This window comes from Salmo trutta, chromosome 12 (assembly GCF_901001165.1).
Source record: "Salmo trutta chromosome 12, fSalTru1.1, whole genome shotgun sequence".
Classification (NCBI taxonomy): Eukaryota; Metazoa; Chordata; class Actinopteri; order Salmoniformes; family Salmonidae; genus Salmo; species Salmo trutta.
In genome coordinates, this window is record NC_042968.1 from 17,504,538 (window position 1) to 17,648,716 (window position 144,179).

The 144,179-nt window shown below is 42.6% G+C and overlaps 1 protein-coding gene across 2 annotated transcripts; it reads left to right on the forward strand.

Moving 5' to 3' along the window:
* Positions 1-2,280: 2,280 nt before the first annotated feature.
* Positions 2,281-99,496, forward strand: LOC115203052 (polypeptide N-acetylgalactosaminyltransferase 18). Of its 2 annotated transcripts, none has more exons than XM_029767356.1 (11): positions 2,281-2,859; positions 39,271-39,466; positions 40,214-40,380; positions 63,063-63,246; positions 66,072-66,269; positions 66,650-66,764; positions 76,264-76,449; positions 81,894-82,031; positions 84,141-84,236; positions 94,363-94,527; positions 98,794-99,496. In XM_029767356.1, exons 1-11 carry the CDS (start codon positions 2,622-2,624, stop codon positions 98,938-98,940), a joined length of 1,830 nt encoding a protein of 609 aa, XP_029623216.1. In that variant the 5' UTR covers positions 2,281-2,621; the 3' UTR covers positions 98,941-99,496. The 2 variants fall into 2 exon arrangements, with proteins under 2 accessions (XP_029623216.1, XP_029623217.1); XM_029767357.1 differs by lacking the exon at positions 2,281-2,859 and adding an exon at positions 36,040-36,239.
* Positions 99,497-144,179: the final 44,683 nt, after the last annotated feature.

A 144,179-nucleotide genomic window follows, 5' to 3' on the forward strand; every position in this document is an offset into this window, starting at 1 on the left:
TGGTTCCAAACTTCTTCCATTTAAGGATGATGGAGGCCACTGTGTTCTGGGGAACATTCAATTCGCAGAAATGTTTTGGTCCTTCCCCAGATCTGTGCCTCGACACAATACTGTCTCGGAGCTCTAGCACAATTCCTTCAACTTCATGGCTTGGTTTTTGCTCTGACATGCACTGTCAACTGTGGGACTTTATATAGACAGGTGGGTGCCTTTCAAAGTCATGTCCAAACAGTTGAATTTACCACCGATGTACTCCAATCAAGTTGTAGAAACATCTCAAGGATGACCAATGGAAACAGGAAGCGCCTGAGTTCAATTTCAAGTCTCATAGCAAAGGGTCTGAATACTTACAGTATGTAAATAAGGTATTTCTTTTTTATTTGTAATAAATTAGCAAACTTTTCTAAAAACCTGTTTCGCTTTGTCATTTTGGGTACTGTGTGTAGATTTATTTTTATTGAATCCATTTTATAATAAGGCTGTAACGTAACAAAATGTGGAAAAGGTCAAGGGGTCTGAATATTTTGCGAATGCACTGTCGATAGATGAGTCTCGTAGAAAAAGACAATGCAAAACCATGCATCAATGAATCGCTGTGGTGCTGCATATATTATCTTTGCTTTACTGTAAATCCATTACCTTACAAATAAATGACGACATATTGTTCAAGCGCTGAATCACTCGTTAGAAGGGAGGAAATAATGCCTTACCACCAGTACATTTACATTGCATTCTCAATGTTCCACTGAACTCACGCTGGCATCAGAGATCAATAGCCTTCTCAACCTTACAATATAATATTGCATATCCATCTTCCATGATGCCCCCCATTGAGCGGCTGCTGAGATGTTTCAGTGTTTATTGTCGTTTTTAGGCCTGAAGGGGTGAAATCGTTTTTAGGCCTGCATTTCTCTCGTGCTTTCATGTTCCAGAGGAATACAGGGGGAGAGGGATCAAGGCCCTGTCTGATGCACACAGCAGGAGCAGCTGGGCACACTGGGTTCCCTCCAGAAGGAGCCACTGTGCATGATGGGGTTGGTTCTAAGACCATTGAAGGAAGAACTGGGCCAAATGCTTTCACCATGGTCCCCACTCTAACAGTTGTAGCCTGTTTCAAGTAGGCTTCTCACTCAGGGACACCTAAATGCACACAGCAAAGATAGATTTCTGTGCCATTGTGCAATGAAATATGTTGTTGTGCATGCAGGGAAAATGTGTATTCTAAGCGACTTTGATTATAATAATAATGATGATGAGGATGAAAATGTGTTTCAGCACCATATTGTTTTGTTTGGCCGTCTGTTTGTCTACTCCACTGTGTCCTCACATAGCGTAACTGTGATGATCAATGGAAATGTAGTAATTGGGTTGTCCAGTGTCCGCCCTTTGGAGAGAGAATAGGCTTCATCTAGGAGCAACAAGCAGGACACTGTTATGAGATAAACATGTTCATTTTCTAACATGAACCTCTGCTGTCGAACTGATGAAGTAGTGTGTACAAACACTTATTATACACCTTGTCATTTAGGTACCAGTGTCTCTATCTTGTGGCTTGATAAAGTATTGCAAGTGATCTCTCACGCTCTTCTTCATTGCCACATCCATTGGAAACAAAGTTGAATGTTCAATGTGCAGGAAGAGGCTATTAACAAAATAGGTCAATCATTTATTTGGATACACAAACCATTAGGAGTCAACAATTACCATAAGCAATATGGGGATACTTTTATCACAAGAACAACACATGGCATACCAACATACCAACTGAGTGTTTTCTCCAAGCCAGTCAGTCTGATTGTCTGTAAAGGTGGCAATATTTAATATGCTGTCATCTCTAGCATACGTTTACTAGGCCTACTCTTAGTATGTGACAGGTTGCAGATGACAAGAATGCATGTGACATGAAATAAGTATTTGACAAGAATGTAAATGTCACATTTCACAATGTAAATTGTAGCCTAGGTTTAATCTATTCCTTGATTGGAAAACAGTAAAGTCAAACTTCAGTCATTGTATGACTCTTAGACTGTACAGTAGCCTACCTTTATGTCGAAATAGGAACATCTTGAAACAATTACAGTTAATAATTGCTGCGACATTTGAAATGAGTAATTACTATCTATTAATTATTAGCGCAATTGAAAACGTTCACAATAAAACCATCCCACATTCTAATCTAAATGGATAATTGTGGAAGTGAATGCACAGTAGCCTATTACACAATTTCACTATTGTATCTCATTGGACAGCGGTTCCCCCCGCTTTCTGTCTGTCGGAGAAATCGCGACTGGTGTGGACTTGCAAATGAAGCGAAATAGGGAACGTTCGTCACCAAGACGATCACCTTTAATTTCCAACGACTGAGATTTTTTTTTCATTTTTGACCTACCTATTTGGATTAAATCATAGCCTTCTGCGCGTGAAGGCAGAGTGCGGTTATTGGATCCGGAGGCGCTGGTTGCCCGCATTTGCAGATCGAATTGCATCGTTGTGGAGTTCTAGTAATTTATCCAGGTTGCTCTCAAGTGACGAGCATAGCACATTCTAGGATTTTGGTGGACGACAGTCGCACTTGTCCTCTTGTGTACTGCATTTCGTTGGCTGTATGGAGGGATGTCGGGATGGCTTGCACCAGGAGAACCAAAACTTTGGTGTCTACATGCGTGATCTTGAGTGGCATGACCAACATCGTGTGTCTCCTCTATGTTGGATGGGTCACTAATTATATCGCGAATGTATACATCAAAGTCCCTATGCCTGTCCCAGAGAAAAAGTTAGAAGGCGACAAGAAGGGGGACACCCTACGGATCATAGAAAGACTTGATCGACTTGAGAATGTGGTCAACCAGCACATACAAGGTAAAGTAACCACTACACTGAGCAAAGTATCCTTTACTTACCGTTTGATAGATTCTGAGTTGCATATGTTTAATTGCATTGAATGGATGGTTTGCGATGTATTAATGATATCGACCTATGTGAATGAGCCTATATCTCCAAACTCAGCAAATAAAGACATTGTTGATTTATAACATAAGATGACTCTAACATTTTCCTTTCTGAATAATGTGGCTAACATTTGTCATCTCCTTACTTTGAGTGGTCTGCCTGTCTGGACCATGTGACAGAAAGGGAAAAGGACAATGAGATCATTGCAACAGCCATTTATTCTCTCTGGAGGCAAAATTCCTAGAAGTCTATGTATTATAATTGGAGCAGTGTTGGTGAACTTAATTGCTTCTCCCACAGCATGAAATATACATATAGTAAATGTGTAGCTGCAGTTATACTCAACCTCATAGTTTGCTGTCTCTCAAATGCTGAAGCTTAAAACCTTCTTTTTCAAAACCCGAATCTGTCTCCTTATACATTTTGGCATAATTGTCTATTATTATTTTTTTGCATCTGCTCATCAGGTGTATTATGACTGCCTATTGTGAATCTCTTGAAGTTTGTCTGTCTGTTAGGCCAATAGTCTCATGAAAACTGTAGTGTAGACTGAATGTGAAAACAAGCCCAGCGCACTGTACCTATCAGCTACAATGTCATCTATTTTGAGCTTTAAAACTCAATGTCAAATGTACTGGGACTACATATTGAAGGATGTTATATCAATGTAATACGGCACACACAGTATATACTGTACCCAAACAGAGGTTGGTCTGTCTTCCCCAGACATAGCGTTGGAGATACTGTTGAACTTGCAGCGAGTGAATTTCTACAGACATAATACTATAAAGAACAGTTTAAAAAAAATTCTCACAAGCTCAATTGCTACAGAATGGGGCCATTAATTCAATTAATCTAATGGGAATCTGATATATAAAAAAAAAACATTGAATATCCTTTTGACTTTGGATTCCTCTTGTGTTCTTGGGAATGTCTGGAATTCCCTTCTCAAATTCCTTCAGGCTTTGCCCCTAGCTACAGCATACAGTTACTCCATACTCATACTGTAATTCTCTCCCTCCCTTTCTGTGTCACGATTTGAGCTTCACTCTTGTCAACACAAGAGAATAATGTTAACCAGGCTCTGATTTGAAACTGTGCAGGACAGGTAGAGTATGAGTTACAGGGAGACACCCATCCCTAGGTCACTGGCAGAGGTGGACTTCACTGAGCTGTGAGGCACCATACATAGTCAAGTCTGGCTTGAGTAAACATTCTTTGTGGTGCCAAGACTACATTTCACTGTTTGGCACTGACAGAGAGCAGCCTGTTGAACAGCACTCTGTATGTTTTCTGTGTAAGAGTGTCTGCCTAACTGTCTTATCTCCTCAGGAAATGTTTGGACTATTTGTGTTACTCAAAAGGAGAAATGTCGCATTAGGTCAGATTGTAAAGATCAATTCAATGTGGCACAGAACACGGCTGGAAGAACAGAATGCCCTCTGTCTATAGCACTATACTGTATGGATGGAGGGTGGACTGATAAAACATGCACTGGAACTCAGCTGTGCTTGCATGTTGATTTGGAATGTATCATCACTCAGCCTATTAGAGGTGGACCTCAGATTTGAGAGGTTTGAATACACGGCTTGGGCAGGCATAAAAAAAATTGGATTCGTTTTGTAAAATAGTAAACTAGGAAGACTACTACTCAGAACACATCTAGAGTTCTATTTATCTTGCCAATGTAAGAATGCCAAGAATGAAAACATTTCTAGTTTGCTGTCCCTGTAACTGTCACACGATGTACTGATGCACGAATGCGCACGCACGCGCACACACACACACACTTTTGTTTTACTATCCTTGTAGGGACCAACAAATGTATTCCCATTCAAAATCCTATTTTCCCTAACCCTAAATCTAACCCTAACTCCTAAACCTCTAACCCTAACCTTAATTCTATCCCTAATCCTTATTGTAACCCTAAACCTAGCCGCTAAGCCTAAAATAGCCTTTTTCCTTGTCGGCACCGGCGAAACTTGTCCGAATTTTCTTGTTTTACTATCCTTGTGAGGACTTCTGGTCTCCACAAGGATAGTAAAACAAAACCACACACACACCTCAAGCGCTGCTTGTAATGTAAAGGTAAAGCCCCATGTCCCACAGTGTATCACTGCATGTGGGAAGGGAACATTTTCACCGGTACACAGCAGGCGTGGCATCACCATGTTGGACACAGACAGTCCGTTAAAACGTGTCTGACTGATGTCACCTCCATACTCAATATAATAAGGCTTGAAAACTCCTCATATCAGTATTTGATGATAGAGGGCAGTGGTCTGCATTTGTCTAAAGAGCGCATAAGGCACTGCACACAACCCTTGATATTTATTAAGCACAGTCACTGAATGAGGCTCGGCTGGGTAGCTGACAAGTCCACACACGCCCACCATAAGTGCTGTTACTGCACTCTACGGCTTTCCTCGTGCTCCCAAAAGCCTTCATACTGTAAATGCATGTGTGTGAAAGTACTGCTGTACAAAACGGACAACAACTTACATAGTCCTCTATTAATAAATACGCTGCCATGACACTTGTTTACCCTGAACACATTTAGTATGTGACAACCATATATATATATATATATATATATATATATATATATATATATATATATATATGACGGAGTGTTCTTGTACAGAGACATAGAAATTAGAGGTTGACCGATTTAATTAGGGCAGATTTCAAGTTTTCATAACAATCGGTAAACTGCATTTTTGGATGCCGATAACATTGCATTCCACAAGGAAACTGAGTGGCAGGCTGACCACCTGTTACGCGAGTGCAGCAAGGAGCCAAGGTAAGTTGCTAGCTAGCATTAAACTTATCTTATAAAAAACAATCAACCTTCACATAATCACTAGTTAACTACACATGGTTGATGATATTACTAGGTTAACTAGCTTGTCCTGCGTTGCATATAATCAATGCGGTGCCTGTTAATTTATCATCGAATCACAGCCTACTCCGCCAAACGGGATGATAAAAAAAGCACAATCGTTGCACGAATGTACCTAACCATAAACATCAATGCCTTTTTTTATATCAATACACAGAAGTATATATTTTTAAACCTGCATATTTAGTTAAAAAAATATATGTTAGCAGGTATATGCAACAGTTTGGGCCGCCTGGCTCATTGTGAACTAATTTGCCAGAATTTTACATAATTATGACAAAACATTGAAGGTTGCGCGATGTAACAGCAATATTTAGACTTAGGGTTGCCACCCGTTAGATAAAATACGGAACGGTTCCGTATTTCACTGAAAGAATAAACATTTTGTTTTCGAAATGATAGTTTACGGATTTGACCATATTATTGACCAAAGGTTCGTATTTATGTGTTTATTGTATTATAATTAAGTCTACGATTTGATAGAGCAGTCTGACTGAGCGGTGGTAGATAGCAGCAGGCTTGTAAGCATTCATTCAAACTTTACTGCGTTTGCCAGCAGCTCTTAGCAATACTTGAGTCACAGCGCTGTTTATGACTTCAAGCCTATCAACTCCTGAGATTAGGCTGGCAATACTAAAGTGCCTATTAGAACATCCAATAGTCAAAGGTATATGAAATACAAATAGTCTACGCGTTATAATTTCTATAATAACTACAACCTAAAACCTCTTAACTGGGAATATTGAAGAACTGGGAATAGTGAACCACCAGCTTTCATATGTTCTGAGCAAGGAACTTAAACGTTAGCTTTTTTACATGGCACATAATGCACTTTTACTTTCTTCTCCAACACTTTGTTTTTGCATTATTTAAACCAAATTGAGCATGTTTCATTATTTATTTGAGACTAAATAGATTTTATTTATGTATTATATTAAGTTAAAATAAAAGTGTTCATTGTTCATTCAGTATTGTTGTAATTGTCATTATTACAAATATATATATAAATATAAATCGGCCGATTAATTGGTATTGGCTTTTTTTGGTCCTCCGATAATCGGTATCGGCGTTGAAAAATCATAATCGGTCAACCTCTAGTAGAATTGTGTCTTGTGCTGTATAACACTGGGCATCATTCAGGCATCAATCACTCAGAATGATGATGTGTGAAGTGTCTTTTCTCCTGCAATGTGTTTACCTGGCTTTTTATGAGCATACCAGCGCTTACATTTTGAGCCGTTCAAGAGTGCTCCTCAACACAGGTAACTGCAAATTCACTTGAGAGGTCTTCCTGAGTCATCAAAAAGTGAATATGAATTTAAACATGACAGAACTCAAAGGACTTTTCTTCCGTAAAGTACAGCTGTGCCTCAGAGACTTTACTATAGATCTCCCCTCTGAACATGAGGAAAGCAAAGACAAAGTATGGGTGTATTTAATGGTGATTGTTTTTGTGAGAAGGCAGTGGTCCTCTGGTTTATTTTACCTCGGGGGCTGTATATTACCCCTGGGGATAACTAATGCTATGGTGCTGATTCAGAGGGAGATGATGATGCTATTTGATTGGAAGGCCTCAATCAAATCAACCCGTCAAATCAATTGAAAAGCCCTCTAAATTACAATGAGTGTTTACTCTTGAGAAGAGGAGCGAGAGAGGGGGACGTGTGTGTGTGTGCACTGTGTGTGTGTTATACACTCCTTGCTGGGGGGCAGGTAATAAATGTTGTATAATGGAACAAGACATGTATAGCCGATGGTTTTATCTTTTTGCATGGTTTTGGCTACAGAGCACTTATCTGCCTTGTTGCTTCCACTAAAATATCACCCCCTGTATTCTGCCATGCCAAGTCAGTTTGCCCCCACATCCTTTCAATGAAATATTGAATGACATAATGGCTGCAAGAGGCAACCAAGTGTCATAATAATACATGATGCTTAACTTGCTGAATATAGGTTGAATATGGATTGCAAACAAGTGGTTCTCCTGATCTAACATTAGGGCTGAACAGGCCGTGTTCAGCTGATCTGCTGACTGTTGGGAAGCTACCCAAAATATTAATCAAATCATTGGCGATGCCAGGTTACTTTTGTTTTTGTAAACGTTACTTAATGCATCAAAGACTAACACGGAACCCAAACCGGCTGTGCGCGTGCGCCATCGTACGTTATCGTGCATAAATGTATTTTGTCCCCCTACACCAAACGCAATCACGACACGCAGGTTAAAATATCAAAACAAACTCTGAACCAATAACATTAATTTGGGGACAGGTCGAAAAGCATTAAACATCTATGGCAATTTAGCTAGTTAGCTTGCACTTGCTAGCTAATTTGTCCTATTTAGCTAGCTTGTTGTTGCTAGCTAATTGGTCCTGGGATATAAACATTGAGTTGTTATTTTACCTGAAATGCACAAGGTCCTCTACTCCGACAATTAATCCATACATAAAACGGCCAACCGAATAATTTCTAGTCATCTCTCCTCCTTCCAGGCTTTTTCATCTTTGAACTTATATGGTGATTGGCATCTACATTTTCATAGTATTACCACGACAATCGGCAAAACATTTCGTCTTTCAATCACCCACGTGGGTATAACCAATGAGGAGATGGCACGTGGGTACCTGCTTCTATAAACTAATGAGGAGATGGGAGAGGCAGGACTTGCAGTGCGATCTGCGTCAGTAATAGGAATGACTCTATTTTAGCCCTTGGCATTGCAGACACTCGTTGACACGCGCGCAATAATTGAATAACATGGATTTCTAAATTTATTTTGCAACGCTCACGCACGCGACATGTCCGGTCTGGTCAGCATGTAACATTTCATTGACAGACTGGGAAAACTCTCACACAGACTTTCATTAGATATTTAGTTACAGTTGAAGTCGGAAGTTTACATACACTTAGGTTGTAGTCATTAAATCTCATTTTTCAACCACGTTTAACAAAATTTTGAAAGTCGGTTAGGACATCTACTTTGTGTCATTTTTTTCCAACAATTGTTCACAGACAGATTATTTCACTTATAATTCACTGTATCACAATTCCAGTGGGTCAGAAGTTTACATACACTAAGTTGACTGTCCATTTAAACAGCTTGGGAAATTCCAGAAAATGATGTCATGGCTTTAGAAGCTTCTGATAGGCTAATTGACATACTTTGAGTCAATTGGAGGTGTACCTGTGGATGTATTTCAAGGCCTACCTTCAAACTCAGTGCCTATTTGCTTGACATCATGGGAAAATCAGAAGAAATCAACCAAGACCTCAGAAAGAAATTGTAGACCTCCACAAGTCTGATTCATCCTTTGGAGCAATTTCCAAATGCCTGAAGATACCACGTTCATCTGTACAAACAATAGTACGCAAGTATAAACACCATGGAACCACACAGTCGTCATACCGCTCGGGAAGGAGACGCGTTCTGTCTCCTAGAGAGGAACGTACTTTGGTGCGAAAAGGGCAAATCAATCCCAGAACAACAGCAAAGGACCTTGTGAAGATGCTGGAGGAAACAGGTACAAAAGTATCTATATCCACAGTAAAACGAGTCCTATATTGACATAACCTGAAAGGCCGCTCAGCAAGGAGGAAGCCACTGCTCCAAAACCGCCATAAAAAAGCCAGACTACGGTTTGCAACTGCACATGGGGACAAATATCGTACTTTTTGGAGAAATGTCCTCTGGTCTGAAGAAACAAAATAGAACTGTTTGGCCATAATGACCATCGTTATGTTTGGAGGGGAAAGGGGGAGGCTTGCAAGCCAAAGAACACCATCCCAACCGTGAAGCACAGGGGTGGCAGCATCATGTTGTGGGGGTGCTTTGCTGCACTTCACAAAATACATGGCATCATGAGGCAGGAAAATGATGTGGATATATTGAAGCAACATCTCAAGACATCAGTCAGGAAGTTGAAGCTTGGTCGCAAATGGGTCATCCAAATGGACAATGACCCAAAGCATACTTCTAAAGTTGTGGCAAAATGGCTTAAGGACAACAAAGTCAAGGTATTGGAGTGACCATCACAAAGCCCTGACCTCAAACCTATAGAACATACATTTGTGGACAGAACTGAAAAGGTGTGTGTGAACAAGGAGGCCTACAAACCTGACTCAGTTACACCAGCTCTGTCAGGGGGAATGGGCTACAATTCACCCAACTTATTGTGGGAAACTTGTGGAAGGCTACCTGAAAAGTTTGACCCAAGTTAAAAACAATTTAAAGGCAATGCTACCAAATACTAATTGAGTGTATGTAAACTTCTGACCCACTGGGAATGTGACGAAAGAAATAAAAGCTGAAATCACTCTCTCTACTATGATTCTGACATTTCACATTAAAATAAAGTGGGGATCCTAACTGACCTAAGACAGGGAATTTTTACTAGGATTAAATGTCAGGAATTGTGAAAAACTGAGTTTAAATATATTTTGCTAAGGCGTATGTAAACTTCCGACTTCAACTGTAAGTACCCTGCTTTGCACTGACAGTCTTTATGTACTCTTAAGGGACCAATGAATATCCTCATTTCAGAGCAGAATGCAGAAATGCTGTAACCCTTTTCCCTCAAAGGGAAGTGCAGATACAGTATCTCATTCTTCCATGCTTCCTTTTAACTCTCAGAATGCCACTTAGCAACTCCCACAGTTAATTACCTTTGCAGGTTATGGATTGGTAGAATCTGGGTGTCAGGGTAACATTGGTGCCACGGTAACAGAGTAGAAATGTTGTCATTTCTCTACAGGGTGTCTGTTCTTTACAGAGTACAGCCTCAATGTATGCAGTGGTTTTGGGATTGACAATTTACTGGAATGACAATTAAGATCTACCAATCCAAAGGGAATGTGGTGTCCGTGAAAGTGTGCTGAAGCAGGGGTGGAGTGTGAGAGTGTGGAAAGGGAGTCTCCAGAATGTTGATTTGCTTTACCAGTAATGGAACGATTATTGAGTTACAGAGAAACAAATGCACTGGAGGATGATTGCTAATGAAAACAATTAATTACCTTGAATCCAGAGGGCAAAAGCATCATGAAGAAAATCAAAATAAATTAGAAATTGTAACCTCCCTTGCAAGTATTTCAGTTCAAAGAGTGTCCCCTGACAATTTACTCTAAACAGGAAACTATTTATGGCACTTCTTCAAGGCTACTGTTCCATGTTTATTTGAATTAACTGATAAAATAGTGTCTTCATGTAATTGTTGTTTGTCACTACTGTGATTCTGAGGTAGATTTATGTCTCATTTCTGGAGAAGTGTAAGGAGGAGTTTATTTTTACGCTTTACTCCGTATCTGCTAAAATATCTAGAAAGCAACGTACAGATAATTCAGAACAGCGTTTAGAAGTGTCCCACTGAAACAAAAGCATTTGACAGCCCTCTCTGGCTATTCCATGATTAAGATGGTCCCATGCAGACTCTGCCTCTCCTCTATACCCCACCATCATCCCAAGCAATTTGTCTCAGTCCCTCATATCTGCCCGGTCTATTTGCTAAGTGCACACATGGGCACAAAGACAGCTTGTGTTCCACCATACAGGCTTTTTAGGGAAGGCTCATCTCCATGTGGCGAAACGAGAAAGCTGAGTGAAGGTGACAGCAACTTAGACAAATTGGAGTGCTTTGTTTTTACATGCTAGATTGTCTACCCATATTCGTCTGCCATCCTATTTACTTCATAATTCATGCCTCTGAGTAAGAAAGTAACATTTTGGTTTGGGCAGAAAAAGCCTTTTATTTCTGGAGTTCTACAGTCTTTCTAGTTTTCTAATACTGTATTATTCTTTGATGTATTGATTTATGAGTAGGACTGTTTTCTCATAGAGCAGGAAACATACCAGGATGTACTACACAGGGGAAATGCACAAACTCATTTTCTTATTTAGGAATTCATACAGAAACTCAGTGGTGCAAATCGAGGTCGTGCAGAGCACAGCACAGTCGATGACTGCATTCGAATACAGGTCTGGGGAAATTTACAGATGTAGGTTCTTAATTTGAGCCATTTCGCTGCAGCAGGAAAATAATCCTGCAGCAACAGAAAATGTGAAGTATTATGTGGATTATAATGAATGTACATTTTTGTAGGGGTTGATGCATTTTTCAAATTGAAAATCAAGTCTGAAATTTTCAATTACAAACTTCAGAAGCCTTTTTAAACCTTAAATACATGTTTTACATTTCCTGCATTTCAGGAAGGTTCAACTGCAACACAGTGATCAAATTAAGATCCCATATCTGTAATGAAGATGTCTTATTCTGTAGGTAGTGTGTGCAGGTTAAGACATTTAAGGTAGGGTATCGCTGGAGTCTATTGGCACAGAGGAAAAGAAGCGTTGTTCTTATTGCATGCCTTGTTTCTCTATGCCCCTGCACCTCTCCCTGATGAATCAGCAGACTACAGATGTAGGATCTTAATTTGATCACCCTGTTGCAGCAGAACTTTCAAACGTAATGTATTTGAGGTTTAAAAAGGCTTCTGAAGTTTGACATTTTCACAGACATTTGACTGAATTTACCCTTATGAAAAATGTATCAACCTCTACAAAAATGTATATTAATTATAATCCACATTTCCTGTTGCTGCAGGATATTTTAACCACTGTAGCAAACTGGCTCAAATTAATATCCTACATCTGTATCCTGCTGAAGGTTGGTGTAAACCGTGGATTGATAACCCAGAGACTGAAGGAAGTGAGACAGAGAGAGATGATGACTGGAAGGAAGGAAGAGACTCAGCAGGAGGCTGCATCACCAGTGGCCTGCCCGGGGATTCATCACTGTTAACCCTAATTGGGATGTTAATCAAAATGCATATGTCTCATCATGTCCCCTACTCACTGGCTCCCAGGGCTTATAAAACATTAATAATCCATCACTGATCCAGAAGTGAACCGAATGGACCTAACTGTCATACTGTGGGTCATTGTGTGTTATTCTATGATAGTTATTCATTGCCACATGCGTAGCTGTGAGACTATTGAGGTTGTTGCTATGTCATTGTTGTTGAACCGTCAGTGAGTGAAACTCCCTCCTGCGTCAGTGTTCTTATTATGGAGTGTACTGAGTGGAGAGGCTTTCTAACTTATACTAACTATTGAGTGTATGAAGCAGCTAATTACAGAGGAGCCACTTTTTTGCTCCCATATCTTGAGCAGGGGATTCTAATTAGCGGCAATGGGACCTAATTGCTAGTTAATTAGAGGGAATGAAGAACCTGTGAGGAGCTACGAGTATAGGCCCAATCAGCCACATGCCATTCCCTGAACCTGACAGAAATTAGTGCTCCATTGCAGACTGGCATTTGTGCTGATGTATTGGGAGAGAGTGCTACTAAGGCATCTCATACCCACAGGATGTTGAAAATCAGCCTCAATTATCACCATGTCTCATTTGATCATTTTTACCCTGGAACTTAATTACTTCGTGCCGCTAAATTCTCCTGTTATCTAATTGTTTTTCAGTATTCCTCACAAACCACCTGAAGGCAACACACACACACACCACACAGGTTTATTTTCAGATGTTCATTAAAATCACTACAGCAATTAGCATCTGGCCACTTTTGTCCACTGGGCTGCAACACGTTCTGTTATTCATAATAGTTATCACCAATCCATATAATCACAATCTGCCCTGTGCGCATTAAAGACATGCCCCATTCATTCGTGTTTTCTTATAGTGCACATTAATACTACCAGTTATAGTAATGTGCCTTCCTGTGTAGGCTATCTTTATATGTATTCATTCATCATTATATTGAACATATTGCAAGTACAGTATGGCTGTGGGGGTCATGAAATTTTGTCAGACGGTCATTGTCAAGCAAATAACTGCCGGTCTCACGGGAATTGACTGTTAATTAACATAAACACGTTTAGCATCTCCTGGCTTCCACGCATAGCGTCCAAGCTACTGATGCGACCTTTGGAACATCTACATTTTAAAAAGTCTAATTAATCCATTTAATATAGCCTACACATCACAATAAATCCATGATTTATTTTAGACAGGTCTAAAGAAACATGATATGAAGAAAATGTAGTCTATTTCAGAAGAACAGAAGAACAGTATAGCATACTGAGTTGTCCTTATATTAGGCCCTGATATGGCTATGCCATATGGCTGTGGACTACACTAGTTAATTTAGCAACAAGAGTTGCTTAGATTCCACATAATTTTTTATTATTTTATAGTATGAAGAATACAATTGAACACAGCTGAATAAAATTTAAAATATATTTTCTCCAAACGATTTCCAAGGAAGTGCATGCAATTCTGTGTTGAGCGGTTCACAAAGAAATAGGTCCTCATATGCTTAATATCGAGTTATTTATGCAACTTTAGTTGTGATATAAACTTTGGGCTATATGTTTAGATTTTTTATACATTCTAAAGCTGCATGATGCAACTCTAATGATGATTTAAAAAAATTCTCATGAAAGGCATGAGCTCTGATTTGCTTCTTGTGCAGGCTGCACAAACTTCATCAATCACTCATTCACAATTTGACAAGCACTTGATAATATTCTCAACAGACCAGCTCACTGGTCACTATAGCAGCACCCACCCGTAGCATGCGTTCCAGCAGGTATATCTCACTTGTCACCCCCAAAGCCAATTCCTCCTTTGGCCGCCTTTCCTTCCAGTTCTCTGCTGCCAATGACTGGAACGAACTACAAAAATCTCTGAAACTTTTTTGAAACATTTGCATTGATGTCAGTGTCACGTCCTGACCAATAAAGGGGTCTATTTGTTATTGTAGTTTGGTCAGGACGTAGCAGAGGGTATTTGTTTTCATGGTTTTGTGTATGGGTTTAGATAAAGGGATATTTTGTGTAGAGTGTTTCTGGGGTTTATTGGTGTAAGTGTCGATGTAGAGGGGGTAGTTGATTTAGGTGGTTCGGGGTGTGTGTATTGTAGAAGGGTATTTTATTTATGTGTTCCGGGGTGTTGGGTATGTTCTTGTGTATGTATTTCTAAGGGGCTGTTTTAGTTTTTTTATTTCTGTGTTGGCCTGGTATGACTCTCAATCAGGAACAGCTGTACATCGTTGTTGCTGATTGAGAGTCATACTTAGGGAGCCTGTTTTCACCTGTCACTTTGTGGGAGGTTATTTCCGTGTTTAGCGTTATGCCTTACAGGACTGTTTATCGTCGTTGTGTTTTTGTATACGTGTTTGTTTTTGGTTTCCCTTCTTTGTCCAAATAAAAGAAGATGAGTGTACATATACCCGCTGCGTTTTGGTCTCAATCCTACGACTACCGTGACTAGAGGGACAATAGAGTTCTGAGTACCAGGCAGTTAGCATGTTTGGTAGGCTACTAATGACCATCAGCAGCACCAGAGCTTGGAGAAGCCTAGTTACCATGACTAAATGGTCTTGTGGAATTTGACTGCGGTCATGACTCGTGACCGCCGGTGTGGTGGTAATACGGTCACAGAAACAGCCCATCATTAGCCATACTACTGTAGTTGTATTGATGTGTGGGCATATAGACATGTTGTCACAGGCGTCGAAAGGATTAGACCAAGGCGCAGCGTGTATAGTGCTCATCTTTAGAATTTTAATGAATGCACTTGAAACAACAAAATAACAAACGCGACCAACAGTTCCGTCAGGTACAAAAACTAAACGGAAAATAAACACCCACAAAACCCAAAGGAAAAACAGGCTGCCTAAGTATGGCTTCCAGTCAGAGACAACGAAAGACACCTGCCTCTGATTGGAAACCGTACTCGGCCACACAAGGAAAATGAAACATAGAAACAGAAAACTAGAACAAAATCCCCTAGAAACAAACCAACCCCAAAACACACAAAACAACCCCCCTGCCACGCCCTGACCATTCTACTATGGCAAAATGACCCTTCTCACTGGTCAGGACGTGACGCATGTTGTAGTAAAACTAGTAATGACTAAAGGATATCTTGTTGTATGATTGCAGTCTAGATGTGAAGTTGTCATATACTGAAAGGGAATGTAAGACGGCACCCTTTTGTCTGTTTCAAGGCCAGAAGAGACAGTTGCAGGTGAAGACAAAGAGTCATTCTGGCCTCATTGCGTCAGAAGGAGTTTTGGCTGAAGCCAAAAACATTTGCAAGCAATGATGTTCTTTGAAATGCTGTTACAGTGGTAAAAGCATGCAGGTACAAAGACTAGAAGTGATGATTTGTTTTGAAGCCAGAGGAGCGTGCACAGTTCGGTTGAAGCCCATTGAGTGCACCCGCTGTTGTTTTTTTGTTGTAAACCACAGACGACTCAAAAGATTAACTTTGAACAGATGTTATTATGAGGGGGAAATCATCCATGCCTGCACTATCAAACCTCTCCATTCCTGCCAGTGGGTGGAGGGCAGCGGTTTAGTCATCTCTGTCTCATCGACTGACTCATCTCGTATGGAAGAACAGAGCTGTAGAAGCAGACAGTGGCCTATCAGACACTCAAATTAAGCATAGCTCACGCAAGAGACTGTTGTCTTGAAACAAAACGTTGGATTGGGTTTAATAGTTGTGTTTTAAAGATTTCTTAAGCAGTTTCCCAGGAACGGTTCAGGTATGCTTCAAGGCAAGCCCCTAATCTGCTCTGCTCAGAAAGAAGACCCAATCATGTGTAAACCTTCCCACTGTGTTAACTTTTCCACCTGTGTCGGTGTGTTTCGCCTCTGGCATTACCATGTAGGCGCGTCTTGTAACCTTTGAATCAAGAGAAAATTGCTTCAAAGAATATCAACCACTCTCATTATCCCATCCTCTTTTGATAACTTTATTCACCTTACATCAGAGAGAAACCCTAATTATTTTCACTTTAAGTTGTGACATTACCATGAAAGACAGTAGCCTTAAATTCTCATTTTAAGCGAATGATAATGTATTTACCCTCCAAGTTCAACTCACTCTTCCTCTTCTCTCCAGTTGAAATTGAAAGCCCCGTGTGACATTTGCATTAGCATACGTCAGATGCGAGGACAGATAGCAGCCTGTCCTTTGCTGTTTCAGTAAACTCTTAGACTTGGGGTGTTGGTGTCAGATGCCTCATGTTGAAGAGCACAGACCACAGCCTGGAGGAGGAGAGTCCTTTATACGTCTGTTTTCACAGGGAACCAATACAGAGATTTTTCTGTATTTCTGTAACTGTAGGGCGTGATGCTAGGTGAAGTTATCAGGCCCTTTGAAGCTCAGAGCTTGCACCTGAGTTGCATCAGTGTCGCAGGGGACATTTTCCACATTGACTACAGCAGGTGCATCAGCAGAAACAATGTGGGGGTATTTATCATACACAATATTCAGGAGTATAAAATGTTTTCGGTTTTAAATGTTAAAAAGGTCTCTTCAACTTGTCAACACTGGTTAAGTCCTGTCCACCTCTCTAGAGCTGTCACTATGTCACTGCAGGCCATACCTGAAGGAATGCCCAGAGATATGAGTGGTGTTCTGAAACATGGCATCTCTACTCCTGAAATAGTCTGAGTGATGTATTACTTGTTCCCACAATTGCCTCTGACACACAGGCATCACAGATGTGTGCTCAATTAACATGAGGTTTTTGTACATTTGAGAGGCATTGATCTGTAAACCTCATTACTGATATCTTTAGCATGTGTGGTTTCTATATTCCACTTCCTCATGAAACCTTCACCTTCTGCAAGCGTTGTTTTTGTTTTCAAAACCTCATCTGTGAATGTTTGGATCTCAAAGAGCTGCTATTCTTTCTACTGATTTAGAATCAAGGCCATCAACTTGTATATAGAAGTAGCCCACGCCAGTCAGAGGCTGAAGTGGAGCCAGAATCTTTGGTCATAAAATGAGTTTATGCCAGGAGTGCTCTGCTCTGCTCTGCCAGCCTCTCTCCTCTGCCTCTCTGTTCCGCCTCCTCACTGCACAAGTGCAAGCCATCAAATATTCACTGCTGCCTTTAGAATGCAAATGCAAAGTGTTAAAATAGATCCAATATGTTTTAAGGTGGTGATACTGGAAGGAATGAAGTCATTACACATTCTCCACAAAGATGCTTAAAATGTTGTTTGCATTTGCATCCGACCCCCTCCACTGAATTTTGTACAGAACTCTCATGAACTCAGGTTGAGCATTCCAACAGCGGTAGTGTTGGCTCGCTGCAGTCTGATTCTGTTTGGACCCACAAAAGGCTCCTTGAAATGGTAGTGGTGCATTCATCAAAGAGGATAGTTGATGTGCATCAGTTAGTACTTCTCACACTTCATGACATGACCCCTCAGGTCACGGGTTCAGGTTCAGCCTCATTAGCTACTCCTGCTCTCTATCAGTTAATCAATAAATTCCCTAAACCGCAATTATTCAGATTATTCAAAGGATAGTACAGTACTGCGCTGTAATAAAATAACTATTTGTCTGATACATCTGCCGCAGAGGGACAAGAGTGAGCCATGTAAATAAAAATGCTAAAAACAAATTAGCTCCCTATTTAAAAATGAGATGGAGAACAAGCTACGTTGTGGGTGAAATTACAAGATTATGTTATAATACTGTCTGTGTGAACTGAGAGGAGCTTTTGAGATAGGGGTATCTGGAGCTGACAATTGATTTATGCCATAGAATGAATTGGTGTTTCTGTACTGTGAAGTACCAGGGACAAGATCAGAGCCTTGTCTTAGGGGACAAACTGTACAATAAGAACAGTCTTCATAGCAAATGCTATCTGTCTGGGGGATATTCCTTTGTCATATATCAAGTCTCACCTTGTGACCCATTCCACACAGCTGTTGTTTGTCATGTAGACGAAGGGGTGTATCTTTGCCATATAAAAGATTTTGGTATTCTTTGTGTCAGGGCTCTCAACGAATCATCTAAGGGTGGTTCGTCGACCAGCCATCGTTATTGCAGGTCACTCACGTCATTCACTTGTGTGTGTGTGACCTGCTCTCCTGTCACGTCCTGACCAGTATAGAGTATATTTGGTTATTGTAGTTTGGTCAGGACGTGGCAGAGGGGAGTTGATGTATGTTTATGGGGTTTGTCACTGGTCTATGTCTGTGTTTCTATGTCTAGTTAATTGGGGTTGGACTCTCAATTGAAGGCAGGTGTGTTGAGTTGCCTTTGATTGGGAGTCCTATATAGTAGGGTGTGTTTGTCTTTGTGTTTCGTGGGTAGTTGTTTTTGCACTGCTAGTTATAGCCTGAGAAACTGTCTCCTGACGTGTTGTCTGCATTTATTGTTTTCCGTGATCAACGTGTTTAATAAACATGATGTTGAGCACACAACCTGCTGCGTATTGGTCCACGTTCTCCGACAGTGATTTCGCGATATCGTCAGAAGACGAGGATCGTGACATCTCCTTATTAATAAGTGAATAAAGATTTAGTTAAAGTATAACTCTGACTTGTGTGATAAGTTTGTCTCTCCTCATTTGAAAGTAAAGAAATAACCACTACAGCTATGAAGGAAAAGTTTTGGTGCAGGTACAGCCAACTAGTGCAAAAATAATATTGCGATATATTCAAACTGATACGATACAATATATTGTAAAAAAGAATATCCTGATATTTAACTGTATAAATGTTTTCCCCCATCTCTAGTAATAACTCTACAGCAGGCATGCTGCACAGAGCACAATGCAAATAATGCCAAATTAGTAACAAGATATTCTTTCTTCGGTCACAGCTTTGAATGTCTTCATGCTATGGTTGGAGAATATTGTCCTGGCACCAGCAGCTTGAGAAGAACAGAAAAGAGAATGGTCTTGAATTAAAAGGCTACAGGGGATTGTGTGTTACTTCTGAAAGCTCTAAATGGATGCTTCTAAGCTCCCTTTCATAAAAACCCAATTTAAAGCTTTGGAAAACAGATATTCTGACAAAACATGATAGGAGGGATATAGCCACCAGGCAGGGCTTTGTCAGCCTGGCACAGAGGGCAATGGCAGCCATCAGCGGCCAACAGCTCTGTCTGACCTTAGGTGTTAGCGAAGCTGCACAGCGAAAACCTTCCCTCTCATGTGCTTTAGTGGGGCATCTGCGGAGTGGTGATAAGGAGTGGACTGTTTAATTTTTTCCCTCACTGCAGACAGTTTCAAGTCAATTAAAACTCTCATAGCACTTTCTGGAATTTAAGTTAGGGAAATTGTTTGGTTTAGAATTTATGAATTTGCAACCCTAGTCGTGATAGTGATAGCACATGTTGTAAAATGATAGCTGGGTTTATTGTCATAAACCCCTCAAACAGTAAGGTAAGCATGGATGTGCTTTACTCTGATTACAGAATTATTGAACATCTAAGCATTTCTTCCTCTCACTGTGCTATATATGCCAGGAGACTCTGCCATTTTCTTTGAATTAGAGCTACAGTTTAAACTTAATCTTATCACATCTGAGTATCGGTGTTACTGCCAATTCCACATCCCCTAGTCAATTTCAATTCATCAAGTTCACCTCACATGGGAGTTTTACTCCGTTTAATGATTTTGAAGGTAACACTTCTTTTAATAGTATAAGAATGATGGCTCTAGTGTTTTCTATGCCTGGAGACAGAAACAGCATAGACGTGCGTGATGTAGAATGCTTTTTTTCTCCAAAATGCAGAGACTTCAAGGGACTATATACTGTCAAAAGTCTCATCAATGAATTAGACTGTAAACCGTAGGCGATTCACCTTAAAGTCAACAATTGAAATGCGTTTTCCTCCTTGGTTATCTATTGTTCTATTGTGACGTAGGTTGTGGATTAATATTTTTAATTTGACCTTTTCTTTAATTAGGCAAGTCAGTTAAGAACAAATTCTTATTTACAATGACGGCCTACCGGGAAACAGTATGTTAACTTCCTTGTTCAGGGGCAGAACAACATATTTTTACCTTGTCAGCTCGGGGATTCGATCCAGCAACCTTTACAGTTACTGGCCCAACGCTTTAACCACTAGGCTACCTGCCACCCAATATAAGCTTGTTGTTTTCATAACTGTTCACAAACTCTTCAGCACTCCCATAATCTAATGCCCCATTCACGTGCTAGTCGCAACTAGGAAACTCGTACATTTCCGACTTGCTAACAGGTTGTAGTTATACATGTGCCGTGTTCAACCAGTTAGCAAGTTGGACATTTCGTAGTTTCCTACTTCCGACTAGCACATGAACGCGGCATTAACTTGTGGTCCATGCAGCTGCCGTTCCCTGTTGTGATTCACTCTAAAGAATGAGAATGTGTTGTTTGTTGTGTCTGAGAAAGACTGCTAAGTAGAGGCCAAACCCACCAGTTTTGAGAGAAATAAAAGCGCTCTGCTGTAGCAAGGTTGGTGAATGGTAATTATCAAAAATGAGAAAGCTTTTACCTTGCCATAAATATTTAGAGAGGAAAAACATCTATGAAAAAAATATGACATCTGAATGCAGATCTTTGTAGCCTCATTGAGTTGCCTTCCACCCCAGGCAAACAAAGCGTAATGGTGTTTGTCTGGTACATATAATGCAGAGTCAGCCAAGCACTTCTCCCTCTGAGAGGAGCCTAAAGCTCCCTGCTGGATGTCTGTCTCTGCAGCACGCAGACTGAGCACGCTCAGCAGCACTGAGCCCCCCAGTCAGTCAGGCCCTGTTTAAAGGCCAGTCTCATCCAGTCACCCCCGGCCTTCTCCCTCTTCCTTCCTGCTTCAGCCACTTTCTTCCTGCTCCAGCCTCCCCCAGTCCTCTTCATTCTTCCCCAGCCTCTTTCAGCCTCACCCAGTCTCCTCCAGTCCTGCTCCCTCTGGTTAGAGATCTAAAAGCTTCTGGAGAGGAGGGGATCTGAGCCTCATTGAGAAGGGAATGGGGGTAATAGAAGTACTCATGGGTCCACTGGTCCTGTCACGGGGTTTCCACAGTCACCAGAACGCTCCTTAAAGAGGCTCTGTGGTAGAGGGGAGGGAGCAGGTTCATTTGGAGATGGGTAACCATTTCAATCCTGCTCTCCTTGTACCCATATTACTCCCCCAGAGAGATTGGGAGGATGTGGAGACAGGACTCAAGAGAAAGCTGTTTATTTTCAGACTGCAGTCTAACTGGAGTGGAATGTAAGTGATGAATAAAGGCAAGGGGAGGACAATAGATAACAACAGATGACTGACTTTCCCTTCACTTCCATTCCGCTGTTGTTTGTCATTTTTCATCATGCATCTATTCTGTCAATGCGTGGGAGGAAAAGGCTGTGACTGTATTCGAGCTGGAGAATAGAAAGATGGTGGACATATTTCTTGCTGTTTGCATGTGGGATGGTACGGTACAGAAAATACATCTTATAATAGGGAGGCTCACCATCTATTTTGTATTATTCCCAGGCCCCCATCTTGATGTCTTGAATTTGGTTGGCAGCCTGTTTCTATCATGCACCCTTATGGGAGACTTATTGGGTTCTGGGGCTTGTTTTCCACCTTCAATGGCTGGTGACACATTCAGCCAGCTGGTTCAGTTAAGAAGGCTCTGCCATACAACAACAACACTACTAACTCAGGCTATCATTCCACCCATCCCATCTCTCCCTGATGCAGCACCCCTGTTCACACCGGCAGCAGAACAGAGGAGGCTGGTTCAGTAGAGCTGGGTTAGCAGAAGATAATGCCAGACAAGTAAATCACATGCTTACTGTACTTCCATCAACTCTGTGCTTTGGTGAAGAAGGGCGGTGTACGTGTGACTCTAGCCTCTACCACGGAGTGTCATCTATTCCATTCAGAGTTAGGTGCAGCCTAGGAACTTATGTTCCCAGCCAAAAGCCAAGCACCAGGCGAGCAGCAGCTCATCTGATTGAAGTACTTGCAAAAGACTCAAGCTGCACTGACCTGCGCCCATCAACATTCCCTCAGTAAAAATCTGAGCGCTCCCAACTTGAATAATTCATTGAAAACCAACACCAGCTGGAATAACTGTGATGTTATGATGAGAGATTCCAGTGATTGGGCCTGCAATCGAAATCCATGTGGACATAGTGTTCTAGCATATAGGCCAGTGAAGTCTGTTTTTAGATGCAGTGAGAAACAACTGAAGTTCAGGTGCACATCACAAGTGGTGGGTGTGACATCTGTAGAATGGCTGTTTAAAGACAACAGTCTGTTACTGAAATATTTAACACAGCAGATAGAAGAAACCTTGAGTCTTCTCAAGTTCCTTTTCACTTTATCTACTGGTGTCTAAATGAGTCTTCTCAAGTTCCTTTTCACTTTATCTACTGGCGTCTTCATGAATTGGAGCATGTTTTGGAGATTTTTGAGTTTTTTCTTTAGAACATATTATGTTGTGTCATTTGCTTGACACAATAATTAAGATGTAGTTATGGTTTAGATATCATGGCAGACATGCAGACCCATTATTTGAACAATGTCACTCACAAAACTCTTCCTCTTAGATTAACTTTGCTTAAGCAGGCTCCTTTGCAAAATCTTTGTATTATCTTATCTCAGTATTATCTCTGATAAAAATATCTAACTTATTAACCTGCAGGGCTTTGATCCAAGTTGATGGAAATTCATGTTCTGTAATGGATCAAGCACCATAATGCTGTACTTAACATAGATTTTGACCAGATAACTCTCTATTATCATCAGATGCCTTGATCTCATTTCATTTGGCTCAGCCAAGTATTTATTTCCTGAATCTTGTGATCCAATCTAAAAGGGAAGGCGAAATGTTATGGGCATGATAATCATTTTCTGTCTCTTTCCAGCTTCAGAGTCTTGTTCCCATATTGGAAAATATTCAAAGTGCTTAGGGAGGCACATCACGCATCTCTCTCTCTCTCTCTCTCTCTCTCTCTCTCTCTCTCTCTTTCCCTCTGAATGTTATGGTGTGACATTCAGATTCATGTTCTAAATTTTGAAAAAGTGTTGAATTACAATACTTAATTTGTGGCAGAGGAGAAACATTTTCAATTTAGGTGGTGAACAATCAAGGCAAGTAATAGCTTACTGGAAATCAATGTAGTCCAACATTAAGGCGCACACACTAGAACTTAATTTGATACAAAGCAAATGTGAGCCATGTTGACTTTTTTTAGGTCTTACGTTGAAGAATATTCAGACAGTGCGTCCCTAGAGCTTATTGTATGTCATTGGTGTAATTGCACTAGCCCTGCCAAACTTGTTAGCTGAGTGATGTGCTGTGAGTCAAACTGTCCGGCAACTGAGGACATTAAATCAGATAGATGATTCCCAACAGGCTAGTATAGATCTGAGCAAATGAGACACAGGATCATTTACATAAGAAATTAGTCTTTTGGGGGATATGCCTGTCCCATAAAGTTAGCAGTGTTTCTTGATACCCCTCTAGGTTTGCAGTTTTGTGAAGTAGCCAAAGGAAATGAGTTTAAAATGTAACCACACTTCCATGCTAATTTGCACTCACTAAAGCATGCTCCGTGCACTCCATCTGTGACCATGTGACATTTAACCTAATGAATGATTCAAGGAGATATAAATAGCACCAGTGCAACAGCTTTTTAACATCGCCCACACACATTATCCCACACTATCCATATTTCATTTTCAACGTACTTCTTTAAATTGTCCTCCTGCATTTAGTAGGTAGTAGTTTGTACCATACTCAACTCCTCATCTCACAGAATACAATGAGCTGCTATATGTGATATTAAACAGATTTTGGGGTTCTAAACTTGAGACCGCTGAATATTTCTTAGTTTCTAGAATGGATCAAAGGGTTTTGTAGCAATTTTTTTAAGACCGGTCAAATGGTGAAGAAATAGTTGCCTGACTATTTCCTGAAGAATGCATCTATCGCTGTATTTCCTGGTCTTTGTCACGGTTGTCGTAAGAACGGGACCAAGGCGCGTAGAGTTTCACATCTTTATTCCAAAGTGAAACTTCAAGCAAAACCAACCAACCAACCAACCAACCAACCAACCAACCAACCAACCAACCAACCATGACTACGTGGTAGCCAAAACAATATCCCACAAACACAGGTGGGAAAAATAGCTACTTAAATATGATCCCCAATTAGAGACAACGATTACCAGCTGCATCTAATTGGGAATCATACAAAACACCAACATAGACAATATAAACTAGAACACAACATAGAAATATTAAATTAGACTACCCCCTAGTCACGCCCTGACCTACTACACAATAGAGAAACAAGGGCTCTCTATGGTCAGGGTGTGACAGTCCTAGAATACTTTAAAAATAAAGGACAGCCACACACTCTAGGAGCTCATATGCAAAAATGTTTTATGTCCAACGTTTCAACCGTTTTGTCCTAGAATAAACATGTATCGATCTGAAATACATTTCCTTGTTTGAAAAACTATCACTCGCTTGTTGATTTCTATACAAACATTGATCAAGGGATTTTACTGTAAAAACCTATGCTTAAGTGGCTGCTCTACCATCAAAAACAGACGAGAAGCAATCATCAATGGTACTTGAGACATGTACTGCAAAGATGCCTATGCTTAGATAAGAAGATGCACAGTATTTTCATATTGATTCCTGACTATGTCTTTGCATGCCTTTGGCAACCACTGTTGTTCAGACACTATAATGTGTTGCTGTGAAATGTTTTGATTCGTTTCCTGCGGTGGTGAGTTTGTTCCTGAGCAGAGGCCATACCCTACACTGAAAATAGAAACCCTTCAGGAGAAATCATGCTCAGAGCGCTGTGCAGATGAGACTCACAAAGCAAACAGAATCTCTTTTAAAATCTCCCTCTTCAGAGAGTGAACGCTAATCCACAGGCACCAAGTGTAGTGGGAGTCAGATCAACATGATATGAGGCAACAGGAGACGCACCTCCACTGACTGGTTTAATAGAGTGGCACATCTAACATCTAGTCTCTCAGAGACTGCTGTCTACCTCATTGAAGAGACTGAAAAATTTACACAAACACTAGAAACAAAACATTGTTTTTGTGCTGTTTTAACAATAGCTTGTGGGGAGCAGAGGCCACCCTACATCCAAACTTTGCCAGTGTGTTTTTCCCCCCTCAGGAATAAACCCAGAGAGTAGGCCTACTCCCCACCACACCCTTCTTCCTCCCCTACTCCCAGAAAAGAACAATGTCAGGAAGACGTGTCAGCCGCTGATGTGTTCTAATGAGAGAGTGCCCCCTTTACAGACCCAGTCAGAGAACTTCATCAATCTCCACTGGGGCCCAGTATGACAGAGTACACAGCCTCCCAACCTGTGAGCACGTTAATTGGCTATTAGCTGTAATATGTGCTTTCAAGCTAGCGGGCGCTGGCACCAACCAAACTACAGTCGTTGAGAGAGAAGTGATACAGTATGTCATGGCACTGAGCTGAGCCGTGTGGAGTTGGAGTGTAAGCTAATTGTGCATTTATTTTCACAGGAGAAGTCTTGTTCTGTGAAGATGTGAGTTGTAAAGGGCTTTGACTGTTGAAAGGGGAACGGGGGGGGGGGGGTGATAGCTGGATTGGAGTTATGTAACCATGTAGCATGAATAGATGACGAGTGGTAGAAGTAGAAGTAGTGGTCATATACACACAGGGAATAACAACATTTCTCCACCTCCTTATCCCACACATTCTAGAGTTTTCCATGTCAAGAGGTGGATTATGCAGTACATTAAAATAGCAGCACCATTGGTTCTTTATTTAAGCGGCAATTTTGCATGTTGAAGGTAATGTTTGTGTTCTGGTCCAAGTTTTGGGGGGTAATAATTCTTGGCAGTGTGCATTAGCCAAAGTATTCCATCTGTCTATCCACACAGAATGCTGATGCTGTTCAATGAGCCAGGTCCCTCTCTTGTGTCAGTAGCACACTAGTGTCTATTCAACACCCCAGCTCACCTGAACACTTGCACAGCCAAACACAAATATTAAAGGAAGAATCCACCCAAAAACACTAATTCTTTTCATTTAGTGTTATATAACGCTATGTGAACAAATGTTTCATTTTGGTATTATAATAAGGTTGTTAGGAACATGGAGAATTGTTGTGGAAATCTGTTGCAGCTTAAGTCAAATACAAAATCCACAAATCAAATCAAATGTTATTTGTCACATGCGTCGAATACAACAGGTGTAGACCTTACTGTGAAATTATTAATTACAAGCCCTTAACCAACAATGCAGTTCTAGAAATAGAGTTAAGAAAATATTTACTATATAAACTAAAGTAAACATTTTTGTAAAAAACACAATAAAATAACAATAACGAGGTTGTATACAGGGGGCACGGGGACCAAGTCAATGTGCGGGGGTACAGGTTAGTCGAGGGAATTTGTCCATGTAGGTAGGGGTAAAGTGACTATGCATAGATAATAAACAGTGGTGTAAAAACAAAGGGGGGGGGGGGTCAGTCAATGTAAATAGGTTGGCCATTTAATTAATTATTCAGCAGTTTTATGGCTTGGGGGTAGAAGCTGTTAACCTCTCTGGGCTAGAGAGGTTAACGGGACTCAACAGCCAGTTGAATCCCGTGGCGCGATATTCAAATACCTTAGAAATGCTATTACTTCAATTTCTCAAACATATGACTATTTTACACCATTTTAAAGACAAGACTCTCCTTAATCTAACCACACTGTCCGATTTCAAAAAGGCTTTACAACGAAAGCAAAACATTAGATTATGTCAGCAGAGTACCCAGCCATAAATAATCAGACACCCATTTTTCAAGCTAGCGTGTAATGTCACATAAACCCAAACCACAGCTAAATGCAGCACTAACCTTTGATGATCTTCATCAGATGACAATCTTAGGACATTATGTTATACAATACATGCATGTCTGTTCAATCAAGTTCATATTTATATAAAAAAACAGCTTTTTACATTAGCAGGTGACTAGCATGTGACTAGCATTCCCACCGAACACTTCCGGTGAATTTACTAAATTACTCACGATAAACGTTCACAAAAAACATAACAATTATGTTAAGAATTATAGATACAGAACTCCTCTATGCACTCGATATGTCCGATTTTAAAATAGCTTTTCGGTGAAAGCACATTTTGCAATATTCTAAGTAGATAGCCCGGCATCACAGGGCTAGCTATTTAGACACCCAGCAAGTTTAGCACTCACCAAAGTCAGATTTACTATAAGAAAAATGTTATTACCTTTGCAGTCTTCGTCAGAATGCCCAAATAATCCATTGTTATATCCAAATAGCGGCGTTTTGTTCATGCGTTCAAGACACTATCCGAAAGGGTAAATAAGGGTTACGAGCACGACGCATTTCGTGACAAAAAAATTCTAAATATTCCATTACCGTACTTCGAAGCATGTCAACCACTGTTTAAAATCAATTTTTATGCCATTTTTCTCGTAAAAAAACGATAATATTCCGACCGGGAAATCATTTTTTATTACAAAGAGAGTGAAAGTAAAAGCATGCTATCCCCTCATGCACGAGCCTCAGTCTGATGGCCCTCTGATAGAGCACTTGCCAAACGCGCTAGTGTGTTTCAGCCTGGGAATGGAATTACGTCATTCAGCTTTTTCCCGGGTTCTGAGAGCCTATGGGAGCCGTAGTAAGTGTCACGTCATGCCAGAGATCCCCTGTTTTTGTTAGAGATGATCAAGGAGGGCAAGAAATGGTCAGACAGGCCACTTCCTGTAAGGAATCTTCTCAGGTTTTGGCCTGCCAAATGAGTTCTGTTATACTCTAAGACACCATTCAAACAGTTTAAGAAACTTTAGGGTGTTGTCTTTCCAAAGCCAATAAATATATGCATTTTCTAGTTACTGGGCAGGAGTAGTAACCAGATTAAATCGGGTACGTTTTTTATCCGGCCGTGCAAATACTGCCCCCTAGCCCCAACAGGTTAAGGAGCCTTCTGGACCTAGACTTGGCGCTCTGGTACTGCTACGGGGTGGTAGTCATTTAGGCAGGTTATCTTCGCTTTCTTGGGCACAGGGACTATGGTGATCTGCATGTAGGTATTACAGACTCGGTCAGGGAGTGGTTGAAAATGTCAGTGAAGACACTTGCCAGTTGGTTCGCGCACACTCTAAGTGCACATCCTGGTAATCCGTCTGTCCCCGCTGCCTTGTGAATGTTGACCTGTTTAAAGCTCTTGCTGACATCGGCTACGGAGAGTGTGATCACACAGTCATCCGGAACAGCTGGTGCTCTCACGCATGCTTCAGTGTTGCTTGCCTCGAAGCGAGCATAAAAGGCATTGAACTCTGGTAGGCTCACGTCACTGGACAGCTCGCGGCTGGATTTCCCTTTGTAGTCCGTGATAGTTTGCAAGCCCTGCCACATCCGACGAGAGTCAGAGCTGGTGTAGTAGGATTCAATCTTAGTTCTATATTGACGCTTTGCCTGTTTGATGGTTCGTCTGAGGGCATAGCGGGATTTCTTATCGGCGTCCGGATAAGTGTCCTACTCCTCTGTGTGTGTGGAGTAAAGCAATGCAATGCTCTTTCTATGGACTGGCTGGCTAGCTAACAAACATAGCTACACACAATAACACCAAAGACATTATCAGCATGTAACGTAGTTAGCTGTAAAATCGCCTAAACAAACTGCACTATCAATTTCGTCTAAAATCATACCATGTTCAACCTGCAGATCGATGTGCCTCACAGAGTGGAGTCAACATTTGCAACAGCAGATATACACTGCTCAAAAAAATTAAGGGAACACTTAAACAACACAATGTAACTCCAAGTCAATCACACTTCTGTGAAATCAAACTGTCCACTTAGTAAGCAACACTGATTGACAATAAATTTCACATGCTGTTGTGCAAATGGAATAGACAACAGGTGGAAATTATAGGCAATTAGCAAGACACCCACAATAAAGGAGTGGTTCTGCAGGTGGTGACCACAGATCCCTTATCAGTTCCTATGCTTCCTGGCTAATGTTTTGGTCACTTTTGAATGCTGGCAGTGCTTTCACTCTAGTGGTAGCATGAGACGGAGTCTACAACCCACACAAGTGGCTCAGGTAGTAAAGCTCATCCAGGATGGCCCATCAATGCGAGCTGTGGCAAGAAGGTTTGCTGTGTCTGTCAGCGTAGTGTCCAGAGCATGGAGGCGCTACCAGGAGACAGGCCAGTACATCAGGAGACGTGGAGGAGGCTGTAGGAGGGCAACAACCCAGCAGCAGGACCGCTACCTCCGCCTTTGTGCAAGGAGGAGCAGGAGGAGCACTGCCAGAGCCCTGCAAAATGACCTCCAGCAGGCCACAAATGTACATGTGTCTGCTCAAACGGTCAGAAACAGACTCCATGAGGGTGGTATGAGGGCCCGACGTCCACAGGTGGGGGTTGTGCTTACAGCCCAACACCGTGCAGGACGTTTGGCATTTGCCAGAGAACACCAAGATTGGCAAATTCGCCACTGGCACCCTGTGCTCTTCACAGATGAAAGCAGGTTCACACTGAGCACATGTGACAGACGTGACAGAGTCTGGAGACGCCGTGGTGAAGGTTCTGCTGCCTGCAACATCCTCCAGCATGACCGGTTTGGCGGTGGGTCAGTCATGGTGTGGGGTGGCATTTCTTTGGGGGGCCGCACAGCCCTCCATGTGCTCGCCAGAGGTAGCCTGACTGCCATTAGGTACCGAGATGAGATCCTCAGACCCCTTGTGAGACCATATGCTGGTGCGGTTGGCCCTGGGTTCCTCCTAATGCAAGACAATGCTAGACCTCATGTGGCTGGAGTGTGTCAGCAGTTCCTGCAAGAGGAAGGCATTGATGCTATGGACTGGCCCGCCCTTTCCCCAGACCTGAATCCAATTGAGCACATCTGGGACATCATGTCTCGCTCCATCCACCAATGCCACGTTGCACCACAGACTGTCCAGGAGTTGGCGGATGCTTTAGTCCAGGTCTGGGAGGAGATCCCTCAGGAGACCATCCGCCACCTCATCAGGAGCATGCCCAGGCATTGTAGGGAGGTCATACAGGCACGTGGAGGCCACACACACTACTGAGCCTCATTTTGACTTGTTTTAAGGACATTACATCAAAGTTGGATCAGCCTGTAGTGTGGTTTTCCACTTTAATTTTGAGTGTGACTCCAAATCCAGACCAAATCCAGATAAATTGGATTTCCATTGATTTCTTTTTGTGAGATGTTGTTGTCAGCACATTCAACTATGTAAAGAAAAAAGTATTTAATAAGATTATTTCATTCATTCAGATCTAGGATGTTTTATTTTAGTGTTCCCTTTATTTTTTTGAGCAGTGTACTTTTGAGAAGATGGGAAACGTTGCCCATGCTACGTCAATGAGCAATGCGGTGCATTCTGAGCGATTCTGGGACAAGGATTGCTCTCCTTCAAGGAGTGAATGGGAGTCTATTGGGCACTAGCTCAAAAACCCAACATTAGCACGAATTTCGTCAACAAGACGTCAACAAGAACATTATAAATATTTTCCAAGATGTGAGATTAACTTGCAATCTGTAGTATCATATAGCTTTGGAATCGTGACATAAGGGGCTTTCGAGGAAAATAGGCACGTTTCTCGATATATACACTGACTTTGAGAAGGGATTGTGTAACTATTAGCTTAGCAACTGCATGGCGCGGCATGACAACGTGAGCGCGATTGGTCGACAGTCTGCTGGGTGGAGTATTATAAGGTCCATCGTTCATTGGATTCCAATCTCCTTTCTAGAATATCTCTGGCAATGGCAACATGCAATGCACCCTGAACAAAAGAGGCTGACAAATAGGAAAAATGTGCTAAGCCCTCCATTAAATTATACATTTCTCGAGGTTGGAATATTGCAAAAATATGATCAATGGCTCGTTCAAGAGAAGACATCGGCCAGTATTGAAATCTGACATGCATGATAGACGTTTCGCGATGTAAAAGTCGTATTCCTATTAACTTCCAGTGTAGTGAGAGTGACTTTGTCACAATGTTGCGTCATACCGGACAGATTTTGGGGTAATAAGGTTACACACAAGGGCAATTTATAAGGGCCTAACGTGTGTACAGAGGGTGTACATTTTTCCCATATTTTTTGTCAACAGGCAAAGATTTACAGTGTTTTTTTCAACACAACTATGCCTCAGTCAGTTACCATGTATGCAGTGCCTCAACTTGGAGGTGTCAAAGACAAACGTTTCCTGGTTGAGATATGTTCTCCCTGTGAGGCCACCAGAAGATGTAATGTATATATTTTCTTCTTCAGAGTACTCTTATCACAGTGATTTCTTCAGAAAGGTTACTGTTAGTGTTTTGTGGGGAAAATGTAATTGAAAATGATGGTATGATATGATAGCTTTAAAAATATAATAATACTTTGTAGTCCGTCATATTATTTAATTGGGTTGGAAAGGGGATGTAAAGGGTTAATGTAGACCTTCAGTGTGTTTTCTTCCCTCTGTCCCTGCTGACCTCCCCTCACTCTGCTGGAGAGCAGCTTTAATCCATCATCATGTATTTCATCTGATAGAGTTTGATATGGTGCCTCATGGTACAGCAGCACAGATGAGCGCTGTTGAGTCTTAATTACCTATTATACCCCAGATGAGAGATTCATCTCACTGAACAACTGAGGAGAACAGTGATCGGCAGGCAAGAGCGGAGCTCTGGTGCAATGTGTCTTATTGTCCTGAAATCCCTGTTTTCCCATAAAACAGCAGAAATCCTCCCTCGTACGGTTTGCCCTGGGTTGGTTCTGTGTGTTCTGTCATGGAGGTTAGCATAGGGAACACATGTTTTGCTGCAGCACACAGACCTACTCACTGTATCTAACTTTCTCTCACTCTGCGGTGGCCCTCCTTTTGTAAACCTCCCCCTTGCCTCTTGTTGCCATAATCCCTTTGCTATATTGTGCTGTTTGCCTTCCTGAACCAGGAATAAAGGCACTTTGTGTGTCCTGTTTCCCTCTTCATGTTGTCTCTCAGCCTTCCTCCTCTGTGGATGTGCCACAGTAAGCACATGGCCCTAACTGACTTGTCCTGATGTGCACACAATGGAGCGCACTGACTGACTCACTTCACCAGGCTGGGCTGCTGCTGATAAGCTCTGGGCCTATGTTGCTGCTCTCTGTGTCTGGACCAGAGCCATCACAGTTTAAAGCAAAACCCCGCTGGGTCCCCCTTCCTGAGCCCTTCAGAACCCACCGCATACACACAGACACACACTCCCACCCACAGAGAAACAAGCCAGGAGCGAGAGACAGGCAGGGTGTTCCTCTTCCTATTATAGGAGTTGCAGTTGTAGGCTACTTAAATGGAACCGCTCAGTATTAGCTGAGGAACGCTCAACTCTGTTCTCTTATATTGAAGCGGAGTTTAGTTTTGACAACTGGTCTCGCGATTTGCTATCAACAACATTGAGCCACCATCAGTCGATACTTGTAAAAATGTAAATTCTGAAAACACTTACCTGTACCTATGTTTGTCCTGTACAACTGCGGTCCTACTGATGTGTGCTTAAATTCATAATTTTAATAAAAACTTTTATTGAATTCAACCACCAAATTTTTCCTCATTTGTGTTGCTCATCTCAGTGTGAATGGGCTTGGTAACTCAATGTTGTTGCTAACAAATCGCATGACCAGCTATCAAAACTCAGCGTTCCTCAGCCAGACATGTATTGACATGCATCCTCCTTTCCTTCTACTCTCCCTCTCCTTCTCCTACTGAAACATCAGTTTATCTGCTTCGTATCATGTTTTTGAGATACATTTCTTCTGCCTTCTACATTTTTTAAGTCTTGTCTTGTTGAACTGCGATTGGGACTTGTGTGTCAGAAGAAAGTGGGATAAAACGACTAGCTATAAGCATTTATAAATATATTAATGCATTCATTTATAATTCATTACACAGACTTGGTTCATAGTGTTACTGAGTTTTCAACACTCTCTTTCGTCTTAGAGGCGATCATCACTGAATTACTGTACCATTTTTGTCAGAGCGCACTGAGCATGCAGCAGTTGAGTGGTTCCTCTGTGTTCAATAGGCATATGAGGCTGCCTACATGTTTTAGGGGTTCCTGAGTTCTTGTCCCAACAAAAGAGCCTTTGGAATGACACTGCCCATACTATTACAAGTTGCCTAGGTTACCCTGTCTGCAAAATATCAACCCCTGACCCAGCCGGCGCTCTAGCCTTTCACTCCTGATGAAAGCGTCTCAGAAGGCCTAATTAATCACCAGCATAAGCAGTCACATGAATGAGCCTGGAGGCATGTTTGCTGGGATTGGCAGACTTTTAGAACTTTATCAGGGTCCGAGCCTAATCATTGTGTTCTTCTCCCATCCAAGAATGGAGGCATTCCTTTGCTCATCAAAGCAACTGAAACTTTCAATGCTGTATGTTTCATTTACTGTAAGGTTCTGCTTGTCTTTTCTTAGTCAACCTTGTGTTATTTTTCTTTGTTCTTCAACGTAGCCCTGTTTCTTTGTGTTGTGGAACGTAGCCCTGTTTCTTTGTGTTGTGGAACGTAGCCTTGTCTTTCATTTTTGTTCATTGATTTCACCTGTGTTCGTTTCTCACCTGGTCTCATCAACTCCCTATTTAGTTCAGTTCTTTCTGTTTGTATGGTTGTGAGGTATTGTTTGTTTTTGACTGCCTACCTGTGTTTGACCATTGCCCACCTACCTGTGTTTGACCATTGCCCGCCTACCTGTGTTTGACCATTGCCTGCCTACCTATGTTTGACCATTGCCTGCCTACCTGTGTTTGACCATTGCCCGCCTACCTGTGTTTGACCATTGCCCGCCTACCTGTGTTTGACCATTGCCCGCCTACCTGTGTTTGACCATTGCCTGCCTGCGACCATGACTCCTGCCTTCTGCGAAGGCTTAATAAACATCTGCCGCATTCTGCGCGTGAACATCCACCTTTTTCTCCCTGAGTATTCGTTACACTTACGCTACCCATCTTCAGGCATTATAGTGCCCTCCACTAATATTGGCACCCTTGGTCAATATGAGCAAAACGGGCTGTAAAAAAAAAAGTTACGTTTTGTTTTGCCCTCTATATGGCCATCCCATTCAACAGTACAATGAATGTCAATGTTTGTATCGATTGTCTTTTTAATCGGAAAATAATAAACGTTTATATTATATATATTTTTTAAAGGCACACCTGTTAATTGAAATGCATTCCAGGTGACTACCTCACGAAGCTGGTTGAGAAAATGCCAAGAGTGTGCAAAGCTGTCAAGGCAAAGGGTGGCTATTTGAAGAATCTCAAATCTCAAATATATTTTGATTTGTATAACACTTTTTTGGTTACTACATGATTCCATATGTGTTATTTCATAGTTTTGATGTCTTCACTATTATTCTACAATGTAGGAAATAGTAAAAATAAAGAAAAACACTTGAATGAGAAGGTGTTCTAAAACTTTTGACCGGTGTATACCCGGTGAAACAGGAAGTCATGGCTTACTACTTAAGTGTTCCTAATCACTCGGGTGAACTTAAAAAACGTAAAATATGAATGGGAATATACTTCAGTTAGATTTTACTCATAAGAATTTCTAGGGGTGCCAATAATTGTGGCACACATGTTTCGGAGAAAAATATTTATTTCACTTTTTTTCAATAATTTTACTTCAATTAAAGGTTTGATTTTTGTGAATATTTTGAATTAAAAACCAAGAGGATAAATAGAATAGATTTTTTTCACAGCCCGTTTTGCTCAAAAGTATTTACCAAGGGTGCCAATATTAGTGAGTTGGCTGACCATATTGTGTTCATTTCTGCTGTTGTTCAAGCGACTCTCGTGATTATTCATAATCATACACCATATTTCAATGTTTTTTCTAATTAGCATGTGACCAAATACAGTACTTAAAGAAGATATTGGCTGTATTGCAAACACGTAAAAAACACACCCTTCCCCTCAGACCTCAAATTAAGTGGACACTTCTAATGACGTGTGAGGATTTGACACTTGCAGGACAAGGGAAGAATGAATTCATTTTAAATGGACCGCCCTTGCCTGGAAATGTGTCACTCGTTCGCCCCACGGTTGTTTTCAGTCATCATGGAACCACCAGTAGTTGTGTGTGCTTTATATGCGCTAGTCAATTATGATTTGCATTTCATATCTTGGCTGGAAGACAACGCATCCGCAGACATCGAACACTATCCGACGATATCAAGTAAATCGAAAATTACAATGTATAAGTGTGATAGCAGGGACAGTTCTATGCGCTAGCTAACTTTTCCAACAGCTAGCCAAACTAAAACATAATTACTTTTCTGATTTGTGTTTTTGCCGTCATGTGCATTAACAGCACAGTTTCTAACTTATTTACTTTTTTTTTTTACTTACACTTGTATGTTGGTCTTAAGTTTTGGTAAACTTTTCTTAGCGGATCTACAATCATCGCGAATTGAATTATGGGGCGTTTCAGGCCCCAGAGTGAACAGAATTGTACACTCGCACAGTTGCCAACTTCCCTTGCTTGGCTAATTGTTTGGACCGACGGCAAAGATGGTCGTGGGGATTCCACCAAGAGCATAAGGCCAGGGTAAGTGGAGGAGGGTGTGTCTTTAATGAGTTTGAAACGCAGCCAATAACAAGGTTGTTTGTTTCGTAGGAAAGTCCAATGCCGCTCTGCATACATACCACTGACTCAAGTAATACGATTAAATGCTCTACTTTGTCACCATAGCAGGCTAGCAAGGGCAGCAGATATGCTGCACTGATGTATAATGCAGCACTGTGTTGCTGATAGAGACCTTTACCAAGCCATACAGATAGACAGACTATTGGCGGTACTGTTTTCTGTCTCTGAAAGTATACCATTCAATCTGAGGTAAACAATAATCAACCATCTGCCTTGTTTATTTTGAGTTTTAGATAATTCATTAAAAGCACATTTCCTTCTGAATTTGTTGGATGTTTAACAGTAGCATTACTTGTTAATGTTTATCTATTCTTGGTTTGGAAAACACATTTTTGATACATGGAAAAGAAATGGAAATTGTTTTTCCCCCCCACTGTTTAGCTTCATTTTCTTTTAATCAGGAGAAGTGGGTTTCTGTGAAAGGGTAATGGTTCATTGTCGTGCTGCCATCAAACAGATTCTCATAGTGATGTTTCAACTCTAGTCTAATTCTCACCCCATTTTTTTTTTTCATATGACCTCATGTTAGAGGAAATATAATTTGGCTTGTCAAAGCAATTGTTTTAGTCTGCTGAGTTGATCTGGAAATAGCTGGAGGCAATCTAGATTCGTTGGCCCCTTGACATTTTGTTTGGTTTCATGTTAATTATCTCAATTTTTTTCTTACAGTATGTTGTTACCCAGGTTTCTGAATAAAACACTGTATAATAGTACATTAGGATATGAATTACCTTATTTTCTCTTCATGTAGTTGTCTGGGGAGTGTGCATCCTATCACATGCCCACATCTGACAGACCATTCAGCCCAGGGACCTCCCTGACCCCACAGTCTCAGTGTCCTGACCGGTGCCTCTGGAGCTGCTCTCCCTTACTGTTCTGTTACAATGGCCGTGCACACTCTGCCTTGTTTTGTCAAATCAAATGTTATTTGTCACATACACATGGTTAGCAGATGTTAATGCGAGTGTAGCGAAATGCTTGTGCTTCTAGTTCCGACCATGCAGTAATATCTAACGGGTAATCTAACAATTTCACAACAACTACCTTATACACACAAGTGTAAAGGAATGAATAAGAATATGTACATAAAAATATATGGATGAGCGATGGCCGAACGGCATAGGCAAGATGCAGTAGATGGTATAGAGTACAGTATATACATATGAGATGAGTTATGTAGGGTATGTAAACATTATATAAAGTGGCATTGTTTGAAGTGTCTAGTGATACATTTATTACATCAATTTTTTTCATTATTAAATGGCTAGAGATGAGTCAGTATGTTGGCAGCAGACACTCAATGTTAGTGATGGCTGTTAACAGTCTGATGGCCTGTAAGACAGATAAGCTGTTTTTCAGTCTCTCGGTCCCCGCTTTCATGCACCTGTACTGACCTCGCCTTCTGGATGATAGCGGGGTGAACAGGCAGTGGCTCGGGTGGTTGTTGTCCTTGACGATCTTTTTGGCCTTCCTGTGACATCGGATGGTGTAGGTGTCCTGGAGGGCAGGTAGTTTGCCCCCGGTGATGCGTTGTGCAGACCTCACTACCCTCTGGAGAGCCTTACGGTTGTGGGCGGAGCAGTTGCCGTACCAGGCGGTGATACAGCCCGACAGGTTGCTCTCGATTGTGCATCTGTAAAAGTTTGTGTTTTTGGTGACAAGCCGAATTTCTTCAGCCTCCTGAGGTTGAAGAGGCACTGCTGCGCCTTCTTCACCACGCTGTCTGTCGGTGGACCATTTCAGTTTGTCCGTGATGTGTACGCCGAAACCAATGACTCAGTGACATCCCCAACTCCCTTGTGTTACAAGGTATTGGCTAAACCCCTTAAACAATGACTGTCCTCCTGGTAAACTTGAGCCCCACTGTGGTCACCATGTGAGATGTGTATTTGAGAAGAAATGGGAAACCTTGTAGGCTTAAGGTCATCACAGCAGCCAAAACAAAATGAGCAGATTGAAAACCTACAGCACGTCAGCTTGATTTTCTGCAGTTTTCTCTAGGATTATTCTGGATCCATTGAAAGCTCCTAGATAGACACACTACACTGAACCATCGTAACATAACCTTTTCCACTGATCCCCTTCAGAGTAATTTATGATGAAGCGACATTCAAGATTTGCACAAATGTATTGAGTCTTTTTTTCCTTGTCTTCACAGCGATCATAAATGTCATCGAGCTGTACAACAATGTCACATTCAAATCACACTGCAGCGTTCTGCTTTACAGAGCTTTCAGATGTATCATTCTGTCCTCCCTGACAGTGTAGAATCCCTCCACACTGGGATTTAAAGGAATGAGTGCATTAAATGACAGCCTTGGGGCATACAGTGTGTGGCTGTGAGAGTCATAGAGGAAGACGCATAATCTATTTAAATTCAATTGGATTCCAGGAGTAAACACTGTAATCACATGTACCAACTGTCTGTCTGTTTGACAGCTTTAATGTTTCACTTTATCAAGCTCACCGGAGCCTTCATTTTTATTGGCTTCGTTAAATGTGTCTTTTGGTTTACAAACCACTAGCCCGTGGCTGCGCTCTCTGAAGGCTCACATCACAATGCTTGACTACCTCTTTCTCAGTGACCATGGAAATCTATTATCTTGAAGAGCTGTATAAATGAATACAGTCTATTTTCTATCACGGTATATGAATGTAATACCATACAATTATTTACTCAACATTCAGAACTGTATATTGATGTGAGTATTGTTACTGCTTTCTAAGGTGCGATAGCTGTGTGGACATAAGCAGTGTAACATCAATTAATTTATTAATGTAAGAGTTCTACTAAGTGTTCTAAGGGCGGTTACATTGACCTTGTTATTGAGGTGTTGCTCTCACCTCTCATGCATCCTCATTAACAGGCAGGGTCTATGTGTGGCTGGCTTATACAAATATTCATTTTTTTCTCTCTCTCGGGCTCCCACAGAAACCCCCCTGAAAGGAGAGGATGTTCTAGGAGACAAATCGTTTTCTGACTCGTCCCTGTTTGCCCACTGGGGTCAGGAGCTGAGCGCTGACAGCCGCAGGGTGGCCCTGAAGATGTTTCAGTACTACGGCTACAACGGCTACCTCAGCGACCGCCTCTCCCTGGACAGAGCCATCCCAGACCTCAGACCTGATGGGTAAGCTGAGCTATCCGAATAAAGCACAGGAAATCACTGACAATATCACCCACTTAAGCTTCTGCTGTCCCCCCAAGTCATACCAGCAGCCCAGGGGCTAACAGGACCTTCATATCCAGACTGTCTGATTTCACTATGGTCTCACTATAACACACTAGTTGTGATCGTTTTGGATACAGACTATACGGAAGAGCACACATTAGAGTCCCCACTTGTTTGACTTTGTAGAGAGCATAAAAAACAAAGCTGCCTAGTGGGATTTCATGTTGAGAATATGCCTCTGCATTTGACTCAAGCCCTGTTTTGACAGGCAACCCAGAAGGAAAGTGTTACTTCAAAACAGTGGGGTGCAATTTTATCTCCCATAATTACCAACTATTGTCTACCTAGTAGAAGCATAAAAGACCCTCACTCCCCCTCTCTGTCTATCTGCGGTTCTCATACAATAATGTTACGTTGTGAAAAGTGTCATATCTTATCCCATTGTTTGCTTCACAGATGCTTTTATCTGGATCACACTGAAATACACGTATTGTATTGTTACTGTCACATCTGCTGTTGGGTTTGGAGGTCTGCCAGGGACATTAACATAACAAGCACCTCAACATTGAGACCACAAATTGCCCGGGCGTCTGAGAAACAGACACATCTGTTTAATGTAGAATGGTATTGCTTTGAATGTGCACTTCTCTAAATCAGGTCCCTTCTTTCCACACTCCGCTCACATCAGGTCTGTTTTCTCCCCAGGTGTAAAAACATCACGTATCCATCTAACCTCCCTCAAGTTAGCATTGTGTTTATCTTTGTGAACGAGGCCTTGTCTGTCATCCTGCGTTCCATCCACTCTGCCATGCACAGGACCCCCTCCCACCTCCTCAAAGAGATCATCCTGGTTGACGACTACAGTGACAACGGTGAGCATCATTAGACTGTATTGAACAGAAATGACCCATGATGAAAGTGTATTGCAACAAAGTGTTTTGTCTGAAGCAGCCGTAGCTTGCCCATATTTTGTTTGATTGCCTTTTCCTTTGAGAACTTGAGTGGCGGTACTTTTCTTTCGCTCTGGGTCTTGGCTCTGTTGGCCTCCAGTTTATCAGTGGGAATCTTCTAGTCTTAGTCTGCAGGAAACAAAGGGGTAATTACTATCTTTTTATAATCTAGCTCTTTAATGTCCTTAATTATGGGCTGTGCTCACTGGATTTAAAGGATAGGTGAAAGAATACTAATTAGCAGGGAGATCTGCCTGATGGTAGATTACTATCCAGAGAGGTAATTAAGTATTTTACATTTTATTATGGCCTCCCAGCTGTGTGAGCCCACTGGTTCTGAGATCTGTCTCAAGCTGTGCCTGGTTTAAAACACCAGCTGATCCTATGGTGTCTCACCACAAGCACACAGTCTTTTTAAACAGTGCTGCTGTATCAGTGAGCGGCCTGTGTCTACTGTTACTAATGGCCACCGTCACACAGTCTGGTGTGGAGGGGAAGGCTGATTAAAGATGAAGCCAGCTGTGAGATGTAGGCAAACATCCTGCTGTTGTAGAGTTTGTGCAGAACTACATCACTAAAAGTCAATAATGCCAGCTATCAGTTGGTGCAGACTGGTGATTGGAGAGAATGCTGATGGGTGGGTCAGTGGGTTGGGTCAGCCAGAAGAACCTCATACTCTCCCTGCTGGGATAAGAACTCATTTAAAGATACCCCTCTTCCCTTTTCTCCCTCATCTCTTCTCTCCTCTCTATCCGGCTGTGCACTCAACCTCCTGCACCCTTCTGCTAATCCCTAGGTACCTGAGGCACACTTTATTGCCTCAGCGAGCTGACAGCCTCCTGGGACAGTCCATTATTATCTGGGTACGGGGGGTAGGCTGAGTGCCCTTATCTGGAGATGCCATCTGTTTCCCCTCTGTAAGGTGAAATTCCAAAGGTTGTTGCCGTCCTCTCTCAGCTCAAGTGGATTACCGTGTCCCATGGAATCTTTGATTTTATCATGTAATTGGGAGTCAGAGAGCAGCCCCTGAGGTCCCTCAGGAAAGCTAGTCGCGCCGTGACATTTTGCTAATGGCATTGCAACCTGTTTGCCAGAGCATCCTGTCAGATTCACTCTGATAGATTTATCCTTATCATTATCGTCATGATTGCTAATCTTATCTCTACTAAACGTTTTCAGCCTGTTGACCCATGGTGCTGCTTAGGCCGTTTCAGGGGTTCACCATCTAGCTGCTGTCCTCCAGCACCAGGAGCATCATAATGTGAATCTCTGTCTGCAGACAGAGTTCTCCTCCACCTCCATCCAGCATTAGCATGCAGGAGACACTGTGACCATTGAGGGGAAGAAGGGCCAATTTACCTGGCTGATTGGATGATGTACCCGGCCTGAGGAAGACATGTCTCCGTGCCACAGGGACTCTGACAGGTGTACAATCATCTGATTGATTGGAGGAAGGCTCAGGATTTCATTGGAAGTAGAATTTGGAATGGCTGCCAATGACCCCTCAATGTTTCAACATTGAACTACACACTACTGTATTTTAGGATAATTGTAAACAGCATAACTTATATGGTTTGGAATGTTGTCGGTCCTTAGTTGAACCTGTCATCTTGTGTATTTCTCTGTATTCAAATCAGCATGAGGTCATCTGACAGTGTTGTATCACAGAGTGAGTTTCTAAATGATTATCCTTACGAACAGGCAATGAGAACCCCTTAGGCACCTTCTAACAGCCTTGTTATCCAGCTACTCTCCATTGCAAGGAGAAAGGCTGTATATCACAGGGCTAGAGAAAGAAGCATGAAGGAGGATCCATCTTTGTCTGTCCACTCTCCCCGTCTCTCTCTGGTCCCTCATCTTCTCTCAGACTCCATACATCAGTCTCTCTAACGTTTGCCTTTTCTCTCTCTCTCTCTCGCACTCTCTCTCTCTCACTTTATTTTCTATTTCCCTCGCTGTCTCTTGGTCTGGGCGGAGTGACGAGGATTTGTTCATGTATTACATTCACAGCCCTGACAGAGTTGCCAACCCGAGCTCATTTTGAGTGATGGATGGCAGCCTCTGTGTCTCTCCAACTCCCAGCTTTTAGCTACAGTACATACAGAAACTTTGACTCAACAACAAGGATTGGGTCCATCCCCCCTGGATTATAAACTCCTCAACTGTGCCCGATTTAGAAAGACACATTTGGAATATAGGAAACGGCTTAACAGTGAGCTCCAAAAGTATTGGGACGGTGACAAATGTGTTGTTGTTTTGGCTCTGTACTCCAGCACTTTGGATTTGAAATAATACAATGACTATGAGGTTAAAGTGCAGACTGTCAGCTTTAATTTGAGGGTATTAGTCTGCACTTTAACCTCATGGTCATTGTATTATTTCAAATCCAAAGTGCTGGAGTACAGAGCCAAAGCAACAACACAATAGTCAGTCCCAATACTTTTGGAGCTCACTATATATCATCACCTATTCATTATGCTTCTTATACAGATGTAAGTTCTTAATATCAGCCAGTTTGCTACAGCAGGAAAATAATCCTGCATTAACAGGAAATGTGAATTATTATGTGTATTATAATTAATGGACATTTTTGTAGGAGTTAATACATTTATCGTGAGGGAAAAATGAAGTCTGAAATTTCAAAGTGGAAATTACAAAATTCAGAAGACTTTTTTTAAACCTCAAACACACTACACATATTAAAGGAAACGTACCCTGCAACAGGGTGATCAAATTAAGATCCTACATCTGTACTGTGCATTTTGTTTTATAGCAACCTATTATGTCCATGATTCTGCAGGTGTCTTCATTAGCTTTTTCCACAAATGTACAAAATGGAATAATCTTTATAAAAGGAACTTTGAATCTATATGAAAGACACTTTGCACTTGATGACTTCACAAATCGAGTGGATGTTGCAGTTTTGTGCAGCTGAGTACTCCCACAGCTGTAACTGTAGAACTGTGCCTATTGCATTCAAACATGAGAATGTTTTAGGAAGCTTCAGTTAGGGTATCAGTCATAAAAGATTGATGTTCTTGGTCATCAGCCGTTCCCAGGGTAATGAACCTGTGACTCCATGTGCTTTATTATGATTAATTAGAAACCATTACACTTCATCATTATTCTTCTCAATTCACACATCTGAATCTCTTAATTATTAATTGTATAAAACAAATGACTAAATGACTTAATGCGGCTGATGAAACGTCATCAGCACGTGCCCATAAGGTGCCAATTGCTTTCCTGAGGAGAATGATCTGAACAGAGAATGTCATTTAGCTACTCCCCATTCCATCATTGAACTGATATGTGCCACTCTGAAAGCATTAACACAACTTGTGAAACATCTAGCAGCTTGTAACCAACGCTCATTTTCTGAAATGGAACAGCACCACCATTCACAGCACGTCCAGGTGGGCTATTGAACTTTACCCAATGATCGATGAGGGACACATCTTGCTCAAGGATAAACAAAACGCTAGGGTGCTCAGCCAAAAAGAACAACTATTTCAAGGGCAAGGTGTTGCGCTTCAAGGCAGCAAACAAGGTTCCCTCAGAACACAATCTACTTGACCTGAACTGGGACTGCATGGTGCTGGAGTGGTTATTATAAACAAATGTAACCATTGTATTATACAATAATCTAATTTAATCATGTAGGATTCATATACTTTTTTTCAAATTCTGCTCCATGTATTATTGTTATATTTGCTGGAAAATGTATGCTGTCCTTGAAATCACAAGTCTCTTAGGTCTAGTAGAGATCTCATGTGCTTTCTTATTCAGTGAGATTCTATGGTACCTGAAGCTCAACTCCCTCAGACAATGTTTAGTATGCTGCTGTTCGCTATGGGAGAAGATTAGAATGGAGACTGCTGCTTGAGGGGAACTACAGCTGCATTATGGAAAACAATGAGGAAGCAAAATGGCCAAGTAAAGCTAACACTCTCCATTCTCTACTTACCTCTGCTTGGGTTGTAATGAAATCAATGCCTCTTTGAGTATAATGACACTCAATGCTTTCCCTCTGAACAGGATGATACAATCTTGAGAGCTGGTAGCTGTGCAGTGTCTACCCAGAATATCTACCCAGAATACCAAAATTGGTTCTGTGAAAGTTCCCAGAATATTTGTTAGGGTGCGGGAAATATTCTCATAACACAAACACTGTCCAGTTGTGCTGATGAGTATACAATGTTTGTATAAAACAATCGCCTGATGTTGCAAGAACGTTCCCAGAACACATTTGTGTTATTACATAACCAGGAAACCTAATGAGAATGTTTGGGGAATGTTCTGTGGTGGTGGTTAGACGTTTTAGTGAATGTTAGAACATTCCAAGGATATTTCATTTAAAACATTTTCTGAAGAAAAACATTCTTTGAATGAATGCTTTTGGGATGTTATCATTCTGTTAGACAAAACACGAACTAGAACTTAATGGGAACCTTAGCTAATGTTCTAGGAAGGTTCCCAGTTTGCTGGGTAGCTACAAATGCATTCTCAAAGGTTCTTCAGTGAATCTCGGCAATCCGCATAGCTGTGTGTTGTAATGAGTGTACTGACTGATAGGGAACCATCCCAAAAAATGTAGGCAGGGGGCCTTCTGTCCCATTCTCTGTGGATCCATTAGTGTTTACAATAAGTCATTACACCCAGGTGGACTGTTTTGGTGTGGTGTTACACATGGTGAAATGTGTGATTATTGGATTATGGCTGCCAGCCATACAGAGCACAGTAGCTGTACTGTTTAGGGGTCCCTCTGTTCCTGGCCTGTAGTCGTACCATCTGGTGAATATTGCGAGAGATGACTGATAGCACATCAGATGCAAACAAGCAGGTGCCTGGTGGGGTTGTGTGAAGTCATTTACCACATCTCTCTGCTTTATAATGATGCAGCAGAACGCTGAGACTTGAACAATAGCACTTTGGAAGAGTCTAACTATCTTCATACTGTAGGCATTTCTCTGGAGGTTTACACAACACAGCTCATAAAATATTCTTTGTAATTGACTGAAACCTTTTGTATTGGCTGGCATTTCATAGGCTGCTATTCCCCAATGTGTGATTACTCTGAATGTAAAGATTTCCTGTCCTGTAGAGTCAATTGTAATGTCTCAGGTTTTTAAGTCAGTGGTACCACAGAGTTCCAGTTAGCACACAGGTGAAACCACTATCTGTCCGCTGACATCAGTTGATATCAGGTGGTTGACCTCATGTTTCCTTCAGTTGGAGACTTGGCTTGACATTGTTGATTAGTATCCCTTTACACCTCGTACCCCTATACGAGTTTAAAATGGCAGATTTGGACACTGATAAGCGCCTAAATTGGAACGCAGTGGCTGTACAGTTACATGCTATATATGACGTCAGAGCTCAGGGTCTTTATAGCTCATTATGGGTTTTGAATGACTACCGTTCTGAACTTGAGCACCGCGCACGACAATACACATTTTTCTTCTAATTGATGAAAGTTGAAGGAGAGGCAGCGTGATGTTTCAGTTTACATAATGTTTATTCACTTTTCAATTCACATTAGCAACTGAATGTCATGTGCCGCAAGAAGGTTCGGCGCTCGGCAACGGACATTTACTGAAAATATTCCTATGAACTATCCCAGTAGGCTAATAGCCACAACCAGTATGCTTTAACTATGCAAGCGACTTTTCATCTTAACCAGATTACACATTTGAAAAAGGAACCAAACCACATTGCACTCTTGAATAAGGCAACAATTCACAAGCATGTGCAGAAAATAAGTTGGCCAGTAGCAGACAATAAGTTGGTCCAGGATCCGAAAGGCTTCTTCAACTCCTCAAGCCGGCAAGGTGGAAAAATCAGCAGTTCTGCCCTTAAGCAAGGCAGTTAATACCCAACAAAAACTGCTCCCGGGGTGCCGATTTGGACGTCGATTTAAGGTTGCCCCCCGCACCTCTCCGATTCATGCATTCAGTTGTGCAACTGACTAGGTATATCCTTTCCCTACACATTACATTTTAGCTTCATGACATAACAACTGTGCTTAACAGCATGTCTTTATCAAGTAACTTTAGCCTATCAAAAATTAAAGCTTACTACCCCCTCTCATACAAATGTAAAAGTACAGTAGGCCTACCTTACAACATTACAACAAGTCAGGCTTCATTTTTATCAATATCATGCAAATAGTTTGGTCTACATGTGGTAAAATGGCTCTAGGGTATCATGTTTCAGGTAAGACCCAGATGCAGACAGTGTCGAAGTAACACAAGTTTATTACTTGAACAGGGGCAGACAAAACGACAGGTCATGGGCAGGCAGAGGTCAGTAATCCAGATAAGGTGCAAAAGGTCCAGAACGGCAGGCAGGGTCAGAACAGCCAGGGGTCAATAATCCAGTGTGGTGTGGCAAGGTAAAGAACGGCAGGCAGACTCAGCAGAATGGTCAAAACCGAGAAAAACTAGAAAACAGAAACTAGAACAGACAGGAGCAAGGGGGAAAAACACTGGTAGGTTTCACGAAACAAAACGAACCGGAAACAGACAGAGAACACCCCCAGGGGTGCCACCTGTCGTCCTACCTGGGCTCATACCTGGTTGACCGGGGTGCCGGCGTTGGAAATCCGTGATGAGGCCTGTGTGCAAGTTGAGAACAAGTTCTCGTTTACAATTGCGACCTGGCCAAGATAAAGCAAGACGTTTGACACATACAACAACACAGAGTTACACATGGAGTAAAACAAACATAGTCAACAATATAGTAGAAAAATAAGTCTATATACAAAGTGAGCAAATGAGGTGAGATAAGGGAGGTAAAAAAAGAAGGGCCAGAAGTATACAGAATGGTGTCGTCTGAATAGAGGTGGATCAGAGTATCACCAGCAGCAAGAGTGACATCATTGATGTATACAGAGAAAAGAGTCAGCCCAAGAATTGAACCCTGTGGCACCCCCATAGAGAATGCCAGAGGCCCCGACAACAGGCCCTCCCATTTGACACACTGAACTCTATCAGAGAAGTAGTTGGTGAACCAGGCGAGGCAATCATTTGAGAAACCAAGGCTGTTGAGTCTGCCGATAAGAATGTGGTGATTGACAGAGTTGAAAGCCTTGGCCAGGTCAATGAATACAGCTGCACAGTATTGTTTCTTATCGATGGCAGTTGAGATATCGTTTAGGACCTTGAGCGTGGCTGAGGTGCACCCATGACCAGCTCTGAAACCAGATTGCATAGCGGAGAAGGTGCGGTGGGATTCGAAATGGTCGGTAATCTGTTTGTTGACTTGGCTTTCGAAGACTTTAGAGAGGCAGGGCAGGATAGACATAGGTCTGTAGCAGTTTTGGTCAAGAGTGTCCCCCCCTTTGAAGAGGGGGATGACCGCAGCTGCTTTCCAATCTTTGGGAATCTCAGACGACATGAGAGGTTGAACAGGCTAGTAATAGGGGTTGCAACAATTTCGGCAGTTAATTTTAGAAAGAATGGGTCCAGATTGTCTAGCGGCTGATTTGTAGGTGTCCAGATTTTGCCGCTCTTTCAGAACATCAGCTGACTGGATTTGGGAGAAGGAGAAATGGGGAAGGCTTGGGCGAGTTGCTGTGGGGGGTGCAGTGCTGTTGACCGGGGTAGGGGTAGCCAGGTGGAAGGCATGGCCAGCCTTAGAAAAATGCTTATTGAAATTCTCAATTATAGTGGATTTATCGGTGGTGACAGAGTGTCCTATCCTCAGTGCAGTGGGCAGCTGGGAGGAGGTGTTCTTATTCTCCATGGACTTTACAGTGTCCCAGAACTTTTTTGAGTTTGTGTTGCAGGAAGCAAATTTCTGCTTGAAAAAGCTAGCCATGGCTTTTCTAACTGCCTGTGTATATTGGTTTCTAACTTCCCTGAAAAGTTGCATGTCACGGGGGTTGTTCGATGCTAATGCAGAACGCCACAGGATGTTTTTGTGTTGGTTAAGGGCAGTCAGGTCTGGAGAGAACCAAGGGCTATATATGTTACTGGTTCTCCATTTCTTGAATGGGGCATGCTTATTTAAGATGGTGAGGAAGGCATTTAAAAAAATAAATAACCAGGCATCCTCTACTGAAGGGATGAGGTCAATATCCTTCCAGGATACCCGGGCCAGGTTGATTAGAAAGGTCTGCTCGCTGAAGTGTTTCAGGGAGCATTTGACAGTGATGAGTGGAGGTCGTTTGACCGCTGACCCATTACGGATGCAGGCTGAGATCATGGTTGAAAACAGCAGAGGTGTTTTTAGAGGGCAAGTTGGTTAGGATGATATCTGTGAGGGTGCCCGTGTTTACGGCTTTGGGGTGGTACCTGGTAGGTTCATTGATGATTTGTGTGAGATTGAGGGCATCAAGCTTAGATTGTAGGATGGCTGGGGTATTAAGCATGTTCCAGTTTAGGTCACCTAGCAGCACGAGCTCTGAAGATAGATGGTGGGCAATCAGTTCACATATGGTGTCTAGAGCACAGCTGGGGGCAGAGGGTGGTCTATACCAGGCGGTAACGGTGAGAGACTTGTTTTTAGAGAGGTGGATTTTTAGAAGTAGAAGCTTGAATTGTTTGGGTACAGACCTGGATAGTAGGACAGAACTCTGCAGGCTATCTCTGCAGTAGATTGCAACACCGCCCCCTTTGCCGTTCTATCTTGTCTGAAGATGTTGTAGTTAGGGATGGAGATTTCAGAGTTTTTGGTGGTCTTCCTAAGCCAGATTCAGACACGGCTAGGACATCCGGGTTAGCAGAGTGTGCTAAAGCAGTGAATAAAACAAACTTAGGGAGGAGACTTCTAATGCTAACATGCATGAAACCAGGGCTATTACGGTTACAGAAGTCATCAAAAGAGAGCGCCTGGGGAATAGGAGTGGAGCTAGGCACTGCAGGGCCTGGATTCACCTCTACATTGCCAGAGGAACAGAGGAGGAGTAGGGTAAGGGTATGGCTTAAAGCTATGAGAATTGGTCGTCTAGGACGTCCGGAACAGAGAGTAAAAGGAGCAGGTTTCTGGGGCGATAAAATAGCTTCAAGGTATAATGTACAGACAAAGGTATGGTAGGATGTGAATACAGTGGAGGTAAACCTAGGCATTGAGTGATGATGAGAGAGATATTGTCTCTAGAAACATCATTGAAACCAGGTGATGTCATCGCATTTGTGAGTGGTGGAACTGAGAGGTTGGATAAGGTATAATGAGCAGGGTTAGAGGCTCTACAGTGAAATAAGCCAATAATCACCAACCAGAACAGCAATGGACAAGGCATATTGACATTAAGGAGAGGCATGCTTAGCCAAGTGATCAAAAGGGTCCAGTGAGTAATGAGGTCGGTTGCGGTCACAGCGATTCAGACAGCTAGCCGGGCCATTGGTAGCAAGTTGGCAGAAGATGGTTTGTTATTAGGCACCTTGTGCGTTTCCGTCGGTAGATTAGTGGGGTTCCGTGTGGTAGAGGGGACCAATCCAATTGGCAAAATAGTTATAGTGGCCCAAGAAAATTGTCCGATAGGTCTATTCAGATAGCAGCCGATAACACAGCTAACGATTAGCTGGCCGCAGATGGGCGTTCAGGTTACATCGCGACGGAGGGGCCAGTTGGATAACTCCCTCGGGCAGATAACGTCGGTAGTCCAGTCTTGAAGGCCCGATGGTGCTCCGCATCGGCAGTAAAACGGGTCCGGATAGGTGATTGTAGCCCAGGAGTGGCTGATGGAACTCTTCAGCTGGCTAGCTCCGGAATAATTTATGTTAGCTCCGGGACCGACGTTAACCAATAGTCACTCGGATAGCAGCTAGCTAGCTGCAAGATCCAGGTGTAAATGTCCAGAGCTTGCAGTAGAAATCCGGGGATATGGAGAGAAAATAGGTCCGGTATGCTCTGGTCTGAGTCGCGTTGTACAAAACTGCCGATGAGCTCGAAAAGCTAAAGGGATAGCTGATGACTGCCAACAGTGGTATATATATATATACGGGACACAACAAGATGAGGACAAAGGACGTCTGACTGCTATGCCATCTTGAATTATAACCCTCCTAGTCAACCAGGTACTAGAACCCCCTGCCACGAGGTCGAAACTTCTGGAGACTCCTCACCGTGTACGGCGGTTGGACGTCGATGAGACTGGGGATAGGGATGGGCCTGGAAACAGGAGACAAAGGGCTGTGAGACATGGGTTTAATTCTAGGAACATGAAAAGTGGGATGGTACGGGGCAACAGAAGACGAACAGCAGAAGGGCTAATGACCTTGGAGATGGGGAAAGGGCCGATAAACTGGGGGGAGAGGTTGTGGGATTCCACCCGGAGGGGCAGATCCCGGGTCGACAGCCATTCCTTTCTGCCCTAGACGATACCGGGGAGCCGTTCCGGTGGTGAACCGCTTGTTGTCGATACCTGGAGGTAGTCTTGAGAAGGGCCGACCGGGCTCTCTTCCAGGTACGAGAGCCTTCCAGGTGGACAAACATCTGGGCTGAAGGTATGTTGACCTCTTCCTCCTGCTCAGGGAAGAGCGGGGGCTGATACCCCAGGGAACACTCAAAGGGCGATAGAACCTGGGGCAGAGCAAGGAAGGGTGTTGCGGGCATATTCGACCCACACAACTTGCTGACTCCAGGTGGTGGGGTTGGCGGAGACCAGGCTGCGCAGAGTCGTCTCCAGGTCTTGGTTGACTCGATCCGACTGGCCGTTGGACTGGGGGTCAGAACCCTGTAGGACAGGTTGGCCGAGGACCCAGTGAGTGTGCAGGACGCCTTCCAGGACGAGAACTGAGGACCCCGGTCAGAGACATTTCCACAGGCAGTCCATGAATTCGGAAGACGTGCTGCACCATGTGCTGGGCCGTCTCTCTGGCAGAGGGTAGCTTGATGAGAGAAATATAGTGGGTGGCTTTGGAAAACCGATCCCCTACGGTCAGGATGTCGGTGTTGCCATCAGACGGGGGAGACCCGTGACAAAGTCCAGGGATATGTGAGACTAGGGACAGTGAGGGACAGGCAGAGGTTGATGGAGACCAGCCGGAGCCTTGTTCTGTGCACAGATCGTGCATGCATTGATGAACGCAGCGATGTCAGGAACGATGGTAGGCCTCCAAAAATGTTGTCGCACAAAGGCCATGGTCCGCCGGGAGCCCGGGTGGCATAATCGAGGAGTGGACCTCGTCAGGAATGAGCATCTGGTTATCTGCACCCCCCCCCCCCCCCCGGCTGGACGGGGTGGAACATCCATTCATTGTGTGGACCAACCACAAGAACCTGGAATATCTTCGCACTGCCAAGCGCCTCAATTCCAAGCAAGCTAGGTGGACGCTGCTGTTCACCCGGTTTAACTTCTTCTCATACTTCTTCTCATACCTGCCGGGATCCAAGAATGTCAAGCCAGACACTCTATAGCCCCACAGCTTCAACCCCGGAACCCGAGTCCATCGTTCCCACCTCATGCCTGGCGGTGGCACTCAGCTGGGGAATAGCGAAATATGTTTGAGGCACAGCTTTCCCAGCCGAACCCCGGGGTTGAGGTGGGAACGATGGACTCGGGTTCCGGGGTTGAAGCTGTGGGGCTATAGAGCGTCTGGCTTGACATTCTTGGATCCCAGCAGGTATGAGAAGAAGTTAAACCGGGTGAACAGCAGCGTCCACCTAGCTTGCTTGGAATTGAGGCGCTTGGCAGTGCGAAGATATTCCAGGTTCTTGTGGTTGGTCCACACAATGAATGGATGTTCCACCCCGTCCAGCCAGTGCCTCCACTCCACCAACGCCATCTTCACCATGAGAAGCTCACAATTTCCCACATCGTAGTTCCTCTCCGTGGCATTGAGGCGGTGGGAGAAGGCGGTGCAGGGATGTAACTTGAGGTCCAGTGCAGAACACTGGGTCAGGACAGCCCCCACTCCGACATCCGAAGCATCGGCCTCCACCACGAACTGGTGGGACGAGTCAGGATGAACCAAGATGGGGGCTGTGGTGAAGCGATGTTTGAGATCCCGGAACGCCCAGTCAGAGGCTGGGGACCACGTGAACGGAACCTTGGGAGATGTGAATGCAGACAGGGGGGATTGTGTTGCTGGAGCCAGGAGAATCCCAATACCACGGGAACTTGAGGAGACTTATTGAGCAGGAATTGGATTGTCTCGCTGTGGTTCCCTGACACGCACGTAGTTTGATGTGGGTGGTATTGTGGGTGACCCGGCCTATAGAGCGCCCGTCCAGTGCTCTAACATCCATGGGAATGGAGAGGGGATGTCCAGCTCGGAAGTCAGGGTAGCGTCCATAAAGCTCTCATCGGCCCCAGAGTTAATGAGTACCCGGAGAGATTTTGACTGGTTCCCCCACAGCAAAATGGCATGAAAAGGGGTGTGAGTAAGGGGAGAGGAAAAGTTCTCTGTATGGCCCACCAGAGTACTCGCTCCTACCGGTGAGCCTTGTCTTTTAGTGGACAGGTGGAGACGAAATTACCAGTAGTCCTGCAATGCATGTAACTCTTAGTGTGAAGCCTGTATAGCCATTCAGCTGGAGACAGCCTAGCTCTGCCTAGTTGCATAGGCTTGGGAAGAGGTGAATTGTCAGTCTTCGGAGACTCTCGGGGGAACTCACGTAGCCTTGGGTTCTCTTGGCAACGGAGCCGTCGGGGACTTCCAGGATACCTCGGAGGCGAGGTGGAATCCTTGGACGGGCGAGTGAAATCGAATCTTCTCTCCTTCGTTCCTGTTGTCGCCCATCGATCCTAATGGTCAAGGCAATGATCGAGTCGAGATCCGTCGCTAGTTCCTGCGCTGCAAGCTCGTCCTTTACTTCCTCTGATACTCCGTGCAGGCGCATGTCGAACAGCGCATCTGGGTTCCAGTCACTCTCAGCCGCCAGTGTGTCAAAAATCCACTGCGTAGTCAGCCACAGTACGTGAATCTTGATGTAGCTGGAGCAGATTACAAGCAGCCTCTCTCCCGGACAATGGAGAATCAATCACCTTCTGAACTTCCTCCACGAACTCCTCCAGACTGAGGCAGACGGCGGACTGTTACTCCCACACCGCTGTGGCCCAGGCCAATGCCCTCCCGGACATCAGTGTTACGATGTACGCTATCCTAATGCGGTCCGAGGGGAATGAAAAGGGCTGCAGCTCAAATGAGGGAACACTGGGAGAGAAAAACCCGGCAGGTTCCGGAATCTCCAGCGTAGCGCTCCGGAGGAGATAAGCGGGGTTCTCAGGACATTGGGGTAGGCTGGGAGATTATGTGTGTGACCCGCTACCCAGTGGTGAATTGCTCCAGCAATATATTGAACACCTGGTCATGGCGTTCTGCCAGGGTATGGAGTCCCTCCATAAGACATTGCAGTAACTCCTCCTGTCTTCCAATGGTGGCTCCTTACAGGGAGACAGCATTGTGGAGCTGGTCTGAGTCTGCTGGGTCAGTCATAGCCAGTTCGTACTATCACGTTACAGGTAAGACCCAGATGCAGACAGTGTCGAAGTAACAAAAGTGTATTACTAGTACAAAGGCAGGCAAACGACAGGTCAAGGGCAGGCAGAGGACAGAAATCAAGATAGGGTGCAAAAGGTCCAGAACGGCAAGCAGCCTCAGGGTCAGAGCATCCAGGGGTCAATAATCCAGTGTGGTTTGGCAAGGTACAGAACGGCAGGGAGGCTCAGGGTCAGTGTAGGCAGAATGGTCAAAACTGGGAAAAACTGGAACAGACAGGGAGCAAGGGGGAAACCGCTAGTAGGTTTCACAAAACAAAATGAACTGACAACAGACAGAGAACACAGGTATACAGTTGAAGTCTGAAGTTTACCTACACTTAGGTTTTTCAACCACTCAACAAATGTCTTGTTAACAAAATATAGTTTTGGCAAGTCGGTTAGGACGTCTACTTTGTGCATGACACAAGTAATTGTTCCAACAATTGTTTACAGACAGATTATTTCACTTATAATTCACTATCACAATTCCAGTGGGTCAGAAGTTTACATACACTAAGTTGACTGTGTCTTTAAACAGCTTGGAAAATTCCAGAAAATGATGTCATGGCTTTAGAAGCTTCTGATAGGCTAATTGACATAATTTGAGTTTATTGGAGGTGTACCTGTGGATTTATTTCAAGGCCTACCTTCAAACTCAGTGCCTCTTTGCTTGATATCATGGGAAAATCAAAAGAAATCAGCCAAGACCTCAGATTTTTATTTTTTTAGACCTCCACAAGTCTGGGTCATCCTTGGGATCAATTTCTAAATGCCTGAAGGTACCACGTTCATCTGTATAAACAATCGTACGCAAGTATAAACACCATGGGACCATGCAGCCTTCATACCACTCAGGAAGGAGACACGTTCTGTCTCCTAGAGATGAACGTACTTTGGTGCTAAAAGTACAAATCAATTCCAGAACAACAGCAAAGGACCCTGTGAAGATGCTGGAGGAAACAGGTACAAAAGTATCTATATCCACAGTAAAACGAGTCCTACAGTGGGGGAAAAAAGTATTTGATCCCCTGCTGATTTTGTATGTTTGCCCAATGACAAAGAAATGATCAGTCTATAATTTTAATGGTAGGTTTATTTGAACAGTGAGAGACAGAATAACAACAAAAATATCCAGAAAAACACATGTCAAAAATGTTATAAATTGATTTGCATTTTAATGAGGGAAATAATTATTTGACCCCTCTGCAAAACATGACTTACTACTTGGTGGCCCACCTGCCTGACATTACATTACATTACATTTACATTTAAGTCATTTAGCAGACGCTCTTATCCAGAGCGACTTACAAATTGGTGCATTCACCTTATGATATCCAGTGGAACAACCACTTTACAATAGTGCATCAAAATCTTTTAGGGGGGGGGGGGGGTGAGAAGGATTACTTTATCCTATCCCAGGTATTCCTTAAAGAGGTGGGGTTTCAGGTGTCTCCGGAAGGTGGTGATTGACTCCACTGTCCTGGCGTCGTGAGGGAGCTTGTTCCACCATTGGGGTGCCAGAGCAGCGAACAGTTTTGACTGGGCTGAGCGTGAACTGTGCTTCCTCAGAGGTAGGGAGGCGAGCAGGCCAGAGGTGGATGAACGCAGTGCCCTTGTTTGGGTGTAGGGCCTGATCAGAGCCTGAAGGTACGGAGGTGCCGTTCCCCTCACAGCTCCGTAGGCAAGCACCATGGTCTTGTAGCGGATGCGAGCTTCAACTGGAAGCCAGTGAAGAGAGCGGAGGAGCGGGGTGACGTGAGAGAACTTGGGAAGGTTGAACACCAGACGGGCTGCGGCGTTCTGGATGAGTTGTAGGGGTTTAATGGCACAGGCAGGGAGCCCAGCCAACAGCGAGTTGCAGTTATCCAGACGGGAGATGACAAGTGCCTGGATTAGGACCTGCGCCGCTTACTGTGTGAGGCAGGGTCGTACTCTGCGAATGTTGTAGAGCATGAACCTACAGGATCGGGTCACCGCCTTGATGTTAGTGGAGAACGACAGGGTGTTGTCCAGGATCACGCCAAGGTTCTTAGCACTCTGGGAGGAGGACACAAGGGAGTTGTCAACCGTGATGGCGAGATCATGGAACGGGCAGTCCTTCCCCGGGAGGAAGAGCAGCTCCGTCTTGCCGAGGTTCAGCTTGAGGTGGTGATCCGTTATCCACACTGATATGTCTGCCAGACATGCAGAGATGCGATTCGCCGCCTGGTTATCAGAAGGGGGAAAGGAGAAGATGAATTGTGTGTCGTCTGCATAGCAATGATAGGAGAGACCATGTGAGGATATGACAGAGCCAAGTGACTTGGTGTATAGCGAGAATAGGAGAGGGCCTAGAACAGAGCCCTGGGGGACACCAGTGGTGAGAGCGCGTGGTGCGGAGACAGATTCTCGCCACGCCACCTGGTAGGAGCGACCTGTCAAGTAGGACGCAATCCAAGCGTGGGCCGCGCCGGAGATGCCCAACTCGGAGAGGGTGGAGAGGAGGATCTGATGGTTCACAGTATCAAAGGCAGCAGATAGGTCTAGAAGGATGAGAGCAGAGGAGAGAGTTAGCTTTAGCAGTGCGGAGAGCCTCCGTGACACAGAGAAGAGCAGTCTCAGTTGAATGCCCAGTCTTGAAACCTGACTGATTAGGATCAAGAAGGTCATTCTGAGAGAGATAGCAGGAGAGCTGGCCAAGGACCGCACGTTCAAGAGTTTTGGAGAGAAAAGAAAGAAGGGATACTGGTCTGTAGTTGTTGACATCGGAGGGATCGAGTGTAGGTTTTTTCAGAAGGGGTGCAACTCTCGCTCTCTTGAAGACGGAAGGGACGTAGCCAGCGGTCAAGGATGAGTTGATGAGCGAGGTGAGGTAGGGGAGAAGTTCTCCGGAAATGGTCTGGAGAAGAGAGGAGGGGATAGGGTCAAGTGGGCAGGTTGTTGGGCGGCCGGCCGTCACAAGACGCGAGATTTCATCTGGAGAGAGAGGGGAGAAAGAGGTCAAAGCACAGGGTAGGGCAGTGTGAGCAGGACCAGCGGTGTCGTTTGACTTAGCAAACGAGGATCGGATATCGTCAACCTTCTTTTCAAAATGGTTGACGAAGTCATCCGCAGAGAGGGAGGAGGGGGGGGAGGATTCAGGAGGGAGAAGGTAGCAAAGAGCTTCCTAGGGTTAGAGGCGGATGCTTGGAATTTAGAGTGGTAGAAAGTGGCTTTAGCAGCAGAGACAGAAGAGGAGAATGTAGAGAGGAGGGAGTGAAAGGATGCCAGGTTCGCAGGGAGGCGAGTTTTCCTCCATTTCCGCTCAGCTGCCCGGAGCCCTGTTCTGTGAGCTCGCAGTGAGTCGTCGAGCCACGGAGCAGGAGGGGAGGACCGAGCCGGCCTGGAGGATAGGGGACAGAGAAAATCAAAGGATGCAGAAAGGGAGGAGAGGAGGGTTGAGGAGGCAGAATCAGGAGATAGGTTGGAGAAGGTTTGAGCAGAGGGAAGAGATGATAGGATGGAAGAGGAGAGAGTAGCGGGAGAGAGAGAGCGAAGGTTGGGACGGCGCAATACCATCCGAGTAGGGGCAGAGTGAGAAGTGTTGGATGAGAGCGAGAGGGAAAAGGATACAAGGTAGTGGTCGGAGACTTGGAGGGGAGTTGCAATGAGATTAGTGGAAGAACAGCATCTAGTAAAGATGAGGTCAAGCGTATTGCCTGCCTTGTGAGTAGGGGGGGAAGGTGAGAGGGTGAGGTCAAAAGATGAGAGGAGTGGAAAGAAGGAGGCAGAGAGGAATGAGTCAAAGGTAGACGTGGGGAGGTTAAAGTCACCCAGAACTGTGAGAGGTGAGCCATCCTCAGGAAAGGAACTTATCAAGGCGTCAAGCTCATTGATGAACTCTCCAAGGGAACCTGGAGGGCGATAAATGATAAGGATGTTAAGCTTGAAAGGGCTGGTAACTGTGACAGCATGGAATTCAAATGAGGAGATAGACAGATGGGTCAGGGGAGAAAGAGAGAATGTCCACTTGGGAGAGATGAGGATTCCAGTGCCACCACCCCGCTGGCTCGATGCTCTAGGGGTATGCGAGAACACGTGGGCAGACGAGGAGAGAGCAGTAGGAGTAGCAGTGTTATCTGTGGTAATCCATGTTTCCGTCAGCGCCAGGAAGTCTAGGGACTGGAGGGTAGCATAGGCTGAGATGAACTCAGCCTTGTTGGCCGCAGACCGGCAGTTCCAGAGGCTGCCGGAGACCTGGAACTCCACGTGGGTCGTGCGCGCTGGGACCACCAGGTTAGAGTGGCAGCGGCCACGCGGTGTGAAGCGTTTGTATGGCCTGTGCAGAGGGGAGAGAACAGGGATAGACAGACACATAGTTGACAAGCTACAGAAGAGGCTACGCTAATGCAAAGGAGATTGGAATGACAAGTGGACTACACGTCTCGAATGTTCAGTAAGTTAAGCTTACGTTGCAAAAATCTTATTGACTAAAATGACGAAAATGATACAGTACTGCTGGCTGGTGGAGTAGGCTAGCTAGCAGTGGCTGCGTTGTTGACTTTGTTAGAACGTGTAGCTGGCTAGGTTACCTCGATAGTTTCAGCACTACACCTTGTCATGATACAAAAGCAACTTTGTAGCTAGCTAACATAACACTAATCAAGACGTTCCTTTGTAATGTATTTAGTTTCTACAGTGCTGCTCGTCGGTAATAGTTGGCTACTTTTGGAAAAATGCCGTCACGGGGGACGGAAATAGCTGGCTAGCTAACCTCGATAATTACTAAACTACACAATTATCAAGCTATGACAAAGACAACTATGTAGCTAGCTAGCTGACACTGCACTAGTCAAATCGTTCCGTTGTAATGTATTAGTATCTACAGCGCTGCTAGTCGGTAACGGTTGGCTAGCTAGCAGTGGGTTTGATGATGACTAAGTCTGGAGTCTGGACAACGGCGTCGCGGCTGGCTAGCTAACCTCGATAATTACTCTAAACTACACAATTATCTTAGATACAAAGACAGCAAAGACAACTATGTAGCTAGCTAACTAACACTAACACTAAACTAATCAAGTGTGTCTGAGCAAGGAGGCCTAGAAACCTGACTCAGTTAGACCAGCTCTGTCAGGAGGAATGGGCCAAAATTCACCCAACTTATTATGGGAAGCTTGTGGAAGGGTACCCAAAACGTTTGACCCAAGTTAAACAATTTAAAGGCAATGCTAGCAAATACTAATTGAGTGTATGTAAACTTCTGACCCACTGGGAATGTGATGAAAGAAATAAAAGCTGAAATAAATCATTCTCTCTACTATTATTCTGACATTTCACGTTCTTAAAATAAAGTGTTGATCCTAAATGACCTGAAACAGGGAGTTTTTACTGGGATTGCATGTCAGGAATTGTGAAAAACTGAGTGTCAATGTATTTGGCTAAGGTGTATGTAAACTTCCGACTTCAACGGTAGTCTCCTGCTATGTGCTGTTCCAGCTCGCACAAGCCAAGGCTACTGTCTTACTCAGGGACCTGTGATGCCGCCTCTGAAATCACCACACAATGTTAAAAATGAAAGAAAAAAATATATCCTTTTTGTATGATCTACTATCGACATTATACATTTATTTTGGTGGTGGGTATGGGCCTCCATAATTTGAAGTGGGTCAGTGCAGGTAAAAACTCAATAAAATTTGTCTCAAATTTTAGGAAAATGTCTATACATTTCAGCTCTTTCAAAATTATTGCTCTTGGAGTGTTAGTCTGAACAAAGCAATTCTGTTCATACTGCCTTGTTTCAAAAGGGGGAAACTGTCAGGCGAGCGTTGTGCGCTACTTCCGAAGGTTGCGGTAGAAAGTTAGCAAGTTCACATTATTAAAAACAGTATAGCCAAGGGTGTTCTCCCAAAACATTTACATTTTACATTTACATTTAAGTAATTTAGCAGACGCTCTTATCCAGAGCAAATTGGTGCATTCACCTTATGATATCCAGTGGAACAACCACTTTACAATAGTGCATCTAAATCTTTTAGGGGGGGGGGGGTTAGAAGGATTACTTTATCCTATCCTTGTTATTCCTTAAAGAGGTGGGGTTTCAGGTGTCTCCGGAAGGTGGTGATTGACTCCGCTGTCCTGGCGTCGTGAGGGAGCTTGTTCCACCATAGGGGTGCCAGAACAGCGAACAGTTTTGACTGAGCTGAGCGGGAACTGTGCTTCCTCAGAGGTAGGGGGGCCAGCAGGCCAGAGGTGGATGAGCGCAGTGCCCTCGTTTGGGTGTAGGGACTGATCAGAGCCTGAAGGTACGGAGGTGCCGTTCCCCTCACGGCTCCGTAGGCAAGCACCATGGTCTTGTAGCGGATGCGAGCTTCAACTGGAAGCCAGTGGAGAGAGCGGAGGAGCGGGGTGACGTGAGAGAACTTGGGAAGGTTGAACACCAGACGGGCTGCAGCGTTCTGGATGAGTTGTAGGGGTTTAATGGCACAGGCAGGGAGCCCAGCCAACAGCGAGTTGCAGTAATCCAGACGGGAGATGACAAGTGCCTGGATTAGGACCTGCGCCGCTTCCTGTGTGAGGCAGGGTCGTACTCTGCGAATGTTGTAGAGCATGAACCTACAGGATCGGGTCACCGCCTTGATGTTAGTGGAGAACGACAGGGTGTTGTCCAGGGTCACGCCAAGGTTCTCTAGAGAATCTGTCGTAGTATGAAAAGGGTCAAAGTTGCCTCCACCACTCCCGCTAATTGAGCAACTTGCAACTTTTTTATTTGAGTGATGGAAATGGTGTGTGTATATGGCGAGGACGCAATGTATTTTGAAAGATGAGATGTTGAGGATTATAATAAATACTGCTTTGATGTCATACAAGCAAGCCACGTGCACTTCACATTTCCATATAAAACTCATGTAATATACAGTGGCTTATGATCAGTTGCAAGATGCTATGGCATTATACCCTGGGGTGTCCTAAATAGAATGAGCCTGTTGTATTGGGAATACATTTTTTCCACAGACCACACATATACTCAGCAAAAAAAGAAACGTCCTCTCACTGTCAACTTCGTTTATTTTCAACAAAATGAACATGTGTAAATATTTGGGGGTCAAAATCAAAAGTAACAGTCAGTATCTGGTGTGGCCACTAGCTGCATTAAGTACTGCGGTGCATCTCCTCCTCATGTGCTGCTCAGTCCGATGATGCTGTGACACACCGCCCCAGACCATGACGGACCCTCCACCTCCAAATCGATCCCTCTCCAGAGTACAGGCCTCGGTGTAACGCTCATTCCTTCAACGATAAACGCAAACCTGACCATCACCCCTGGTGAGACAGAACTCTGACTTGTCAGAGAAGAGCACTTTTTGCCAGTCCTGTCTGGTCAAGCGACAGTGGGTTTGTGCCCATAGGCGACGTTGTTGCCGGTGATGTCTGGTGAGGACCTGCCTTACAACAGGCTTACAAGCCCTCAGTCCAGCCTCTCTCAGCCTATTGCGCAAAGTCTGAGCAATGATGGAGGGATTGTGCGTTCCTGGTGTAACTCGGGCAGTTGTTGTTGCCATCCTGTACTTGTCCCGCAGGTGTGATGTTCGAATGTACCGATCCTGTGCAGGTGTTGTTACACATGGTCTGCCATTGCGAGGACGATCAGCTGCCCTGGCCAAATCTGCAGTCCTCATGCCTCCTTTCAGCATGCCTAAGGCACGTTCACGCAGATGAGCAGGGACCCTGAGCATCTTTCTTTTTATGTTTTTCAGAGTCAGTAGAAAGGCCTCTTTAGTGTCCTAAGTTTTCATAGCTGTGATCTTAATTGCCTACCGTCTGTAAGCTGTTAGTGTCTTAACGACCGTTCATTGAACAAGCATGGGAAACAGTGTTTAAACCCTTTACAATGAAGATCTGTGAAGTTTTTTGGATTTTTACGAATTATCTTTGAAAGACAGGGTTTAGAATGGAGTCATGCACTTATGATTCCATTCTATGCCCACACAAATGACGATCTGCTTCTCTGAATTGCCTTGTGAAAACCTAACACTGTAAGATAATTTTTTTGAATTTAGCTAGTTATGCTGGCAATAGATCAAGCTTTCAAATTACGCCCACCTAACCCAGATTGTGATTTGGATTGTGTAAACAACAGTAGTATTTGTGTGAAGGCAGGGATGCAGGTCTGTGTTCCAAGCAAAACAACTTCAAGTGTGCTTGCTCTAGTTCCTCAACCTCACAGATAGGAGAGCAAAAAAAATGCACCTTATAATTGAGGACTCTTTTTTTGAGTCATAAAAGTGCATTGAAATAACTTAGGAACTGTGCACACTTTGGAGAGGTGTGTGGCCAATTTGAGACACCAGATAGACCTCTTACTCAAACCCTTGTAAATATGTTGAATCTACCACAAATTTCCTGTGAATATTCTTATCATATTATTGAATGTATCCAGAGTATTTTCAGATTTTGTTATTAACAAACGCGGCAGAAAGCACAGTAAATGTAAATAAAATTAACAGTGTAATGTTTGGATTGAGTCTTGTGTCAGTTGAACTGTTAAGTCTAATAATTTTCCCATAATCTCCAATCTGTTCCCTTTTAATTGCTACCATGGTTATGCATACACATTTTAATTTAGCCTTATAGGCCAATACCCATGAGTGTAAGGGGTTAAGAGAAACACAGTCTTTGGTTGACCCCTATAGCAACACTTTACAAGCCTGTGGCACTATGCCACCATCTTTATTTAGGCCTATTCATTTCCATAAACCTACAGTTTGTGACTCAAAAGTATAATATTGAACTGATTATGAGGTGACTTGTTGGTTTGTCAAAAAGCTAAATACTGTATTGAGGCCAAAAGCACCCCAACTGTGCCCAACTCCTGCTTTTACTTTCACGCTTTTGATAGAATTGCGGCCTGATTCTTCAGGATTGCAATATCCCCTCATGTACAGCAAGACCTATGGAGCCCTACAACTGGAGGCAAGTTCTTTGGTCTAGTGATCAAACCAGTGGAGCATGAGTGCTTTTGGCAGCCTCCCCCTACCCTTAAATACCCTGAGGTGGATAAGATGGAGTCTATTGGGTGGGGTGTCGTCTATGTATCATCAGTAGCATCTCTTACTTACCTCATTAAAAGATTATGAGGAAACTCTAGGTTTAACACATTATTGTGTGCATATGCGTGTGTGCATGTGTGTGTGCGTAATCATGTGTGTTTCTCCTTTAGACGAGCTGAAGGAGAAGCTACAGGACTTTGTGTCTGCGACCAACAGCCAGCGGCCCGGCTTCATCAAGGTGGTGCGCCATGATAAGCAGGAGGGTCTGATCCGCTCCAGGGTGAGTGGGTGGAGGGCGGCCACTGCTCCGGTTGTGGCCCTGTTCGACGCCCACGTGGAGTTCAACATAGGCTGGTGAGTCACATGACATACACACAAAGTGCATTAACACACTTCAATACACTGATTTGTGAAGCATATAGGTTCTCAGGTACAGCACTCTATGGCCATGCTCAAAGCCACATTTGATCGAAGACTATTGCCTTCTGAGGTATAGCTAAGAGTTGCCAGTGTGTTGGCATGGCATGTTGTCTATGATGACAGTATGGCAGGAAGTGTGTGAGGCCTTCTGTAGGCCCTTCCCATACTTCCCTGGGGCACAACGATCATTGCTCTGACAGAGTTCTCATACCGTCGAATTGTGGTCTCAACAGCCTGACCCAAATCTGTCAGGGGGGTTTGAACAGCATCCCAAGTATTTCTGTTTTTAATCTGTGCTGATTCGGTATTAAACCTACATAGCACAAATAGCATCCCTCAGGAATGCTTTTACCTAGATGTGCACTTGCTACAGGCTGATTCATTGTTTCAGTCTGAATACTTGGCAGGAGCGCCTACACACATGGTTTGTTCAGAATACAATAGATTCATTTTCCAACTCAGCTTCTACAACCTAATCTGTTTTTATTGTCACACACTACATAGGTGCAGAGAAATGTGTTGTTTTACAGGGCCAGCCATAGTAGTACAGCATCCCTGGAGCAAACTATGGTTAAGTGCCTTGCTCAAGGGCACATCAACAGATTGTTCACTTTCTTGGCTCAGGTATTCAAACTAGCGACCTTTCGTTTACTAGCCCAACGCTCTAACCGCTAGGCTACCTGCCACCCTGTAACTATCGGTATGTGGCTAATCCAAGCCATTACTGAGCATGATTGCGCAATTATTGTATACTGTTTGCATTGTTTTTGTGTATGAATGAATCATTAACACATCTATGCTCTATTCTCACGTTTCTGTTTTCCCAGTGGCTTATATTTTACATATACATTTTAGTCATTTAGCAGACACTCTTATCCTAGAGCGACTTATAATTAGTGCATTCATCTTAAGATAGCTGGGTGAGACAACCACATATCACAGTCGTAGTAATACATGTTCCCTCAAAGTAGTTATCAGCAAAGTCAGTGCTAGTAGGAAAATACACATTTTTATATATATTATTTTTTTTGGACCCTTAGTTACAATGGACCCAACAGAAAGCTAGTTGCATTGTTTTTATACACTGCTCAAAAAAATAAAGGGAACACTTAAACAACACACTGTAACTCCAAGTCAATCACACTTCTGTGAAATCAAACTGTCCACTTAGGAAGCAACACTGATTGACAATACATTTCACATGCTGTTGTGCAAATGGAATAGACAACAGGTGGAAATTATAGGCAATTAGCAAGACACCCCCAATAAAGGAGTGGTTCTGCAGGTGGGGACCGCAGACCACTTCTCAGTTCCTATGCTTCCTGGCTGATGTTTTGGTCACTTTTGAATGCTGGCGGTGCTTTCACTCTAGTGGTAGCATGAGACGGAGTCTACAACCCACACAAGTGTCTCAGGTAGTGCAGCTCATCCAGGATGGCACATCAATGCGAGCTGTGGCAAGAAGGTTTGCTGTGTCTGTCAGCGTAGTGTCCAGAGCATGGAGGCGCTACCAGGAGACAGGCCAGTACATCAGGAGACGTGGAGGAGGCCGTAGGAGGGCAATAACCCAGCAGCAGGACCGCTACCTCCGCCTTTGTGCAAGGATGAGCAGGAGGAGCACTGCCAGAGCCCTGCAAAATGACCTCCAGCAGGCCACAAATGTGCATGTGTCTGCTCAAACGATCAGAAACAGACTCCATGAGGGTGGTATGAGGGCCCGACGTCCACAGGTGGGGGTTGTGCTTACAGCCCAACACCGTGCAGGACATTTGGCATTTCCCAGAGAACACCAAGATTGGCAAATTCGCCACTGGCGCCCTGTGCTCTTCACAGATGAAAGCAGGTTCACACTGAGCACATGTGACAGACGTGACAGAGTCTGGAGACGCCGTGGAGAACGTTCTGCTGCCTGCAACATCCTCCAGCATGACTGGTTTGGCGGTGGGTCAGTCATGGTGTGGGGTGGCATTTCTTTGGGGGGCCGCACAGCCCTCCATGTGCTCGCCAGGGGTAGCCTGACTGCCATTAGGTACCGAGATGAGATCCTCAGACCCCTTGTGAGACCATATGCTGGTGCGGTTGGCCCTGGGTTCCTCCTAATGCAAGACAATGCTAGACCTCATGTGGCTGGAGTGTGTCAGCAGTTCCTGCAAGAGGAAGGCATTGATGCTATGGACTGGCCCGCCCGTTCCCCAGACCTGAATCCAATTGAGCACATCTGGGACATCATGTCTCGCTCCATCCACCAACGCCACGTTGCACCACAGACTGTCCAGGAGTTGGCGGATGCTTTAGTCCAGGTCTGGGAGGAGATCCCTCAGGAGACCATCCGCCACCTCATCAGGAGCATGCCCAGGCGTTGTAGGGAGGTCATACAGGCACGTGGAGGCCACACACACTACTGAGCCTCATTTTGACTTGTTTTAAGGACATTACATCAAAGTTGGATCAGCCTGTAGTGTGGTTTTCCAATTTAATTTAGAGTGACTCCAAATCCAGACCTCCATGGGTTGATAAATTGGATTTCCATTGATTTATTTTTGTGTGATTTTGTTGTCAGCACATTCAACTATGTAAAGAAAAAAGTATTTAATAAGATTATTTCATTCATTCAGATCTAGGATGTGTTATTTTAGTGTTCCCTTTATTTTTTTGAGCAGTGTATATTGCACATGGTCCTCGTTTACATGTGTAGGATAGGTAATTGAGATACCTTCTCACATACTCAAACTTAATTGCGTTCTACTATTTGTTTGAAGGGCTGAGCCTGTTCTCATGAGAATTCAGGAGGACAGAACACGCATAATCTCTCCGTCGTTTGATAACATCAAATACGACACGTTTGAGATTGAAGAGTACCCACTGTCTGCTCAGGGCTTCGACTGGGAGCTGTGGTGCCGCTACCTCAACCCACCCAAGTCCTGGTTTCACCAGGCCAACAACAGTGCTCCAATTAGGTAGGTAGAAATATGGGTACTTATGAATATAGATTCTTTCAGCGCTTTTGTATGCAGGCAGAATGTGATGGTTGCGTTGTTTCATAACACCTGTTAAAACATGCAGTGTGTTTTCTGATTTACAAGGCAAATGCATACATACAGTATACATGCCAATTAAGCATCCAGGTGTATTAGAATATACTGTAAGTCATGTGAACACAATATTATTTTGATATATTTGGGGTAAAACAGTTTGTACAAATTTAAAAATACAGTATTTAAGTATTTTAATGTGTTCATGACTCCCAAGTTCTTATTTTTTAGTTCAGCAAAGTATCCAGTAGTTCGACTAACACATGTAAATACATTTTGTATCTACTCCATGTGTGATGGTGTAGGAGCCCTTCTCTGATTGGCTGCTTCGTGGTGGACAGGCTGTACTTTGAGGAAATTGGCCTGCTTGACGAGGGGATGGAGGTGTACGGGGGCGAGAACGTGGAGCTGGGGGTCAGGGTGAGTAATGACGCCATCTCCAGCAGGCACAGGGCATCGTTCATTTAGGCAGTGGCTCTGATCCTGGAGAATTAACAGCGATAATGACCCACACTGTTTTTGGCAGCCCTACCTTTAGAGTTTGGCTTCCCTCTACTTTTTATGTAAAGTGTCCTCTGGCTCAAAGCGTTGTGCGGTCTGTAATTAGAACACATTAACAATGTGTAGTAAGAGGACTAGGAGTTATACCACCCCAAAGTCATAATTTTTTTTCTACTTCAGTCTTTAAAGGCCCCCTTATTTCCTAGCAAAGAAAAATGTCAGATTTTAAATCAACACCTTTTATACACTTCAAAGAGTGCTTTGGGTTGTGCCAGTTATATTTATCTGTGTTAATCTTACGTCATATTTTCAAACTGTCGAGAATACCTCCAGTCAAGTATATCCCCTGTATGTGTGAGTGACGGGCCATTCCCCTGCCTCAGCTCTGTCTCCGAGGCAGAGTCAGTGGATCTCAGCAGTACAATGAGCAGATGGGCCAGAGGAGGCACGACTTCCCCAGGGAGGTCTAATAATAACCCTGCTACACTCACTGTACATATACCGCCACTAAAACAGCAATCAACTCCAACAATAACACCCAGAGACAGGGGACAAACACAGTCTTCCTCCAGCTGTATTCTGTAGATTACAGCGCAGCCTCAGACAGAGAGAGAGAGAGAGAAGGCTTACCATGTGATGCCAACGTGGGGAAATATCCATCCTCGGTAATGACAGAGATGTAATCAACAGTCACTCTTTAGGAAAGAGGAGGAGATTAGAATTTTCCTTCATAAAATTACATGCTTTTAGGATTTGGGGCTTGATAATGGCCCTGCTGATTGCTTTCTGCTGAAAACATTGGTGATTTTATCACCTACATAATACATCAGTGTCCTGCATACCGCTATGTACAAACAGTTGATTAATCATTTCAGTTAACTCTACCTCTAAAAATAGAGACAAAGGAAATCTGTGCCTCCGGATGTGCTGCTTGAGCCCTGTGGAGCCCCTCTGGACGGAGTCATATAGGAAGTGGTCCCTGGATGGAGGGTTAATGTGGTGTAGCCTGCAGCCCTGTTCTTTGTCCTGGCTGTGGACTGATGGGAGGCGTTGGTCTGACAGAAGGTGATGCAGTGAACTGAGAGCTGCAGGACTGGAGCCCATAGAGGCCCTGGAACTGGTCCCAGATCAGCAACCCCATTGAGCTCCAGCAGGGCTGGCCTGTTGCAGCATATTGGTCCTGCCTGCAGACCACCTACCTGCACAAACTCTGGCTGACACCAGAACATCGCTAAGGGACATTCACAGATACACTCACACACAAGGCCAACACTGCTGCACAGCGCAGGGGACCTTTCTGGTCCAGGCTTGGGCTTAATCTGTAGGGGGATGTCCTGGGTGTATCAGGATGACAGCTGCACCATGTTCACATTCTGTCACTGGAAGAAAATATACAAGGATCATGAAATGTCATGTGAATGGCATTTACAATGAATGTGTTAATTTATTTATTGTATGTGTCAGAGATTAACATAACCGTCCCCTGTGTGCTGCTTTAGCTTGCAGAATGTGTGGCTAGGGAATGGAAATGGACAGTAGTGCTGACTGGCTGTTGTTGGAGCTAGAGGGCACAACATGTTTCTGTCTTTTCTGATGAAAAACCCAGCTGTAGACGACGGCCAAATCTAAATTATATTTCTGAAAAATAATCCCTCAAATCTAATTCGGTAATAAAACACAAAGCAGAAATGTACTTTGTTTTGCTAGAGAGTGAGAATTAGGGTTGAATATTTTCCTGGTATTTTACAAATGTTCCATCCTGAGTATTTCCCGCCAAAACCGGGAGTGTCATTATAAAGTATATAAATAGGCCTATGTCTGGATTTGATTAGAGCTTTAATCGAAAAATTCAAGCCTGAGCTATTAAATCAATTTTATGGGCCCTACATTCGACATTTTAATGAGCCCAAGCCCAAAAAAGACCAAATGATTGTGCCGTTATTCAATACATATTATATAAGCTACTGCACATTACCCACGACAGAAAACATAAAAGCCCATAGATGTAGCTAGCTATATGCTCTCTTAGGTAAATAAATGAAACTAGCTCCAGTAGGCTAAACCTTTTGATTGTGAACTGTATTACTGTAATGTATTGTATTACACTGTAGCCTATTATATTGTAGCCTATTTTACGCACATCGTTCAAACCATGATAAAGGATGGACAGAATATCCAATTCTGGTGCAGCACATGCGGCCTACAAAGTTACAAGTATAGGCTAAAGAATTTGATTTAACATTTTTAAATATAATAGGGCCTATTTTTCAAATGTCTAGGCTGGCATATATATATATATACACACCTTTCATAATATTTCAACTAATGTTATTAGCCTGCCTCCTCTTTCTCTCTATTGTTGCTTCATTCCTTCCTCGCTTTTAAGTTAAATGAAATAAGTTTTGTTGTCCTTACCTTCATCATTCTAATGACACCCATGAATAATATAGGACTATAATTAGATGCAGAAGGCTTTCACTTCTCTTCATGAAGATTGAATGATTATGGGTCTGAATAAATAACTGCTATAGCCTACCGCCATATCGCGTTCACTCTTCTGGCTGCTGTATTCAACATTCAGCAAACAAGAGCTTCCCTCCCTCTTCGAGTAGTCTATTGGTATAAGAAATGCTAATCCAGCAAACTATTAGAGTCTAGATTTTCCTGCATGGGACTCCAACATCTAAGGAGCGTTTTTTAAGGAGAGAGGCCAGCGGAGCACAGCTGCGTGTGTATCGCGCAAGAGACCGACGCTATGAGTTAGAAGCTTATTATGCATAACCCATCATTAATTAGCTAAATATAAGGCTAATACTGCATTTAATTTATTACCTGAAGATGTAGGATATGACATCTTCGGAAAATATTCAGACCCCTTGACTTTTTCCATATTTTGTTAGGTTACAGCCTTATTCTAAAATTGCTTAAATTATTTTTTCAATCAGTTTGTCTGGGTGGCCAGCTCTAGGAAGAGTCTTGGTGGTTCCAAACTTCTTCCATTTAAGAAGGATGGAGGCCACTGTGTTCTTGGGGACCTTCAATGCTGCAGACATTTTTGGTGCCCTTCCCCAGATCTATGCCTCGACGCAATCCTGTCTCGGAGCTCTACAGACAATTCCTTCAACATCATGGCTTGGTTTTTGCTCTGACACGCACTGTCAACTGTGGGACCTTATATAGACAGGTGTGTGCCTTAACAAATCATGTCCAATCAATTGAATTTAGTTGTAGAAACATCTCAAGGATGATCAATGGAAACAGGATGCACCTGAGCTCAATTTCGATTCTCATAGCAAAGGGTCTGAATACTTATATAAATTAGGTCTTTCTGGGGGGGGATTGCAAAAAAATCGAAAAGGGTTCTGAATACTTTCCGAATGCACTGTGTGTATATATACATACATACTACCGTTCAAAAGTTTGGGGTCACTTAGAAATGTCCTTGTTTTTGAAAGAAAAGCATTTTTTTTTGTCCATTTAAAATAACATCAAATTAATCAGAAATACAGTGTAGACATTAATGTTAATGTTGTAAATGACTATTGTAGCTGGAAACGGCAGATTTTTTTATGGAATATCTACATAGGCATACAGAGGCCCATTATCAGCCCCCATCACTCCTGTGTTCCAATGGCACGTTGTGTTAGCTAATCCAAGTTTATCATTTTAAAAGGCTAATTGATCATTAGAAAACCGTTATGCAATTATGTTAGCACAGCTGAAAACTGTTGTGCTGATTAAAGAAGCAATAAAACTGTCCTTCTTTAGACTAGTTGAGTATCTGGAGCATCAGCATTTGTGGGTTCGATTCAGGCTCAAAATGGCCAGAAACAAATAACTTTCTTCTGAAACTCATCAGTCTATTCTTGTTCTGAGAAATGAAGGCTATTCCATGTGAGAAATTGCCAAGAAACTGAAGATCCTGTCCTCCCTTCACAGAACAGCACAAATTGGCTCTAACCAGAATAGAAAGAGGAGTGGGAGGCCCCGGTGCACAATTGAGCGAGAGAACAAGTACATTAGAGTGTCTAGTTTAAGAAACATATGCCTCACAAGTCCTCAACTGGCAGCTTCATTAAATAGTACCAGCAAAACACCAGTCTCAACGTCAACAGTGAAGAGGCGACTCCGGGATGCTGGCCTTTTAGGATGCAAACAATGTTCTTCCCCAAAAACATAGCAAAATGTCAATCTGTTTCAGTAGCTATAGTTAGGTAGCTAACTATATAGCTAGGTGTCATCTAAAATAACCCTAATTTATAAGACCGTTCTTATTTGATTAACGGTTGTCGGACCCATCTATGTGAAGCTAGCCACAATAAGGATTAGCCACAATAGTGGACTTTGCGGTTAGCCTTCAAAATAAAAGTATGACATTGGCAGTGATGCAAATTAATACAAATAGTAGAATTATGCCATAATTTAATAGATAATGCTAAATGAGGTTGGAATGTTATATAAAATCAACAAAAGACAATAATTTGACAATCTGTTGAAATCACACTGGATATATTATACTTTAGAATTGCATTGGGAGCATACTTATTTCACTGTACAGCCTTACCTATGGACTGTGGATCAATGACATGGGGCATCAGTCTACTCAGTGACACCCAGAGAACATTAGCATCGTAGCTCTTATTGCGAGACTCTGAAACAACTGTGAATTGAGCCACATTTATTGTCAACCTATGTGTATTGAACACTATTCCAGAGGAAAAACAATACTGCGTGGATGTTTTGGAGTCAGATAACTCTGAGGAGGACGTTGGGAAAAAATATATTGAGTAGACCGATACCCCATTTCATTGATCCCCAATCCTTAAGTAAAGCTGTACAGTGCAATGTGAATGTCAATACACTCAATAGGCTGACTTGGGAGGGGATTTCACACAGTCACAGTCCCGTGATATCAAATCAAAGTTTATTTGTCACGTGCGCCGAATACAACAGGTGTAGACCTTACAGTGAAATGCTTACTTACAGGCTCTAACCAATAGTGCAAAAAAGGTGTTAGGTGAACAATAAGTAAAGAAATAAAACAACAGTAAAAAGACTGGCTATATACAGTAGCAAGGCTGATTTGACAGACACCGGTTAGTCGGGCTGATTTGAGGTAGTATGTACATGTAGATATGGTTGAAGTGACTATGCATATAGGATGAACAGAGAGTAGCAGTAGCGTAAAAGAAGGGGTGGTGGGTGGTGGGTGGCGGGACACAATGCAGACAGCCCGGTTAGCCAATGTGCGGGAGCACTGGTTGGTCGGCCCAATTGAGGTAGTATGTACATGAATGTATAGCTAAAGTGACTATGCATATATGATAAACAGAGAGTAGCAGCAGCGTAAAAAGAGGGGTTGGGGGGGCACACAATGCAAATAGTCCAGGTAGCCATTTGATTACCTGTTCAGGAGGTTTATGGCTTGTGGGTAAAAACTGTTGAGAAGCCTTTTTGATAAGAGCTACAACGCTAATATTTGCGTAAACTCTTCACAGTTGTATTCTATGGGTGTCACCGAGTAGACTGATATCCCATTTCATTGCTTCACATTCCAACCTTGTTTAACATTACCAAGTGTAAATATGTCATGATTCCACCAATTGTAAACTTCTGCATCACTTTCAAATAGGTACTTTTATTTTGAAGGCAAATTCCGCTATTGTGCCTAATTCTTATTGTGGCTAGCTTCACAACACAGCCCGTTCAGGTCAAGCCTCGCTAGCCAGATGAAACTAGCAGGCTGCTTATAACATTAGCTTTGGGCAACAGGGTTGAGTAGCTGGCTAGCTATTTATTTTCATGAACTGAAGTTCAATTTAAATAGGCGAACAACAAGTGGCTACCTAGCTAATACTTACAAGGATTCCTAAAACATTGCTAAGAATAATGAAAATAACTGCAGTTTCTACTGGTCATTGTTTTCAGGCTGGTTGTATTGGTGCTAGCTAAGTACCAAGCTAAAGCTAGCTAGCTACCCCAGAAGTAGCGGTCGAGCAAATAATGCCTTATTACTAAAGCGGTATTGTAAACACATCGTTTGTGGCCGGTGTGCTTGTTTGCATACTTTTTTTGTACAGCTTTGACAGTGCTACATATAGTCGTGGTGGCGCTTGGCTTGCACGTGCAAATTCAGAACACACAACATTCTATAATAGAACTGTTATTTGACGTTTCAAATTAAAAGCTTATTTAACCGTCAAATAATGTTATTGTCAAATAGTGTTATTTGACCTGTATCTTTTTTGACACGCAAAGACCCAAGCGGCATACCATAGTATGTCGGGAAGCTAATAGCAGTGACACTATGACTGTGTAACTCTGGTAGGGCAACATCTGAACAATAGCGCACTTGGTAACGTGTACCTGTGCTCAACCAGTCGCGAAAGTCAACATCACCACGACAGAGAATGGTTGATTGTCAAGGGCAATGAATTCCATTATCTTGCCGCTAATGGATTTCGCCTTTGAGTTGTCTCGCTGAAATGTTCTTACTCTTTCAAATGACTGCTTGACTTGTTGACTGCTCGATCCACACAGCAGACATTGTGGGCTAGGTTAGGAATGCTGTGTTGCACGTGTAGTGCAAAATTTAACATAGCTTCTTTACGTCATGTACCTACGTTATATCGGTATGCACATCAGCTTTTGACATCGGATTTTCACATCCGCGTTAAACTAGACATCGGGCCGATACTGATGTTGGCATTTTTAGCTAATATCGTCCGATTGCCGATATGTTCACCGATTATATCGCACATCCCTAGAAATTATAGGTCTGTCCCCGCCCTGAGCGTTGGTTCATCATGCTGAGGCCGTAGAGAAACCAGTTTTAGACATTGCATATAATTTAACAGTTCCATTTCACGTCATGCCGTTCATATAAATAATTTATTATAATTTACCAGTAACCATGTTCCTGCCATTCAACCCTATTGAGAATGTTTGGCTTTGCATACATATTCTTTCATAACACCTGCACAGTTTGGAGATGCAGCCATTGTGACTTCTTTTGGATGGAGAAATTGGGATCGTTGAACACTGTGAAGAAGCTTATAGATCAGTTATGCAAATGTTATACGCTCTCTAAGACTGTTTATGAATAACCCTGTTAAATTAAAGGTTTTTGAATGAGTATGGATATGTATGGAACGCATGGACATTTTCATAATAAAACATAACTAGCTTTAGACTAATTTATATCCTAGCCCTATCTTATCCCTATAAACAGTATACAATACAGTCATGTTGTGTATAAACAGGAGACATAGCATGCACCTACAGTTTGCTCTGCAACAGGTATCTCTGGTTGATAAGTACGTGCTGGAACTGCAAATGTAGTTGCAGACTGCATGGAAATTAACACATACTGCATAGAATGACTATTAATGTAGCCTATGTGTCACACAGAAGTAATTTACTGAAAATGTCAGGTAAAACAATTGACTTTTTATTAATGTTAAGGTCCATAGGCATTGTAGGCAGGACATATTCCATAGATTCCAAAGCCAATTGTACGCTGAATGTTGTGAACTGCTCCGTTCAACACCCTATTCACAATGTTGATGCAATAAGCCAATGGCTGGAAAACTGTCATAGCACATTCTCTGTGATGCTTGGTATACACAGCTCCTGTAACATGAAGTACAGTCTTGACATGTGGGAGAGAGAATGAGTGGGTTGTGAAATGGTTTTCCTGAAGAAGGTTCACCGAGGTCATGTGTCTGTAATCTGTCTGTCTGAGGTCATCATCTGTCTGGATCTGGCGTGTCCATACTCTGCCCCATGCCATAAGGGCTGAGAAGATATGAGGATGATGATGAGAGCAGTTTGATGTTCTTGAGGACCTATTCTGCACCTCCAATCAAAGACTGATGAAGATGTCTGTCTGTTCTCTGTCTGTAGTGTATTAACACCAGTTCACTTGGTTCACTCAGGTCAGGGGAAAATATTGACATACATGTACGTTACTTTTTCACAGATGCCTGTTTTGCCCCTTCAGTTTGTTTAGTAGAATCTCTGGATGGGGAAATAGGACTGTGGGTGTTGACATTGCCAGTTGGTTAGTTTGCCATGGATAAATGAGCACAGCAAACAGAGGAGAGGAGGTGACTCTGGAAAGCAAGACTGAACGCCTCTGTGAGAGAATATGACAGAGTGCCTTATCCTTGGAAGTACATCACAGCACAGCAGTCACAGACATCATCAATTACAGGACTTGCGTCATTGAGCTGTATCACTCCTGTAACGCTGTAGTCTGACTGTTGTGGTCTGTAATTGTGTGTTGTTCTGTGTGCTCTTGTTTCTCTTTCTGGGTCTGTCTGTGTGTGTGCATGTATGTATGTGTCCTGCTTCGTATCCCCTGATAGACGACTTAGAGCTTTCTGTGGCTGTCCCTGAGTGCTATAGGTAGACGGAGGAAGGAAAACTCCTCCGCTGGGGCGGATCTACTCTCCATGCCAGTTCTGGTAGTGCTGTGGCAGCAATGTAGGAAACGATAACATCGTGGAATGAGCATTACCTCTCCAGAAACTCTGGAAGAACTCTGGAAGAACATCAGAGCTTTGTAGTGAATTTTTGTGTGTTGGACCTGACGAGGAGATGTGGAATGAATGTCGGTGTGCAGGAATTCTCAGGATGGAATGTTAGCCCGTTGGAGCCCGGTTGGATGTCAGTTAGTGCTGTGCTGTGGGGAGAGTCGAGAGGAGAGAGGCTCCTGACTGGAGGCTATGAGCTCTTCAGGGCCGGAGCAGAGAGATAAAAGCAGGCAGAGCACAGATATACAGAGCCACAGGGGACAAAGAGCAGACAGTTTTATCACAACAGTGATTCACAGCATTACCCTACATCTAAGAAAGAGCAGGCGATATGGCCATACTGTAGGAATGGTGTTACTGACATACTCTGAATTCTCCTTCTCCCTTTTTCTCATTCTCTCACACACTCTCTTTCTCTCTTGCTGTGTGTGTCTATCTCTCTCTCTCGTTCTCCTAGCAGCCATTAATCATGACATTAAGCATAAGGCACTGGGACTCCAAATGTCATCTCACATCAGGAATTAAAACTGTTACCCCACTAAGTCAGACACAGCATGTCAGATGTCAGTGAAGACATGGTGCTCCTTTTTGATGAGGCTTCTGGCACCCTCAACACCTCACAGTACTATCTGGACCAAGGAGAGGTGTTTCCAGGTTTTCTTCCTGGTTGGATCTGACAGGCTTTTTGGATCAAGTAGAGAGGTGGAGCTTATGTAGCCTTGTCAGCCTCAGAGTAAGAGGCTTCAGATCTGAGTCTTTCTCCTGGAGCATCCTCTGGAGCTCTAGATCTGCTCTGGGTCTTTTCCTGCCCGGCAACATGATTTTAGCACAACTGATGATTAACCATGTTTTTCCCTCTGTCTTTTTATGTGTGATACCAGGTGTGGCAGTGTGGGGGCAGTGTGGAAGTCCTGCCCTGTGCCCGTATCGCCCATATAGAGCGTGCCCACAAGCCCTACACTGAGGACCTGACGTCTCACGTGAGACGGAACGCCCTGAGGGTGGCGGAGGTCTGGATGGACGAGTTTAAGAGCCATGTCTACATGGCCTGGAACATCCCCCAGGAGGTGAGAGTCTGTCAGCTGCTAACTGGATGGGGTCTACTGAACCATGTCTAATGGAGGGTGGGCAAGTGGTCAGGGTGGGGAATATTGTCTCGCTAGTGGTAATTTGTAAATAAGGAGTGATGTATAGTGTAGTACGTTAGTGTACAGGTTTAGGATCTTAATTTGATCACCCTGTTGCAGGAGAATTTTCCTACAATGCAGGACATTTTAAACGTGTAGAGTATTTGAGGTTTAAAAAGGCTTCCGAAGTTTGTAAATTCCACTTTGAAATGTCAGACTTAATTTTCCCTTATCAAAAATATACTGCTCAAAAAAATAAAGGGAACACTTAAACAACACATCCTAGATCTGAATGAAAGAAATAAACTTATTAAATACTTTTTTCTTTACATAGTTGAATGTGCTGACAACAAAATCACACAAAAATAATCAATGGAAATCCAATTTATCAACCCATGGAGGTCTGGATTTGGAGTCACACTCAAAATTAAAGTGGAAAACCACACTACAGGCTGATCCAACTTTGATGTAATGTCCTTAAAACAAGTCAAAATGAGGCTCAGTAGTGTGAGTGGCCTCCACGTGCCTGTATTACCTCCCTACAACACCTGGGCATGCTCCTGATGAGGTGGCGGATGGTCTCCTGAGGGGTCTCCTCCCAGACCTGGACTAAAACATCCGCCAACTCCTGGACAGTCTGTGGTGCAACGTGGCGTTGGTGGATGGAGCGAGACATGATGTCCCAGATGTGCTCAATTGGATTCAGGTCTGGGGGAACGGGCGGGCCAGTCCATAGCATCAATGCCTTCCTCTTGCAGGAACTGCTGACACACTCCAGCCACATGAGGTCTAGCATTGTCTTGCATTAGGAGGAACCCAGGGCCAACCGCACCAGCATATGGTCTCACAAGGGGTCTGAGGATCTCATCTCGGTACCTAATGGCAGTCAGGCTACCTCTGGCGAGCACATGGAGGGCTGTGCGGCCCCCCAAAGAAATGCCACCCCACACCATGACTGACCCACCGCCAAACCGGTCATGCTGGAGGATGTTGCAGGCAGCAGAACGTTCTCCACAGCGTCTCCAGACTCTGTCACGTGCTCAGTGTGAACCTGCTTTCATCTGTGAAGAGCACAGGGCGCCAGTGGCGAATTTGCCAATCTTGGTGTTCTCTGGCAAATGCCAAACGTCCTGCACGGTGTTGGGCTGTAAGCACAACCCCCACCTGTGGGCGTCGGGCCCTCATACCACCCTCATGGAGTCTGTTTCTGACCGTTTGAGCAGACACATGCACATTTGTGGCCTGCTGGAGGTCATTTTGCAGGGCTCTGGCAGTGCTCCTCCTGCTCCTCCTTGCACAAAGGCGGAGGTAGCGGTCCTGCTGCTGGGTTGTTGCCCTCCTACGGCCTCCTCCACATCTCCTGATGTACTCCTGGTAGCGCCTCCATGCTCTGGACACTACGCTGACAGACACAGCAAACCTTCTTGCCACAACTCGCATTGATGTGCCATCCTGGATGAGCTGCACTACCTGAGCCACTTGTGTGGGTTGTAGACTCCGTCTCATGCTACCACTAGAGTGAAAGCACCGCCAGCATTCAAAAGTGACCAAAACATTAGCCAGGAAGCATAGGAACTGAGAAGTGGTCTGTGGTCCCCACCTGCAGAACCACTCCTTTATTGGGGGTGTCTTGCTAATTGCCTATAATTTCCACCTGTTGTCTATTCCATTTGCACAACGGCATGTGAAATGTATTGTCAATCAGTGTTGCTTCCTAAGTGGACAGTTTGATTTCACAGAAGTGTGATTGACTTGGAGTTACAGTGTGTTGTTTAAGTGTTCCCTTTATTTTTTTGAGCAGTGTATATCAACCCCTAAACAAATGTCCATTAATTATAAACCACATAAATCGGCAGGTAGCTTAGTGGTTAAAGCTGTTGGAACAGTAACCGAAAGGTTGCTTGATCGAATCCCCGAGTTGACAAGGTAAAAATCTGTTGTTCTGCCCCTGAACAAGGTAGTTAACCCACTGTTCCTAGGCTGTCATTGTAAATAAGAATGTGTTAACTGACTTGCCTAGTTAAATAAAATAATAAATAATTCAAATTAACTGTTGCAGCAGGATTATTTTCCTACTGTAGTAAACTGGCTCAAATTAAGATCCTACACCTGTATTGTGAAGAAAACGGAAGTCGGAAGTTCACATACACTTAGGTTGGCGTCATTAAAACTCGTTTTTCAACCACTCCACAAATTTCTTGTTAACAAACTATAGTTTTGGCAAGTCGGTTAGGACATCTACTCTGACCCACAATTCCAGTGGGTCAGAAGTTTACATACACTAAGTTGGCTGTGCCTTAAACAGCTTGGAAAATTCCAGAAAATGATGTCATGGCTTTAGAAGCTTCTGCTAGGCTAATTGACATCATTTGAGTCAATTGGAGGTGTACCTGTGGATGTATTTCAAGGCCTACCTTCAAACTCAGTGCCTCTTTGCTTGACATCATGGAAAATCTAAAGAAATCAGCCAAGAAAATTGTAGACCTCCACAAGTCTGGTTCATCCTTGGGAGAAATCTCCAAACGCCTGAAGGTACCACGTTCATCTGTACAAACAATAGTACGCAAATATAAACATAAACACCTTGACCACACAGCCATCATACCGCTCAGGAAGGAGACGCGTTCTGTGTCCTAGAGAGGAACGTACTTTGGTGCAAAAAGTGCAACTCAATCCTCGAACAACAGCAAAGGACCTTGTGAAGATGCTGGAGGAAACGGGTACAAAAGTATCTATATCCACAGTAAAACAAGTCCTATATTGACAACCTGAAAGGCTGCTCTGCAAGGAAGAAGCCACTGCTCCAAAACTGCCATAAAAAAGCCAGACTACAGTTTGACTACGGTTTGCAATTGCACATGGGGACAAAGATCATACTTTTTGGAGAAATGTCCTCTCATAATGACCATTGTTATGTTTGGAGGAAAAAGGGGGAGGCTTGCAAGCCGAAGAACATCATCCCAATCATGAAGCACGGGGGTGGCAGTATCATGTTGTGGGGGTGCTTTGCTGCAGGAGGGACTGGTGCACGTCACAAAATAGATGGCATCATGAGAAGGAAAATTATGTGGATATATTGAAGCAACATCTCAAGACATCAGTCAGGAAGTTAAAGCTTGGTCCCAAATGTGTCTTCCAAATGGACAATGACCCTAAGCATAATTCTGAAGTTGTGGCAAAATGGCTTAAGGACAACAAAGTCAAGGTATTGGAGTGGCCATCCCAAAGCTCTGACCTCAATCCTATAGAAAATCTGTGGGCAGAACTGAAAAAGTGTGTGTGAGCAAGGAGGCCTACAAACCTGACTCAGTTACACCAGCTCTGTCAGGAGGCGAATCGCATCTCTGCATGTCTGGCAGACATATCAGTGTGGATGACGGATCACCACCTCAAGCTGAACCCCGGCAAGACGGAGCTGCTTTTCCTCCCGGGGAAGGACTGCCCGTTCCATGATCTCGCCATCACGGTTGACAACTCCATTGTGTCCTCCTCCCAGAGTGCTAAGAACCTTGGCGTGACCCTGGACAACACCCTGTCTTTCTCCACTAACATCAAGGCGGTGACCCGATCCTGTAGGTTCATGCTCTACAACATTCGCAGAGTACGACCCTGCCTCACACAGGAAGCGGCGCAGGTCCTAATCCAGGCACTTGTCATCTCCCGTCTGGATTACTGCAACTCGCTGTTGGCTGGGCTCCCTGCCTGTGCCATTAAACACCTACAACTCATCCAGAACGCCGCAGCCCGTCTGGTGTTCAACCTTCCCAAGTTCTCTCACGTCACCCCGCTCCTCCGCTCTCTCCACTGGCTTCCAGTTGAAGCTCGCATCCGCTACAAGACCATGGTGCTTGCCTACGGAGCCGTGAGGGGAATGGCACCTCTGTACCTTCAGGCTCTGATCAGGCCCTACACCCAAACGAGGGCACTGCGCTCATCCACCTCTGGCCTGCTGGCCCCCCCTACCTCTGAGGAAGCACAGTTCCCGCTCAGCCCAGTCAAAACTGTTCGCTGCTCTGGCACCCCTATGGTGGAACAAGCTCCCTCACGACGCCAGGACAGCGGAGTCAATCACCACCTTCCGGAGACACCTGAAACCCCACCTCTTTAAGGAATACCTGGGATAGGACAAAGTAATCCTTCTACCCCCCCCCCCTAAAAGATTTAGATGCACTATTGTAAAGTGGTTGTTCCACTGGATATCATAAGGTGAATGCACCAATTGTAAGTCGCTCTGGATAAGAGCGTCTGCTAAATGACTTAAATGTAAATGTAGGAGGAATGGGCCAAAATTCACCCAACTTATTGTGGGAAGCTTGTGGAAGGCTACCCGAAACGTTTGACCCAAGTTAAACAATTTAAAAGCAATGCTACAAAATACTAATTGAGTGTATGTAAACTTCTGACCCACTGGGAATATTATGAAAGAAATAAAAGCTGAAATAAATAATTCTCTCTACTATTATTGACATTTCACATTCTTAAAATAAAGTGGTGATCCTAACTGACCTAAGACAGGGCATTTTTAAATGTATTTGGTTAAGGTGTATGTAAACTTCTGACTTCAACTGTATAACATATAGATGTTCTAATACATTTGCAGAGATGCCTGGTGTTTCTTTGAACAAAGAATGAGTTGATTAGATGCTTAATAATTTTCCTGTTTGCACTCAATACTCACAATGATGTAAAAACGCCTTTCAAATAGATGAGCAATTAGATGAGCATCAGCAGGCAAATCACTAAATTGATATCGATACACTGAGTTCTGCAATTCTACCCAACAAGCTTGGAGGGAAATTTGGTCTCAGGATTAGTCTCGTGAATTTATTTTGTCCAAACGTATTAGAAACCTACTTCATTTCAAGTCACAGCTGTTGCTGTTTTGTCTATTAGACTTTCGTCAGTCCATTTATCGTATCTCAGTAGGCTGCAAGTTGCCTCCATTGCAGTTGATGTTGGATCTATCAGGTCTGCTTCAGCTTTTAAGTTTGTCAGCGAGGCAGCAATTAAGATAATTAGGGTATAGTGGGCAGGAGCGGCAGCTTGCTGCAGAAGGAAGTCTGGGCCAGAGCGTGACTGTGGCAGCGTGAGGACTCACAGGAAATGGCAGATGATGTTAAAGTCAGTCACTTAGTCCTGCGGTTCTTTATACAGGGAACATGGAGGGCTCGCAGGAGTTATGTCACATTGAAACGGACTAAAACTATTCCTCAGTGAGTCTTGCCTCTCTGAAATCAGGGAAACTGGGAATCTGATTCCTCTTTCCACCTAAGAGCTTGGCACATATGCCCTTTCCTATGCATGATATCTTTATGCATTTGTATCTTTACAGCAATCACGGCCGAACTGTTTATCTCTGTGTTTGCATGCATGTGTGTGTGCAGGACTCAGGAATAGACATTGGAGATATCTCTGAGAGGAAGGCCCTGAGGAAGAGGCTCCAGTGTAAGACGTTTCGGTGGTACCTGGTCAACATCTACCCAGAGATGAGGATGTACACAGACACCATTGCATATGGAGTGGTAAGCAACATGCCCTCTGCAAAAATGGAAATGCTATGTCAAGTAAAGCCTCCACAGAATAAACCATGCGGTCCATGCCTGAACAAATAATCATCCATTGAGTTACGATTTGGATGACTGCAGTTAGGAATACATTAATTTCACAGAGAGATGCATTTGTGTGGCAGTTTGGCTCTGAAACACGTGGACATGGCTACCATAGCCTCAGTCTTTGTGTGCACTGCCAGTGTTGGCACACTAAAGCTTGGACATGATGTGGGCATGATGTGGAAAAGGTGCAGGAACTCAGACTCTGGGAGAAAACAGAAGCCTCTTTCCATGACATAGACTGACCAGGTGAATCCATGCGAAAGCTATGATCCCTTATTGATATCACTTGTTAAATCCACTTCAATCAGTGCAGATGAACAGAATGAGACGGGTTAAAGAAGGATTTTTAAGCCTTGAGACAATTGAGATGGATTGTGTATGTGTGTCATTCATAGGATGAATGGGCATGACAAAAGATTTAAGTGCCTTTGAACGGGTTATGCTAGTAGGTGCCAGGCGCACTGGTTTGTGTCAAGAACTGCAGCGCTGCTGGGTTATTCACACTCAATAGTTTCCCGTGTGTATCAAGAATGGTCAACCACCCAAAGGACATCCAGCCAACTTGACACAACTGTGTGAAGCATTGGAATCAACATGGGCCAGCATCCCTGTGGAACGCTTTCGACACCTTGTAGAGTCCATGCCCCGACAAATTGAGGCTGTTCTGAGGGCAAGGGGGGGGTGTCTACAACTCAATATTGTTTGATATACATAGTGTATAAAAGGTTGTCTATTGGGTAGTCTATGCACACACGAACAGAGCATTGTGCACTGTCATGTAAGAAAGAGTAAAATGTGTATTCATGAGGGTATACCATTGAGTATGCACAATTGTTGTGCAGTGGTGGGGCTGGTGAGCAGAGCTTGTTTTATGTCACCTCCTCTCACAGAGATCTGCCTGTGTGGCCAAATAGAATTCTCAGCAATGCTAGACAAATGTTTCTGAATTTGTATTCTGGCCATGAGGGCACGCTGGCAGTATTTATATTAGCAATTCATGTTCAACACAAACAGCTTTATTTCTGTGTGGCCACAGTGCATCAGTGCAATATGCCTGAATCTACAGTGACACACCCAAAAAGTGGTCTCATTGGAGTACAGTCTTCATTTTATGGTTGGTTTCCTTCTCTGTATTTCCATGTTATTATGAAAGGTAGAAAGATGGAGAGGAAAATAGGTCAGCCTTATTAAAATTAATTCAAGGAGTAAGTGGGTTCGAAAATAGCATATCCTCATTACACTGCATTTGCTAGGTGCATTTCATGAACGTGTCAATCATTTTTGTCATAGAATTCTTTATCCAGAATGCAGACTGTGTTCAGCACAGCATTTGAGGTCAAAGGTTATGCTACACACCACACTGACAAGCAGCCCCAGGTTTTATTCACTCATACATGAACCTTGCATGTTATAATTTTTTTCATTTCATGGAACCTCAGTGAAATTGTTATACGTTGTCTGTTAGACTTTATTCCATCGTGTTCAGTCGCTGCCTGGCTTTTTAATGATCAGCAGACAGAATGAGACACATCCTGTGCCAGTGGGGAGTAGACAGGCACAGTCTCTGGCTGTGTCCTTGTAATGTCATATCCGTACCTAATCCTGTCCTCACGGACAGCAAGGCAAACACATCTTAATCCTCCCAGCCACCAATCCCAGTCTCCAGAGTACCTCCCCTCTCCTCACACAAACCTGTTGATTAGATCTTTAAAATAAATGCTGCTACAGGTTGAAATAACTGTGCAAACACAAGGCTTTGTGTTTGAATTACAAATCCCATTTATGTTCTTTGTCACGTTGTTCTGCAAAGAACAGAAATTGTTCCCTCCATGTGTTGTTTTGAAGTTATACCGGAAACCTGCTCTCTGGTTTGATTGAATGGGGCGTTGTGATAGCAAGAATATTTGAATCAATTCAAGGTCTCATTGATTCTCTGTCACACAGCTAACCTCTCCCTGAACTATCCGATTGAGTGACATATCAAATTATGACTCCCTTTGTGTGCATCTTCTCCCTCAGCTGAAGAACTTTCTGAAGAGTGACCTGTGTCTGGACCAGGGGCCGGACACCGACAATGTCCCCATCCTGTACCTCTGTCATGGGATGACACCTCAGGTTAGAACCCCCTCGAGCCCTCTTCAGCCCATATCGCTGCTACATCATTTCTGTCTCTGTGTCAAGTCTCCCACGTGTCTATAGCCTGCCTTTTCTTATCCCTCCTTTTGACCCTTTATCATCTTGCATGAGGCTTATCAGTGAAGTTCAGTCCACGACTCTGCAACAGTACGACTGGTCCCTTTTATAGAGCTATTGTTGTATGAAACATGTGTCTGGCCTCTCTTATGGCTTAGTAATGGCAGCAGCTGTCATGATCTACCAGCTGACCAGCAGGACTCCACTTATCATTCACCTCACTGCCAAGGGCCCCCATCCACCATGGGCTTTGTTTCTGAACTTCAGCCTAAGCTGCATTTGAGTTGTATTGACAGAATGCAAAGTGGAATCCATTTGTAGATAGTTTCTACTTCAAAAGTGACAAGTCTGCAGGTAGGAGTAAACTTACAGGAAGCTTCCTCAGAGATTAGACAAAACTTGTCTCTTTCTTCACTTTGTGTTTGTATTTGTTGTCATCAGAGGGAGAGGGAGAGAGAGCGAGATAGAGAGAGAGAGAACTGAATCCAGTAGTGTTTATAAAAGGTATACTTTCCCAGTCTCCAGACAGGCATTAGCAGATAATTTCAGGAAGCCACTACAGTGCTGTTGAGATGGAGAGCATCCCCTGACACTGTTTCTATCTGGGTCAGGCTGGCAGCCTGATACAGCCCTATCTCAGCACAACTGCTGCCTCTGCACTATCAGCCTCACCTTCTCTAACAATTTCCATAATGTTTTGAAAACTGAAATACCTTGGACTATGTACATGTTAAGCCAAAACCAAAATGGAAACTCAAATAACTTTCTACAACGGCTACCTAGTTGTATATTTTTCTGCCATAAATATGCACAGCAGTCATTTCTTATTAGAGCTTTGGTTCTATTGTTTCTGAATAGACTTCTCTCAAGTTTGCAGAAGGTGAGATTTTAGCCCTGGGCTTAGGGAGATTTTAGCCCTGGGTTTAGGGAGATTTTAGCCCTGGGTTTAGGGAGATTTTAGCCCTGGGCTTAGGGATATTTTAGCCCGGGCTTAAGCAAGTGTTTATACTTGCGCATCCTAAAGTGGGCTAGCACCAACCTTAGCCCAGGCCTAGCTGGCCCTGCTCAGTCATTTAGGGTTAGCATCGACTTTTCGGGCTAGCCCCAGAAAACACAGTGCCAAAATAACCAGTGTGAAACAGGGTCAAGAACAACGCCTAGAATGCTCACTGTCCAATCACAAAATCTGCAATGCCACTTAATTGACATATTCTTGTGACGATGCCTCTAATACATTCTGCACATCATTTAGTAAATTCATACTATTTAAACCCTCCATCTGAGGACAAAAAACGAAATACTTGGTTGCTATGCCTAAAAAAAATGGTTGCTATGCAGTCTGGCTAACGTCTTCTCACTTAGCCAACTAAAGCTACAAACTCTACAGCTGGAAGGGCAGCAAATGCTCAATTTTTTTTCCGTTTTTTTTTTTTTATTATTGGTTTTGTATTGACATTTAATTGGATATATTCATGATAATAATATTGTTGCATAATTTGGCCTGGATCAGAAAAGTATTTTATATTTTTTCGTGCACAGCATTCTCTGTAGACCTACAGGGACAAGATCGAATTTCAAAAGTAAAACATTGTTTCCGAGGTTAGACAGGCAGACAGCAAGGTTTATTCAAACCGTCACTGTTGGAAATCAAATGCTTGACTAGGAGCAAGAGGAAATATGTGCTAATAAATGTCTTATTGCTTATAACATTGGTCGCGTGTCATAGATATATTGTTGGGCGCATGTTGTGTTTTTCCGTTAGCCCAGGGCTTTGGAATACAAGTGTGAATCCTTAGCCTGGGGCTCAAGCTTAGCCCAGGGTTAACAAATGCTTGTGTGAACACAGGCTAAGCTAGCCCAGGGCCAGTCTAGCATGTGGCTTAGCTAGCCCTGGGCTAAGAACAATGCCTAGAGAGTTATGTGATCCTTAACCTGACTAGTATTTGTATTTTGTAAGGATCCCTATAGTCCCAGTCGGTATTCACATAATAAGGAATTCCCCTCGACCACATTATTTCTATTGACCACCATTGTAAGAGGCAACCTCATCGATTATTATTTTTTTATACAGAAATAACAAAACATGCTGAAAAGCTGCTGCATTGCTCATTGGGGAGGCAGGGTAGCCTAGTGGTTAGAGCATTGGACTAGTAACCGAAAGGTAGCAAGTTCGAATCCCTGAGCTGACAAGGTACAAATCTGTCATTCTGCCCCTGAACAAGGCAGTTAACCCACTGTTCCTAGGCCGTCATTGAAAATAAGAATTTGTTTTTAACTAGTTAAATAAAGGTTAAAAAAAAATATGCACATGTAGCCAGATCAAAAATCACAACCTACGTTCACAATGCTCCCGCGTAGGGAAATGGAGCCTGCGAGAAGAGCCCTGTGGATTCAGGCTATTTGGGGTGGGAGAGTGGGAAATGTAGGGATGTGGTGTCCAATTAGGCTACATGTAGCTATGTGTGTAAAAAAAGCATTTCATCACAGGGAAGACATTTAATTTGTTAAGTACAGTCTGTTTGTAACTCCACTCACTACTTGTAGCTGTATAGTCTTTTTGTTTGTGTTGTTGGTCTTGGCTAGCTTAATGTTTTGGTCGGTAACTAGCTAGCTAGCTAGCACTAGTGGCTGCTAGCACCGTCATAAAAAGGGGCTTGAGGCAAGCCCTATAATATGTTTTTCTAAGTAGTGAGAACACTAGAGAGCAGGCAGTATTGAAAAGTAATCTTTACACATGTTGTACTTTTCTTAAATGTAGTTTTGTAATTGACTAAAACAGACAACAAAACATTTGTTTGAATAAGGTAAAGTTTTTGCTGTGAGCCAATGGGATTCAAACATGATTAAGGCAATTACATCACAAAAAAAACAGTACATCATACAGCACATTATTACACCACTACTCTACCACTACATATCTACAATAGAAAATGTATAATACAACAAAATTACAGTGTACGTGTGTAGAGTGCATGTGTTAGTTTTATCCGTTTTTTAAATCTGATTTTACTACTCGCTTGAGTTACTTGATGTGGAATAGAGTTCCATGTAGTTATGGCTCTATGGAGTACTGTGCATTTCCCAGAGTCTGTTCTGGACTTGGGGACTGTGAAGAGACCCTTGGTTGCATCTCTTGTGGGGTATCTATGGGTGTCTGAGCTATGTGTTAGTCGTTTAAACAGATAGCTCGGTGCTTTCAACATGTCAATACCTCTCACAAAGACAAGTAGTGATGCAGTCAATCTCTCCACTACATTGAGCCAGGAGAGATTGGCATGCATGTTATTGATGTTAGCTCTCCGTGAACATTTAAGGGCCAGCCGTGCTGCTCTGTTCCGGGCCAACTGTAATTTGCCTATTTCCCTCTGTGGAACTTGACTATATGACTGGGCAGTAGTCCAGGTGCGATAAAACTAGGGCCTGTAGGACTTGTTTTGTTGATAGCAATGTCAAGAAAGCAGAGTAGCGCTTTATTACAGACAGACCTCTCCCCATCTTAGCTACCATTGCATCAATATGTTTTGACCATGACAGTTTACAATCCAGAGTTACACCAAGCAGTTTAGTCTCCTCAACTTGCTCAATTTATTCACATTATTCATTACAAGATATAGTTGAGGTTTAGGGTTTAGTCAATGATTTGTCCCAAATACAATGCTTTTAGTTTTTGAAATATTTATGACTAGCATATTACTTGCCACCCATTCTAAAACTGTCTGCATCTCTTTGTTAAGTGTTGCAATGATTTAACTTGCTGTGGTATCTGACATGTATAATGTTCAGTCATCAGCATATAAACAGACACACAGGCTTTACTCAGTGCCAGTGGCAGGTCATTAGTGAAAATAGAAAAAGGTAAGTGGCCTAGACAGCTGCCCTGGGGTATTCGCGACTCTACCTGGACTATGTGGGAGAGCCTTTAATTAAAGATGATGTAAAGCCATAACAGTCCATAATAGTTTGCAAGCTCTGCCACATCCGACGAGCATCAGAGCCAGTTTTAGTAGGATTCAATCTTAGTCCTGTATTGACAGTTAATTTGAGGGCATAGCGTAATTTCTTATGTGTCCGGATTAGTGTCCCACTCCTTGGAAGCGGCAGCTCTAGCCATTAGCTCGGTGTGGATATTGCCTGTAATCCATGGCTTCTGGTTGGGATATGTACGTACGGTCACTGTGGGGATGATGTTGTCAATGCACTTATTGATGAAGCTGGTGACTGAGGTGGTATACTCCTCAATGCCATTGGATGAATTCCGGGACTTATTCCAGTCTGTGCTAGCAAAACAGTCCTGTAGTGTAGCATCCACGTCATCGGACCACTTCCGTATTGAACGAGTCACTGGTACTTCCTGCTTTAGTTTTTGCTTGTAAGCAGGAATCAGGAGGATATAATTATGGTCAGATTTGCCAAATGGAGGGCGAGGGAGAGTTTTGTATAGGTCTCTGTGTGTGGAGTAAAGGTGGTCTAGAGTTTTTTTTTTCCTCTAGTTGCACATGTGGCATGCTGGTAGAAATGAGGTAAAACGGATTTAAGTTTGCCTGCATTAAAGTCCCCGGACACTAGGAGCATTTTCTTGTTTGCTGTTGGCCTTATACAGATCTTTGTGTGCGGTCTTAGTGCCAGTATCGGTTTGTGGTGGTAAATAGACGGCTACGAAAAATATAGATGCAAACTCTCTTGGTAAATAGTGTAGTCTACAGCTTATCATGAGGTACCCTACCTCAGGTGAGCAATACCTCGAGACTTCCTTAATATTAAACATTGTGCACCAGCTGTTATTGACAGTAGGATAGTCTCGGAATAGAGCTGATCCAGTTTATTCTCCAGTGATTGCACGTTGGCCAATAGAACGGATGGTAGAGGTGGATTATCCACTCGCCAACTAATTTTCACAAGGCACCCCGATCTTTGCCCCTTGTACCTCCGTCTTTTCTTCACGCGAATGACTGGGATTTGGGCCTGGTCTCGGAGAAACAGTGTATCCTTCGCGTTGGACTCATTAAATAAAAAATCTTTGTCCACTTCGAGGTGAGTAATCGCTGTTCTGATATCCTGAAACTCTTTTCTGTAATAAGAGACGGTAGCAATGGTAGAAACATTATGTACGAAATAAGTTTCAAACAATGTGAAAGAACACAAATAGCACAGTTGGTTAAGAGCCGGTAAAACGGCAGCCATCCCCTCCAACGCCATTCTCTAAAAGTCTTTCATAATTTGGTAAGTTATGCATGGATGTGTAGGTTCAGAGTTTGTTTTTGGCATGTCATGCCTAATCTTGCCAATTAAAAAAATTATTAAAGTAGTTGGCAATATCAGTGGGTTTTTGATGATTGAGCCAATGGATGGTTAGCTTTTTTGCCCAAAATTTTATTTAAGGTGCTCCAAAGCTTTTTACTATCATCCTTTGTCTTTGTTTCATGGTACAGTTTCTTCTTCTTTTTGTTTATTTTAGTCACATGATTTCTCAATTTACAGTATGTTTGCCAATTGGCTGTGTAGCCAGCCAGACTTATTTGCCATTCCTTATGTCTCGTCCCTGTCAACCATACCATTTTTTAATTCCTCATCAATTTATGTGGATTTAGCTGTTTTTACAGTAATTTCTTAATGGGTGCATGCTTATTAGTAAATGGAATAAGCAATTTCATAAATTATTAAAGTTCAGTGTCTGGTTGCTCCTCATTAAAAACCACAGACCAATAAATATGATTTACATCTTCAACATAGGAATCAGTACAAAACCTCTTGTATGATCTCTTAAATGCTATATTAGGCCCACACTTTGGTTTTCTTAGATATGCCTACTACTGTATGATCACTACATTCAATTTAGAGCAGATTTCTGTAAATACCCTGGTAGGTTGACTGATAACCTGAACCAGGTTGCAGGCACTGGTTAGTTTGAAGCTTTTTTTATATAATAATATTTAGGTCACTCAGAAAATATATCTTTCTGTTTATCACACACATCATCAAGCATTTCACACATGTTATACAGATACTGACTATTAGCACTTAGTGGTCTATAGAAACTTCCCACAAGAATAGGCATTAGGTGAGGCAAGTGAACCTGTAGCCATATTACTTCAACAGCATTTGACATGAGATTCTCTCTAAGTTTTTTAAAGGAATATGACTAAATATAAACAGCAACACCTCCCCCATTGGTATTCCTGTCTCTTCTGTAGATTTTATAGCTATGTATTGCTACCACTGTATCATCAAATAATTATCTAAATGTGTTTCAGAGATCCAGTATATGAATGTTATCTGTTACTAGCAAGGTATTGATTTCATCAACCTTGTTTCTTTGGCTACATACAGTATGCTAACGTGGGCTATTTTCAGCACTTTTCTGTCTTGCGTTATTGTTTTTATTGCTTTACTGGGAGGCTTATCAGAGGTAGACATGACAGTGATGTTTATTTGAGCTGATAGTGCTGGGTGAACTACTCCCAGTGGGCATCCTACTAGGGCAAACCGTATCAGTGCTAACAGCATAACTCAGGTTCGTGTAGGCGCATGATTACTGCTGACAATAGCTGTCGGATTGACAGAGGCATTCAGGGGAGTTAGAGGAACATAAATTAGGTTACTTACATTATGACTGATAACTCTCCTGGGAAACTGTACATTTGCAGCAGCACTACAACAACTCAGCAACACAATGGTAGGGATTATCTGAGCAGGGCTTGGGTCACCGATATGTCATTGTCTCAACGCAGCCTTGAAATGGGAGGACAGGGTCCAAGCACCAAAATGATTTAGATGGACTCCATCATTCTTGTAGAGTATCTTCTGTTTCCAAAAGGTGTCAATGTTATTTAAAAAAGTTATGCCAACAGAGCTACAGTAATCTTTTAGCCAGATGTGTAGTAAAAAGTGGTATAATCCTTGAAAGTGAAGCAAAAAGTTGCATCCACTGTCATCCTTGCCTATTGAAACATCTCCATGGTAAACCATTCACTCATTGCACCTTTATTGATGTTTACGCTGGTTTACAAATTAAAGCTCTGGAGGAATCTCCTGTGATCTCTTACAAGATATCTTACAAGAAAGAAAGCCAGTCGGAGCTGATCTTTCCCAAGATGCCTTGCACACTTTTCTTAACAGATAACTCCAGAGAAAACATACTGTAACACCCAATCTCACATCCCGAGAGCAGGCTAATTTAAGAACTCATTAATGTTAGAAATCTGTTCAAATGTCTCTGTTGAATAGTTGTCTGGTTACAGTGCTGTTACTCCTTTTAGAATCCGTTTTCATTTCACACCACTACTGATGCCGTTTTCTTCCTGCTTTACCTCCCACTGATATTGAGAGTGGAGGATAGTTTATTTTTTTTATTATAATATTTAATTTTCCCTTTTTAAAATGTATTTTTTAAACAAACTTATACATATGATCATCAACTTACAGACACACACAACAAATGGCTACATCTCATCTATCAAGACCCGCATGCTCACACCCCCATCCTTAGTGCCTGCATTATTGTTTGCCACTTGGCTTTACATTGTACCAATTCGTTTCTCAGTCACCCATGCTATTTCAATAATAAATACGTTTATTTTTTCCATTGTGTCAATGATGGCAGATTGATTGACTTCAAGTTTTTAGTATACATTCTTTCAAGATGAGAAAATAATCGCCCAGTAAAGAACAGGAAAGCCCACACACTGTTTATGCTCACAATTCACCGCTTTATTGACTACGTTTCGATCCAAAATTGATCTTCGTCAGGTCAAACAGACTGAGTGCTTACATCCCAAAATATACACATTACATTTCACCTCACATGACCATCACATGGTGGGTGTGGAAACAATTAAATTCACTTTTGCGCATAGTCAATCATAATCAATCACAGAAGTACTGTACATATAATCATAAAGTATTATATACATACAAATGGGTCCAAGTTAACCTAGGCAACAGTAAAAAATTAGATTACGTTGGAAACTGTTGGAATACCTGCCCATATGACCATTACATGCGGAACGCGCAGTGGCCATACATATAATTAGTGACCTATTTCAAAAACAACTTGTGTACCTCTAATAATTTGGTATCAGTAGTTACAAAAGATCTAATATATTTACAAAATGACCAAGTTGAGACCAATATGGCAGGACAAATCAATGTGACATGTTCATGGAATGGTCTGATATCAAACTCTTGGTTTAGACCTTTAGGAGACATGTCTGACAAATAGTGAATCCAATACAATTATCTTCTTAGTAATAGATCAGTATCTCCCCCCCTCCTAATAGTCTTAACATGTTCGATACCAATGTATCTTAGAGAGCAATCCATGAAATCCGCAGCCACAGGGATTCTCTGCTCAAGGGTCCTGATATTACTCCTGTGTTATGCTGTCCTTGTCTCAAATTTTTGGTGGAACACGTAATGATGCCCTTAATCCTAATGGCCTTCCCCATTAGGATTTGTGTGCATTTGTTTGTGAAGTTACACTGGGTACATCGGCCACATCTGTAATTACCGTCCGGCACATTGTCTAGGAAGGTGCCACGTGGCACCGGTGGAAGATCAGACGTCACCACCATTTGACTGATGTTGGGGGTCGCGTCAAAAGACTACCCGCGGGGGTTCTTTAAATGTCTTTTCCATTTGTGAATCAGGCCTCAAGATGTGCCAGTGTTTTTTTTTATGATATGGTCAAACTGTTTGCCAAGTGGGGAGTATTGAAGGAAACACTGAACTCGTTGGGGGGGGGGGGGGTTTGGGTGTGAGGATGTCATTCAGGGTCATATTTATTTTATGATCCCTTGCGTCATGCAGTCATTCCTCTGGGTAACCCTGCTGTCTGAAACGCTCATCCAGACAGTCGGCTTGTTTGTCATAGTCACTCTGTGTACTACAGATCCTGCATATGCGAATGTATTGGATGATAGGGATGTGAGCACTCGGTCTGTTTGGTTCTTGTAAAATCCGTTTCAGTTTCTTCCATACCGTTATAGTGTTCTTAACTATGAAGTTGTTAATGTCCATAGCTTTATCCTTTGAAAATAGATCCGTAAAAAGATTCAGGAGATGAGCATGCACATCTTCAATATGTACCCATTGTTCCTCTTTAATACATTGAACTATATGTCACAAGGAAAAGCCTTGGGTAGGGAGTTGATACAAGTCTGGAAGGTTAAAACCACCCTCGGACTTAGGAAGATGGAACACTTTGATTTGTATTCTATTAATTTTATTTGCCCGTATAAAGTCCGTTATGACCGAGTATACTTTTTTAAAGAATGTCGTTGGTGGGGTAATTGGTATGACCGAAAATAAATACAAAAACATTGGCAGCCTTGTCATTCTAAAGAGATTTATTCTACCTGTAAGATTGATGGGATAGTTTAAGATGACATACAGTGTATTTATGACAACTGTTTGCGAACGACAAGGTAGCACTAAACCCCTCCTAATGTAACCCTGTGCTCCCTACCACCTTTATCCCCACCCCTATCCAGCTGTGATGTCCTCCCTCCCCTCCAGCTGTTACATTCCCCCGCCTCTCCCAGGGTTCTAGCTACCCAACATGTCTAGCTACCCCACATGTGCAGACAAGCCTCCTCATCCCTCATATACACGGCGATGGAGTCAGAGCACAGATGCAGCTGCCATCTGTAGCACACACCACTACCTCTGCTGCTCCACTCAGTTCAAACAGATGCTTTTTCCTTCCAGTGGTGTTTTACGGCCTGCTAGCTAAGTATGGGTACTCAAGTGCCCTTGGAAAATACGGGCTGGAAGGACCGCATCAGAGAGTGCAATTAGAAGTGTTTGGGCTAGCTGGTCGATTTGTATTGTTTATGGAGAGCACTCCTCTCCATAAACAATAAGCCATTTCCCACACTGTCATTTCATGCCCTGTGCTTCAGTCCAGTGAGGTTAGCTGCATGAATAGACATGCCATATGGGTGAAGTAAGTCCTAGTGAAAAGCATAAAACAAATCAACATTTTGTGAAATGCTTGAATGCCTCCAGCTCTCAGTAGCTTATGTATGTGCTGTCTGTTCTGTCATTCCAGAATGTGTACTACACCAGCACTCAGCAGTTACATGTAGGGGTGCTCAGTCCCACCATCGACGACGATGACAACAAGTGCCTGGTGGATGTGAACAGCCGACCGCGCCTCATCGAGTGTAGCTACGCCACAGCCAAGCGCATGAAGCTCCACTGGATATTTACTCAGGTAAGAAACCATACAGACCTGACCAACACACTGACTGCTCACTGAAAATAGACCAGCAAGCGATAGAAAATGGCAAGTTGAATATCTAAATGAATACATTGTTGTAAGGGAGTTGGACCATTAGTAAATGTGGCACCAGTGGAAGTAGGTATCTTGGGTACGTTTTAGGGGGTAATATTCGCGGAAATCTATGGCTCAGTGTGGTTGGGTTGGTCTCATTAAGGAGTGTCACAGATATAACAGAGTTTTACGGTCCACAGACCTCTCCACATTCCTCCAAACCATTTAGACGTGAACAGTAAATGCATCATAATGACTCTCTCTGTCTTCATTATTGGACTGGCTCACTGAGCACAGTGGCCTGTAATGAGGGCTACATCAACATGGCCTGAAGAGTGCTTCACCCAGTTTTGAAGGTGCAATTAAAACCGTTCTGATCATGTTCAGTGTCATCATAATGTGTGCTCTCAAAATATCCACTCAAAATAGTGGGGTGCTAACCTTGAATTCAACTTCTAGGAATTGTGTTTTCAGATAAAGATGTATTTCTCTCCATTGGTGGATCACTTATTTATTTTGAATGGGTGCCCACACAAGTTAGGAACTTGTAGGTTCTGTACCGTATCCCCCCCAAAAAATGATAACACGGAGTGAGACATTGAAACCATATTATATATATATACCTGAGTATGTACTGCATGTCATATGCCTGGATTGGTTGAATCTCTATCACTAAAACTCCTAAAAGTCAAGGTATTGTCAATTATGGATTCAACCTATTTGCGTCTATTGCTTTGACGTTAGTGTGATGCCTTGTGAACTTACTGAGAAGGAAATGTTGTATGTTCCGTTGAAAGGTTTTTATTGAAATGCTGCCAAGCACAGTTTTACATCTTAATGCAATTTTTCTTTGATTATGTTGAGGAGATCATTGTTGATGGAACTGTGTCAAATTCTTAGTTGGAGCCTCCCGAGTGGCGCAGTGGTCTAAGGCACTGCATTGCAGTCCTAGCTGTGCCACTAGAGATTTTGGGTTCAAGCCTATTCTCTGTCGCAGCCGGCCGCGACCAGGAGACTCATGGGGCGGATAACAATTGCCCCAGCGTCGTCCGGGTTAGGGGAGGGTTTGGCCGGCAGGGATGTTCTTGTTCCATTGAGCACTAGCGACTCCTGTGGCCGTACACCGCTGACACGGTGTACGGCGTTTCCTCTGACACATTGGTGCGGCTGGCTTCCGGGTTAAGCGGGCGTTGTGTCAAGAAGCAATGCGGCTTGGTGGGGTTGTGTTTTGGAGGACGCACGGTTCTCGACCTTCGCCTCTCCCGAGTCCGTACGGGAGTTGCGATGAGACAAGACTGTAACTACCAATTGGATACTACAAAATTGGGGAGAAAAAGGGGTGAAGTATAGGTAGCTCTGGAGTGTAAAAGGATTTAAATGCTTGATCTTACGTTTCACATATCTCCATGGCTCTTCTGTAGGTGGTTTCTTGGTTTAGCATTGTATAATTTAAGAAAGAATAGACTCAGACACCATGCATTATTGATCACATTTCTGCTAGACATAGTGTGAAATGTGTTTTACCTCAAAAGGAAATGCATCGATACAACTCAAGCATAGGGTTGTGCTGTAGTGAGGAGGAATGTTCCTATTCCCATTCTAGCTTAAGTGTTACCACACTTAAATTCTACGAGATGGAGAAGAGCAGCAATCAATGAATCTCTCTGGTTGAATGTGCCTGACAATTTTGTGACTTTTCTTCGCTTTAGAGCGAAGTGGAAATTCTACATGCTCTCCTCAAGTTAAATAATTGTGATGTATCTTGGGAAGCAGAAGAAAAGAAGTGGGTGTTTGTATTTGTAAAGATTTTGTCAGCAGTTAGGGTGGCTGTAGCGTGGGCTATAGTATGGAGACACAGAGGGTTTAGGTGTAAAGAGCCTTGCTTGGGAGACAATCTTAACACGCCGATTAAACACATCTAATTAGCTTTCTGTTCATCCTCAGTGCTTTCACTGACTCGATGACGTCACCTTCCCAAGTGCTCCTGTTTTCTACTATCCTTTCTGCTTTTCTACTACACGGTGTATCTTCTACCTCTCATGTCGGCCAACACACTGTAAACGCTTCCTATCTCCTTATGTAACACAACACGTAAACATGCATGCACACACAGACTCCCAAACTGTTCACTCCAAAATAATCAATTAGATGAAAGAACACAGGAGAGTTGGTTAACCTTTCACCGCTGCTTGTGAACCCAGGACCATTATCATTCTGGCTCGCTGGTTCACTCTCTATAGCAAATCAATATGTTGGTTTGGCAGCAGCCCACAGGATCAAGCACAGGGCGCAAACAGGACTGGTCCTCTGCCAGTACAGAATTCAACCTCAGGGCTTGTACTGTAATGCAGCCTCTCCTGGAGAGAACGCAGGCTTTTTAAGCACCCTGAAGGTTATAATTTTTATTGGTGTTTAGCGTCTTTTGATGTTGACTTCCCAGATAAAGGCTGAGTAATGTTGATATTTTTTGTGTGAAATTGTTCTGAAGTGTTCAATGACCCACTGGAATTCAACTGCCTCAGAAAATGTTTGCTATTTAGCCATGTATAGCCGAAACATCAGGTTAAGAACATTATGCCGAAGCCCTGAGGTTACTTGGCAGGCTTCCTGCTGCAAGATGGTAATCTTGCAAATATGAATAGAATCAGGATGAAATTATGAATATTTTCTGTAAATAAATACATGTTTTAGCTGCTTGGTAGATGCCTCGTAAATATTTCAGGATGCGCCTCAGGCAAAGTATGATAATAACAGAATGAAAAACAAATGTATTATTGTTTTATATTTTGAAACGACTTCAGATGTCTAGACATGGTCTTAACAATTGATGAGCTGAAATAAATTAATCAGCAATAACAAATGTACAACTCTTTTCATATGGGACTTTTTGGTTCTACTGCATTGTGTAGATCTATTTGTTTTGTCATATCTTATTTGCAGGTAATGTTGTTTTCCTTGGACTCATTCCAGGCTATATGCACCATGTGACCAATGAGGTGTATCTAATGGTTCTTTCATTTGGTCGAACATATGGAATCTGCCATGTTATATTTCATGCTACATCTGACAACCAGTACTACACGTGGAGATGTTGATTACTGATGAAAAACTTAGTGAATATGTAAACTGTATCCGTCCCCCATGTATTTTACAGAATGCAATCAAGCAGATAATTGTTTCATTCCATAGCTTTTAGGCATGCAAGACCTGACAAGCACTCTTAACTTAACAGACAGTAGTCTATTCTAATGAGAACTTATCATATCCTGAATCAGAGTGACATCAACTAGACTCCTTGTCATTTTGATTAATTCACTTTCAAATTGACCTGACCAAATCATCCGTATGCTGTATATGCAACAAAACATTGATGACAAGTTGACAATGAGATTGCTTAGAGGTGGTTGTTGACTCCACATAAATATTAATCCCTCATAAAAAATTGTTAATTATCAATTGGTTAGTGCAAATCTTAATGTGTATTGGTCTGAATTTCTGAACCTTAACATGCCCTGGCCTCTTTCTTTATAGAGCATCTAGTCTTGAACCAAAATTAAAGCCCATTTTTAAACGGTTGCCTTTCCAGCTCGAGTCGTCGTTCTCCTGACTGAGAGGGGACAGGGGAGATTCTCTGATCCCAGGCCCTGAAGTTACAGAGATAGTGAGCTTATCTGATCTGTGCAGTGACTCCCATCACACTGGTCCCAACAGTTGAGTCCAACCCAAAGCTTTAAGGCCTCCACGTACATGTGAGAGACTCTCCGCTCTAAGAAATGGGAAAGAGTGATGAGATGGAGAGACGCTTCGAAGCACACGATTCCTTAGGTGACAAAGATTGAGTTTCTTCCTGTAAGTGTGAGGGTTGTTTTCTCAGGTGACGTGTGAAAAATGTTTTCTCATCTAATGTTATCTTCTTCTGTTATCACATAATCTTGGCATTCCTGCTGAGATTGCTACTGAGTATAATGGTAGATAGTGTTGTTCTTGCTTCGTGAGCATGCTGATGCTATCTGGGAAGTCCCCAGTGCTGGAGCCGAAAGGAAATCAGTACAAAACAGAGCTGCGGGTGCTTGTTAAGCTATACACATCAACCCCATCCATTAATTCATAGCGCTGCGGGGTTAAGGTGACACAGCAATCAACGACATGCACACCAATGATGCTGTCGCATCCCACTGTCTTTGATCTACCTGTTTTTTCTTTCAGGGAGGTTCCATTCAGAACAGGAAATCGAAGCGATGCCTTGAGCTGGTGGCCAGCAATGACAACGAGTTTGGGTACCAGCTGGCCCTTCAAAAATGCACTGGACAGAAATGGTCCATCACCAACACACTGCCTGGCAGTGCCCTATGATGGGCTCCTCTGAGAGAACACTGGTCAAATAAACTGTAGCACACTGGACTGGATGGGGTGCTTACTCTGTTACTCCTCTGGACTTTCTGTTGTGGATAAAGGAGAATGGTGTATGGTTGACAGTCATTGGAGCACCATGATGTCTTTTGTTCACCAGTTGACATCACATGATAAATGTTAAACATTTTCTTTAGACTATGGATCAGCCATAGATGGTTGATATTGTTCATTATGAGATACTACAATGTTATGAAACATTTTGTGAAGAGTGCAGTTGGTTTTCTGTTGACTTGAAGGTTGTACTGGGTCCTATATGTTCATTGTTGTACTTGGTACATAACTGCTACTGTGTAGCAAGCATTATGAAAAGTTCTCTGCTGTTTTCTTTTCTTCTAGTGTCTCAGGTTTGTAGGATAAGTTTATTATGCGATTAAGCTGTACAATTTTGGGGAAATGCCAACATGTTGGAATATATGAAAATAATATACTATTTTCTAAGTGTAAATATTCTAAATATTTATAATATATGCCAGTAAAAGAACTGATGCTACGTGAATGTGTGGTAGTGTGTTTTTTTTCCAATGGTACAATATTGAGTGTGCCCTTTCCATGTAAACCGCCACCAGCTGTCCCATATGTGCGTCTGGTCCCATGTGACACAAGGCAAATGTCATGTTATCAAAATGAATGTGTGTCTTTCCCCTAAAGCGCATGCCTTTAAGGTTATAGCTCTCTCAACGTACACAAGTTAATCATTTAATGGTAGCTGATTACACAAATTATATTAATGATCGCATACAGATGTAGGATCTTAATTTGATCACTCTTTTGTTGCTGAGAATTTTCCTGCACAGCAGGAACTTAGTGTATTCAAGGTTTAAAAAGGCTTCTAAAGTGTGTAATTGCCCCTTTAAAAATGTCAGACTTGATTTGCCCTAACGAAAAATAATCCACTTAACAATTCAAATTTTCTATTGCTGCAGGATTATTTTCAAATTAATATCCTATGTGTCATTTTTATGGTTTTGTGCAGTAATGTATCAAAAACATTTTGCGAGCACACACAGGGAGAACATCTGAGAAATGGCATCGAATCAGGGCTTGTTTCTGTCGAAGCCTTTCTCTTCTGACTGTTGTGTGTACCAGGGGAGGAGAGGAGTGGCACATTCGGTTTTCAACATGCCAGTCCTCATTAGCATCCACATTCATGCCGGGCCAGGGGAGGCATGACATTTAATGTACACTACTGTTCAAAAGTTTGGGGTCACTTAAATGTCTTTTTTAATAAGAAAAGCAACAACAACAAATTCCATAAAAAGAACATCAAAATTGATCATAAATAGTGTAGACATTGTTCATTTTGTAAATGAGTATTATAGCTGGAAACAGCTGAAAGTTTTTTTTAAATTAAATATCTACATCGGTGTACAGAGGCCAATTATCAGCAACCATCACTCCTGTGTTCCAATAGCACGTTGTGTTAGCTAATCGAAGTTTATCATTTTAAAAGGCTAATTGATCATTAGAAAACCCTTTTGCAATTCTGTTAGCACAGCTGAAAACTTGTGCTGATTAAAGAAACAATAAAACTGGCCTTTAGACTAGTTAAGTATCTGGAGCATCAGCGTTTGTATGTTCGATTACAGGTTCAAAATGGCCAGAAACAAAGCACTTTCTTCTGAAACTCAGTCTATTTTTGTTCTGAGAAATTAAGGCTATTCCATGAAGAGAAATTGCCAAGAAACTGAAGATCTTGTACAAAGCTGTGTACTACTCCCTTCACAGAACAGAGCAAACTGGCTCTAACCAGAATAGAAAGGAGTGGGAGGCCCCGGTGCGCAACTGAGCAAGAGAACAAGTACATTAGTGTCTAGTTCGAGAAACAGATGCCTCACAAGTCCTCAACTGGCAGCTTCATTAAGTAGTACCCGCAAAACACCAGTCTCGACGTCAACAGTGAAGAGGCGACCTCCGGGATGCTGGCCTTCTAGGCAGAGTTGCAAAGAAAAAATCCATATCTCAGACTGGCCAATAAAAATAAAAGATTAAGATGGGCAAAAGAACACAGACACTGGCCAGAGGAACTCTGCCTAGAAGGCTAGCATCCCGGAGTTGCCTCTTAGCTGTTGACGTCGAGACTGGTGTTTTGCGGGTACTATTTAATGAAGCTGCAGTTGAGGACTTGTGAGGCGTCTTAATCAAACTAGACACGAATGTACTTGTCCTCTTGCTCAGTTGTGCACCTGGGCCTCCCTCTTTTCTATTCTGGTTAGAGCCTGTTTGCGCTGTGAAGGGAGTAGTACATAGCGTTGTACGAGATCTTCAGTTTCTTAGCAATATCTCGCATGGAATAGCCTTCATTTCTCAGAAGAAGAATAGACTGACGAGTTTCAGAATAAAGTTCTTTGTTTCTGGCCATTTTGAACCTGCAATCAAACCCACAAATGCTGATCCTCTAGATACTCAACTAGTCTAAAGAAGACCAGTTTTATTGTTTCTTTAATCAGAACAACAGTTTTCAGCTGTGCAAACAGAATTGCAAAAGGGTTTTCTAATGATCAATTAGCCTTTTAAAATGATAAACTTGGATTAGCTAACACAACGTGCCATTGGAACACAGGAGTGATGGTTGCTGATAATGGGCCTCTGTACACCTATGTAGATATTCCGTAAACAAAAATCTGCCTTTTCCAGCTACATACTCATTTACAACATTAACAATGTCTACACTGTATTTCTGATCAATTTGATATTTTAAATGGACAAAAAATAATTAGCTTTTCTTTCAAAAACAAGGACATTTCTAACTGACCCCAAACTTTTGAACGGTAGTGTACATGTAAACCGACTTCCTTCGCCAACAGAGTAACATCCGGAAAATATTTTTGTGCGTTCTCAAATTCAAAACGGAATTGATTTCCCAAAGGTTGGGAATTGATATGCACAAACCTTCTCATAATCATCATCTCAAATTTTGTCACGGTAGTTGTATTGCTTTAAATTCATAAAATAATGCGGAACCACATACAGTGAACTCTTCAAACAGATCTCACATAAAGTGAGCTATTTGAATCTCAGCGTGACATTGAGTTATTTATGACACTGGAACTCTTGTTAACGCATACAGTAGGTGGCTTTTTTGCATAATGTTAATCATGAATGATTAAAACCTTTCAGATGAGCATAATGGTGGGATACCACCTGCTTTGAAATGGCCTCTTCATACTCACAGTAAAAGCATTAGGATTCACATACCATTTCATGAATTAAAGCCAAAGAAATGGAAATGTGATTTATTACATGACAATAACATGGCCCTGTTCAATCAATCCCAGTAACAGTGTTTCTAAGATGAATAAAAAACATGTGCATCATATGAGAAATGGTATTGTTATCGTACAGATATCGTACAAACTTTACATAGATACTGATTGCAATTCTGGATACATCACTGAGTAATAACCATCTTGCTTTGACCACTGAAAAATTCTTCCAATATCTGAAATGCGGGTTTGATGATTCTATGAATGGCATCGCTCCTTGTTTTTTTATTTCATCTGAAAACCAGAGCTTTGAGAAATCTAGAATTCCTAACCCAATAAAGCAGTGGTGTCCTTGGTCTGTGTGCGTGAGACAGTCCCATTACCCTTGCCCACATTTATAATTCAGGTTTCTGCCTCTTGGGAGAAAGGCAATGAGAGAGTGCACCTCGATAATCATCCACACTTGCAGTTACTGCTGCCCCTGACACAGCTGCAATAAAACAGACTGAGAAGATATATATTCTTGGCACAAAACAAGCCCACTATGATAGGGGGAATCAGAAAAGGTTTGGGTAGCATATGGAGTCGGAGCCTTGTCTGAATTGAGAATTAATAAATGTCCCACAGGACTCACTGGAGGAGAGAGTTTATCAGTTGTGAATCCTGCAGGTAAGCTACAGGTGGCTAAGTGAAGCAGAAGAACCACCACAGGAGGGCCCAGGGGATACGAGAACTGGGGCTGGTAATGGGGAGCCAACTTTCAATTGAAAATTCAATTAAATCCTGCTCAAAGTAAAGTCATTTGTCATCTCTATTTCGCATATATAACAAGCTTACTGAGCTGTAAAAGAGACGGATTTATAGTCAAATAGCTTTACTCTGGTTTAGTGTGAACCTTCATCCAACACATAGTGAAATGTCCCTGTTAGTTGTTTTCCAAATCTAAAGTGCATGTTACCCATACCATCTCTTCGAGGATGTTTCATGTTGCCAGTGGTGTAAAGTACTTAAGTAAAAATACTTTAAAGTACTACTTAAGTAGTTTTTTGGGGGTATTTTTGACAACTTTTACTTTACTACATTCCTAAAGAAAATATTGTACTCTTTACTCCATACATTTTCCCTGACTACCCAAAGTACTCATTACATTTCGAATGCTTAACTGGACAGGGAAATTTTCTAATTCACGCACTTATCAAGAGAACACGTGGTCATCGCTACTGCCTTTGGTCTGGTGGACTCACTAAACACAAATGCATCTTTTGTAAATAATGTGAGAGTGTTGGAGTGTGCCCCTGTACAGTTTTAAAACAAGAAAATGGTTCCGTCTGCTTTGCTTAATATAAGGAATTTGAAATTATTTATACTTGTACTTCTATATTTGATACTTAAGTATATTTTATCAATTGCATTTACTTTTGATACTAAGTATATTTAAAACCAAGTACTTTTAGATTTTTACTCAAGTAGTATTTTACTGGGTAGCTCACTTTTATTTGAGTAACTTTCTATGAAGGTATCTTTACTTTTACTCAGGTATGACAATTGGGTACTTTTTCAACCACTGCATGTTGCCATAGTAACTTTGATTAATTTAAGTCACCTATTTTCAGATCCCAAGCCATCACACCAGAGGTGAACATGCAAACTCAACAAATCCATATTTCCGGCTGATACAAGATTAATCTCTGACATTTTAATATTACGCTTGAATGCCTTGAGCTATGCACAGGAACTGACTGACAAACATCTTATATCTGCATAGACTATGGTCTGTGTGTGGTACAAAAGGTACATGGTGATAGTAAAAGAGCATTCACGAGGCGTGCTGTGTGCTATGCACTGATGGATAGCTTTCCGGAGGTTCACAAGTATTAAAAAGACAACCACAATAGCATGCAGTACCATCAGCTTGTTTGAGGTTAGGCCCCTTGCACATCTCAGACCAGACACAAACCATATCTGAAGTGAATTGAAGCCTTGCAACTCATCCATGAACTACTCTGAAGTATTTTTCTAGTCCTTTCCCATTTCCTCACTGTTTTGACAGTGCTCATTTCGATTGGACATCCACTAGTGAAACTTCAAAGCTCCTCCAAAGCAAATGTCAGATTGTCTGTCTATCAGTAGATTGATACAGCAAGTTATTGAAGCAGTCAGTGTCAGTTTCACTGCTCCAAACAGAGCAATGAAGCTGAATATTACGGCTTTCTGTATTTGTCAGACTGCTGGATCATCACAGAGGCAGAGGGAACCCTGATAAATGATAAGGCTAATTTCCTGTGACGCACTTTATTTATGCTTATGGATTACAGCAGTATGATGGATGACAGTGTACATTTACACAAGGTACACATACAGTATGTCTGTACACCTCAATTACTGCCTAACAACCATTTGTCTGTTTGACGGCGCTGCAGTAACGGATTGTGCCATTGCCCAATGGAATGGTGTTTGAATAAAGAGTTTCTCTAAATAAAGATTGGCTTGTCTTTTTATACCAGTGCATTTTCTTTCGTTCTTTTGCCAAGTCTTACTGTATACATTTCTATACCAGCCCTCCAATTGCACCAAACCCTCCTATGGACTGTTGTGAAATTCCTTTTCTCTTGTATATAACCACACCCTGTGTTAAGCTCTGCGTGAATTAATCAAGCTGTAAATTATGAAGCAGATAGATTTGGAGCAAGTCTGCAAATGAATTTGTTACATACTGAGAGGAGAGAGAACCTTTAAAGAGTCAGCGTTTCTCTGTTCAGCATCAGCTCATCACTTGGAGAGACTATCCTGGGAGGCAATATAAAGAGTGTGTGGATCTTTATTGAAATAGACATGCGCACAGCTCAGAAAACCTCACACAACCAAATATCAATTGAAATTAGTGTGAAGGAATATTTGAGATTTTGTTGCTGTACTAAAATGTTTGATCTTAAAAAGTGCTATCAAATATGCTGACCCGAAATTCAAAATTAATCATAGATTACCTCTTAGGCAAACGGCACCTTTCAAGTTGGAGTTCAATAGTATTTACTTTACAGGGATAAAGACCCATTTTACGCCCACTCTCGGAGGTGCACACAATACAATAAGTACTAATCCTCTATATTGCAGTTGCAAACCCATCAATGCTTCTGAAAGGCCTTGACTCAATTATCAGATTCATAAAAGACATTGCGTATGCATGATCAGTAATCTTCTCACTTGAGCTGTAATTCTTAAAGTTAAAGACACTTTGACATGACCTAATTTATGAGCACGTTAACATTTTTCATCATGAATCTTGCACTGAAGGCAGCTCTGCAGAGTGGTCACTACAGCCACAATGTCATAAAATCTGATTTTAAACCTAACCTTAAAAATCACACTGCTAACCCTAATGCCTAACCCTAACCTTAAATTAGGATCAAAAAGCACATTTTAGTTTTCATACATTTTTACAATTTAGCCAATTTTGTCTTTGCAGCTGGCCCATCTGGCAAAAATCGCTCAGTTATGCCTCCAGGACAAGACTCATGAAAGTAAACATCAACCTGCAATTTACGAGGGAATGAAAAACAGGTTTTTATCATGGATAGATGATAACTGAAAGCCATACACTGCAACTTCAAAGAAATCCATTAGTTTATTCAGTCAGAGTACAGGGGAGGTCTAGCCCCCCATTAGAAGACTGACAGTTCTCATAGTGTTGGTGGTGGGGGGCAGGTCAGCTCAATCACTGAGGCAGTGTTTTCATACAGCTGAGCTAAGGTTTGCTTTAATTGGATAGGTCAGGAATACATTTGTCAGCACATCCCCATGCTTGCGTCAAGTAGGGATCACATAACAGTGATATGGGGTGAATAGATAAAAACAGAAGGCAACACTAAATGAGGCCTCCTACTAGGCTAGTCTTCTAAGGCTGACCAGACCAGGCGCCAAAAGATTTAAACAGAGGTTAGACACTTAGCCTACAATACAAATTGGCTGCCTGTGTACTGCATGTATGATATGATTTAGGTTTAATCTTGGACAGATATTGCAACCTGAGTAATCATGCTCACTGTGTATGCTAGACAAGGACCAAACCTCACCACAGCATTAATCACATTCATATTGTGGTTTGTATTGTCAAACAATATGAACAATTCCACAGAGACAGATGCCTCAGTAGGAGCCAGGAGGTGTGTGTTATCAGTAAGTGTCTATATGTGTAATTTCAAGTGTGATCACCCCAGGTTCTCTTTCATCCCTTCTCCTGACTTTTGATGATTGTCTGATGGCTGCTATCCAAAACACAATAGGGGAAACTGGGGCATGGAGAAAGGATCGTTACCTTTGTATTAATATGCGGATAGAACTATGTGTGATAACAAGCTCCATGCCTCATCGATGCTGCTGTATTACCCTCCGCGGGGCAGGTTTTATCATCCTCATCCCGCTAATGCAACCTGGCTGCAGAACTGATTAGGCTGCCTGCAGACAAACCTGCCCTCTGACACATTGTTTCAGATTAGCAGTTTCCCAGGGAGCAAATTGCCCACAAGCCTGAAGATGATAGCTTTTGATATGACAAAAAAAGGTTCAGGTCTTAAACTATTTGTTGCCCATTGTTACAATTAGATTATAGAATATAATAGCTATTGAGATTTTCAGTGTGAGATTGTGTTTTATCACTGCCGCTGAACAAAACATACAGTATATATATATATATTCACTCGGGGTTAACAATGCAATTGTATTGATAATGAAAAGGATTTATGGTTTGACAATGTTAAAGAAACCAGAAATGGCACTCTAAACATTAATTTACAGACACGCTGATCATTTTAGTGTTTTGGTAGAAGAATAGAGTCAAATAGAAGAATCCAAACAGACAGCCTCTAGGTCAAAACCATACAAACACTAGGCATAGATTTAATATGCCTCTCACTCCTCCTTCCCCACTGAAACCATTTGACCCGAGTAGAATGAAACAGAGGCATTAACAGTGAGCAGCTCTGATGTTGTTTCCTTGGCCGGAACAAGGGATGCGACAGATGCTGAGATAGTTTGATATGCTAATGATATCTGTCAGGAGAAAACTGGAAGCAGAAGAGGGTGTTTGATACTGCGCAACAGTGGGCAAGGTCACACACACACACACACACACACACACACACCCCAATACGCAAGTACAGAATATTGATCCATGCCAGCACTCTACCCAGAGAGACAAAGAATGTGAGACAGAAAGAACAAGAGGGGGGGGGGGGAGAGTGACAGAGAGAGGGGAGAAAAGAAGAAGTCATTACTGTAATTCATTTGGGATGATGTGCTCATATCAGCACTAAGACACAGTAATGGAAGCCCTTGAAGTTTGGACTGTGGAATGACCACAGAAGGAGTGCCAGCCAGGGAAGGATGAAGTGCAAGGCCAAGTGCTGTGAGGTCATTGAGAGTGGTGCTCACAGTGACAGCATGGGCTTTGATTTTACCCTGATGATTTTACCTAGCAGTTTATCAAACATAGTGATCACTGAGCTACGTATTGAGCTGCACATTGTGTCCTTGCCACATCTCATGAGAGAGCTCGTTTGGATGGGCCAGGATTATTTCTTCGCCTGTTGTAGTATTGTGAGATAGATATTGTGACAGGCGTCGCCAGCCTTGACAAACACTGTGTGTGTGTGTGTGTGTATGTGTGTGTGTGTGTGTGTGTGTGTGTGTGTGTGTGTGTGTGTGTGTGTGTGTGTGTGTGTGTGTGTGTGTGTGAGAGAGAGAGAGAAGTGGCTGTTTGAAGAGGCAGACAGACACGGTGGTCCCTCTGCGTCTGCCTCCTACACCGCCTGTCTACAGGAATGGAGCACCCAGAGAATTAGGCCACTGCCAGGGGGATGACAGCTCAGTGACACACCACTCCAACAGCATAACACACGTCTGAAAATGTCTTATTCTGTCAAACAATATGTGTGTTGTACTTGAATGAACTCTAATATGCAATAAATGGGTGACTTTTGGAATGTTTTGAGTTGAGTAATAATCAAGGTAACAGACACATCTCAGGTATTTTTGTTGTTGTAGAGTTAGTGATACTGTATGTATGTACCTAAGTGCACAGAGTATCCTATATTAGGGTAGACTAAAGTGTATTATAACACTTTATTCATTCCTCCTCTTCCTCAGTTTAACAGCATGAGTCTTGTCATTATTTGCTTCCTGTTCAATTCACATGTTTAAACCATTTGTTCCCTACTGCAATGCATCTTTTTTAAATTATCCAGGAGTCACTCAAAATAGTATCTGAAACAATATATTTAATGACACGAGAAAAGTCACTTATTTGTTGGAGAAAAAAGCCTAAGCCGCAGTAAATTGTTTCCTAAAGGCAAACACAGAGCAAAATTAATTATACAGTGACTGCACAGAGCCCAGAAGAAAGTGAGAGACAAGCCACCCAGGGAATGAGTACACAAAACTTTCCACATCTCATTTGAATGTAACCTTAGCGCCCATCAGTCTCAATCTCGAGGAAACAAAATCAATAGGAACTGGGCAAAGCAAATTGAACCAGAGGAAAGAGGAGTATTAAATTGTCTTAAAGCTTTGTTTCTCTTACATAGTACTTCACCAAACTGGATACGTGTTTAAACTGTTGTGGATGTCTCTGACTGAGTAAGGTACCCAAATCGGAGGTTGCAGATTTGTAATTAACTTCATTAGATAAGGAATTAGGTAAAATCTTAAATTTTTCCATATCTAAATTGGGAATATGAATTTCAACTTATTTTATCTACCCAGAAATTACTTTATTCCATTTTTCATTGTAATGCATCCCAGAAATGTCAACTGATGGCCACTAGAGGCAGGCGTATATCCACTAGATTATTCTTTTTACTCATTTTCCATTACACAATCTGTGTATTCTTCATTATAATTGGATTAAGCTTCTGATGTCTATGTTACCCCAGCAACAGAGGGGAGAAACATGTTAATGAATACATAAACATGAGAGTAGAATAAACCTAATATTCTCTCGCAAAAGTTTGTCATTTCCTGTTTTACTTCTGGGAGGGGAATGCCATTAACAATTGTGATTACCTTTGTGCTAAGGAAGGAAGCGAAGTCTCCTCCCTCGCAAACGGAAACTCTCGGCCAAACCCCTCCCTTCCGCTAATGGTGGCAGGGCTGAGTATTTGTAGAGGTCTTGATTATGGAACAGGTTGCAGCTGGTGGGGATCTGCTCTGCCTCCAGCACACACACACACACACACACACACACAAAGAGGAAGAAGAAGAGCGCACTGGGGCAGTGGCGGCAGGTTAGGGACACAGGATGAGAAGTAGGAGGGCGTGGCAGGAGCAGATGTAACAGGGACAAAATAAAGGCTACAAAACATTTCTATACACACAAGCTGTTACATAGTGCTACCTGATAGATCGCTACAGCCCAGAAATGAACTGGCTGTGGTAGCTACTAACTAGCGAGTTCATTCACTTCAGACAGAACTTTAGTCGAGAGGGGGATTAAACATTAGCTAACCAATCAAATATGTTTATAAAGAGACCTTTTTACATCAGCCGATGTCACAAAGTGCTATACAGAAACCCATTCTAAAACCCCAAACAGCAAGCAATGCAGAAGCACGGTGGCCAGGAAAAACTCCCTAGAAAGGCAGGAACCTAGGAAGAAACCTAGAGAGGAACTAGGCTCTGAGGGGTGGCCAGTCCTCTTCTGGCTGTGCCAGGTTGAGATTATAACAGTACATGGCCAAGATGTTGAAACGGTCATAGATGACCAGCAGTCCTCCAGGAGGGGAGAGGGAGAGAATTAGACAGGAGAAATACTCCAGATATAACAGGCTGACCCTAGCCCCTGACACAAACTATTGCAGCATAAATACTGGAGGCTGAGAAAGGAGGGGTCGGGAGACACTGTGGCCCCGTCCGACGATACCCCCAGACAGGGCCAACCAGGCAGGATGTAACCCAACCCACTTTGCCAAAACACAGCCCCCACACCACTAGAGGGATATCTTCAAACCACCAACTTATTACCCTGAGACAAGGCTGAGTATAGCCCACGAAGATCTCCCTCACGGCACAAACCCGAGGGGTGCGCCAAACCCGGACAGGAAGATCACGTCAGTGACTCAACCCCCTCCTAGGATGGAAGAGCACCAGTAAGCCAGTGACTCAGCTGACATAATAGGGTTAGAGGCAGAGAATCCTGGTGGAGAGAGGGGAACCGGCCATGCAGAGACCGCAAGGGCGGTTCGTCGCTCCAGTGCCTTCCCGTTCACCTTTACACCCCTTGACCAGACTACATTCATTCATTCATAGGATCTACTGAAGAGATGAGTCTTCAATAAAGACTTAAAGGTCGAGACCGAGTCTGCATCTATCACATGGATAGGCAGACCATTCCATAGAAATGGAGCTCTATAGGAGAAAGCCCTGCCTCCAGCTGTTTACTTAGAAATTCTAGGGACAATAAGGAGGCTTGCGTGTTGTGACTGTAGCGTACATGTACAGTGCCTTGCAAAAGTATTCACCTCCCTTTGCATTTTTTCCTATGTTGTTGCATTACAACCTGTAATTTAAATAGATTTTTATTTGGATTTCATGTAATGGACATACACAAAATAGTCCAAATTGGTGAAGTAAAAAAAAAAGAAAAAAAAAAGGAAAAGTGGCGTGTGCAAAATCTACAAAGTATTGACTTTGGGGGAGGGTGATTCCAGGTTGTAAGGCAACAAGATAGGAAAAATGCCAAGGGGGTGAATACTTTTGCAAGCCACTGTTGGTATGTACGGCAGAACCAAATCGGAGAGATAGATGGTTACACTACTAGCTCAGCACTGGGAATAAATACTTTTTTTCTGTTAAAACCTGTTAGGGACAGACGTTCCGCTAGCGGAACGCCTCACCAATATCCAATTGTATAGCGTGGCGCAAATTACAAATACCTTTTTGCATTTGCAAAAACTTCAATTTCTCAAACATATGACTATTTTACACCATTTTAAAGACAAGACTCTCCTTTATATATAACCACATTGTCCGATTTCAAAAGGCTTTACAACGAAAGCAAAACATTAGATTATATCAGGAGAGTACCCTCCTAAAAATAATCACACAGCCATTTTCAAAGCAAGCATATGTCACAAAAACCAAAACCCCAGCTAAATGCAGCACTAACCTTTGATGATCTTCATCAGATGACACTCCTAGGACATTATGTTATACAATACATGCATGTTTTGTTCAATCAAGTTCATATTTATATCAAAAAACAGCTTTTTACATTAGCATGTGATGTTCAGAACTAGCATACTGTCATGACGTTGGCCTGTGGGTAAGGTTTATGACCCCCCCATAAATACCTTTCTCCCTTCCCCTCTCTTACTGACCCTACTGAAGGACTGCTGTCCTGTTAAATATAGAGAGTCTGGGAACATCAAACAAATGGGGAAAGGAACCATCTTTTGATAATAAAACCAGTTGGAAATATGCTTGATAACGTAATGAGTATGTATGTATGTCAGTTCATTGTTATCTGAGACATTGTGATTGATGACAGGACGACATAAACTGTACCTGAGAAAGTATACACCCTCTAGTTATCAGAGTCACATGGAATTGTTATGCAATTGAAATGTTTGATATTGAAATTGTTTGTTAGGAGATTAAATGTAATTTTAGCTTCCAAATGAGAGAATTGGGTTTTCATAAGGAAAGTGCCCTGCCCGATCAGTGGCCCAACCCTGTGAAGAGACATGGGGTTATAAACGATGAAACACCTCCCTCCCCCCTCTCCACTATATAAGCCTTTGACGAAAAGATAACCAGATGTTCCAGTACGGGAGGTCTGCAGCCTCTACGTTAGAAGGACAGACACATATCAAGGACAGAACTAAGCCAACCTCGGCGTGAGCTATGGTATGAACTTTGAGCTTATTCACTACAGAAGTGATACTTCCTAGCCGTTGAGTTAGCCGCTGCTAACATGGGCTAGGAAAGGACGGACGACGGATCCAGTCTAACAACCAGACGAAGATACCACCACGTATTCAATTTACCACCAGAGACATTCTTCCACTACAGGAAGATCTGTTGGCCAACCCGGCCAGCATCTACGACCAATCTACCGAAGCGCAGCTCAGAGTAAATATTTATTGCATTTTCCTTTTCCAAATGGGCGGTAATTTAGAATGCATAAGATAATGTATTTACGATAGCATAGCTGCTGTTTCTTTGTTCCTAAATCTTCCCGCTCTTTCATTCAAGCCCAACCCCCTTTCCTTTGTGTAACCAGCCATGATACAGGCTCCGTCCACTAGGACGAATTCTGTATGACATTGTATTCTGTGTATTTGTAATTCTGTGTGATTAGTTAGGTATTTAGTAAATAAATAATTAAACCCAATTTTGTATTGCTGATTCAACTTGTTAGCCAGGGTTCATGAAGATAACCAAGAATTTACAACTTTCATTATGAGACTGAAAATAAGATAAGGGTTAATTTTGACTGCTATCGATGTAAAATATTACTAAGTATTTTAAGAGTTTATTCGGAAGATAACAGCTCTATAAACGTTTTTCTGTGGTGCCCCGACTTTCTAGTTAATTACATTTACATGATTAGCTTAATCAGGTAATATTAATTACAGAGAAATAATTTTATAAGTTAGTATGTCATATCACTTAATCCGGCATAGCCAAAGACACGACAATACCCACCGCAAAATTCCGGTGAATTTACTAAATTACTCATGATAAACGTTGACAAAAAAACAATTATTTTAAGAATTATATAGATACAGAACTCCTTTATGCAATCGCGGTGTCAGATTTTAAAATGGCTTTTCGGTGAAAGCACATTTGGCAATATTCTGAGTACATAGCCCGGCCATCATGGCTAGCTAATTTGACACCCACCAAGTTTGGCCCTCACCAAACTCAGATTTACTATAAGAAAAATTTGATTACCTTTGCTGTTCTTCGTCAGAATGCACTCCCAGGACTTCTACTTCAACAACAAATGTTGTTTTGGTTCGAAATAATCCATAGTTATATCCAAATAGCTCCGTTTTGTTCGTGCGTTCAAGTTACTATCCGAAGGGGGGCGCGCCGGCACATTTCGTGACAAAAATGTTTCAAAATATTCCATTACCGTACTTCGAAGCATGTCAAACGCTGTTTAAAATCATTTATGTTATTTTTCTCGTAAAATAGCAATAATATTCCAACCGGGCGACGTTGTATTCGTTCAAACACTGAAAGAAAAAAAATGTAGTCGTCTCGTGCACGTGCGCTCCAGTGTCATTGTTCTCAGCAGGACCACTCACAAAAACTCCTGCTGTTTTTTGTCCAGAGACTGGAGAGCTCTCATTCCACTTTCTGGCGCCTTCTGAGAGCCAATGAAAGCCTTAGAAAATGTCACGTTACAGCAGAGATGCTGTATTTTTGATAGAGATGCCCTAGAAGGAGAACAAATTGTCAGACAGGGCACTTCCTGTATAGAATCTTCAGGTTTTGGCCTGCCATGAGTTCTGTTATACTCACAGACACCATTCAAACAGTCTTAGAAACTTTGGAGTGTTTTCTATCCAAATCTACTAATTGTATGCATATTCTAGTTTCTGGGCAGGAGTAGTAACCAGATTTAAAAATCGGGTACGTTTTTTTATCCGGCCGTGCAAATACTGCCCCCTATCCCAAACAGGTTAATCAAACAGCAGTTACCTTGCCAGCTACATCACTCAAACAAAGAGTAGCCAGCTTCTGCTCTGCTTGGTTTTACATCTGAGAAAAAGCACCACAAGCACAGTCAACAGCTGCCACGGTTCACACTCTGTGGTGTCTGCAAGGTCCTAAATCCAGCCAACTACCAAACAGCCTACCCGACCGCTCTGCGACGTCCGCATGGTCCTAAAGCACACCGATGCTGCTTTTTGTATCATAATGCAATGATAAAACTGGAGGGGGTGAAAGTTGCTCCCCTGTTGGCAACAATTGTTTGTTTCACACTGCCTGCATGGTTGTTTTACCTTATTACTTTGAAAAGCAGGAGATAAATAGGCATTGTAGTTGAAGAATATCACCGGCCCAGCCTGACAGGAGCTCTAATCAGAGTACAGAGACAATGGAATCCCACACAGAGCGAGGGGGATTTAATAAAACCTTGTTTTGCTTCCTCTGTTTAGAAAAGGTTGACACTGAACATCCAGCAGAGCAATTGCCTTTGTGTTCTCTCAAGTCTCATACTTTGTGTTAACACCACCTGTGATTTAATGTAATGTTTCTCTCACCAGGCGATGTTTGACTGGAGCTTCAGCTCTGTCTCGACAGTGAGTTATGGTACTAAAGGAAATAATTAAGCAAGCGCCTCTCCTCTACTTCTCATTCCCGGATATTGAATCGGCACAGCCCAACCACAGTGAACATCAAAGGAGCCTTTTCCAGCAGGCAGGGAGTGGAATCTCCGTCTCAGTATCTGAAGATGTGGGTTTGATTTGATTGTTAGAGCCTCCCCAGCTCTTTGATTATCCACCACCCAAGCTGTGTTTGGCCTTGATGACTCAACCAATTAATGATGACAGGAAATAATTTGACACAGAGCGGTCATAGCTTTAAAGGAATACCATGGGGAGTAAACATTTCTGATATGTATATCATTAAAGTGCTACCGGAGATGAATTCTGTCAAACTGAAAGTAGTCTTACCAGACTTTCCCTTGATTTCGTTTTTATTTTTGTAACTTCTTAAATCAGGGTACATCATTGTAACAATGTGCGCTGAGAGTCAGGAAGCAAGTTCAGGGAATGAGTGTTTTTATAAATAAACACAACAAGAAACAAACAACGAACAGAAACAATAACATCTGGGGAAAGAATCAAAGGGAGTGAAATATATAGGGAAGGTAATCAGGGTGGTGATGGAGTCCAGGTGAGTCTGATGATGTGCAGGTGTGCGCCATAACGAGCAGCCTGGTGACCTAGAGGCCTTAGAGTGAGCACATGTGACAATCATTATAGTTTTCCGCTTCTTAGCCCTTAAAGCAGTCGTTGTTTGGTATTGTGGGGTAGAAAAAGTGAATTTGACTTCACTCTTATGTGAGGCAGGTCAGGTTGCCTGTAGGGATGTAGTCGCTTTACTGAATTAGTGAGTGAGCATCAGAGTTTCAGGGCAACTTTGAGTCTGATTTGTCCTGACAGTCTACAATAGCAGGCAGGGCTACACAGTGTACAATCTCTGCAACTTCAGACTGAGGGAGCTGAACACACAGGCACGTCATGTCTGACATCCCTTGTTCTGAGCAGAAGGTCTGAAACAGTCACATTACTGTAGCTCAACTGGAACCTGTCCCAAGTCGCTCAGCTGATCCCTCACCCAGCCACTGTGGGGATCTGTCCCTTTCTGTGCCTATGCTGTGTGACATCTGTCAGCATGTGTAGCAAACTCCTGGAACAAAACTTAGCTGCATGCCATGAGGGAGCAAGCTATCAATGTCATTGTCAATGCAGTTCAACCAGACACAGGCCTGCCAGGACACGGCGATGAGAGCGAGCATCACCAGCCACACCCTGATCAGCTAAGACCACCCCAAGCATACCCTGGCTAAACTCTATATAGCCCCCCCCATATCAGACATATGCCCCTTCTGCCCACCCCATGCCCCCCGCCCCTGTGGCAAGGACCTCGATGACAGCAGGACATATGTCCAGGCCATGAGCAGCGCAACGGGCCCAACCCTCACTATTACACCCGTCCAAGCTCCGTCCTGCGACCTAAGAGGTACAGTTGAAGTCATAAGTTTACATACACCTTAGCCAAATACATTTAAAATCAGTTTTAAATATATCCACATCATTTTCCTTCCTCATGATACCATCTATTTTGTGAAGTGCACCAGTCCCTCCTGCAGCAAAGCACCCCCACAACATGATGCTGCCACCCCCGTGCTTCACGGTTGGGATGGTGTTCTTTGGCTTGCAAGCCTCCCCCTTTTCCCTTCAAACATAACGATGGTCATTATGGCCAAACTTCTATTTTTGTTTCATCAGACCAGAGGACATTTCTCCAAAAAGTATGATCTTTGTCCCCATGTGCAGTTGCAAACCGTAGTCTGGCTTTTTGTGGCAGTTTTGGAGCAATGGCTTCTTCCTTGCCGAGCGGCCTTTCAGGTTATGTCAATATAGGACACTTTTTACTGTGGATATAGATACTTTGTACCCGTTTCCTCCAGCATCTTCACAAGGTTCTTTGCTGTTGTTCTGAGATTGATTTGCACTTTTCGCACCAAAGTACGTTCATCTCTAGGAGACAGAATGTGTCTCCTTCCCGAGCGGTATGACGGCTGCGTGGTCCCATTGTGTTTATACTTGCGTACTATTGTTTGTACAGATGAACGTGGTACCTTCAGGCGTTTGGAAATTGCTCCCAAGGATGAACCAGACTTGTGGAGGTCTACAATTTTTTACTGAGGTCTTGGCTGATTTCTTTTGATTTTCCCATGATGTCAAGCAAAGAGGCACTGAGTTTGAAGGTAGGCCTTGAAATACATCCACAGGTACACCTCCAATTGACTCAAATGATGTCAATTAGCCTATCAGAAGCTTCTAAAGCCATGACATCATTTTCTGGAATTTTCCCAGCTGTTTAAAGGCACAGTCAACTTAATGTATGTAAACTTTTGACCCACTGGAATTGTGATACAGAGTTATAAGTGAAATAATCTGTCTGTAAAAATTACTTGTGTCTTGCACAAAGTAGATGTCCTAACCGATTTGCCAAAACTAGAGTTTGTTAACAAGAAATGTGTGGAGTGGTTTAAAAACAAGTTTTAATGACTCCAACCTAAGTGTATGTAAACTTCCCACTTCAACTGTATCAGATGCTCAACATGCTCTGCTCACACCAACTGTGATTGTCCGGGCCTAAACCACACAAAAACAACACTAGACACTATGGAACACAAAGCTTTTACTATCTCATCCTGGAATATACAAGGTCTGAGGTCATCTGCCTTTGGCCTAAAGAGCAGGAACCCAGACTTCAAAGAAATTGGAAATACAGACATTGTCATCCTACAAGAAACATGTTATAAAGGAGACGGACCCACTGGTTGCCCTCTAGGTTACAGAGAGCTGGTAGACCCATCCACCAAACTACCAGGTGTGAAACAGGGAAGAGACTCAGGGGTATGCTAATTTCATATAGAGCAGACCTAACCCACTCTATTAAATTATTCAAAATAGGAACATCTGGCTAGAAATTTATAACGAAATTCTCATGTGTGCTACCTATATCCCCCCCAGTAGAATCCCAATACCTTAACGATGACAGCTTCTCCATCCTAGAGGGGGAGATCAGCAATTTCCAGGCCCAGGGACATGTACTAGTCTGTGGCGACCTAAATGCCAGAACTGGACAATAATCTGACACCCTCAGCACACAGGGGGACAAACACCTACCTGGAGGTGACAGCATTCCCTCCCCTATATGCCCCCCTAGACACAACTATGACAACATAACCAACAAAAACAGGTCACAACTCCTGCAGCTCTGTCTGAAGCTGGGTATGTACATAGTCAATGGTAGGCTTTAAGGGGACTGCTATGGTAGATACAACTATAGCTCATCTCTTGGCAGTAGTACTGTAGACTACTTTATCACTGACCTCAACCCAGAGTCTCTTAGAGCATTCAAAGTCAATCCACTGACTCCCCTATCAGATCACAGCAAAATCACACTCTACTTGAATAGAGCTTTGCTCAATCATGAGGCATCAAAGCCAAAGAAACTGAATAATATTAATAAATGCTATAGAAGAAGGAAAGCAGTGGGGAAATCTACCAAAAAACAATTAGGCAACAAAAAATTCAATCCCTTCTAGACACTTTCCTGGACAAGGTGTGAACTTGGCAGTAGAAAACCTAAACAGTATATTTTACCTCAGCTTCCCTATCAAATCTAAAAATGGCAAGCAGACAACCTAAAAAATTAACAATGACAAATGGTTTGATGAAGAACGCAAAAACGTAAGAAATTGAGAAACCTATCCAACCAAAAACAGAGACCCAGAGTACCTGAGTCTACGCCTTCACTATGGTGAATCACTAAAACAATACAGAAATACACTACGGAAAAAGAAGGAACAGAAATCCGCTCAATGTAATTGAAGAATCCATAGAATCTAACCACTGCTGGGAAAATTGGAAAACAACACGAAGATATCTATCCAAAACGGAGATGTATGGATCAACCCTTTCTCCAATCTTTCTGGCTCTATAACAAAGAACAAACAGCAAAAACATATACATGATAAAATACAAATCTTATTATCAACTATTAAAGACTACCAGAACCCACTGGATTCTCCAATTACATTAAATTAACTACAGGACAAAATACAAACCCTCCAACCCAGAAAGGCCTGTGTGGTTGATGGTATCCTACATGAAATGATAAAATATACAGACCACAAATTCCAATTGGCTATACTAAAACTCTAACATTATCCTCAGCTCTGGCATATTCCCCAATATTTGGAACCAAGGACTGATCACCCCAATCCACAAAAGTGGAGACAAATTTAACCCCAATAACTACCGTGGGATATGCGTCAACAGCAACCTTGGGAAAACATCTGCATTACCATTCACAGCAGACTCATACATTTCCTCAGCAAAAACAATGTACTGAGCAAATGTCAAATTGGCTTTTTACCAAATTACCGTACGACAGACCACGTATTCACCCCGCACACCCTAATTGACAAACAAACAAACCAAAACAAAGGCAAAGTCTTCTCATGCTTTGTTGATTTCAAAAAAGCTTTTGACTCAATTTGGCATGAGGGCATGCTATACAAATTGATGGAAAGTGGTGTTATGGAAAAAAATATACGACATTATAAAATCCATGTACGCAAACCAAAAATTAAAAAATGCCCAAAAACACACACCTTTCTTTCCATAGGGTCGGGGGGTGAGACAGGGATACAGCCTACTATAATCTGAAGTGAAACATCACCTGTTTGCTGATGATCTGGTGCTTCTGTCCCCAACCAAGGAAGGCCTACAGCAGCACCTAGAACTTCTGCACAGATTTGGAATGTCTTTATTCTTTGGAACTTTTGTAAGTGTACTGTAAATGTTATTGTTTATTTTATTTGACCTTTATTTAACTAGACAATTTCACTCTTTTCCCATGCCAATAAAGCCCTTTTAGGATAAAAAGAAAAAGGAATGAAGCTAAACTGCTGAGTTTTTTTATTTGGCAGGCATTGCTATCTGAGGTGGTGCCTTTACAGCAAGGTCAGAGGGTACTCTAGCCTTCTAATTCAAACTCTGAACTTTGAGACGAGAATGGGATCAAAATGTTTGAATAGACTAATTAGGAAATCTAATACGTTATTATGAAGTTTATGTCTTGAGAGACAGACAGCCAGTCCTGCTTGCCAGGTCTTTGAGATGCGGTTTGAATTTATGCAGAAAATAATTTATGCATTGCTTACGGATTCTGGATAATTACGATGAATAAACTTCAGCTCATTCAGATAACCTTGATAAACATGCGTGCCCAACATTGTAAATCTCTGGGTGTTATGATCAATACTGAATATATACATAACTTTTTAAAGCTGGGATCCGCAAAAGGGGAAACAGTGCCACTGGTCGTCCCAGGCGCTTTTGTAATTTTTTTTTTTTTTTTTTTTACTAAACAGAGGTTAGGTGCATCCTAACGGAAGTGAACAGCATGTTTTAATAATTCTATACATAGGGGGGAAAAAAACAGTGTTTTGTTGTTTGCAGTGATTTCTTTGTTTGTGTAATATCCCAAACAGACATGGCAGTTTCATCATTAATGATTCCAGCTTTAACTCTGGCTCAGTGGGTTCAAAAGGCACAGTGTAAGAAAATATATTTTAAAGTAAACGATTATGGAATCAATCTAATTGTACCCTTTTTGAGATGTATTAGATTGTAGTCAATTACTGGGCAGGGCAACCGACCTATGAAAGAGGTATTGGTATGGGAATAGTTACATGCTGATTTATCAAATTACTCAAAATGAAACAAGCTATTTCAATTCAGAGTATATTCTGGTATCAGCAGTATTGAGAATTCTTATCTGTACAGTGTGGAAGATTAATATTCTGTAATTGGGAGAAGTGACCATGGAGGATGAGACCAACTCAGAAGTGAGAGAGAGAAAGGGAGGAAAAGTAAATGAGAGCAATGAACAAAAGCCTTTCTTGGCCTGAAATCTCATCACTGTTGGAAAATGTATGCCCCATCAAGATTAGTTCAGCCTGAGTGGTTTAGTCCCTTAGTGAAATAGAGTGCCTTCAGAAAGTATTCACAAACCTTGACTTTTTCCACATTTTGTTGTGTTACAGCCTGAATTAAAAATGTATTCAATTTAGATTTTGTGTCACTGGCCTAATGTCAAAGTGTGTTTTTAGAAATGCTTTCAAATTAATTATAAATGGAAAGCTGAAATGTCTTGAGTCAATATGTATTAACCGCTTTGTTATGACAAGCCTAATTACGTTTACTAACAATACTAACCTTCGGAGTAAGAATGTGCTTAAGTCTCATAACAAGTTGCATGGAAGTTGCATGTGTGTGCAATAAAAGTGTTTAACATGATTTTTGACGACCTCATCTCTGCACCCCACACATACAGTCGAGCAGTGAATTTCAAACAAAGATTCAACCACAAAGACCAGGGAGGCATTTTAATGCCATGCAAAGAAGGGCACCTATCGGTAGATGGGAGGGGAAAAAGCAGACATTGAATATTCCTTTGAGCATGGTGACGTTATTAATTACACTTTGGATGGTATATCAATACACCCAGTCACTACAAAGACACAGGTGTCCTTTCTAACTCAGTTGCCAGAGAGGAAGGAAACTGCTCAGGGATTTCACCGTGAGGCCAATGGTGACTTTAAAACAGTTACATAATTTAATGGCTGTGATAGAAAACTCAAGATGGATCAACAACATTGTAGTTACTCCACAATACTAACCTAAATGACAGAGTGAAAAGAAAAAAGCCTGTACAGAATAACAAATATTCCAAAACATGGATCCTGTTTGCAATACTTTATGTCCTGAATACAAAGCATTATGTTTGAGGCAAATCCAATGCAACACGTCACTGAGTACCACTCTTCATATTTTCAAGGATGTTGGTGGCTGCATCATGTTATGGGTATGCTTGTCATCGGCAAGGACTAGGGAGTCTTTTAGGATAAAAAGAAACAGAATAGAGCTAAGCACAGGCAAAATCATAGAGGAAAACCTGGTTCAGTCTGTTTTCCAACAGACACTAGGAGACAAATTCACCTTTCAGCAGGGCAATAACCTAAAACACAAGGCCAAATATACACTGGAGTTACTTACCAAATAAAGGTTAAATATAAAAAAAATTAAAACAAGATGACATTGAACGTTCCTGAGTGGTTTAGTTACAGTTTTGACTTAAATCATCTTGAAAAGCTATGGCAAGACTTGAAAATGGCTGTCTAGCAATGATCAACAACCAATGTGACTGAGATTGATGAATTGTTTTTAAACAATAATGTGAAAATATTGTGCAATCAAGGTGTGCAAAGCTCTTAGACTTCCATTTGCTCTTTTACTTGTATTTTCCCTATAAACAATGGCTTGACTTACTTTTGAAGGTTTGGTGCAACTATTATTAAGCTTTAGCTATTGCAGGCCTATGATATGAAGGCAGTGCAGTTGACTCAGACACTTCACCTTGTGGTGAGGAAGACTGTTTCAGGCCTACCAGAGTGACTCCTATAATCTAACAATATAATGCTTAACTTTATACGAAATATTCAAATCGAAAATGTAATAATTACTCTTTCTTTATGTCTATATCTGTATAGCAGACGCAGTTGTCATCTGACATAAAGAAGTGTATGTCGGTGTCATAGCATGCCACCAGTATATGTATCTCTCTGGGGTTAGGCTAAGCTTCTCTTTCTTTATATACAGTGCATTCGGTGGACACCTAAGCCTTTGCATGCAATGCCCTGATACATTTTGTACTCAAATCTCTGACAGCTGAACCGTGAGATGGACGGTAGGAAAGGAGCTTAACCCCCCCAAATAAAAATAGGCTATAAAGATTTGCATATGCTACACATCAAAATGCAATGAATAGTGTTTTTGTAATTTGTTGAAGGCTATTTTTAAGGACATGTAAATGTTGCTCATTTGGCACACATCCCTCATTTATTGACGGCGCTGGCTGCGCAAGGTTGGCTCTGAATGCATATGGATGCCCGTTAAATTTCTCAAATGTCTGGTAAATTTAAATATTCCCTGTCATGTTGATTGGCAGCAAATTGCCCTGAAGGAAACTCTGAAATTGCATTTGGTTTTTATGAAGATTTTTAAAATACTCACATGAAAATCTGTTGCCAATTGGATGGAAACCTGGCTATAGACATCCTAAAGACTCTGGCAAGTGCACTAGTCCATTGTAACTTTGATTATGCCTTCACATCATGGTTCACCAGCAGCCCCAAACGTATAAAGAATAAGTTACCAGCCAAACATGAATGTAAGAATTTGACTTAAACTCCCCCCTCATACTCATCTGAAGGTTGAGTGTTTATCATCTCGATCTCAGAACATAACTGTTGTTGTATCCTTTCCAGGTGCCCCTCTCACAGGGCAATCACTAAAGCCATGGAGCATGCTGGGAGATTACAGTGTCTGTAATCAAGAGAATGAGAGGGCATTTATGTAGTGGGTTGACTTGGCACACTTGTCCATGTGAGAATGATCATAGTATCCCCTTTCCTGCAGTCAAATGAGGTAGTGGCCTCATGGGTGTCATGTTATTCCTATTTTTCAGAATTTCATAATGAATAAACATTTATAATGGTGTTTCTATGTCAAACGGTTTCATTATATTTCAGTCTTCTGTGATGTATATGAAGTGAAATTGTCACACCCTGATCTGTTTCACCTGTCTTTGTGATTGTCTCCACCCTCCTCCAGGTGTCGCCCATCTTTCCCATTATCCCCTGTGTATTTTTCTGTTTTTTCCCTTTCTGCCTCCCCTGACCCTGCATGTCGTCCTGTACCTTTGCCCCACCACTCTGGTTTACCGACCTCTGCCTGCCCTGACCCTGTCTGCCTTCCTGTACCTTTACCCCACTAATCTGGATTACCGACCTCGTCCTGACCTGTCCCTGACCCTGTCTGCCTTCCTGTACCTTTACCCCACTAATCTGGATTACCGACCTCTGCCTGACCTGTCCTTTTGCCTGCCCGTGTTCAATTTAATAAACTTTTGTTACTTCAACACTGTCTGCACCTGGGGCTTACCTTCAAACCTGCTAGAAATATTGGGATGCAAACTCAAAATGTAATACATTTCAATTCTATATCTGACATGGTAGGGGTGTCTTCTTTTAATTAAGCCCATAACCATGTGTGTGAGGTGTATACTTTTGTTTCAAAGTAGATGTGTTTAAGACTACCAAGAAACACTCTGTGTGACCCTGATTTTGCCCACTGCGGTAAAGTTAATATCCTAGTTATTTTCCAAGGCACAACCTCCTCACAACCTCCTTCGTACATATTATAATATGCATTGCATTCATACTCATTAAACGACACATTTTCAACCAATTTAGTTGTACTTACTTTTGCTTACATCAACATCGTGTAGTAATTAATTTGAAAGAATGGAAGGAAAATTGTATTTATAACGTAGGGGAGAGTGGGGCAAGTTGAGCCATCCTTGTTTCTAGGAAAGCATACAGTACCAGTCAAAAGTTTGGACACACCTACTCAATAAAGGGTTTTCTTTATTTTTAATATTTTCTACATTCTAGAATAATAGTGAAGACATCAAAACTATGAAATAACACATATGGAATCATGTAGTAACCAAAAAAGTGATAAACAAATCAAAATAGATTTTATATTTTAGACTTTTCAAAGTAGCCACCCTTGCCTTGATGACAGCTTTGTACACTCTTGGCATTCTCTCAACCAGCTTCACCAGAAATGCTTTTCCAACAGTCATGAAAGAGTTCCCACATTCGCTGAGCACTTGTTGGCTGCTTTCCTTCACTCTGCGGTCCAACTCATCCCAAACCATCTTAATTGGGTTGCGGTCGGGTGATTGTGGAGGCCAGGTTATCTTATGCAGCACTCCATCACTCTCCTTCTTGGTCAAATAGCCCTTACACAGACTGGAGGTGTGTTGGATCATTGTCCTGTTGAAAAAAAAATGATAGTCCCACTAAGCACAAACCAGATGGGATGGTGTATCGCTGCAGAATGCTGTGGCAGCCATGCTGGTTAAGTGTGCCTTGAATTCTAAATAAATCACCAGCAAAACACCCCCACACCATCTCACCTCCTCTTCCATGCTTCATAGTGGGAACCACACATGCGGAGATCATCCGTTCACGTACTCTGTGTCTCACAAAGACACAGTGGTTGGAACCAAAAATCTCCACTTTGGACTCGGTCTAATGTCCATTGCTCATGTTTCTTGGCCCAAGCTAGTCTCTTCTTTTTATTGGTGTCGTTTAGTAATGGTTTCTTTGCAGCAATTCAACCATGAAGGCCTGATACACGTAGTCTCCTCTGAAAAGTTGATGTTGAGATGTGTCTGTTACTTGAACTCTGTGAAGCATTTATTTGGGCTGCAATCTGAGACTGGTAACTCTAATGAACGTATCCTCTGCAGAAGAGATAACACTGGGTCTTCCTTTCCTGTGGCGGTCCTCATGAGAGCCAGTTTCATCATAGCGCTTAATGGTTTTTGCGACTACACTTGAAGAAACGTTCAAAGTTCTTGACATTTTCCGGATTGACTGACCTTCATGTCTTAAAGTAAGGATGGAGTGTCATTTCTCTTTGCTTATATGAGCTGTTCTTGCCATAATATGGGGTGGCAGGTAGCCTAGTGGTTAGAGCCTTGGACTAATAATTGAAAGGTTGCAAGATCAAATCCTGAGCTGACAAGGTAAAAATCTGTCTTTCTACCCCTGAACAAGGCAGTTAACCCACTGTTCCTAGGCTGTCCTTGAAAATAAAAATGTGTTCTTTACTGACTTGCATAGTTAAATAAAGGTAAAAAAAATACTTTGACTTGGTCTTTTACGAAATAGGGCTATCTTCAGTATACCACCCTTTCCTTGTCACAACACAACTGATTGGCTCAAATGCAGAAGGAAAGAAATTCCACAAATTAACTTTTAACAAGGCACACCTGTTAATTGAAATGCATTCCAGGTGACTACATCATGAAGCTGGTTGAAGGAATGCCATGAGTGTGCAAAGCTGTAATCAAGGCAAAAGGTGTCTACTTTGAAGAATCTCAAATATAAAATATATTTTGATTTGTTTAACACTTGTTTTGGTTACTACATGATTCCATATGTAGAAAATGTAAAAAAATGAAGAAAAACCCTTGAATGAGTACATGTGTCCAAACTTTTGACTGGTACTGTATGTGAACTGCACTGTTGAACATCTTGACTCTGGTAGTGATGACTCACTTCATGGAGGTCAATAACATGATCAGGCTGTCAGAGCTAAATCCCATTACACCTTACACCTGTGGAGAGGATGAAATACTGAGGAGACGGAGTCGTTTAAGGCCTGATACATAAAGTGCTCAAGGATGTGCTAAATGTCATGGGCTGTGGCTGTAACACAGGGTAAATCTTTCTCTCTCCAGCCTCCTCACAGATTGAGATGCTTGGGGAATAAAACGAACACAGAGACTGCAGAGTATGTGGTTCACATAGAGTACAGTAGAGAATGTGAAACCTTGGACTATATAACACAGGTCTACTTTTACACAAATAATGCCATACCTCTATTTAACCATTTCATGAAAATAAGCAGTAGCCTTCCTTTAAATCTATAAATCCTAAACATTTGATAATGCAATGTAGCTTATAGTTTACTGCTGCTGTTATTGGGTGATTTTGATAAATGGCTTCATTACTTTTCCTGCAGTCTAGAGGAGATGTTTTGTAATGGAACGGTACAACTTGTTTGTCCTTACAGCATGTTTATGTATGTAAAGCCTTCACCACCCAAGGCAGGCAGAGAGTATGATTTCATTGACTGATTTCTCTCACAGAAGATGGTGGAACCCAACTTCTGTTGTTCTGAGTTCGTGTAGAGAGGCGACTGGGGGAACTGTGTGTTTCACTATAGACTGGATCAGTAATTATGCTGTTGTGGGAAACTGGGAATACACCCACACCTCCAGAGGCATCATGCCCATAGGGGCACAGGGGAAGGTACCCCCTCAGATTTGTCCTCTTTAAAATATATATATAGCATTTTTTTGTTAAATTTGCTGTTGTTGTTTCTCTGTAATACTACTAGTCACCTTGCAATTTTATGAAGTTGGTTTTAGCTAGCCCAGATAGGTTCCAATCTCCCAACCTCATAACTAGCTAACCAAGAAGACATTTCAAGCTAGAAATCAAGTTAGAGTAGCAAGCTTTTCTAACTATCTTCGTTGGCAAGCAATTACTAAATGTACTGAATAAGACTCACATTCCTTTACATTTGTTTTTACCCAGATTTTAGCAGAGATGCAGGGAAGCATATTTAGTTTCCTTAAAAAAAGAACCACCTAAAATAACCAACCAGTCAGAGGTACGCTTAAATATGCAGAAAAATAAACATATTTTTTGCAAGGAATTAAGCAGAATGATTATGGCTCTGGATTGCAGGAAGAAAAGAAACATCCGGACATGGAAGCTATCCTCACGTACTTTATTCCCCATCCGATTTTGGGGTGCATGATGCCCCTGCACGCCTCTATCGGGGTTGATCAAATGAGCAGCCAGTCAAATATCTGTGCATACCAGCCATGTATTTTGTTTTCATGCTGATGTGATGTGTTTTGTGTGTATTAATGGAATAATACCAATGTAAAAGTGTGTCTTATTGTTACAAGAATATCCCCACAGCCTCAGTTGGTTAAACTCTAACATTTCCATACTAGCAATGCCACTAGAGCATTTGATATGGGCTCTCTCTTAAAAATAAAAAATTGATATTTTCTCTCCTTTCCATTTTCTCCATCCCTCTTCAAACAGAACATTTCAACCTCAGTCCATGGAGACCCCTCAGAGCAAGAGATTCCGCTTCGCCTCTAATCCCAAAATGTGCCAGCGGCCAGCAAATTCCTCCTGCAGGCTCATCAGGTGGGGAGCCCTGGATGTGTGAGCGGAGTAGGAATCAACCACAGGGCTCACCACAGAAATCAGCCACAGGAATCAGCCACAGGACGATGGCTCTGACGGTCCCTGAACCCCCACACAATTTGTAGATCTCACGTCCGCCATTGCTGTGTCTCAGCAGATCCAGGTAGGTGTATGTGCGTGGAATGTTAACCGGTTGGAGCTGGGTCAGGACTGCCCCTGTCCATCAGCTTTGACCCCGTGGCCCACACAGCTCCATACAGCAGAACATGCTTGGAGAATTCCCTGCTCATTGCAGGAGAGACAAATAGATGCCCTGCAAGGTTACCCAGAAAATAAACATCCAATACCAGAGAGACATGTTGTGCGCTGGGCTGAGCTGATAGGAAACTCCCTGGAGATACCACCTATAGGAACCACTCAGTGTAGATGGTTCTATTGGCTAGGTTTATCCGCTTCAGACAGCTGAAATTAATTTATTAAGGACCAGAATCGAGGGGCTTCAATAAGCTGGTTCATATGAATAATTCAGCACAGCTAGCCTTTGTTCTGAATGTAATTCATGTCATTCATGCTGAGGGTTCAGTCAATTAAATGTGCATTCTAAAGAGGTTTTTTTCTACTCTTCCTTTGCTAATGGATGATTTCTGAACTCCTTGACCCATACACCATAAACCATAATTTAGAGCTTACTGTAACACTCTGAGATGAGCGTGTGTGCATGTACAAGTGTCTGCATGGTAATTTATGAAGTGAGAGAAAGGGACAGAGATTCCATATAGTACAGATTTGTGAGAGGGTGGGCAGGGTCCTTCTACTTACCCCATAACTGTATTTTGGATACAAGGTTTGGTTCGGAGTATGAGACCCAATATTAAGAGGGTGGGTCATGCTGTCAGGTGGTTGACAGGCCATTACTGTGGAGGTTGACCTCCATCTCTCAGAGAGCAGCTTGTCAGAGAGCCTGACTATCAATCATCAACCAGTGTGCCTCAGTCCTCCACAGGCTTACCACACTGCAACACTTCATCCTGGAAGAACCACACTGGAATCATCCGGGCAGAGCAGACTCCCAGAGGTGCAGAAATAAACCATTTTCTCCACAGAACTTTATTTCTCACAGCCGCAAATGTGTACTTGAAGTGTACACACACTTTGATGTACCCGTTGCAGTCCATTGCCTATATCTGTTACACTTTACCAGCTCTGCAACATTGTAGAACAGGGAAAATAGTAACGTTCAGAAATTCATATGAAAACCAATAGGCTGTGACATAGCTGAAATAGTTCAGTAGTTATAGGATCACTTCAGTACATTGGCTACTGACCAGACAGTAAGACTGCTAATTCATTGGAGGGATGAGAAAAGTTCTAGAGGGGGGATAAGATCATAATTCTTGAAGCAACATAATGCCTGAACTCCTAATCGAAACCAGCCGGGGCCACTTTCCTCGCCTGCAGAAATCCAATTACTGGACACCTATTGATCACCAGCACCTCCCCATTACATTGACAGAGGGCTCCAAAGTTATGCTGTAAGCATGTGGGATGGGGTTAAGACAGGATTCTAGATATTGACAAAAAATCATTGCGAAAGATAGGATTTAAAATCTTGTTGAAATAAGATCGTATCGTTGTCAAATAATGGAACTCTTGTGGCTAAAGAATGGAGTTACGTATTTTATGTAAAGTGTTGTGGGCAATATAAAACAACAGAACAGGGCAGCATAGTCTCTTTCACTGCCCTCCTTTTGGGGCTCTCAGTTTAGAGATAGTCTTGGACAAAGTACGAAAAAGAAAGGCATTAAGTAGTATACAGTACTCTTGCACAATATCCCATAATATCATGTAGTACATTGGCCTTGTATGAATTGTCTGGATGAGTGGGTGTTTCTCATTGACATCAATGAGAAATGGCTTTAGTGAAAATTGCATGCATGTTAGGATTCAGCCCTAACTGAATAGCAGACGCTCTGGATAAGAGCGTCTGCTAAATGACTTAAATGTAAATGTAAATGTCTAACTGAACTGACTAGTAACGTTTGCCTTGCCCTTGTCATGGTCTCAATCGCATCCTGCGGCAGTATCGAGGAGAGGGTGAAACTTGTTGCTGCTTTTGAACGAGGGTACAGAACTGTCTTTTACAGGTGAACTCTATGCCATGCATGTCTCTTTGCTGTCTGATCCCTGTGCCAGAGCTGGAACGTCTTTCAAAATTAACTGTTCCAAAAGTAGTCAAAGCAGAAACAAAGAATCCGAAAGATAGAGGAAAGTCCTCTGAGCTGTGTGAGGTTAGCAGAGCGACTGTGGATTAAAAGCTTGAACAAAATGCAAGAAGCTTGACCACAAGTATTTTTCCTGCATGCAAATCACTACCCAGGACGTGTGGAGGAAAATGCAAGTAAAACTAAATGAATGCTCTTCAACCGATCGCTGCCCACACCTGCCCGCCCGTCGAGCATCACTACTCTGGACGGTTCTGATTTAAAATATGTGTACATACATGAAGGGCACATTTTGGCATTTGCTGTATGATTGATGAGAAACTCCATATTGCAAATGTACGGTCCCTTACTAGACGTTCGCGAATGTTTGTAAAATTCACGGACGGTGGAGGGCCGTGCATGGGGCCAGATCTTCCGAGAAGTCATCGAACGAAGTCTCTCGGACATTCGGTTTCCGTTTTATAAAGTTTTCAAATTTTGGTCATTTTTCCACTGTCCCGGAAAATACCACCAGAGGGCGAATGTAATCATATTGCAAATGTACAAAACATCACCAATCATGACGTGGCCTTTTCTCCTAAACGGAAAAGACTTCGAAGACGAAACTTGGTGAGCATAGGTTTGGCATAATGGGCAGTTGGCCCCGAACAAGATGGAGTCGAGGCCTCAACGCTTTTTGAGTTAAGGCCATTTTTCTGGGATTAAAGGTCAAAAATGAAAATAGAGCACTAATTTCACCACTTCACGTCAAAGTACATGAACCTACGGTGTCAGGAAAAAAAGAGCCAGACATGTATCTATCGTAATTTAACCTGTTTAGGATAGGGGGCAGTATTTTCACGGCCGGATAAAAAACGTACCCAATTTAATCTGTTTATTACTCCTGCCCAGAAACTAGAATATGCATATAATTATTTGATTTGGATAGAAAACACTCTAAAGTTTCTAAAACTGTTTGAATGGTGTCTGTGAGTATAACAGAACTCATATGGCAGGCCAAAACCGGAGAAGATTCTAAATGGGAAGTGCCCTGTCTGACCATTTCTTGTCCTTCTATAGCCTCTTTATCAAAAATAGAGGATCTCTGCTGTAACGTGACATTTTCTAAGGCTCCCATAGGCTCTCGGAAGGCGCCAGAACGGGAAATGATGACTCTGCAGTCCCTGGGCAAAAAACAGTAGGGGTTTTGGAAAGTGGTCGTTCTGAGAACAATGACACTGGTGCGCACGTGCATGTGAAGACTCCATTTTCTATTTTCAGTGTTTGAACGAAAACAAGGTCTCCCGGTCGGAATATTATCGCTATTTTCCGAGAAAAATTGCATAAAAATTGACTGTAATGGAATATTTTTACATTTTTTGTCACGATATGCGCCGGCGCGTCACCCTTCGGATAGTGTCTTGAACGCAAGAACAAAACGCAGCTATTTGGATATAACTATGGATTATTTGGAACCAAAACAACATTGGGTGTTGAAGTAGAAGTCCTGGGAGTGCATTCTGATGAAGAACAGCAAAGGTAATCCAATTTTTCTTATAGTAAATCTGAGTTTGGTGAGTGCCAAACTTGGTGGGTGTCAAAATAGCTAGCCATGATGGCCGGGCTATCTACTCAAAATATTGCAAAATGTGCTTTCACCGAAAAGCTATTTTAAAATCGGACACCGCGATTGAATAAAGGAGTTCTGTATCTATAATTCTTAAAATAATTGTTATGTTTTTTGTGAACGTTTATCGTGAGTAATTTAGTAAATTCACCGGAAGTTTTTGGTGGGTATGCTAGTTCTGAACGTCACATGCTAATGTAAAAAGCTGTTTTTTGATATAAATATGAACTTGATTGAACAAAACATGCATGCATTGTATAACATAATGTCCTAGGAGTGTCATCTGATGAAGATCATCAAAGGTTAGTGCTGCATTTAGCTGTGGTTTTGGTTTTTGTGACATATATGCTAGCTTGAAAAATGGGTGTGTGATTATTTCTGGCTGGGTACTCTCCTGACATAATCTAATGTTTTGCTTTCGTTGTAAAGCCTTTTTGAAATCGGACAATGTGGTTAGATAAAGGAGAGTCTTGTCTTTAAAATGGTGTAAAATAGTCATATGTTTGAAAAATTGAAGTTTTTGGATTTTTGAGGTGTTTGTAATTCGCGCCACGCTCAATCATTGGATATTGGCGAGGCATTCCGCTAGCGGAACATCTAGATGTAAGAGGTTAAAAGAAATCGTACAATGTACAATTGGTGATGTTCAAATGTTGGTGATGTTTTTTTCCTAAAAAGTTACAGATCCAGTTGCAGCGTGTTCAGATGAATCCGTTAAGGCGGGTTTTGGAGCTCTGCGAGATTTCTGTGATTTTCTGAAATAACACACACTCATTCAATCCTCTGTAAATAAGTCAGTTCTTAACGTAAAGACTTAAAACTCAATATTCTATAAGAGCCTAACCCAAGGAGGATATATGTTTACTTTCAGCTTCCTGGGTCAACCAGAAGTGCCTTAAAATGGTGTCATAGGGGCTGTTTCAAAGGGTTAAAAAGGTCAGATCTTTCCACAACTTCATATGTGTGATTAGGCAACCCTCATGAACTGTAAATCAGTCATTTCTCCCAACAGATGTCAAAGAAAAAACTCTCTCACACACACACACACACACACACACACACACACACACACACACACACACACACACACACACACACACACACACACACACACACACACACACACACACACACACACACACACACACATGAAGGATGGAGTGACACAGTGCGGGGCTTAAAGACACACAGAGCCTGCAATGGCATTACCATAATATCTAGGCAGTGCCGAGTTCAACGAGATGCCCCGCTTGACCGTAGCTTGCTCAGTCTGAGCGCAGCGACCATGAAGAAAGTAGGCCCATAATGAAGCCTGGCCCTAAATTGCAGGTGCTTTTGGGTGACAGCGGGAGAACCGTTAGGGTTAGAAGCACAATTCAACCTCAGGAACATTCCTGAGGTCCTCCCGATCTGTGCAAGCATCACCTTGACCATGTGGCATTAACCCTTAACAGTGAAAAGAAGGTGTTTACATCAAACAGTTTTCAATTACTTCTCTCCCCATAGGACTACATTGCCTGCTCCCCTAAATTCAACCTGAAGCCTATGTGGGTTATGAATGTCTTATAAACCTGTCTTGACTGTCCATCAGGCCCCTATGAGGTCTACCTGTGTTGATTCTAAGCTTCCTGGAGCAACTGGAAGTGGTTAAATTCACCCTAAAGGTGTTTTGATATACCAAACCTGCACTTTGTGAGAAATAATGTATTCAACCCTGTGTAAATCAGTCAGTTCTTTATGTAAAGACTTAAAACTCAGGATTCAGTAAAAGCCTACCCCAATGAGGATATGTGTTTACTTTCAGCTTCCTGTGTCAACCGGAAGTGCCTTAAATTGGTGTCACAGTGGCTGTTTTGAAGGGTTAAAAAAGCCACATCTTTCCAAAACTTCATATGTGTGATTAGGCAACCCTCATGAACTGTAAATCAGTCATTTATCCCATCAGATTTCCAAGAAAAACTCACACACACACACACACACAGCAAGGATGGTGTGACACAGTGTGGGGCTTAGAGACACACAGAGCCTGCAGTAGTTACCTTTGTTCGAACTGTCAAAGAACCGTCAGACTTAGAGCTCTGAAACTTTAGAAACCTGTTCTAGAGCTCAAGTCGATAGTGTGTGGTGAGTTATCTGGCTCTAGAAGGTTCTCAGACTGAGAAACAGCCTCGAACAGCCTCAAACAGCCTCCTTTATGCAATCGCGGTGTCAGATATTAAAATAGCTTTTCGGGGGAAAGCACATTTTGCAATATTCTGAGTAGATAGCCCGGCCATCACGGCTAGCTAATTTGACACCCACCAAGTTTGGCCCTCACCAAACTCAGATTTACTATAAGAAAAATTGGATTACCTATGCTGTTCTTTGTCAGAATGCACTCCCAGGACTTCTACTTCAACAACAAATGTTGTTTTGGTTCCACATAATCCATAGTTATATTCAAATACCTCCGTTTTGTTCGTGCATTCAGGTCAGTATCCGAAGGGTGACGCACGAGCGCATTTCGTGACAAAAAAAAATCCAAATATTCCATTACCGTACTTCGAAGCATGTCAAACGCTGTTTAAATCAATTTTTATGCAATTTTTCTCGTAAAATAGCGATAATATTCCAACCGGGCGACGTTGTATTCATTCAAAGGCTGAAAGAAAAAAATTGAGAATTCACATGAACGCGCATCTCCAGTGTCACTTTTCCCAGCCTGACCACTCACAAAATCTCGTGCTGTTTTTTGCCCAGAGACAGGAGAGACGTCATTCCACTTTCTGGTGCCTTCTGAGAGCCAATGGAAGCCTTAGAAAATGTCACGTTACAGCAGAGATGCTGTATTTTCGATAGAGATGCCACAGAAGGAGAACAAATTGTCAGACAGGGCACTTCCTGTATGGAATCTTCTCAGGTTTTGGCCTGCCATATGAGTTCTGTTATACTCACAGACACCATTCAAACAGTTTTAGAAACTTTAGAGTATCTTCTATCCAAATCCACTAATTATATGCATATTCTCGTTTCTGGGCAAGAGTAATAACCAGTTTAAATCGGGTATGTTTTTATCCGGCCGTGCAAATACTGCCCCCTAGCCCCAACAGGTTAACATAGGGCTATATATCATTTGGGCAGTATAAATGCCATTTGGACATGGTTCACTGACTTTTGGGTTTGGAAAACAACTTCCTATGATCGTACATGCATTTTGCAAAAAAGTAAGAAAAAAAAGTGACTTTTGACTCTGACTTTTGACTTCCTATGAAATCTTATTGCAAATGGACAAAACATATGCCTTATGGACAAGTAAAAAAAACAATATGACAATAAAATATGACAAAGGTATGTTCATACAGTTCTTATACATGTGTAATTGACAAAATAATTGAAAGAATTTCAAAAAACGGTCCAGAAAGCATTTTTTTAAGGGGGTGATACGTTTTTGAAAAGAAAATCACATTTTCAAAATTTTACTCTTGGGTCTTGACTTGTGTTACATTTGCAATAAGAAAATTTACAGTGGAGCACGCTCACCATCTATTGGATTTTTGCTGTGTGACACTTGGCATTTGCCATATGACATTTGCAATATGTTTTGAATGAAACGGCGTCTAAATGAGTGGTATTGTACATCATGTATATGTTTCGTACGGTGCCAATAAGATCCCATTCATTTTTGTCCATTTCAGTGGGGTCTTCCCTTACAATTACAAATACTTAGGTGTCTGGTTAGACTGTAAACTCTCCTTCCAAACTCACATTAAGCATCTCCAATCCAAACTTAAATCTAGAATCAGCTTCCTATTTTGCAACAAAGCATCCTTCACTCATGCTGCCAAACATACCCTCGTAAAACTGACTATCCTACCGATTCTTGACTTCAACGATGTCATGTACTAAATAGCCTCCAACACTCTACTCAGCAAATTGGATGCAGTCTATCACAGTGCCATCCGTTTTGCCACCAAAGCCCCATATACTACCCACCACTGCGACCTGTATGCTCTTGTTGGCTGGCCCTCGCGTCATATTTGTTGTCAAACCCACTGGCTCCAGGTCATCTATAAGTCTTTGCTAGGTAAAGCACCGCCTTATCTCAGCTCACTGGTCACCATAGCAGCACCCACCTGTAGCACATGCTCCAGCAGGTATATTTCACTGGTCCAAAGCCTATTCCTCTTTGGCCGCCTTTCCTTCCAGTTCTCTGCTGCCAATGACTGGAACGAATTGCAAAAATCACTGAAGCTGGAGACTCATATCTCCCTCACTAACTTTAAGTATCAGCTGTCAGAGCAGCTCACAGATCATTGCACCTGTACATAGCCCATCTGTAAATAACCCACCCAACTACCTCATCCCCATATTGTTATTGTTTCTTTAAATTAAATTTTTGCTCGTTTGCACTCCAGTATCTCTACTTGCACATTCATCTTCTGCACATCTATCACTCCAGTGTTTAATTGCTATATTGTAATTACCTCGCCACTACGGCCTATTTATTGCCTTACCTCCCTAATCTTACCTCATTTGCACACACTGTATATAGATTTTTTCTATTGTGTTATTGACTGTATGTTTGTTTATTCCATGTGTAACTCTGTGTTGTTGTTTGTGTCGCACTGCTTTGTTTTATCTTGGCCAGGTCGCAGTTGTAAATGAGAACTTGTTCTCAACTGTCCTACCTGGTTAAGTAAAGGTGAAATAAAAAAAATTATAAAAAATCTGTGCAATGTTATAGGTCCAATATTAGAGAGGCTTTTTTTACAGTGTGCAGAGAAGACGCTCAACTTCCAACACACACACGAGAACCGCACCCCTGTTTTCTCCCGTCGGTGTGTTTGTGTGTTTTCTGGGTTCCACATGGCCTACAGATGTAGCCAGGCTTGTTACACACACGCACACGCACACACGCACACGCACACACACACACACACACACACACACACACACACACACACACACACACACACACACACACACACACACACACACACACACACACACACACACACACTTCATCCTGGTCTGTCTTTATCGCTTACATAACACATACTGTTAGTTGTCAAGTAATGGAACTTGCCAGTGAATTTGATTCCACTAAACTGCGTGGAAGCATACTGACCTCTTGTGGCTAAAGAAGGGAGTTACGTATTTTATTGTGTTGCGGGCAATATAAAACACCAGAACAGCGCAGCAATTAAAAACTCTAGTCTTATTCCCTGCCCTCATTTTCTTCCACACGTCCTGGGTAGTGATTCACATGCAGGAAAAATACTTGTGATGTCAAGCTTCTAGCATTTTGTTCAAGCTTTTAATCCACAGTCTCTCTGCTAACCTCTCACAGCTCAGAGGACATTCCTTTATCTCTGGGATTCTTTGTTCCTGCTTTGACTCCTTTTGGAGCAGTTCATTTTGAATGAAAGATTGAGTGTGTCTTAACTTTGGATTCATTACTTAGTCAGGATCAAGGGAAAATCTCGATTTCTCTGACTTTCTCTCACATTTACACAGACATGCCTCTTTAATTTTTTATCACTACTAATTAGTTATTTTAGTTTGTTCATGTTTTTTTAATTGTTCCGTCAAATGAAATTTTTATTCAAAAAATTTTCAAAAACATTTGAGTAATGCTTCTTCATTCCCCTGCCTCAATGACTACTTTCATGTTTTATTTTCAGTAATGCGTAGTTCCATAATAGAGACTGTGTTCTGATCTGAAACAGAGATCTTTGGGAATTCCCCTTTGTCCATGCAAATGTACATCCATATTGACGGCACATTAAAATTGTAACTTTTATCAATGTTTTTGAAAATGTAATTCCTCTTTAAATATCTTTCCATCATTTTTGGACAGTCTACTGAAGGAAGCTGAAAACTTGTATTCACTTTCCATGTTCCAGGTAAAAGCTCATCCGCAGGCACCTTCCGTTTCTACAGAACGTGTTTATGGAGCAGACTTTGACAGATTTGGACTAATCTTAACACTGCATAAGTTATCAGAGTGCAATTAGCAATACAGCTTGTCTTCTCCTTCACAGCGGGATACACTCACAAGAGTTGACAGTAGTCTCTGTAGTATCACACTGTACTGCTGGTATAACTGTATAAGTCCACAGAAGGTGTTACGTTTTGAGAAGCTGCCCTGGGATCATAGCCCTTCCGTTCAAATTAGTGCTCGAGTGTTTTCTTTTTCATTGTTCTAGTTGTTGCCTCTTCAAATGTTCGCCACTGAAGCAGAATTTAACATAATCTAATTATGGTCTCTGAAATGCAAGGAAGCAACGAAGGGAGTAACTATGTGCCGAGAATAGAAAGCAGAGAGTTATGCTAGACTCTTCTTGCGGTGTCTGTTGAAATGGAGAGGGAAGCAAGTTTTGTGCCTAAGAAACAGCAGACAGACAGGATGGCATGGCAGAGAAACATCGCCCCAGGCATCTGTTTGATATCCTGTCCATGGCTACTGGTGGCTATTGTGGGAAATACTGGACAGATTGAAACCTTTTTCAGATGTTGCAGAGGCGTTTGGGATGTTTACATACACACACTTATAAAAAAGTGCCTTAGTCCATCATGAGCACACAGCAGCAGCCTCCATTTCCTTTCAGATGACAAAATATAAATACAAAAGCAAGGTCACATGACTCAGACCTTGTCACTCAAGGTCTGAGTCATTTTGCTGGTGGATATTTACTGTCCCTCACACCGTAATATCACCTCTCATTGTGTTTTCCTAATCTAAAATAGATGTTGTTTTCTCATTGCAATTGCATGAAAATCATCATGTCAACAGACATAATGAATCACAAATATTAACATAGTCTTAATGCTTCTCCATTTTTGGCATTTACGGTGATAGTGCACTGTTATATTTATGTTTTGAAAGGCAATGGGAATGTTTAGAGAAACTGTTTGTATAGACAGGGGAGGACATAATGCAAACTTTGAGCCATTTCTCTCTTTGGCATTTAAGTTAATTTGCTAGTTCTTGGAGTATATGTAGGCTACCATGCACTCTGTGAACAATAACCCAGAGAGCCCAATGTGACTCTCTTAACACCTGTGCAAAGCAATCAGACAGAACATGGCAAATGTACACTATGCGATGGATGGATATGTAGGAACATATCTACATTGTGTATCAGACAATTCAGTGAACAAAACAGTTTCACACTGAAGGAAGGAGGGCAGGCTTGACATGCTGTTGGCTGGCCCCAGAGAGCTTTGATATACACGCCTTTGAAACATGTATAGCTCGTGGCTGATCACAGCATTCTAACATGTTCAAAAGGGATACATTGTTTTATCACTAAATCGTTGTATCTAATTAATACTGCAGTTTCTGTAAATTTTCTATGTGTTTGTCTTGGTAGCACATATAATGATTAAAGATGATGTAGGCCATCTAAATCTAAATATATCCTATTTTGTCAAATTATAAATACAAGTTTAGTGACCTCATTTCTTGAAAAATAGAGGTCCATTTATAGATTTCAGGGAAAGCGAGGATAGCTGGTATGGCTTCGCATAGCCTTGGAGAAACAATGCAGAGGTGAGAGACCTGTTTCAGTCCCCTACTGGGGACATGCAGTATGAAAAGCACATCAATTATACAAAACAATATAGGATAAAAGGAACATTGACATAAGCTAAAAACTACCATATTATAGTACATTTGACTTATACAGATTTTTCCTCCATATTTCTTTTCATACCATGTTAAGGAATGATAATGTATCCATCCTTAGTTAAAACAATATACACAAACATTTAAATATAGATTCCTTTTGTTCTACTTATCTGGTTAAAAGATACAAATATAGAAAGGAGCCCTGCGTGATTTGTGTTGCTGTCATTGTGACATGGGGTGACCAAAGTTAATGGTTTGTAAGCAATTCTTCACCTTAATCCCTGTCGAGTCCCCCTGCACACCACTGCAGGGGCATACCATTAGTAGGATGGTTCGCATTGTGCCCACATGAGGTAATGAGAGCAAGTTGGTCGGGTATAGCACACGTGTCCAAGCCTATCCTTTCCAGCAGAGCACACAGGTAGAGAGCACTTTAAGCTGTTTACGTGCAAGATGTATAGGATTTATGGACAAACGACTCAGCCTTAGTTAACAGCATTGTTCCCCGCCTCCTCCTCTTCTTCCTTCTCCTCCTCCTCCCCCTCCTCTACCTCTCACATCACACCACACTGACCCATAGCCCTTGCCTTTTGGGGGCCCTAAGTGAAGTTTTGTTGTACCCATCCAACTTTAGATAGCTGGCTAGACTAAATTACCAATCTAAAAATGTTAGCTGACATGGGCTAATTGAGTGACTGTCAGTGACTGATTTTGGGGGGGGCCGGGGTCCCCCTAGCGGCCGCGGGACCCGAAGTGGTCGCTTATGTAGCTTATGCGTAGTGGCGGCCAAGCCGGCAAGGTACCGCCCACTTAAATGACAGCCATCACATAAATCAACCTTTGACCTTTGAGCAGGATCCTGAACTTTTATCTGTACAACAATACCAAACAGTGACTGGATTCATGAGGGGTGGAGCAGGTGTCCTATTAAAATTAGTAACATAATATGCTTTGAGAATATATAACAAGACATTGTAAGAGATCCACCCAAGGCTACTGTAAAGAGGTCATCTTGTGACAGCTAGATATTGTTCCTTTTGTGGGACCTACTCCTTCTGGTCCTTCTGTCATGGCATAGCCATTCCTCTTCCACATTTAGAAAACCTATCTCATGGTTACCTAATGTGCCCTGTGAAAGTATGACAAGGTTATCCACCACCCATAGATCATGTAAGGCACAGGTAGGCCCAACTAAAGACCTCAATATAACAGTGGTGTTCTATTAAGCTAAATATCTTGTGCTTACAGATTTTGTTGTGTTACAGCTTGAATTCAAAATGGATTAAATAGATTTTTGTTCTCACCCATCTGCACACAATAACCCATAATGACAAAGTGAAAACATGTTTTTCAAAATGTGTGCAGCTTCTGGTGGAAAGCAGACTGAAACAAGTTTTCCTCAAGGATTTTGCCTGTGCTTAGCTCCATTCCGCTTCTTTTTTATCCTGAAAAACGATCCATTCCTTAACAATTACAAGCATACCCATAACATGATGCAGCCACCACTATGCTTGAGAATATAGAGAGTGGTACTCAGTAATTGTCACGCCCTGGCCATAGAGAGGTTTTTGTTCTCTATTTTGGTTAGGCCAGGGTGTGACTAGGGTGGGCATTCTATGTTTCGTTTTCTATGTTTTGTGTATTTCTTTGTTTTGGCCGGGTATGGCTCTCAATCAGGGACAGCTGTCTATTGTTGTCTCTGATTGGGAGCCATACTTAGGTAGCTGTTTCCCACAGGGTTTTTGTGGGTAGTTGTTTTCTGTCTTGTGTTTTTCACCTGACAGAGCTGTTGCGCTTTGTTCCACTTTGTTTTTGATTCAGTGTTCAGAACTAATAAACATGATGAACACGTACCACGCTGCACCTTGGTCCTCTCCTTGCAACAACCGTTACAGAACTACCCACCACAAACGGACCAAAGAGCATGGTAAGAAGGACTCCTGGACATGGGAGGATATCCTGGACGGAAAGGGATCCTACACATGGGAGGAGATCCTGGCTGGAAGGGATCGCCTCCCATGGGAACAGGTGGAGGCAGCCAGGAGAGCGGAGGCAGCAGGAGAGTGGAGCGAACACTATGCTGGCACACGGCTGGCAAGGAAGCCCGAGAGGCAGCGGGGTGTTTGGCTGGGCCAGAGGTGAGCTCTGAGCCAACTCCCCGTGCTTACCGTGGGGAGCGGGTGACGTGGAGAGCACTGTGCTATGCGGAAGTGCACACGGTGTCGCCCATACGCGCTCATAGCCCGGTGCGCTATAGGCCAGTTCCCCGCAAGTGCCATGCGAGAGTGGCCATCGAGCCGGGGCGGATTGTGCCAGCTCAGTGCGTCTGGTCTCCAGTGCGCCGTTTCAGCCCATGGTATCCTGCGCTGGCTCTGCGTGCCTGCGCTCCGCCCGTGCCGGGCTACAGTGACAACTCAGCCAGGAGGGGTTGTGCAGGCCGTGCGCTCCAGACCTCCAGTGCGTCTCCAGGGCCCGGTCTATCCGATGCCTGCTCCCAGAGCCAGGCCTCCTGCATATCTCCCCAGCCTGGTGAGTCCTCTGCCTGCTCCCAGAGCCTGGCCTCCTGCATGTCTCCCCAGCCTGGTGAGTCCTGTGCCGGCACCCAGAGCCAGGCCTCCTGCAAGTCTCCCCAGCCTGGTGAGTCCTGTGCCTGCGCCCAGAGCCAGGCCTCCTGCAAGTCTCCCCAGCCTGGTGAGTCCTGTGCCTGACGCCTGTCCGGAGCCGCCAGAGTCGCCCGCCTGTCCGGAGCCGCCAGAGTCGCCCGCATGTCCGGAGCCTCCAGAGTCGCCCGCCAATCCGGAGCCGCCAGAGTCGCCCGCCAGTACGGAGCCGCCAGAGTCGCCCGCCTGTCCGGGGCCTGCTGCGAGGGTCCCCAGTCCGGGGTCGACGGCGAGGGTCCCCATTCCAGAGGCGCCACCTAAGTGGGCCAAGCCGAAGGTGGAGCGGGGTCCACGTCCCGCACCAAAGCCGCCGCCGTAAGGAAGGCCCACCCCGTAAGGAAGGCCCTCCCCTTTAGAGTCAGGTTTTGTGGCCGGAGTCCGCACCTTTGGGGGGGGGGGGGTACTGTCACGCCCTGGCCATAGAGAGGTTTTTGTTCTCTATTTTTTGTTCTCAAGTTTTACGAGGGTATGTTTGGCAGCATGAGTGAAGGATGCTTTGTTGCGAAATAGGAAGCCAATTCTAGATTTAACTTTGGATTCAAGATGTTTTATGTGAGTCTGGAAGGAGAGTTTACAGTCTAACCAGACACCTAGGTATTTGTAGTTGTCCACATAGTCAGAACCGTCCAGAGTAGTGATGCTGGACGGGCGGGCAGGAGCAGGCAGAGATCGGTTGAAGAGCATGCATTTAGTATTACTTGTATTTAAGAGCAGTTGGAGGCCACGGAAGGAGAGTTGTATGGCATTGAAGCTCGTCTGGAAGGTTGTTAACACAGTCTCCAAAGATGGGCCAGAAGTATACAGAATGGTGTCGTCTGCGTAGAGGTGGATCAGAGACTCACCAGCAGCAAGAGCGACATCATTGATATATACAGAGAAGAGAGTCAGCCCAAGAATTGAACCCTGTGGCACCCCCATAGAGACTACCAGAGGCCCAGACAACAGACCCTCAGATTTGACACACTGAACTCTGTCGAAGAAGTAGTTGGTGAACCAGTCGAGGCAATCATTTGAGAAACCAAGGCTGTTGAGTCTGCCAATGAGGATGTGGTGATTGGCAGAGTCGAAAGCCTTGGCCAGGTCAATGAATATGGCTGCACAGTACTGTTTCTTATCGATGGCAGTTAAGATATCGTTTAGGACCTTGAGCGTGGCTGAGGTGCACCCATGATCAGCTCTGAAACCAGATTGCATAGCGGAGAAGGTACGGTGGGATTCGAAATGGTCGGTGATCTGTTTGTTAACTTGGCATTCGAAGACCTTAGAAAGGCTGTCACGTCCTGGCCAGTATATAAGGTTAATTGTTTTGTAGTTTGGTCAGGGCGTGACAGAGGGTATTTGTTTTATGTGGTTCAGGGTGGTGTGTTTGATTAAGGGTGTTTGATTTAGTATTTCCGGGGTTTTGGTTTATAGTCTGTTTATGTATTTCTATGTCTAGTCTGGTGAGTGTGTTTCTATGTTGGTTAATTGGGATTGGGACTCTCAGTTGAAGGCAGGTGTTGTCTATCTGCCTTTGATTGAGAGTCTCATATATAAGGGTGTGTTTGTGATTTGTGGGTGATTGTTCTGTGTTCAGCCCTAGGCTTTGCCAGACTGTTTTGTTGTTCGTTTGTTAGTTCTAGTAGTTTTGTTATTTTGTATTCAGTTGTTTTTTGTAAGTTAATAAATCTAAATATGAGCATACACGTACCTGCTGCATTTTGGTCCTCATTCCCCGACGACAACCGTGACAAAGGCAGGGTAGTATAGATATAGGTCTGTAGCAGTTTGGGTCAAGAGTATCCCCCCCTTTGAAGAGGGTATGACCGCAGCTGCTTTCCAATCTTTGGGAATCTCAGACGACACGAAAGAGAGGTTGAACAGGCTAGTAATAGGGGTTACAAAAATTTCGGCAGATATTTTTAGAAAGAAAGGGTCCAGATTGTCTAGCCCGGCTGATTTGTGGGGGTCCAGATTTTGCAGCTCTTTCAGAACATTAGCTGACTGGATTTGGGAGAAGGAGAAATGGGGAAGGCTTGGGCGAGTTGCTGTGCTGTTGACCGGGGTAGGGGTGGCCAGGTGAAAAGCATGGCCAGCCGTAGTAAAATGCTTATTGAAATTCTCAATTATAGTGGATTTATCGGTGGTGACAGAGTTTCCTATCCTCAGTGCAGTGGGCAGCTGAGAGGAGGTGCTCTTATTCTCCATGGTCTTTACAATGTCCCAGACCTTTTTTGAGTTTGTGTTGCAGGAAGCAAATTTCTGCTTGAAAAAGCTAGCCTTGGCTTTTCTAACTGCCTGTGTATATTGGTTTCTAACTTCCCTAAAAAGTTGCATTTCACGGGGGCTGTTCGATGCTAATGCAGAATGCCACAGGATGTTTTTGTTTTGGTTAAGGGCAGTCAGATCTGGAGAGAACCAAGGGCTATATCTGTTCCTGGTTCTACATTTCTTGAATGGGGCATGCTTATTTAAGATGGTGAGGAAGGCATTTAAAAAAAATAACCAGGCATCCTCTACTGACAGGATGAGGTCGATATCCTTCCAGGATACCCGGGCCAGGTCGATTAGAAAGGCCTGCTCGCTGAAGTGTTTCAGGGAGCGTTTATTGAGTCAAGACATTTCAGATTTCAGATGTTTTTCAAATTTTTAAACATAATTCCACTTTGACATTATGGGGTATTGTGTGTAGGCCAGTGACCAAAAAA

Coding starts and splice junctions, on each gene's coding strand:
- LOC115203052 (XM_029767356.1), top strand. CDS start 2,622: ATGGCTTGCACCAGGAGAACCAAAACTTTGGTGTCTACATGCGTGATC. Junction 63,247..66,071: donor GTGGAGTTCAACATAGGCTG/GTGAGTCACATG, acceptor ATTTGTTTGAAG/GGCTGAGCCTGTTCTCATGA. Junction 82,032..84,140: donor ACACCATTGCATATGGAGTG/GTAAGCAACATG, acceptor CTTCTCCCTCAG/CTGAAGAACTTTCTGAAGAG.